Genomic DNA, 120,236 nt, shown 5'->3' with positions numbered 1-120,236 from the left:
AGATATGAGATGAAATTAAAAATCTTGAGTTTTTAGCAGGGCTGTCAAACTTGAGGCCCAGGGGCCAAATCTGGCCTGTGGTACAGTTATACCTGGCCTACAAGATCATATCATATTTTATTATAACTGATCTGCTGTCATAATATCTGCAGATTTTATCCAGTAAAAAATGTAAATTTAACCCTGATAAATAAAAATATCCTTTTCAGTATAGAAAATTAAAAAGTAGAGTCAAATGATTACATAAAACGTCAGAAATGAGAAAAAGTACATTAATTAGTGTTTTCTTTCATATTTTCAATTTTGCATCATACAGTTGTGACTTAAACATATGACTTTGATGCGTATTTTGACCCTTTAGACTCACAGTTTGAAATTTAAAGTCATATTTTGACCTTCAAACCAGGAGTGTCAAACTCATTTCGTGTCGGGATCAGATTTGCTCCAATGATAAGTCCTGAGGGTCGGACTGTTTTGTTGCAGCGTCACCAAACAGACTGCTGGATTATTTATGTTAAATCATTCACTGTTAAAAAAAGACAATAGAAATACCCCAGTCTTTTCTCGAAAAAATTGGAGCAGCCTTTCCAATGGCCAGTGTGTTTGCTGAATTGAAGTAATGAAACAGCCGCATGGCATAACTGCAGAGCATCTTTTTTAGATGTTTCTCTTTGCTGGAAGCGTTCAGTGTGCAGCATTTAACTGATGTTAGCACAATATTAAGCTCTTGCCTTGCTATATTTATACGTGTACAAGAGATACGTGAAAATTTATGTTAGAATTGTTTTTTTAGTAAATATACCCATCCATCCATTTTCTATATCACTTATCCCGTTGGGTATCGCCGGTATCAGTAAATATTGTTAATCAATATTTATCATATTTTCCCTCTTAGCCTGCCCAAAACGTCTCGAAGGCCTGATAAAAAATGCTGGCGGGCCGGATTTGACCTGCAGGGCCAGTTTGACACATGTGATTGAGTATTTTATTATCTCACGATAAAATAGCAACCGGAAATGACATGAAACCAATTTCAACCCTTTCCGATATTTTTAAAATTGTTTAATTGTTTAATTTTGGAAAATTATCTGCATAATTATCTATACAGTGCATTCAGAAAGTATTCAGACTCCCTTTAACTTTTGTGTTTTTCTTAAGTTTCTGTGATCTCAGTAACCCATCATGACAAAGTTGAAACAGAATTTTAGACCTTTTTGCAAATACGTTAACAATATAATTTATTTATACTTGAAAACATTTATAAAATAAATAGATATTCTATTAGTCTTCTGACTACATGTGCTAAGGAATTTTCATTTATAAGGCTTTCTAATCTGCTTCCATCATACTTGTGTGAATTTATTTAGGCATTGGAGGAAGATGAATCTGGTTGTGGATGTTTTGACTGATGACTCTGCTTTGTGACTCAGTAGTTGGTTGATCGGGTTGATCTGATCTGTAAAGTGGTTCATATTAAATGTTTTTTTTTTGTCTACAGCTCTATAAAAAGGGTTGCTGCCTGTCTTAGAAGGATACTTGTAAATTAGATTCTTTATCTCAATGAGGTTTTCCTGGTTAAATAGATTTGAATAATAATGATTTATTTATTTAACCTTTATCTAACCAGGATTTATTCCCATTGAGATACAAAAATCTTTTTTACAAGGGTGTCCTGGCCAAGACAGCAGCACCATGAGTTTCACATATATGACATTAAACAGGACATCGAACAAAAGTTACATCAATCAACAAATCAGCAGCTTTCAGCAGAAAAAACATGTGCACACACTGGTCAAATGTTCCCTAATTCTAGTTTTGAAATCTCCTAAACTAACGCAATGCTCAAGTTTAAGATGGAGCGAAAACATTAAAAGCTCTTTGACCAAAGACAGAGTGAGTGCGAGGAATATCATACATGATGAATCCATGAGAACGAAGATTACAGCTATTGACAGCTTTTGAGGTCAGTAAAGAACAGAGATAAGAAGGTAATTCAAGTAAAATAGCCTTATAAATTAAAGATATACCAATGTTCCTTCCTCCTATTCTATAAGGATGACAATGAGATGACAATAAGATTGAAAGTTTTTTTTCTCACAAAATCCTGTATATGGCTGCTTATGAGAAATGATATGAAAAAGATATGGGGATATAGGGGATCTATCAATAAATGCAAAAATTAAAACCCATTTAGCTTTAATTTTTGCAAATTTCTGAATCCAGTCATTTATGTCGTATTGTGGAATAAATTAAAACATTCCAAATATTTTTTGTATACATTTTTCAGTCCTAAATATGCATGTTCCTGCTTTAAATCTTCAAGGTACAAAAGCCCAAAGCATCTTCAGTATATATTTTATTTTACTTTTTAGAAAGATAACAAGGACCATTTGATTATTTCCTTAAGATCTTGAGTTATGCATTCTGTTTTTCTGGTATGTTTTTTTTTCTTTTCTCATGAATACATGTAAAATTTGGTTGTTTTTGCGATCTCAAGAATTAATACTAATTCATGTGAAATTTATCTTTGTTAGCCCAAAATAAGGTAAATAAGCTGAGAACACCGGCCAAAATTTCTTTCTTACAAGAAACTGAGTAAATTGAAGCATATGGACGTAGTCCGCTTATGGCTTCCATACAACTATAACTTTTCACCAACTCTTCCCCTCTCTTTCTCTGTCATACTGAAGTTTCAGTTCAGACTTGTTGTGCCCGTTCTGTGTGTCAGTACTTGGCACAGTGCTGTGACGCACAAGCTATGCACATAAGCACATGCAGCAAATTTGAAAAGAATGAATAGAAAACATTTGAGGAGATTCAGTGTGATAAAGACCTGAATACAGGAAATAAAAGTTTTAGCTGTCAGCTGATTAAATTGATTGACATCTCCCGTCTTTATTCTCAGGACCGCCAGTCAAAGACAAAGCTTCAGTCTTCGATGTTCATCTGACTACCAACAAATTTAATCCTAACATAGATGGAGACAGTCGCCTGAAGGCATCTGCTGGTGTACCAGGATTCTAAGGTATGTCACAACTGTCCTCATGAGTGGCCTGGCTCTTACAAAGGTAAGTCCTGCTTATTTATTTGCTAAATGAAACCTGTTTGAACGGTCATAGTAACAAAGAAGTTGACAAAAGGGTTTTGTGACAATACACATTTTTCAAAAAAGAGAAAAAAATATGGAAAAGTGTTCAATACAACAATGTTGAAAACAACAACAATGACAACGAATAACAGCACGACTAACAAAGATTGATTTATTACAAAATAGGGAAAAATGTGTGCAGTGCAATAAATAAAAGTGTGTTGAAACAAAAAGCTCACAAAGTGAAATTATTACACAAACGGCAAAGTTCTGAAAGTGTTCTCGATAAGGAAAATCAAAAAATTGTTGATTGTTTATATCAAAAACAGCAAACATTCCCAAGTTGTGTTTAACACAATGATGTCACAAGGTACAGTCAAAAATTTGCAATCTCCTCAACCACATTTTAATAAAGTACAAAAAGTTTTGTTTACAACGCAAATCCCGAACTACCGCCACTGTGTAAAACCTGGAAGTTGACATTGTTGCATCTCTGGGGAGGCAGCAGTAATACCTGCCTGCATCTGGACCTGACCATCACCCCTAAAAACTGAGATGTCTATTGACCAAGTAACTGGAGGTTGGTGATTTTTATTCCTTGTGTTGAATTTATCCCTGTTTTTTGCTCTACAAATGCTAATCAAAACACAAGAATTCAGCTTTCCTAATATTTCGCTCTGCTAATGTTAACTACAGACAGACACGTTCCTGCTTGCCATGTTCCCAATAATTTCACACTAATAATGTTGAAGAAAAAAAATAAACATTCACGCTGGCAATTTTCCTATTAATTACATCTGATAATGTAAACACATACACAATCTTTCATGATAGCAATGTGCTCTATTTAGACTCTGCTAATGTTAATACATATACAAACATTCATGATGACACTGTTCCCTTTATTTTAGACTCAGCTAATGTTAAAACATTTACAAGCATTCATGCTGACAATGTTCCTTTTTTAGACTCTGCAAAAATTAATGCATACACAGGCATTCAGATTGACAGTGTTCCTTTTATATAAGACTCTGCTAATGTTAATACATACACACACATTCATGCTGACAATGTTCCTTTTTAAGACTCTGCTAATGTTAATACATACACAAACATTCATGCTGATAATGCTCCATTTTTCAAATCTGCTAATGGTAATACATACACAAGCATTCATGCTGACAATGTTCCCTTTTTTTAGACTCTGCTAATGTTAATACATACACAAGCATTCATGCTGACAATGTTCCTTTTCTTTTTCTTTGCTAATGTTAGAAAATTCACAAACATTCATGCTGACAATGTTCCTTTATTTAGACTCTGCTAATGTTAATACATACACAAACACTCATGATGATGATGCTCCATTTTTCAAATCTGCTAATGTTAATACATACACAAGCATTCATGCTGACAGTGTTCCCTTTTTTAGACTCTGCTAATGTTAGTACATTCACAAGCATTCATGCTGACAATGTTCCTTTTTTAGACTCTGCAAAAATTAATGCATACACAGGCATTCAGGTTGACAGTGTTCCTTTTATATAAGACTCTGCTAATGTTAATACATACACACACATTCATGCTGACAATGTTCCTTTTTAAGACTCTGCTAATGTTAATACATACACAAACATTCATAATGATAATGCTCCATTTTTCAAATCTGCTAATGGTAATACATACACAAGCATTCATGCTGACAATGTTCCCTTTTTTTAGACTCTGCTAATGTTAATACATACACAAACACTCATGATGATAGTGCTCCATTTTTCAAATCTGCTAATGTTAATACATACACAAACATTCATGCTGACAATGACTCTTTTTAAGACTCTGCTAATGTTAATACATACACAAACACTCATGATGATAATGCTCCATTTTTCAAATCTGCTAATGGTAATACATACACAAGCATTCATGCTGACAATGTTCATTTTGTTTTTCTCTCTGCTAAAATTAATACGTACAGAAGTGTTAATGCCGGCAATGTTCCTGTCATTTTTTTCTCTGCTAATGTTAATACATGCACATAAATTCATGCAGGCAATGTGCTCTTTTTAGACTCTGCTAATGTTAATACATACACAATGATTTTAAAGCTGGCAATGTTCCTTTAATTTTTTTCTCTGCTAATGTATGAATAATGTATGCTTATGACTGTGTATGGATTACATACACAGTCATTCATTCATTCATGCTGACAAATGAAACAACACCTCAAAGACAATACAAAAACGAAACAACACCTCAAAGACAATACAAAAATGAAACAAAATCTCAAAGACAATACAAAAATGAAACAAAATCTCAAAGACTGATAAAAAACAAAACAAAATTTCAAAGAATGTTTCACACAAAAAAAAACAATATTTCAAAGAATGTTTCTCACAACAACTCAAGTCTCAAGGAATGTTTCTCACAACAACAGTCTTAAAGACTAATACAAAAAATCAAAATCTCAACGACCAATACAAAAACGAAACAAAGTCTCAAAGACCAATACAAAAACAAAAAATGTAAAAAAAAAAAAAAAACAAAGTCTCAAAGGCTAATCCAAATGCAAAAGTAAATCTGAAATACTAATACAAAAACAAAATAAAATCTCAAATAGTAATGCAAAAACTCAATAAAATCCCCAGGTATACTCAAAAATGTGCATTTTAACCAACCATGCAACCAAAAAATTCCAAAAGATTTTTTGGACGGTGCAAATGTGGGACTTCTGCCACTGTCTACAACTTGGAATTTCACAACGTTTGCATCTGTTTGAAAGCCGCTGCGATCCCTGCCCACAACTGGACCTGACCATCAACACTGAACACTGAGATGTCCATTGACAAGGTAACTAAAGGTTGGTGATTTTAGTCCTTGTGTTGAATTTGCCTCTGTTTTTTTTTACTCTGCTAATGCTAATGCTAATAAAAACGCGAGCAACCATGCTGTCATTGTTCTTTTTATTTTACTGTGCTAATGATAATACATGCACAAGCATTCATGATTTCATTGTTTCTTTACTTTTCTTATGCTAATGTTAATACAAATACAAGAATTCATGTTGGCGTGTACCCTTTTTAGACCTTATCAACTTTAATACATCCACAAGCTTTAATGCTGAAAATATTCCTGTTAATTTCCTCTGCTAATGTTTCCTCAGCCAGTGTTAATACATACACAAACATTCATGATGACAATGTTCCTTTTATTTTTTCTCTGCTAATGTTTATACATACACAAGCATTCATGCTGACAATGTTCCTTTTTTAGACTCTGCTAATGTTAATACATATACAAGCATTCATGAAGACAGTGTTCCTTTTTCTAGACCCTGCTAATGTTAATACATAAACAATCATTCATGCTGACAATGCTCTTTATTTAGACTCTGCTAATGTTAATACATACACAAGCTTCATGCTGACACTGTTCATTTTGTTTTTCTCTCTGCTAAAACTAATATGTACACAAGCATTAATGCTGGCAATGTTCCTTTCATTTTTTTCTCTGCTAATGTTAATACATGCACAAAAATTCATGCTGGCAATGTGCTCATTTTAGACTCTGCTAATGTTAATACATACACAATTGTTTTTAAGCTGGCAATGTTCCTTTATTTTTTTCTCTGCTAGTGTTAAAATCTCAAAGAATGTTTCTCACAAAAACAAAACAAAAACTTTGAACAATGTTTCTCACAAAAACAAAACAAAATCTCAAAAAATGTTTCTCACAAAAACAAAACAGTCTTAAAGACTAATATAAAAAACAAAATCTCAAAGACAATACAAAAACAAAACAAGTCTCAAAGACCAATACAAAAACAAAACAAAATCTCAAAGACCAATACAAAATCTCAAAGAATGTTTCTCACAAAAACAAAACAAAATTGAAAAAAAAATGTTTCTCACAAAAACAAAACAAAATTAAAAAAATGTTTCTCACGAAAACAAAACAGTCTCAAAGACTAATACAACAAAAAAGAAAATCTCAAAGACTAATACAAAATAGGACAAAATCTCAAAGACCAATATAAAAACAGACAAAATGTCAAAGACCAATACAAAAACAACAACAAAACCCCACTGTATAATACAATTTCAAAACAAATGAAACAATGAAGGAAATCTGGACCAACCATGGAACAACAGCAAAGTAAGCATATTCTCAGCAAGCTTTCAAGGAAATCTGGAAACAACACTGGAAAAACTGAAAATAAGGATATTCTTAAAAAGCTTTCTAAAAAATCTGGAACAACAATGGAAAAACGGAAAAATAGGAATATTATCAAAGAGTTTTCACGGAAATCTGGACCAACAATGGAACAACAGCAAAGTCAGGATATTCTCGGAAAGCTTTCAATGAAATCTGGACCAACAATGGAAAAACAAATTTCAAACAGTCCAAGGGAAACGAAACAGCAGCATCAACGGTATCCATGTTGTACTTTGTAGGAAACAATGGAACAGCTATGGAACAACAGTTAAACAAAAAGACTCTCAAAGGAAGCTCGATTCAACAACCATCTTTCCAAGAAACTCCAGCACAGCAACATTAGGATACCTGGATGAAGAGGACGATAATGACCTAGATGATGAAGACTATAATAAGGCCCAGAAGCCATAGAGAGTATTAATAACTTGTCTTATTTGTGAGTGTTTTGCACTGGCCATGTCTGCAGCCCTTTGGGTTTTTGTAAGTTTGTTATGCTTTTCTTAAGAAACTGCCAGAATGTCCACTGCTGCAGCTTTGGGCATTCTGGCAAAACCTTTTAGGGAGTACTGCTGCTGTTGTGAATCCTGGACCTCTACCAGGAGTTGATCTTCAGTTCCTCCATCCATGTGAGACGTCGAGTCAGGCATCCTTGTGCAGGGGACTACAGCTGAAGGTAAGAGGACGCTGGCACTTTACAGCACAAAGCATTAATTACAGCATTAATAAAAACTGAGTGGTTGAAATTCTTTGAAAATTTGGTTTTCTAATGTATTGTATCTAATATAACTCAACTCACAGGTGGAAACAAAGGAAAAGGAGAGATGGCTGGTGTAATTAAAATCACTCTTTGAATAAGATTGCACCCACACTCAGAAGAAATGTCAGCCTTTTGTGACTCTGTTCTTGCCTCTGACCACAGGCTGCAAGCATGGTATGAAGTGAAAAGTTGCCTATAACAGAACTTATTTCTTCCTCTCTAATCCAGTGTTCGTCTGACAAGAAGACCCTGATGCTCTCCATCACCTGAAAGAGGCTGAGGCAGGATGCAGACTGGGTCATCAACAAGCCATCAGATATGTACCTGAAACCAACGGAGTCAAACATGTTCCTGACAGCAATGAGTGCGTGCAGGTGAGCTTGAAGTTATAAAAACCTGGGTCACTCTCATCAAGGTCAACAGCCTTTGAATGCAATATAACTCTACTGACAGGTTTAAAAAAAGAACATTTGCAGCTACTTAATACCACAGTACTTATGTAAACATACACATATATAAATAGATATATTTGGATAGATTGCTTTTTCTAAAAATGTTTTTATATCGGCTTAATTTAAAAAGATATATTGTACTGTAGGCCGTACCTTACACCAGATCAATTTAATTGACTAAATTTGCAGTCTGTACCGGCATCAGCACTCGTGAACTTGGCTTAACACTTGCTGACTAACATGCAGACATGTACAAACACTCGTGTCAATTTAACACATTAACAAAAATAATTTTACAAATTAACTGACAGGAGAGCACAATAAATTATTATTTTCTAAATCTATTATTTTTATATATGTATATGCACTGCTTACTGTTAGTGTCAATGTTTTTATTCTACAAATCTAATTCTTTTTTTTTTTAAATATTGTTATTACTCACTTGTATGTGGACTATGAAGAACTAAAATGATTAATCATAATCTGTTTTATGTAAACGCAAGTGCTTTTAGTCCAGTAAACTTGTAGTTCCCTTGTATACCTCTACATGCTTAAGGCCATCTTGCCTCAGGCAATATGGCGGACATGTTGATGTATGGGTTGTCACGCAAACACAATAAATGGGGCGTCTATATATATTATACCTATGGCAGGGGTGTCCATACTTTTCCCACCAGGGGCCTGTCGGCTGTCACCACAACTATCTTTACATTTTTGCACACCAACTGCATGTTGTAAGATTTTTGGCATTGATTATTTAAAATCTTACGGAAGAGACGGAAAATGTCCTCAAATTCAGGAATATTCCTTATAATGTGAAAATATCTCTTCTGCAATAAGCGAATTATGTTTGAACCGAACCGTATTTTCTTTCTCTAAAGTGGCAGTAACGCTGTCGTCTCTTTGAGAGGCGTCTGATAATACAAGAGAAATTCTATAAGCTACTTCCGCCTTCGCTCTCCTTGGGGGAATTCTCTTGATAAGAGTTCGTGCCTCTGTAGGCAGTGGGCGGATCTTGAATATTGAACTTGTTACCGTTGTCTGCAGTGATATCATAACACTGCAATATGAAGACGCGCTCATATGACCGCCACCCGTCTCCATCTCTGGGATAGACTCAGGTCAGTAAAGGCAGTCCGTTGGATCCGGTGTTTTTAGAATCTCTGTTTAGCTGCTGGTCTAATTTTTTTCTGCTCCTGCTGCCGTCTCGATCATTCTGTAATGTCGCCCATAATGCCTACTTCCTTCACAGTAATTGTTGCACCCCCAGCATTTACTGGAAGCTAATTTTGATCATATTTTACATAAATGACTAAGTGAATCGGTGAGATTGTCGAGTAATGCATGACGGAGCTCAGCTAATCCTGTTGCTGTGTTTAATTCAGAGATGAGAGGCTAATCACCACCTATTGAGAAGATAAATAAGGCTTTTACAGGATGCAGCTAGGCTGCCATGAAATAAACATAATATTAGCTCACAACTAATTATAGTTTCACAATGCTATTGTCAGGGCGTACAGTGTCTGATTCATATTAGAGTCATAATATTGACATGTAACAATATACTACTTACAAGTGTGTAATGTGAAACCTTCAACTATGCAGGAGTGCAAATTGAAACCCAGTTTTCCCAGCAGTCAAGCTTTTGACACATTGATTAGAAAGTGTTGAATTCATTGCACTGCTGATTTAAATATCCTGCACTGGCTTTACTGTTTTACTGCAACCCAACCTCCTGAGACCTGAGCTGTTGTTTGACATGCATTTTTAGTTTCTTCCACTTATTCTGGATCAGTAGGACCTGCTAAGTTTAAACTCACCCTTGACTTTGAACAGGAAGTATTTTTTAAACTAAAAACAATGTTGTCAAATCCCCTGAATGTCCTGTTTCTGCTGAAAATACAGCACTGGATCGGTTTTTGACCATATATTTTTTTGCTGTATTGGCCTTTTGTTGGGAGTCTTCAGTCAGTTAGAAATGGTGTCAGTCATTGAGAGAAGGAAGCTGGAGTCATTTCTCTTTTTTTTTTTTTTTTTTTTTTGATGGATCACAAGGACTTAATAAGGCCCATGGAAAAAAATCCACACAAATGCCCTTAAATTTCAATGGAATAACCCAATTATTAAAGTATCCTATAAAATGTACCCCCAAATTTCTTCAAATATTCACCAAATGTTTCAGTAAAAATTTATTGTAAAGCCTTAACAATCCAATAATAATTTCTCCCAAAATTCTATATAAATTTCTGAACATTTTCAAAGAAATTACCCAAAATTTCCAATAACATTTCCCCTGAGTTTTTGAATTTTCCAAAAATTCACTAATACATTACCCCAAACTCCATGAAAATGAGTGTGAAAACATCCAAATTCCCCGAAATGTTCTATTTTTTATTTTAAATATGAAGAGATACCAGCCAGAGTACATATGAAAATAATTTAGAAAAAATAAGAGCACCCCCCCAAAAAAATCTAATGAAATTCTCCCAAATTACAAAAACATTTCTCAAATTGAAAACAACTGAAAATTTCCAGAGAAATTCCCCTGAACATCCGAAACATTTAACCAAGTTCTCATGAAATTGCAAAATAAATAAATAAAAATCCTGAAAGCAAATTCCCTGAAAACCTCCTGTGAAATTTCCAAAATACACAAAATATTCAGAAAATTAAAGAAAAGCCCCCAAACCCTGAATAAATAAAAAAATGTACTAATAGATTTTGCCAAATTTCTTTTTTTTTTCTTTTTATTTATTTTTGGGCCTTTTCATGCCTTTATTAGATAGAGGAAGGACAGTGGATAGACTCGGAAACAGGGAAGAGAGTGGGGAGAGACATGCGGCAAAGGGCTACAGGCCGGATTTCTCAAATTGAAAATGCCTGAAAATTTACGTAGAAATTACTCCAAACATCCAAACAATTTTTAAAAAATTCCCATAAAATGCAAAAAAAAAAAAAAAATAGAAGCAAATTACTCCAGTGAAAAACTTCCAGTGAAACGCCCCAAAATATACAAACATACCCCCCAAATTTTCATTAAAATACTTGAAAATTTCCAAGCAAATTCCACAAAATTTGCAAACAAATTCCCCTAAAATTGCCATTAAAATTCCACAAAGTTTAAAGGATATTCATTCAATATTTCAAGCAAATTACTTCCAACTTCAAAGGACATTCTGGACAGTTATCACAAAAATTCTACAATCAGAAATTATCACTATGCTGCAGAAAAGCCACATGTGCTGTCCTCATAGGTGCCTGCAGGGTCTTAGGAGGTTAAATACTGAAAGAAAGCTCCCTGTCTCACCTCATATGAACAATTGCACTTGTTCATGTAAATTATCTTAATTATCTACCTCATGAAAATCTGCCCGTATCCTTGCATATTTTATACTTTTCTTCGTATCTAGTCAACATTCTTGTACCCTTCGCACATCTTGCAGCCATACCATCAATGCACACAGACTTGTATATACTACAAAATGCCTTGTACATCTTTAAAAAAAAATTTCTGTTCTTTTTTTTCTGTCTACTTTTACATTTAATGTTTAATTCCTGTACATTTAGAGCAAAGCTAACCAGAGTCAAAATTCCTGTTGCATGATCATACTTGGCTAATAATGCTGGATCTGATTTTGATTCTAAAGCTTCCTTTTAGGATCACGTGGTTGCAGGTAAAACTTTAATTGCATCTGTGTAAAACCAGCCCTTTTTTACTACTTCTTGTCTTTAATAGGTTCTGTGACCAGGGCAAAAGGCTGACATGGGGCATAAACGTAGGAGGAAGGACGCCAGCTGAACCCATGATCCCTCTGCCAGCGTCAGACCTAAGAAGGAAGTAAAAAAATAAAATGGCTCAGTCTGTGAGGAGGCCTGAGACTCTGGGACACATGGATCATGATCCCCAAAGGGACAAGACCAGGACCAGCTACTTTGGCAATGTCAAGACCAGGTCAGCCTTCTAAACACCAGGATTAGAGGAAGTAAAACAAAGCTCTAGCCGGACATGTGACGAGTCTGGCTGGCTTTAGACCTTCAGATTAAAGCACAATCACAATTCAGTCTTTCATTATCAAAAGCAGCGTGTCCGGATTAACAGTTTGCATGTGTTCTGACAGATTACAGTACAAATGTTAATTTTTTTTAGCACACATATGCATGCTTTTATCATCTGGTTTTATCCATTGTCAGTACAAGACTCCACGCTGCATCACAGAGCATCATGTGGGGGAGAGTTACTGCATGTTTACAGGAACTCACACTGCAAAGACAACTCCCACTCCTCCATAAATAACTCTGATCAGACTAACGCTGCTCCTCACAGTTATTCATAATTCAGATAAATTCTCCACCCTTAAAGGGAAAATCCACACTAAAATCAAACTCAAGGTCAAGCCTGAGTCTATTTATACAGCTTATTTTATCACAATATGCTTCGCTATCAATCATCCTCCCTTTAGATAACATTCCAGTTCATTTTTAATGTCTCCTTAAATAAGAAGGTCCAGATTGAGGAAGTAAAAAGCTTAGATGTAAAGATTTAAGGGAAGAAGCTGAACAGTAAGGATGGAAAGTTAGGGTTCATCCAGTAGAAGTGGGATGTGGGTGGTTTATAACGAAATCAGAAAGAATTTTGTGAGATAATTGTCTGGAATATCAGTTGAAGTTTAAGTCATTTACTTGAAATGCTGGGAGAATTTGATATGAATATTTCTTTAGTTTGTAGGGAATTTGTTTGAATATTTTGGAGATTTGCCTGGAAATTTTCAAATCTGTGCATGGAAATTTTGGGGATATGTTTGTGTATTTCAGAGTTGCATTGGAGGTTTTGGGGGAAATTTGTTTTGAAAATTTCAGGTATTTTCATTTAGATTTGGGAAAAGTGTTTGTAAATTTTGGGGTTTTTGTCAAAACATTTTTGTGGGTGAACTTGGTAAGTTTCACGGATTTTTATGGAAATTCCAGGCAATTTGTCAGGATGTTTTCATTATTTTTGGTGGAGATGTGTTTGTGATTTTGGGGAAATTTGTAGAAATATTCTAAGGTAAATTTGCTTTGAAATTTTGTGGGGTTTGTGTGTAAATTTTCAAATCTGTCATGGAAACTTTTGGTTTCATTGTAAGTTTGGAGGAAATTTGCTTCCAATTTTTTGCATCTTCAAGGGGAATTTAGGGAAATTTGTTTGGAAATTGTCAGGCATTTTTGTATAAATTTGGGAAATGTACTTGTAATTTTTGGGATTTTTTTTGGGGGGGGGTTGGCTTTTGTAATTTTCAAGAATTTTCATGTAAATTTCAGGCAATTGGTTTTGATGCTTGGAGGAATATTCTGCAATTTTTATGGGGGAGTGTGCTTTTAAATTTTGGGGGAATTTGTTTTGAAATTTCGGAAAAAATCTCTTTGTAAATTTTCACAAAATGACATGGAATGTTTGGGTTATTTTAATTGGAATATTTAGACTTTCTGACTCTAAGTTCCACTGAAACTTTTTCGGAATATTTAAAGAGATTTTGAGTTACTTTTCGTGGGCTATTTTTCATCTACATTTAAGAATTTTGAAACGAATTTTTGGTAAATTCTTTGACAATTTAGGGAATTTATGTGGATTTTTGAAGGAAAATATGCGACAAATACAGTACTTTTTTTTGTGGAAATTCTGTTGATGCTTGGTCTTAAAAGTCCTTTTGGTCGTTTATATTAAAGTAACCAGAAAAATTCCTCCCCCATGGCTCTCTCGGTGACTGACAGCCTTCCTTACTGACTGAGGAAACCCAACAACTGAACAACAGAACAACAGAACAACAAACAGCATCAAAAAGCTCAGTTCTCAGGAGGATATACAATAGGTTAATATTTTCTGATTTTGAACTTAAAAATACTGAAGTAGTAAGATGCAGCCTTAATTAAAATTTTATCAAATGGCTAACTTTATACCTCGAAACAGAAGCATGCATCAAGCTTATGGTTTCAGTTAGGGATGCATGATATGCCAGATATCGGTATCTGCAGATATCAACATTTTTGCCAATATTTACATCCAATATTTTGGCTGTGCATATCTGCGTATATCAACTGTAAAATTTGGCCATATATACTATTAGATTAGTGGAGTTTTAGGCTGAACCAACAGACCTATGTAAGTTGAGATCTTTTTCTTTATTCATTCTCATTCTTTAAACTTTCAAGTGTGTTTTAAGAAAAAAAAAGTTTTTTTTTTTTTCATCCTCAAACCTTAAATTGTGTTCAAAGGACAGAATTTTTAGTTAGGTAAAACATATCTAAATTTCGGTATCCGTATCGCTAAAAGGAATTTATAAATATCGGCATATCGGATATTGGCAAATCCCTAGTTTCAGTGTTTTTTAAAAATGAAGTCAGAGTGTTTTTGTTAGGGTTGCACAGTGTTGGATTTTTGCTGATATTTCCAGAATATATCGAACATATATATATGCACACCTTTTTACTGTACCAACACCAAGTGTCTATTGTGCAACGAGGCTGAGTCAAGCAAACCTGAGAGAGGAACAGGGAACTAGACAGTCTGATAGTTGTTTTATGTTTGTGACTTCTTTCAGAAAGTTCAGGACTCACGGTGGTCCTCCCTAGGTGTGCCAGGCCTTAGTCAACCCCCTATACCTAATGGTACAATTGTACGTTTTTCTGGTATTTAAGGTCAACGTATGATTTCTATGTATGTCTGATATAACCACTGTAGATTACGGCAGGAATTTCCATATCTGCCGATACTGATTTGTAGATGATATACTAGAGCATCCCTACTTTTTGTATGCATAGTGTATAACTATATAAATCAGCATTTATCTGTTGTGTCTGCTCATTCTCTGTCTCTTAGGCTGGGTTCTAAGCTCCCTCCTGGCGTCACTCAGCCTCCACAGTTCACTAAACGACCCTGGGAGACTCAACCTCAGGCCCGAGCCATGCAGGAGCCCACAGCCTGCCGTAGCCAGCTTCAGCAGCAGAGTCAACCCCTCATCGGCCGTCCCCTCGACCACATCCCTCACATCAGAAACCCCAAACTGCGACAGTACTATCTGCAAGGTGCTCCTGCAGTGCTGGCATTTCCATATCTTTGCATGAAGTTATTTCCATACGGACAGACGTGGCTGCAATGTATTAATCCTACCAGGAAGTGGTGATGCTTCCTTATTCTTGTTTTTTTCTCTTAAAGCATGACTGAGATGGATTTCTCTCCCCTAACAGGGACTTCACTGGATCTAAACAATACTGCAGTGAAGCAGGAGCACATGGCAGGGCCGTCAGATGACAGAGCAGGCAGCAGGGTGAGTCATATGTTTGTGACTTTTTAGACTTTATGGTGTGCTTGTTGTTTGCATCATGGGACCCAACCGTGGGAACAACAGGTAGAGACAAACTGGGAAGTTTGACACAGGTAAAGGATTTATGCTGCATCTATATATACATCAGTTAGATCAGTTATGTAATGGGAAGAATTACCCATGCTAGTGATTGGTTTCATAATTTATGATCTCAAGAGAGTTGATAAAGAGTGTCCAAGGTGCAGGGATGAGCTGTCAGAGCAGTTCTGCTACGCCATGGGGAAGCAGAATCTGTTTAAGAGCCTATTTAACAAATACAACCGGAGGAATGTATACTCTACTATGGAGGTATTTATCAGTTTGGATTCTATTCTGTGCTAGCTTCAGCAGCACATACGATAAATTGGATTTGATTTTTATTCTGCTGCTGAGCTGTATGGCTCTATTATTACCAGTCTGAAATAGACGTTAATGGCTGTTACTTAGAGCTCTTCTTTGCTGTTGTTTTGTCACTTATCCTAGAAATAAAATCCATCATGTCATCAACTTTTTAAAGTTTCTATCGTCAATAAATAGCTGAAGAGGAAGGACTTTTACAGAGGTGCCATTTAAGTAGGTAAACCTTGCTAACAGCCCACAAACACAACAAACTTGCATTTATTCTTAACTCAATGGCACTGTAAAGTTCAGTTTTTATTTAGTGTTACACTGAGAAGTGCTTCTGTTATTTTGAGGGGAGATAAAATAGAACAAGCATCTCTAGAAACTCACTGAGGATGAGAAGTATGAATGTTTGCTACACATGCTAGTTTTTGCAGCTTGTAGTTTCAGAAGTGTTATTTTAAGGAGATAGTCACCAGTTTAAAGAGCTACAGAAAGCATGCATTCATACTGACGCTTTCACAAAAACAGTTTTATTCTGTGGTGACAGAGTCAGTCAGGCGTCAGGTATCAAATTTAGTTGAACCAATCCGACTGTCAGCAGATGACAGCTTTGTCGATGAAGAATTCTTCACTGTGAGATCAGACTTCATAACTGTTGTGTATTTTATTCACATGTAATCTGATTGAGAGGGAAAACACAGTGGAAGTCTGTCATTTTTCACCAAAGCTGAGTTGACGCTGTCAGTAGAAAAGTTTGTTTTGTTCTTATTTAACCTTGTTTTAGGTCAGACCTGGCCACCAAAACCAGCAGCACTTAGATTCAACAAGACAAAATGTTAAAAACTAAACCAAGTGAAGTGGAGATTTAAAATAATCAGGGCACAAAATTTTGAAGGTAAAAGTTCCTGTAATGGTTAGTTTTGGTTAGTGTTGATTATGGCGCCCCCTTACTTTCTTGAATGATCAAATACATCACTCGGTGTGAGTAATTGCTGAAGAAATATTGATTAAAGCTCAGTTTTTGAAAGTAAACAATAACAAAAAAAAACCTCCTCTGTGAAATTTAAAGGGACGTTTCAGTATTTTTTAAACGTGGGTTACGTAAGGTACGCTATCATAGCAGTAGCATTAGCCTCCAGAGATTTCATTGTGTTTTGTCCCTTTGTACATGGCACAGTTGGAGAAGGTACAGCGTTGAAGGGTACAGCAGCTCTGCATAATGAAGCAAGTATTTTAGGTTAATAGGGGGCCCCAAAACAGTGTTGGCTCAATTGTAGCTACATTGAAAATGTTTGAAGAGTTTTATTGTTCACTAGAAAGCATCTGTGTTTGGCACTATTTTGCAATGTGAGCTTCGTCTACCGGCTATGTGTTGCTCTGCCTCAGTGTATCTGTAACAAGTAACTAAGCTAATTCAAAACTAAAATGAGCGATTTCATTTACAGTGGATACTTTTATGAGCTAGAGAACACAGAGGAACTTCTGCAGATGGAGACTCAGCAGGAAGAAAGATGGGAAAGAAACTTTCGTGGAGACTAGAGCACAGGAGAGATCCTGAGTTACCTGGTGGTACAGGTGTAGGGAGCTACTGCTGTCATGAGTGAGGGACTTCATGACACTTCCAGGACATTTTTGATCAAGGATAGCAGCTCACAGAAACCTGCAGCCTGCATCACTCTCCATCCAGAGTTCCCTGCCTTACTGAGCGCCGGTGTTTAAAGGGACTCCAACCTTTTGAATATAACTGGAGAAACCAACCCTGACAAGAAGAACTGTTCTTCTAATGACTGATATTTAGACAAGCTACATTTGCCACGACATGTTTAACTCATGAAAACATTGTGTTAGCTGTTGAAGTGGACAAGAAAGCTGAAACAACTGGTTTCAGTTTTGTCTGTTGTCTCTGACAAAGCCGCAGACCCAAACAGCTGGGTTTACCTAAAACTCACTAAATGACCTGGAACAGCTGTACCTGTCTGTTGTGCTGTTTAGCCTAGCTTCTCCAAGCACGTCCTGTTTGAAGGGACAGCATTAATCACTGGAGGCTAATACCACTACTATCACCAAGTGATTTATACAACCCAACTTCAGAAATACTTAAATATCTCTTAAAGATATGTCTGTTATTTGTTCAATGCACTAGCTGCAGAAACCTTAGTTTTCCTCCTGATTTAGTTTATAAATTTTGAAACAACAAAATGCACTGCATCAAGTTTGTTTTTGCATTCAAGTAAGATGAAGATGTTGCATTTAAAGTGCTTTGCACCACTCATGTGAGCAGCTTTTGTTTTGTGTTGATTTTGGCACCCTCTGTAGATAAGCAGTATAACATTCAGCAGTTTCCAGACATAAAATACTATAAAGACAGAGGCAGTAGTATTAATTTCAGTTTGTTTCACAGCCATGTAAGAGATCTTAAAGTACCTTTAAAATAAAATCCCTTCCTCTTTTTTTCTGGTTGAGTTTAAGAAAGGACTGATGTTTAATTATGTCTAAACGCCGAACTGTTCTCTTGGGGAAAAAACACGGGACAAAACCAAACAGTAAGGTTTCCCGTTCATCAGGATTCAAACCTCTGCTAAGAATCATCCTGTATGTTTTTTTCTAGGGTCCCCCTGGGGACACCGTATTCAGCGTCTCATCTCAGTTCAGCAGTAACGGGACATCTTCAGCTGAAGAGGACAAGATGGGTCACAATTCCTCCTTAAATGTTGTGTCCTTTTCTTCTACTCTCATCCCCAGAGAGGTAAGGGTTAATTCTGAGGGCACAGTGTGGAGTCCGAGAAAGACCCACTGACTTTAATCAGAATAATATTAGTGTCTTCTACATATATCTAAAATAAACACACTAGATTTCTATATTTTAAGAATGCAATTTAAATAGGTTCACATGTAGGCTGTTATTGTTGTGAAATGCATTCTGGGTAGTGATGACAGATAGCTGCATTGTTCTTCTTCCCACATTTTTTCCAACAGAGTGTTAACCTTAAAGCCATTCTCATTTTAACCTGAGTGCAGTTGTAGGTGTTTTTGTACATCAGTCATGAAAAAAAGACAAAGTTCTTCTGATTCGGACGGTGTGTCTTCATAGGCAGGGTTTCCTTTAAAGGCTGTTTTGTTGCCTGCTCTTGCACAACAGGATCTGACCTGCAAATCAACACCTGCCTCTTGCTGCACACGTCCAGATAGCCTCAGTCACTTTTTAGACAGTCTACCTCTACCTAAAATCTACCACTGTAAGCAAACTGGACTGATTGCCTACATAACTAGTTGATGCATTTTTGAAAAATGTGACACCAGCTCGTCACCCCCAGCCCTCATGTGTCACATGGAGCAGAGATGTGACCACAAACACAGAGAAGAGGGGAAATGCAGGCCTGGAGAAAGAGGAAGTAGTCACTCTGGTGTCAGTTTCAATGTCAGAGCTAATCTTATCATGGCTTCTCCTCTGAAGCAGCTGGTCGTCCCGAAGGGAAAAAACACTTCAACCGATGGAGGATCGTCTAAACCGGAGCTGCACTCTCACTCTGAACCCCACCTGAAGACAGACAAGGAGGCGGACCCCGAGTCTGTGGAGACCCTCTCTGCTCAGCCTCAGTCCCCTTCACCGGAGGCGGAGTATGACAAACTACTGGTAAGAAGAAAATAACCTTTTTTTCTCTGTTATAGAGAGCATGAATGTTTAATAGACTGACTGGGTTTAAACCACATCTCAACCTGTCAAAACAAGCAAATACCATAAACAAATATAAAATATAAGCTATTATTTTAGTCACTTGTCTTTGCACTGTGAGAAATTTTGCATGGATCTAGTTGTTTATAGAAGTTTTACTAGAACAGGACCTGGAAAGCAGCATTTTGATTTATAAGTTAAAGTAAGGTGTTGGTAATTTTCTGTACATATTTCCTTATTCTTTTGGTTTTGGGTTAGATAACTATCATGTGGAGCCTTCAAACAAACAGGTCAGAGTTTCAGTTCAACAAACAGACATTCTAAGATATCGTACAACCTTATAAAACTGTTAGTTACGACAAAAAGCAATCTGATTGGACAAAACGAATTCCATGACTGTGAATACAGAGTACGGCATATCTAGAATTCACCCTGCTGTACTGGATACAGTGATTTATTCAGCCTCATGCCTATAAAGGAAACACAGCAGTGTTAATAGTCATTCCCTATACTGAGATGTTTCTTTATTAGTGAACATCTGAGCATGAGTGGATATTTTATAAAAGCTTGTCTGAATGTGTTTTTCCCTACTAAGGGTGCTATTATGAATATGTTGTTTGCTGCTAGAAAAAAAACCATAGAGTTGTTATTTTTTTATATTGCGCATTCAGAGTTTGGTAAAAATGGTTTTATATTTTCATCATAGGAAGATCACAGTGCATTTACTAAAGCTCTTGGACCAGGGGGGTCAAACTCAAGGCCTGGGGCCAAATCCGGCCCATGGTAGAATTATAACCAGCCCACAAGATCATATCATGTTTTTATTATAACTGGTCCACCGTTATAAGGTCTGCAGATTTCTTCCAGTAAAAAAATGTAAATTTTACCCTGATGATTTAAAATATCCTTGTTAAGTCATAACAATCTGAAAAAAGTAAAGAGTTAAAATAATTAGATAAAAAGTCAGGAATGTCAGTAAAGAAATTTATTTGTGTTTTCATTTCATATTTTCAAATTAGCATCTCACAATTATGACTTAAACTTATTATTTAAACTGTTTTTGTCTCATTTTTTGGTCTGTATAAGTCATGATTTTGAATTTATTTCATTTTTTTTTACATTTTAAACTCACGATTTTGAATTTTTTTCTCATATTGTGACCTTTAAAACTCATGTTTTCTACTTTCTATCTCATATTTAGTCTTTTAAAGTAATTATTTGACTCCTAATTTTGATTTTTAATTTTAATTTTTGATTGTTTAAAGGTACATTGTGTAGAATTTGGCTGCATTTCACCGAACAGAAACGGTGTAAATGGGATATAATGTTTATATATTTATGTGAAGTATGTTAAACTAAGTGCACAGTCATCCCCTTTAAACTTTCGTTTTCTTTTTACAAATTTAGAAAAAAGCTTTTTAAATTTACATTACTGTGGGTCGCCCTCACGGGGGCTGACATAACGAACTGCCATGTTGTCTACGGCAACGTTTTAGGGACAGAAAGAGCGAAATGCAATTTTTAAATACGAACCTGCCCGCCGGTCCTGAAAGCTACCTGGAAGGCTGGTGGAGAAGAATACTGACCTATGATCTATAAAAATAATGGTTACAAAACTGAATGAATAAATCCTCACCTCTTCACTGCTGTAAATGATGTCCGGCTCACGATCCTTTTTGGTCTTCACAGGCTCTCGTCGTTTAGTGATGTGATGTTTTGGTAACAGATCGGATCATTCTAAAATCTGAACGCTAGATGTCACTAAAATTCCAAATTCTACACAATGCACCTTTAAATGAATACTGTCTGATTTGAGCCATGAGACTTTTCCTTTTTCCTTTTTTTTAAAATCTCAAAATCATTGTTTTACCAGTGATTTATTATTGGTGAAAATGCTGTTGACCCTGTCAGGCTCTCAGGTTAGACATAAATTCAGAATCCGGCCCCTGCTGTGATTGAGTTCGACACCCCTGCCGTAGACTGTGGTTTATTTGTGTCATAAAAAATGACCTGAGGTTTTATAAGAGATTTAATTAACAGAACACTTTTCCTCTGAAAAGAGCACCAAACAAGACAGTTCTTAAATCTCTACAGAGCTGAGTGCACACTTACTGTTTTAGAAACATAAAAAACCCCACAGCTGTAGAGACAGCATGCTGGCATGAAACTATGGCACCTAGAGATTTTATTCTCGGTTTCACTGACATATACAGAGGTTTATTTTTGCACCATGCACACTGAATTATAGGTTTTTATAAATGGAGATGAACTTGATTACAGGACCTGAAAATGAAGATTTCTAAAGATATTTTCTGGAAAAGAAAACCTTGAGTCCGTGATACCACTTTAACAAGGACTATGATATATTTTTCCTTCACTAGCTGTACCAACAATCCATCCATTAATCTGTTGTTTTCCACTCATCTGGGGTTTGGCCATGGTGGCAGCAGGATAGTCAAATTCACACAGACTTCCTTCTCCCTAAAAACATTTTCCAAATCCTTCTGGGGGATCTTGAGGCATTCCCAGGCCAGAGGGGATATACATTTCAAGAAATTGTAATATCATGTTTGTTTGTTTTTTCTGTGATTTACTTCAGAAAGTTAAGCTTCTATTTATACTAGATTCATCTCATAAAAATCAAACTGTTCAACATTTTTTATTTTTTTAATCCTGATGATTACGGCTTACAGCTCACAAAAATCTAAAATCAACATCTCAAACTGTTAGAATATTGTGTAAAAGTCTGATTTGCAAAGGTTTCCTGAGCCTTCATTCTATCACTCTGGTTCAGTTCACACAACCACAATCATGGACTGTGGACATGGCTATTGTCTAGAGCCTAGGTTCCCGATCTGGGGTACAGGACCCCTTGGAGGGGCGTGAGGGTCTTTTTGCTCTTAGGTTGCTAAAATTTGGTTCATTTTAACTATCCCAAATCATGATAAACACATATGTATGGTTCATATGAAGGTCTTTCCGTAAAAACACTGGTGTTTAAGGCTGTTTTGTTTGACTTTAAACAATGAAAACAGTTCAAATTGTTGTTAACTGCTGAAGATACTTAAAAAAATATAAAATATTTGCATTTTTGAGACTGAAAATTGTTCATTTTTAAAATGTTATCCTAAGAAATGAGTGCATCTTTTATCAGAGGCTGCAATCATTTAAACTTTTGTTATTCTGACAGGACGTGGAGGCTGTGCCGATGCCTGACGGTCAGCTCTGCTTATTGGCTCTCCCACCAGAATGCTGTCAGGGAGAGGGTCCAGAGGCCATGCAGTACCTCAAACTGTTCTGTCGCTACATTACAGACCGTAAGGTGGGTATGAGCACTGCTTTAAGTCTGATCTCAGTTTTTATTCCCACCACTCAGTCTAAGATTTCCCCTCTCTCAGGGTGTGGTTTCAGGTATCCTGCTGGTGACTCCGAATAAAATCTTCTTTGACCCGTGTAAGACTCATCCTCTGGTGAAGGAGCACGGCTGTGAGGAGTACCTCCTCTCCTGCTCTGTTGATAGCCTGGCTTCTGTCTCCTTCTTCTCTGACATCTCACATGTCTACTTCAGCAAGTCCCAGCAGAGGTCAGCAAAGCTCCACAGACCAATCACAGACTCACATGAAACATGTGGCATAAAAATGTCTTTGTTTCATTGTTTTCAGGAGAAAAGGAAAGAAAATTTTCCAGAAGTTGAAATCTGCAAGAAGGCGAGCAGGAGGCCCCTCAAACCAAAAGGGGGACTCGACCCAGGCTCTGGTCTCTGTGGCTCCGTCTGATTTGTCCGGTTTGGCTCTGAGCCTGACCAAGGAGGTTTCTGTGGAGGAAGAAGAGGAGGAGGAGGCAGAGAGCAGAGACATGGCTGAGGCTGAGGGGGAGCTGGATAAAAGCCCACCAGAGGGGCTGCTAGAGGAGCCAACAGGAGTTCTTGGAGTGGCTGTCCTGAGCAGTGCTGCCACCTTCTGCTGTGGAGGTCAAGAAGCTGAGAGGAGGGGGAAGATGGAGCAGCGGAGCAGAGATGACAGAGAGAAATCATCAGTGAAGAGCCAAACTGCAGGTGCTCATGCTGAGTCAGGTCTTCATGATGATTTTTAGTTTTATTTGGACCATTTTAACCAGGATTTTCCTTTTCTTTAGTGCCTTGCAGGTTGACAGCAGGAAGTTCAGGGAGTGTGATGTTTGTGCGGCTGCGGGTTCAGCCGACTGCAGGGAAGAAAAAGGCTGGCGGGGGTCTTCAGCTTGGAGCAGCCAAAACTTCACCTAGAAGGGAGGCCTGGCTTGCTCTTTCACAAGAAAGGTAAAGTAGCTTCTGTCAGAGAAATGCACCTGCAATGTAGAGTGAGAGGAATATAATATTGGAGCTCACAAGCAGGGCCGCCCATGAGGAAGGGGAATAATCTCTAGGGCCCTGCAGCTATAGAGGTCAGCTAAAATGTTAATTATAGATTTAAACAATCCAAAAATCGTACATTTGAACTGAAATGTTCTGTGCATTTAAGAAAAAATTGCAGTAATTTTGGTTTCCACTGCACTGTGGAGCTGCAGCACACAGGAAGTAACACAGAGGAATGCACAGAGCATTGATCAATTTCAAAATAAATCCTATCAGTTAATGAACATTACATAGAAATGACGCAAATGAGTGGCAAATCAAATTGCACAGGCAAAACTCGCTATTTTATGTTATGCATGTATGATTTTTTATTTTCATCTGCATGTGAATTCGTGATCTCATGCTGCGATGTGCTCCACTCCCCTTTCAGAAATGGACCCAGCAAACAAGGATGCATGCCCACAGTCAGTTGAAATATTCTAATACTACATATTCTAGTCATTTTGTCTAATATTTTTTGCATATCTCCAGAGATAATTGTGTTAATCATTTTAAATCATATGAAGACTTTCAGATTTTAAAACCAATTTCACAAACCTAATATAACAGCCAAACATTAAATATGTGATGAGTGGCTTTACCACAGTAAAAACTTTACTTGAAGGTGATAAATCATTGAAACAAACCTCAAGTTTACAGGAAAAGCGAGTCAAAAGTGATTGTTTTATTCAACAAAAAGAAAGTTGGCTGATGGCTGGTGGTTTTGTAAATCCCTGCTGATTAGACTTTAGAGGTCAAGATATTTTAGAGTCATTTGTCCATCTCACATAGTTCTAGTTCTTATACATAAACTTCCTCTGAGAATTTTGCTCACGTTTCAAAGTGTTAATTGCTTTCTTTTAAAAATAGTAAAAGTCTTTTTTTAATGTATTTTTTAAATTAAACATCAAAATATCAGGGCTGTGTTGTAGGCTGGCCATCCATGACCTTATCAGTCAGACTATATCAGAAAAACACTGTAAAAGCACTGAAAATCTAAGTATGTAACCATGGTAACCATGCATGCATTAGTTAAAGCAGTTGTTCCCAAACTGGGGGTCACAAGACAATGAAGGGGGGTTGCAGGATACTTTGCAAAAAAAACAAACAAAAAAAGAATAAGTGGTAAATTTTATCCATTCGTGTGAAAAGTCATTAAAATTAGTTACATTTAAAATAAAAACATAGTTATTAAGTGAGATTTGTGCTTAAATATAAGTAAAATGTAAATTTGTACATGATGCTTTGTGCAACATCATAACCTTCAACCATGTTAAGTGAAGGTGGGGTGCTCATGTCTCTAAAGCTATTATTTTGGGGGTCATGGGCTGAAAAGTTTGAGAACCCCTGAGTTAAAGTAGGAGAGTGCATGCTGAGAGATCGGCATGTAAACTGATATGAATAAATCAGGTTTAGGGAGGGTCCTTTTGCTGGATTATTCAGTGGGTCAGTCATTTCTCTGGGTGAGGCTGGCCAAAAGCAACAGATTCAACAGATTTTCTTTATTTAATCTGGATCCCTGTTAGCTGTTCCCTACCTTAGAGCACAGCTAGTCTTAAGCAAGGATGTATATCAAAGCCTACATTTCCCTTAAAGAGACTCTACAGCAAATTAGCATTCACCAACAGCCAAATGCAGGTATTTTTCTGCAGTGTTAGGTGAATTTAATCAACTTAACTGGCCATTTTGGGCGTAGCTTAACCAAGACGAGGGATTTTGTTAGAGTTAATGGCATAAATTAAACCCCTTTTTTCTGCTTGTTCCTACTGACTTTATGAGCAGAGCTGAGCAGACTTTCATGCTCACTGACCAAAGAATCTTGCCTACTCCTCCCTGTGTCGGAGCTGCTGTTAAATGTTTACAGGCAGCTGTGTGTGCTGGGATGGTTTGACTCATGTAGGGGAGTAGTTGCTTCCTGCTAAAAATGCATTTGGGTCAGTGCCATGCTTGTTGCCAAAAAAGTTGAACAAAGCCTGATTTTTTTGCTAAGGACTTCAGAAAATGCACTACAAATATTAAATTATTGTAAGTCTAGAACTTATAATGCATGAAAATGCTTATGAATTTACAGTGCCCCTGTAGGAAGCAAAGCAAAGATTAGCACGGTCAAGTACAGGACAAATAGGTAATAAAAAAAGGAAAAAAAAAAGCACGATTTAAAATGAGCAACACAACAGCTTACAATAATACCCCCTTATTAAAAAGCCTATAACTCAAACATGATACGCCTTGATTTTTTATTTTATACCTCATTAAATAATACTGCTTGTTAAAACTGTCTGGTAAAAAAATGCTCTTTCCTGTTACTTATTCCATCATTCTATGATTTCTCTTAAATGTTTCTGGTTTAATATTTACTCCTTTTCTTCTAAACTCTCATCATTCAGTAAACATTATCAAAACAAAACCAAATGCAGTAGAAGGTCAAAGGTCGCTCCTCTGGGGATTATAAACCAACAGTCAGTTAGGTATGATAGCTGTGTATCTTGAAAAAACTACTTTCATATTTAATAGACAAAGTTAGCTGAGTTTAGAGGTACTTTTTTGTCCACAGGGGGTGCCAGAAGTGACAAACTGAAAATTCCTCATGGGAGCTTTTAGCAGCTGGTCTAAATAGACATTCCTGTTTCTACCTCTGCTATGTAACTAATACTAATTTGGTCCCTTTCAACTGAATCACCTTTCTTTAGATCATTTGTGTTCAAACATCATGAATTAAAAAAAGAGTATCTACACTACAATGTCTCTCTAAGGAGGAGGGAAACTTCTCTTTCTTGTGACTCCTAGTTTTCCTCTATAATAAAGCTCTATTAGGAGCTCTTCCACAGCTGATGTTCAGTTACTGGTTTCATTTCATATCAGCGTATTTGTCTGGGATCGTCTCTATTGTCTTTCCTCTTCGTGTTGACCCAGCTGTTGAGTTTGTTTGTCCTTTCTTTTCCCTGCAGCGCTGACGAGCTGTACGCCTACCTGTCTCACTGTCGGCCAGACCTGTGCATACTAGAGGGGGGAGAGGAGGGTGGGGAGGCGGACCGGGATGAAGAGGGGTTCGTGCTCATAGAGGACAGAGAGGAAGAAGAGGAGGAGGATAATGAGAAGGAGGAAGAGGTTTTTCAGAGGCACCGCAGCACCGGGGACGACTGGGAGGTGAGTCTCACAGACAGAAAGAGATCTCAGACCTCACTTTATTCTAGAACAGTCTTTTTTGTTTTGGTTTAATGCTTAAACTTTTAAAAATTATTTTGCAGATGGTGTTGATGGAGGACAGCGGGGAAAGGCCGACCCTCATCGTAGACAGGGATCCAGAGGGACTACTGAATATTGTAGAGAGCAGCAATGTTTTAGAGGCTTCACATGTCCAAGAGGTGAGAGATATATGCTTTATGAATGAATACACAAACTGTCCACACACACACCGCTCTGCACCGGCTGTTTCTCCTCACACATCACATAGTGGATGTTTAATCCTGCCTGTGTTTATAGACACTGCTAGCTGCTTTCTAATGAGGTTGAACAATTTAAACTCTTTGAATATAATAATAAAACATTAAGGTATTCCTTCTAAGAACCTTTCTCATTGATAATACTGAACTTTGAGACTCAGTGGTGTTAAAAGGTTGCTAGGTAACAGCCAATCAAAGAAGACAACATTATAAAGAGAGGGTAACCTTAACATACCCTGTGTTTAGATACTAAAGCAGTTTAACCTGGTAATGCCTGCTGTGTAATTTTGTGATTTTCCTTTTTAGCACTTTAAGTATCAGCTAGAATACCAGAAGAGCAAAGGGGATGAAATTTGTCAAGTTAGTAATAACTAATAACTGCAGTTATATATTTGTATTAGGGTGTAAAGGTATGCATATTTGTACAGTACCGGCCTCTTGGTACGCTACAGACGTGCACTGAATGAATGGATCTGCCATTTTTGATGGCACTGTGTCACTTTTTCTTCTCTCTTGGGTCCTGGGAGGGCTTCACTTTTCATAGGATGCAGGATTTAAACACCTGTTAGCACTGACTGAGCCAAAATAAAGAAATTCATCTCCATCTTTCAACAAAATATATGCACCAGCCCTTTAGGAACTTCCCATGACTTGGGATCTCTTCCTCATAACACTGGTGCTCTGGTTTTGTGGATTAAATTCATCCTAAAACAATGTGGTTCCTGCAAATGTCAGACTTGGGAGAGGCAACTTAGTCATGTATACAGTCTTCTCAGACTCCAGGCAGACTCCTCATCGGCTCAGATGGGCTATAAAAAAAGCTCCCAAACTTTGTAGTGGATCAGTTAAAAAGTAACCCAGTGCTAAATCAGTGTAGAAATAGACAGATTAGACGTTAATAGCACCCTTAACAAGCTAATGGTTATATTAGAATGAGTTCAAGGTCGGGAAATTTATATATTAACATATCAATAAAAATAAATAAACTAGTATCTGCATTATTTATTAATTATCTTTATACACTGAAGACATTCTTAGTAGGAGGTTATGGCATTATTCTTAAGATTAAGAAGAAGGTTACTGATTACATGGGCCAACAGCAGGGAGGAGCCCTTGAGAAGCCTGCAATGAAAAGTGGGTTTTTATTTATTTTTTCTTAGTAGTTAGTGTTATTATTTAATCAAAAGTGACTAAATGAGTCAGTCAACAGACTGAAATTTGTATCAAATAGAATAAAATAAAATACAATACTGGGGGGCCCCTGTTTCTCCCTTAAAAATTTCCTAATGGTGTATTCCAGCCCTGAGAAATAATGCAAGTACATTTCGTTTAACCTCTCCTCACAGGAGCTTTAAGCCTCACATGATTTTAAAAAAGTCTAGTTATAAGGAGTTTCTCAAATGTCCTTTGCATATCTATGTATGATAAAATCTGTTAATGAAGTAAAACAGCTAAAAACACTCAAACTTCTTTTCCTTTAAGCATAATTCAGATACTATGAATAATTATGAAGTTGCCTCATTTTTTCCTCATTATGAGTTTAATAGTAAGAACAGGAAATATTAAAATAAAGAGAATGCAACACAGATTGTTTGTCCTTTGTGAATTTTTATGATTTTTGTTTTCTCAGCTTTAATGGACATTGCCCGTTCAGTTCAGTTTAAAGATTATCAGGCTTTTTTGTTGGCTGATTCATTCATCTATTTAACTGTTGGCTGCACCTGCTGTTCAGCAGATGTAAATATTTAACTTACTTGAATATGAGAAGTAGCCTCAGTCAGGTTTTTCATGCTAACAATTTTGCTCCTGCTGCTCTCAGTTCTATCCAGAGCAGCTGATGAAATGGTGAAATTAAACCATGAAATCTATTTTAATTTCATGTTTAGAGATCCGCCTCTTGTTCCCTTCATATTTGCTCTCTGATTATTATAACTTGAACGTTTCTCACCTTTTATGATCCTCAGCTGTGTAAGGAGCTTCCTGCTCGAACAGTCGGCCACACCTGGCAGCTGGCTTACAGTACATCCCGCCATGGCGCCAGCCTCAAATCCCTCTACAGAAAACTCAGCTCCACAGACTCCCCCGTGCTTGTAGTCATTAAAGATGCTCTGGATGAGGTAAAACACACCATATATCATCTACCTTAACAGTTATACATGTAATAGTGTATATTAACGTTTACTTTTGTGGCTTTCTTTCTTCAGATATTTGGGGCCTTCCTCTCTCACCCTCTGAGGCCCAGTGAGACGTTCTACGGTACGGGTGAAACCTTCCTCTTCATGCTGCATCCTCGATTCAAGGTGAGCCAGCCAACAACCGTCCCCAGAGTGCTGGTGCTGTTCTGCTTCTTCAGCTTATTTTTATAAAAAAAGCAAATTTGCATTCTCTATCGGGTCAAATGCCAGGAGGCCCTAAAATATCTACCCTTCAGTTGCTTTAATGACATCACCAGGGTATTAGAGGCTAATTGGTTTAAATTATTCACAGTCCACTTCTAATTTACTCAAGTCTTCTGTGGAGGCTCTGTGAGGACATGCATGCACACATTTATTTTACTCTGTTTTCCCATTATAAAATGTTAATTACTGTCATTTTCTTACATTAAAAGAGGTAACATGGGGTAGAGAGAGTACAGGTGTTTGTCTGTTTAGGCCAGGTATACGCTGTGATTTCAAGCCAGTTCTGTCGTGTTTGAGTGGTATGACTGGATTTGGAGTCAACCAGATAGACTGTTGTATACATCTACTGCATGGACATGTTTCACATTCATCTGGGAAACCTCCAATACAAAGTATTTGGGAAGGGCAGGACTTTTAAGAAAAATTCTCAGAAGGTGATTGGGCGAATGTTCTGTCACATTCATGACGAGCCAATCAGAGTTACAAGACAAAATGAGGTAGTGAGCATGTACAGCTCTGGTAGTAACCTTAGCTTGACAGGCCAGCGCTGCCATAGCTTAGGAACAGCAGAGCATGTTGTTGGACAAAACTCATGCTGAGGCTGGTGGGGAGACGTGCAAAAAGTTTTTCTCTGCCAAGAAAGCTTTCAGTGCGGATCTTTGCTCTTGCTTTAAAAACCGTGGTCCAGTTCTGATAAAACTATTGCTATACTAAAGCTACATCTGAGGTAATCGCTAATGCTGCAGCAGTCATTATTTACCAGCTTGCAGTACTACTAAACCCTACCTGTAATTAGAATTGTTCCCATTCCGATACCAGTATCTGAAATATGTCCAATGCTGCTTAAAATGCAGGTACTGGTATCGGGAAGTACATGTGTTTATGCGCCAATCGGATACCATTTTCTTTAACCTTATATTTTGCTTGGTTTAGCCATGCCACATGTAAATGTTAGCTTTCTAAACTGGTATTTCATTTATTACCGCTAGCTTGAATGCTGTCATATTGTTTTCCCTTTAAGAGGGTCTGTCCGCCAATAGCAGGCTGTCCCTTCATCACGTCATGCTTCCTGAATAAAGCATAATAGAGAGAAAGAAAGAAAGAGCCCGTGTTTGTTAAGCCACGTTCTTAGTCTAATGTAGGGCTAAAATGATTTGCTCACAGTACAGCCAGTCCAGAAAGTTTATTCCAAGTATCGGATTGGCACTCAGTATCAGCTGATACCCAACGCTCTGGTATTGGTATCGGGAAGGGAAAATGGTATCAGAAGATCTCTAGCTGTAACAATCACAAACTAATGCCAAAGCAGGTTGGGAGAACAGTGAAAACTTCTTCTTCGCCATGAAAACCTCTCAGTGCTGTCCTTGAATTTTATTTAATAAAGAAATGTAGTCCAGTTCTGATTAAACTTCCACTATATTATAGCTACATCTGAGCAAATTGCTACCAGCTTCCAGTACAGCTAAACCCTGTTGTAGCTCATAGCTAGCTAATCATTTCAGATAGTTGCTTGGCAAGATGGATTTGCCTGATCACAGACATAAAGTCTGGTCAATCCATCTGCCTTGTAAGGTTACAAATGACAGCCAATCATAGCTGATTCAACCAGTCAGATGAATTTCTGGCATGTTTGATATTTTGATCATATGTCTGCATACGCTCTCATTGTATCCTCCAGTTTTCACATACAACAGCTGTGTTGCAATATACCAGCACCACTCCATTCTGTTGTAAATAAGCAGCAGGTCTAACTTTGGTGCAGAGCTATGAGCGTACTCCTCCACTTCAGGGCTTTTTTTCTTGATTTTTATAGCACAAACTGCCAGACAGAGCCTGAAATCATCATGGGAAAAGCATGTCTGTTTGATGTGTCTTCCTCCTCCTATCATGAAAGATGCGAATGAGCAGGAAGTATCTGCAGATCTCCAGCTGACAGGGAGAGTTTGTTATCAAGCTGCTAATTGTGTTCAGTGGTGATTGGGTGTGGAATAGCAGGAGCATTTTTGTCTGTGTTTCTATTTCAGCTGTGCACAAAGATGAGACTTAAACCTCTGTCTGTTGGAGTTTGCAAAGGGAACTTTGTTGACATGTGTTAGTCTGTCTCTAACTTGTTCAGTGGGAGCTCTCAGGTCATGTTCAACCATCTGACCCTAAAATGTGAGCATGTAAATCATGAGCGTTGGTCATGCATCGTCATGCAACTCGTGCAGTGCAGCCCCGGCCTCTGGGCTTCCTTAGTGTTCGGTTTCTGAAGTTTTGCCTAAACTGTTGTATGCTGACTGAATGTACCTTTCTTTCAGTGCTTCAGATGGACGGGAGAAAACTCCTTTTTCATCAAAGGAGACCTGGACTCGTTTGCCATTGGTGGAGGAAGGTAATGGTTTATAAATGCTCTCTCCGTCATTCATCTTTGTGAACTCAAATCTATCCACCACATGTATTAACCAGATCGTTTTCATTTTTTCTTCACTGCTCTGCGCCTGTTTCCTGCAGTGGTCACTTTGGTCTGTGGGTAGATGAGAATCTGTACCTGGGTCGCAGCAGCCCCTGCTACACCTTCAATAACTGCTGCCTCGCTGAAACCGACGACTTTCGAGTCATGGAGCTGGAAGTGTGGACATTCAGCTGAGGAGACTGAGCGGACTCTCTTTGACTCGTCTTTATCAAGACAGCATTTATTACCCCGAACACAGCCGCTCACTCATTTCACGGCAACATCCATGTAAAGACAAAAACTGCAGGACTCATCCGCCTGACTGAGTGCTTTGGACTTAAGTGAACTGAACGATGCTCAGAGTCCCTGAATGGTGAGGTTTAATGGCTGGCTGTGTCATTATTGACTCATTCCTGTGGGTTTGGCAGACAGACAGAGTTCTGCAGAGCCCAGAGGACCTGAACTGTTATGAAACTGGATTCCTTGAATTCTAACTGTTGAATGGAGTTGGTTACAAGCCTCAGAGACTGCACTTTTAATGTGAATCAGTAAATCCATGATATCATCATTTATAATGCAAACACGACACACTAACCTCTAAGGTAATGCATGTCCCCTTTTCACACAGCTGTGCTTGTTTTATCCTGAAAGTTTCAAAGACACTTTAGTCTCCTTAACAGCAGATTTTTGCAGGTCACAGATCCATAAATATTCCATAGAGGGCAATCATGTTTAGATTATCATAAAGTGTCAGAAATACACGATAGTGCTGAAATAAGACCACGTGGAGCGTCTCATCTTAAGAACATCTGTTCTCACAAAGGATCTTTGACCATCACTCATGGCTATTTCAGACTCTGAGAGCTTACTCATACTTCACCATGGTTTCTGAACACAAATATCTGTATCAAATTAAACCCAACAGTATTGTCCTCTCACTCCAGAAGTCTGTTCTACTTTGCTCATGTGGAGCAGCGTTCGTCTGTCTGTTCAGTTAAAAACAAGAATAAAACGGCACAAAGTGCAAACAGAAACTTTAAACGGCCTGTCTTTGATTGATTGATTTTAAACTGTATTGTGTGTTTGGTGTTGCTGAAAAGAGCAGAGCTCATTTAAAAAACACATTTTTATTTCATGTTTTTGGAAAAAATGGCACTCAGGTTACAGAATAACAGTGTGGTCTGATCTGAAACAATCTGATTGTTAACATGCCTGAAATCACATTCATTATTGTCATTTAATCTATGGAAGCCCAGAGAGGCAAGAGAAACCTGCAATAACAGTTTCCAACTTGAATAACATTAACAGGTAGAAAATGTAGGTTGTTGGGTATTTTTAAAGGTGAAATGTGTAAAAAAAAAATTCAAGGATATTCTAATAGTCTTTTAGCGTAGAACCTGTGAAGAAAAAACTTTTGCAGTTTAGACTCTTAAGACCCTGCATGCACATATGAGGACATTTGAGCTTTCCTACAAAAAGAAATCATTATTGCAATTTAAATTTTTGACACAATTGTCCAGAATGTCCACCAACGTTTAAATTATTTGCTTGCAAAGTTGGGAAAATTTGCTATCTGGAAATTTTGTGGAATTTGCTTAGAAATTTTCCAAGTATTTTCACAGAAATGTAGGCGACACGTTTAAATATTTCTTTTTTTGTTGATTTTTTTTTTTTTTACCTATTTAGACAAGAGTTTTTTTTTTCTTTTGGCCTCTCTGGGCTTCTATAATTTCCAATCTCTACATTTTAAAAGCAGTGTATTTGATGATCGTGTGCTTCCAAATAACACTAAAGAACAGAAACAACCCGCAGATCTTAAATGTCTTTTTGTGGAACAGAAAACTTTAGAGAAAAAGTAGCTACAGCTGAGCTGAGTTCATTATTTTTCTAAAAACATTCAGTCAGAGAATACAGAGTTTATACTGAGACTAAAAGAGAGCAACAGTACACAGTGCCTGGAAAACATTCCTGGAACATCCAACCTTTTGGTTCTTTGAGAGCGATAAATAAAACCAGGTGGTGAGAAGCCGACTGGCTGTTTCAGCGACACACCAGCGAGTATTACAAAGTTCTTTGGTGAGGAGTGGTCGTCTATTTCTGCCAGTAAAAATTCAAAATATGAAAACTGAACACTGATGATAAAAACAGTCCTGGTAAGTCATAGAGATTAAAAAAATTCTGTTCTGAGATGGTAAATTTTAAGATGAGGAGTGGAAATCACAAGTTAAAGGGAAAAAAAATCTAAAATAGGAGAGCCATAATTATTAAATAAATTATCTATAATATTAGGTCACATTTTATTAAAGTTTCAATCAAACATTTTATAGGTCATTAAGAATTTTCTTGCTTGTACAGCTGACTTATTTCTCATGAGGGAGACTTGTTACTGTTTTTCAATCTGATTTGCAGTCTGTTTGTTTAGCCTCAATTTCAGAACAAAGATTGACTTTTTTCCTCATTCTTTTGACTTTTTATATCATGATTTAGACTTACTGTCATATTTTTAACTGATAATACTGACTTTTTATATCAAATTTTTTTTTACAATTTTCTTCATAATTTCATCTTTTCATCTGGTAATGTTGTCTTTTAGTGATACTTTTACCTTTTATTACATTACTTTTGCCTTTTTATGTCATAATTTTGACTTTATCTCGTAATTTTAGTCAGTCTGATAATAATGACTTTTTTTTATCACTTAATTTTTTTAGTTTATATTCATCCCTCCCTCTATCTATCTTCTGCTTTTCATGGGCTGGGTTGCAGTGGCAGCAGGCTGATCCAGTCAACCCAGACATCCCTTTCCCCAGCAACATTTTTCGACTCCTCCTGAGGCATCCTGATGCGTCCCCAGACCAGACAGGATACATAATCCTTCCAGCGCATTCTGGGTCTACCCCAAGGTTTCCTCAAGACCTCCAAAGAGGGCGTCCAGGAGGCATCCTGATGAGATGCCCAAACCACCTCGAGTGAAGCAGCAGCTCTACTCCTGTCTCTTTCTGGATGTCTGAACTCCTCACCCTGTCTCTAAGGCTGAGCCCAGACACCCTCCTAAAAAAAATAATTTCTTCCGCTTGTATCAGCGATCTCATTCTTTCAGTCATTACCAAGAGTTCACGACTATAGGTGAGGGTTAGAGCATAGACTGGAAAATCAATAGCTTTGCCTTCGGGCTCAGCTCCCTCTTCACCACGACACCTGCAGAACTGCTGATGCTGCACCAATCTGAACTCCTTCATCCGAGGCAGAGACTCACTCTCCACTCAGAGGGAGCAATCCATCGTTTTCAGGCAGAGAACCACAGCCTTTGCAAAAAGCAGATAGTTGGTATCTCAAAACTTAAACTTTTTATCCAATTATTTTGACCCTTCACTCCTAATTTTAATTTATTATAAGCATATTTAAATCATCATGCTTGGTTTGAATATTTTTCTGATTTTACTGGCAGGAATGTGCGTCCATAGTGGTAAGATAACAAACAATCTGCAAAATATTCAACATTTGGTTTCAAACTCACAGAAAAAGAAAAACCAGCTGAATTATTTCTTAAATGTGCCAAAGTCTGCTCTGGTTTTTAGTTCTGCTTTTGCCCCCTGAGTCAGACGAGGGGTGTTTCCTCCAGCAGCGTCTGCAATAACATCAGACATCGCCCGGCCCAGTGAGAGCTTTCAGGCACAGTCTTCACAAACTGCTGAAACAACAACTGGAGGCAACAACAGTCCTTCTCTGTGTCTGGGTACAATCAGCAGCACGAAAACTCACTCTGGTGATAAATATTGCACATGCAACAAGACGAGAGAATATAAAACAGAAATGTGGATGGTGTCAGTGACGCACGTTTGTCTAAAACGCTGCAGCGCCTACATTTTAAACACTATTCAAGCAGAGACGGATCTACACTGACAGTAACAGTGGGTTTAAATATTCACTGGACAGTTTTTATAGTACAAATACTGTAGAAAAAGTTCTGACAAAGAGAGACGCCCCAATAAATAGTAACAAACAAGATAGAAGGCAAAATAGTTTTTTCAGCTGCCAACACTAATGAGAAAGTTTCCCACATAATTGTTGTGGGAGTTTCCTTATCTCAGATCATAACCAGAGGAATGATCAACATTTCCTGCACTCATACTACTCTGCCAGGTACTCCTTGGCTCTCTCCAGCCCCTCTTTGAGGAAGCTGATGTAAGTGGACGTGGAGGGATCTTCGAAGCCGCCAGAGAAGCTGAAAGTTGCTCCGTCCTCCTCTGGTTTCATGGCCGTCTGATCTAAGAAGAAGTTGGCATTGATGTGGTGGACCTAAAGAGGTAGAAAGAGCGCCTTCAGAAAAAAGTCTGCTTAGAGCCAAACAAACATTCAACTGCTCTGATAAGAGCGAATACTTACGATGGTTCCATTTGGCAGTGCCACCATCATCTCCACAGGGAAGCTGTACTTCTCCAGGTGTAGTTTGGCCTTTTCACTCAACGCTCGGTTCTCCTCATCGGCCTGTTTCAGAGAGTTCAGCACACTTAGGACTGGAAAATGACACATAGCAGAGAAAGCTTGTTTTCTGCTGTTAACAGACATATCTGACCTGCATGTTCTCCAGCTCTTTGACTAGAGACCAGCTGCTGATGAAGCTCTGGTTGAGCAAGGCCAGGACGGGCGAACTTTCCAGGACTGTCTCCCGGAGAGTTCGCCCCGAACCTACGGATGTGTTAGAGGGGAGGCAGAGATTTTTACAACTGTTTAAAGAGTTACAGTAGAAAAACAAAATGTTTGCATGCATGTTTTTGGTGTCACCTCAGCAGGATTGGTCGTCTAACGCCCCCCAAAGCAGAATAGAATGCACCAGTTTCTTCTCTGCTTCAGCTTGCTCAAAGGCCTCTGAGAACGGCAGGTAGGACACCTGAGAAGGACCACAGTGAGAACTATGAAGCACCTGTCTTGATCTGAACCAGCGAGCTGAGTTCAGTCTTTGATAATTACCTTCTTGAAGGGGTAAAGGGTGACGTCCAGGCGCCGAGCGGCTTCATGCCGACTGATCTCTTTGCTCCAGTGGATGTCCTCAAAGACGAACTGGATCGGCTCGCTGCTGCCGTCTCTGCTGTCAATGATGTTGCCCTGCTCGTCCATGATGACTGAGGGAGTGGACGGGCCTGTGGACTGCAGCTCTAACTGAACACACAGTAAGAGCCAATTACAGTCGTCACAGAAGTCTCTTAGTTTATGCCTTTCTGGGTGGTTTTCATTAAAAAATGTAGCATGGCAGGATTTGAACACAACAGAATTAAAAGTACCTGAGGCAAGTATCCAATATCCACCTCCATGTTGCTGCTCTCACTGGCCCCGTACAGCCACTCCATGTCCACATTCAGAGACCTGGAACAGGAGAGGACACGTCCCACTGAGCATCTTTATTTGAAAAAACCCAGCTGAGTGAGGACCGTGCTTTTATAAGAGTTACCTGTCATTGGGGACGTAGAGGTGAAAGCTGCGCACATGAGACGCATCCTTAGACAGAACGATGTTTCCGGTGAACTGGCCTGGGGTGAACCAGAAGGGAAAGTCTGGGACATCGTTGAGCTGAAACTCTGCATGAATCCTGCAGAAATAAAGAAAGATAGATGTTTACTTATGTCAGTGGCACAAGAGTCTGTGCGTAGCCTTTAAAACGGAGAAAAAAATCTCAAGGCACACTATGTTCACATCAATACAAAATCAACTCTTTAAATAATGCCACAGTCAAGGCCGCTCATAAGGGGGATAAAGGGAAGAGCTGTCTGAGTCCAAGCAAACTGGGGGATCATGGAGGTCTGCAAAACCATGGTCCATTGTTAAGTTAAGCTGTGATAACCAATATATTAAACCTGAAAAATGAATACTCTTAACAAAGCAACAAAAAAGGAGTTTTATTTATTTGTGCTTTGGTACGATATAGCTTTCTTAGCAAATGTAATCCTCTTTAAACAGAATTACCTTTTTATTGGTAATGTTAAATATGCGGATGGGCACAGTGAACATAATGATTAGGAAAGTAATGTTGACTTCATAGCTAGGCCATAATGTGCACAAATATCAGGATGCCAGAAAATAAAGCAGAATAAATTGAGACAACCTCAATTAAGAAGAACTGAACAATTGTGAAAAGAGACAATAAATAGGAGAAAATTGGCAAAAATGGGTTGATGTGGAAAAATTGGTCAAAAAGTGGCCCAACAATGGCAAAAAGGGGCAAAAGGGGCAAAAACTGATTAAAAGTATTTTTTTAAAAAGTGGCAAAACTGGGTTAAAACTGATTTTTTTTTTAAATGACCAAACAATGGCGAAAACGGGTTGAAGGCAATTTTTTCAAAAGTGGCAAAATTGGGTTAAAAGTGATTTTTGTTTTTTAAAGAAGCCAAACAACAGCAAAAACGGCTTGAAGGAGATTTTTTTCTAAAGTGGCAAAATTAGGATAAAAGGTTTTTTTTTAAAGTGGCTGAACAATAACATGTACGGGCAAAAAAGGGGCAAAAGGTTAAAAGTGATCTTTGTAAAAAAGTGGCAAAATTGGGGAAAAATAGGCAAAAAAAAGTAGCGACATGATCTGAAAGTGATTTTTTAAAAAGTGGCAAAATGATTTAAAAGTGTTTTTTTATTATTATTTAGAAAGTGGCCAAAAAATGGCAAAATAGGATAAACATGACTTTTCAAAAAGGGGAAAATTTTGGCAAAAAATGGCTAGACAATGACATAAATGGGCCAAAAAGTGGCATAAAGCATTTTAATGCTTTCTTGAAAACAAGTGGCAAAAAGGGTTTTTTAAAGTGCCAAAATGAGGTTTCAAAGTGATTTTTATATTAAAAAAGAGAAATAATAATAAAATTTAAAAATTTGAAATAATAAAATATTGGGCTAAAAGTGCCAAAAAATGGGCAAAAATGTGCTGAAATGGGGTTAAACGTGATTTTTTTTTCAAAAAGTGGCAAAATTGGGCAAAAAGTGGCAAGATTGGTTTCAAAAACATTTTTGTAAAAAAGTGGTAAAATTGGGCAAAAATTGCCAACAAAGGCAGAAATGGGCAAAAATGTGTTCAACGTGATTTTTGAAAAAGTGATAAAATTGGGCAGAAAGTGGCCAAACAATGGCAAAAATCTGCAAAGAAGTGGCAAAATGGGATAAAAGTGTCAGATTAGGATAAAAACAAGAAAAAAAGATTAAAGGCGTTGAAAGGAAGATGTGAAAGTGGGCCACAGTTGGCAAAAAAGTGCGAAAATGGGACAAAAATATGTTAAATGTGAGTAAAAGAAGTGGCAGAAATGGCAAAAAGCAGCAAAAAGGGGTCAAAAGAATTGGCAAATATTGATAGTAAAAAAGGCTGAATTGGTCAAATATAGCACAAATAATTTCAGCAATTTCAATGTCTGTTAAAAGTTATATTTCCTTGTTATTATGCTATTATTACCTCCGTTTTTATTTGAATATTGCCCACTTTATCCATCTGTATGGTGGGTTTATAAATTCATTAGTATCAGCAGTTCCCATCAACCAGACGTCGCTGTGACACTCTAGGATTGTGGGTAGTGTAGCTATTTCCCCCAAGATCACAAATAATCCATGTTTGTCTTAATGCTATTTTGTGTGCTTCTGACATCAGCACTGACCTTTGAAGACTCATCTTTGCACTAGCATCCTCAACAAATACTTTCTTTGCCCTATCTGGGCCACAATCCTGCTTCAGCTCCTTCTAGTTCTCATTAGAGCCTTACAGCACTTTTAACAGCATTAGAAGAGGCTGATGGTGTAACTGAGACAGAAAAGTGCAGTGGACTCATGGGATTTATCTCTGCATGCTGATTTTAACCTGGCTTTCTGCCAGAGAGGACGTCAACATTAAAATTCATAGTGCGTGCTGTAAACTTGTCAGCACTAATGTAAAGTATGCATAATTTAGTACTTAATGGTCTAAAAGGAGAAAAGGGCACCACTCTGCTCTTTAAAGCCTTCTCACCTGAAGACGATGTCATAATAAAAGTCGTTGCTGGCACGAATACAGGCGACGGCGCCCTGAGGAGCGAAACGTGACTTGATGAAGGGCCGAGGGTGGAACATACTCAACAAGGAGTGGATGAGAACCTGCAGGATAAGAACATGCATCAGCATCCAGGATCACAGATCTGACTCCTAACTGGGATGAGCCTTCTGGGTACCTCTTTGCCTTTAGGTGGAGGAGGGTGGTAGCGGTTGTTGGGCAGGTAGCCGGTGAAGATGTTCAGCTCGCTGGGAATGACCCACCACGTGTCTCCGACTTCCACCTTGTTCTTTGGGGGCAGGAAAGCTCTGAACTGGCTGGCAGAGAAGGAGGACGAAGGCACTGCTGGGCTCTTCCACGAGCGGAGACCGCTGAGAGAGCTGTGAGACACCTACAGGGGAGGATTGAACCAGCAGTTTTACTGAAAATTTAAGGTGATTTTCTTTTATTTTTGGTGCTTTTTTCTTAGATCATAAATGGCTATTAACATTAATTCAGCGTGAAAGGACATTTAGATTTCCTTAGAGGATGATTAACCTGCTGTTTGGGTTACGTTTTGTCTTACCCCCAGAAAACCATCCTTGCTTTTCGTCATGGAGTCGAGCTGCAGGGGCTGCATTCTTGCCTCCAGGGTTAAAGTCTCCCCATTGGGGTCATGGATCACTTCCTCCTCATAATCTGCAGGGGGTGTAATCCCTGCAAGAGAGCCCCAACGATCAGGAAAATGGGGCTTGAGTGGCAGAGGATATTGAGTGTGGATTAAAGAGTGGGATGTACTGTACCTGTGAGCCTCTCTGCGATGGGTTTGAACTCCTCCGGACTGAGATAGAGGTCGTGATCGGTGTCTAAGGAGGAGAAGAGGAAAAGCCCCTCGGCGCCAAGGGTTCGGACGCTCTCTTCCTGTTTTGAAGGGCAAATGCATTAGGCTGATCCTTTTCATCATTTCACATGCTTCACAGACTTTGAACACAGCCGTAAAACTGGGATGATGAGCTGTCCCATCACATTAAACACTACTATTTTCTAATCTTATGATTCTATACCTGCCATCCATCTGTATTGCATGGGTTCTCATAAATAGAATAAATAGGAAAAACCAACTGATGAATCATGCTCTCAAGTAAAGTGAACACATGGATGTTGCAGAGTCCTCTTTCTGGTGTCAGAGCCTTTATTTAACCTTAGCAGTGTTGTTTGGATAGAGATCAGCCCACAGGCCACAGATTCCTGACATTTATTCAATCAGACCTCCCTCTCTCAGACAGATGCGTGCCTGCCAGGGCCTGTACAATGGAGGGAGACAGGGAGGGAGGTTTAAAACAACTTAGGAGACCTTCTGCAGCCAAACAAGAGTGGAGTTTAACAAGATGTTGAGTTTTAGCAGCTGTGGCAAAGACCCAGCCCCCTAATAAAACACCAAGGGGTGGAAAACTGCAGATGAGGTGTTATGTGGCGACAGATGTCTGACAAACAGCTGCCCTGGATCAGTGACTGAAGTGTTTGCTCTAATATAATCTTTAAGGGGGGATATTGCTGCCATAGAAAAGTCAGTACATTAAATAAACCTGTAGGTCAGTTCAAAGTTTCCTTCTAAACAGACTGATATTTCCTGAGTCCTTGTTCACAGTCATAGTCGTCCTAAAATAAAGATTAAGTTTGGGTCTGCTGGATGGATTATGTGCAGATGTTGGTCTTACATGCCGTCTGAGGAGCTGGCTGTCTTGGTAATACTTGATGCCAAAGGCGAAAACAGGGACAGCTCCAACTACAAGCAGAGTCCACACCGCCTTGGCGATCCAGGATCCAGAAGCCGGACTCTGCTGCCCATTCTCCGCCGAGTCTTTGCTCTTGTCCTCAGACGGCGTTTTATCCACGTCTGCCGCCATCCTAGACCTCCACCTCAGCTATTTAGACGAAGACATTATGGTCGGGAGACATCCAGAAAACCTCCCGGTGGTTGTCGCTGAAAGTGACTCTTACTGAAGTCCTCAAATCTACCGACTGTTCCGTAAGCCTGTAGCCGGGGACGGCGCGTCTTTGTCGGCCGTTACAGCAGCTGTAAGCTAGCGGCACAGATTTCTTATTTCCCACATCTAAACTGGACATACGGATGTTTTTCAGTTACGTCAAGTTAATAAATTGAATACGGGGGGAACCGGAAGTATTACATTTTGGGTTTCAAAATAAAATATCGCACTCAATTATGATTAACTGTTGGAAAACAAAAGCAAAATAAAATGATGGATAGCCTTTTCAGATAATGTTGACGGTTTTTCGTCAGTGGCCATGCATTGTATAATGCCCCCATATATTAAATTACACCAACTGGTCTGAGAAAGTTTAATGGATAGTTGGATCGTAGGACTGGCGCAAACACCCTGACTTCTGAACTTCATTTTGGAGCTGAGAAGAGTGTCAAACTATTATAGAGGTATGATGTAGGAAAACACATTTATTTGTACTTCTTTTTAACCTCTTTTAACTACTTGTCCACCCATGTTACAGCTATTATTTGTCATTTTTCATACATTTTGTGCAATTTTCGCCCATTTTCTACCACTAAAAGTCCATTTCTGCCACGTTGAAACCCATTCTCGTCACTTTTTACCAACAATTTTGCTACAAAACACACTGCCACTTTGCAACCTTTTTTTGCCTATTTTAACCAACTGAAACTTTTTTTAAATCAAATTTTGCCTCATTTTTGCAACTCTCCCTTATTTTGTCTTGTTTTTAACACTATTAACCTCTTTTTTCACTTTTAAGCCCATTTTTTTCCTTATTTTAACTGCATTTCACTTTTTGATACACCCATTTTGCCACTCTGAACCCCTGTTCACCACTTTTTTTTACGGTTTTTGCAACTTTCCAGGTATTTTTGCCTCTACACCAATTGTTTTCCACTTGTAACCCCTGCTACTTTATGATGTGTACACACACTGACCTCAAAGAAAGTAAGTCATCATGAAAAGATAGAAGTCAAAATTATGAAATAGTAAATCATGATGATGAAAAAATAAAGCACTATTATGGGAGCATCTCATAATTACATAAATAATTAAAACTCACAATTTCACCTTTTTTCTCTCATAATTTCAATTTAAAATCATGGCTGTACCCCCCCCCCCCAAAACAAAGGAGTCTTAATTACTATTGTTTCAAAAATAGAAAAAACGCCAATGATACCTCGTTCAAGTTTTACCAATGGAAGTACTTAAGATTAGCGAATAGAAACCTTAGTTAACTGTTGAGGTCTTATTTTGAAAGTCGTGACAGGAAGTCTTCACATATTACTCTCGCTTGACAGAATCGAGTTGCTGGCACAGAGGACAAATTTAAAGGGGCAGGGTCCTCTTTTTCACCAAGGAATGTCTGCTAACGCTTCAATTACGGGTTTCTCTGCCAAGGAGAACTGTCATTAGATTCTTTATAACCCCGGTTTTTCTTGTGGAAGACACAGTTTTCTGTCTGCTGTAATTAAGTTAAGATTAACTGAACTTAAATTTCGACAATGATTTTCTGTTATGATCTTAACTTATAACATTTCCCGCAGAAAGTCAATCGATTTTAATACATATAAACACTAAAATGAAAACGGCAGATTGGCCTTGCCCTTAGATTTGGTTCAAGTTTACAGAAAGTTACAAGAAAAAAAGAGAGAAACCAAGTATTTGCTGGTGATTATATATACATATATAGTTTAGACAGGTCTCTGGTCCCATATGAAAATGATCTGTCAAATCCACTCTCTCTTTTGGTTTATTAGTATTTGACAAAGTTCTACACATGCTAATTATTTACATAGGAACATGCTTGGTTACAGCAGTCTGTATGAGGTAAGACTCCCCTGATCCCAGTGACACACAGACGCCTGATAGACAGGCTCAAAGGGGGTCAGAGAATGCAACAATGCATTAGACATTTGAGAAGGCACACAGACAACAGAAGATTCATCTGTTTTAAATGTTTCTGTTACTGAGTTCATCAGTCCATCTGGTTTAAATGTGCAGCTCTCAGTCCATGTCCTCCTCAATGGGCTGTGTCTTCACTTCAACTGCTTTAGGAGGGATGTAGGAGCCCATCCCTGCTGCTCTCTCTGCCTCTGCCTGGGTGTACGGCTCCTCTCTGAGCTGCTTCAGCCTGGATGGTAGAAGAGGAAGGAGTAAACTTAAAGACATATGAGACAGTTTTCATATGGGACATATATTTTCTTCTTATTTTAGAAAGAAAATATAAGTGACATTAGTAGAGCGTGCAGGGAGGTACTTTACCGTTTTTTGTGCACTTTACTTTTAAAATGCTCTTTCAAGGCTTTCATGTCCACAAAATATCTCCTGCAAGAAATGATGAGGCACAAAATTAAAAAATGAACACAAAAAGTTCATATAAAATAGAAGAGATAATTAATTTTACAAACAGTTTTCATTATTTATGCTCGAAGTTTTTGGTACACATCACAACAGCTATAAATAAGTAAAAGAGCTCAGAAAATGATATGTTTTGAGTGTACTTGACCATAAGAATTATATTTTTCTGTATCATATATTAAAAAAATATAATATTAAAAAAAAACTTTAGCTAGTGTCAATGATATTGAAGAAGTCTCAATTGAACAATGAGGTCTTGATGAATGTCAAGGACAGAAGCACAAAAATAAGATAAAAAAAAACTTCATAATAAACAGTTCAAAAGCAATCATCCATATCTCTCTAAAGCCTTATTTGAACAGAATTATCATTACTTCGGGACCTCTGGTAATTTGTAATAATCGCACAGGATGTCTGTATTTTTAATAGGGCTGTCAAAAGATTACATTTTTTAATAGCGATTAATATCAGAATTTCTGCAGTTAATTGCGATTAATCACACCCTCTTTTTTCACACTTTAAAATTCCACTTTTTTATTTTTCTTCTTTCTAAAACTGAGGGCAACTGACTTCCTGTTAAGATACAAACCTACTTTTGTTGATAGATTCAGGATTTTAACATGCACCTATCTGTGGAAAAACTAACTTGTGTTGGATTGAAAATGAACTAAGAGAACATTAAAAAGGTTCAGATGACTCTGACTTGTCCACTTATCTGTCTGTTAATTTTTCAAAGTAAAATGTTACTTATTTTACACAACTATGGCTGTAGGGAGACTCTGAAGTGGCCAAACCAAATTGTATTGAAAGAAAAAATAAAGCATGTGATTAATAGCAATTTAAAAAAAAAAAAATGAGTGCCCTAACTGTAGACCTGATTAATCAAGATTAACTCAATGAATGTCTGCAATTTGTGGAGTAAAAATTCCAGGGCGAATAACCGACCATATTTCTGCACATACACAGGTTCACAAGTAAAACTAATCCTGTGCAAATAATCTCTGTAATTTATGGTGGTACTTATATATTTTTTTTTTTACTATCCATGTGGCTTTTTCTGCTCAAGAATAATAATAAAAAAAAATAAAAAAATAAAACAGGCTGTGTAGGAGATTCTTAGCAAAGTTGTGAAACATTTATGTCATTAAAGTGCCTTACTTTCATTTCATTTAATCTTATGCTGAAAAATGACTTTATTTTGCTTAAAATATCAATTCAAATTATACCATCCAAGTATCTGTAAGAGCACCGCAACTCTTAACACCAACAGTTCCACTCTGCCTTAAAGAGCCTCTCTCTACAAGTGCCTGATCTCATATCAGTATTATTTAGTCATACGATTTACATTTTGAAATGAAATCAATACTCAATACTTAGGGTACAACAGCTGACCTGTTTTTTTAGTCATCACCCTTTGCTGAATGAGAGGTTTACATCATTTCACTTGTCAATATAACATTAAAATCTCTTACATTTGTGGCTCATGCTAACTGTAAATGCATGTTGGTTTTAAATATTGGTTCATGGTTTTAAAATTACTTGTACTGTTATCAGTATCAGCCCTGAAAATTAAATACATCTGTCAGTCTCTAATCTGGAACTAGTGATTTACACTATGTTCAGCTTTCATCACTCTCCTGTTTTCAGGTTAGCTAGAGAGGACAGAACATGAAGACTGGCTCTTTCCTCTTTCACTGGCAATAGTTTGAATATAGATATAAATGAGAGTTTAACTTCAGCTAAGAGACCATACACCATGCAGCCAGTTGAACTCACGCGCAGTGTAAACAGTAGTGTTGAGCACATCCTGTCACATCGTAGTCCACCTCCTGATGCAGGAGTTTAGCAGCTGTTTCAGGCTTCATGTCTGAGTGGATCTGGTCCAGGTCTTTGGTCCTGCGCTTAGTCTTCCATGTTTTTGCGATGTTCTTCTTCTTGTCACTTTTGTGGTTTCCTGTTTGTTTGGACTTTCCCATGGTGGCAATGGATAAATCTGGACCTGTCAGAGAGTCGGATCAGATTGCTCTGCTACCTCACTGTGGCGTCAACAGAACACAGAAATCCAGATTCAGGTCAATATTTCTGATTTAGATCGTAACCTGAGCTTGTATGTCACAGAAAAACACCTCATGGTGTTAGATAGGCTCAGTAAAACAAGTGATAAACCAGATTAACTCCTAAAACACTAACGCTTGTGAAATTACTTTGCTTACCTTCCGCACGTGCGCTTATGTGGATGAAGTTTACTTCCGGGTCAGAAAAATGCACCTACTCACCTCTAGATGGCGTCAAATACCACTTTATAACCGGAAAATGCACCGAAAATGATGTTCTAATCGTTCCTGGTAATCAAAATATTTACATATAAATCTAGTTAAAAAGACATAAACGCAAAGTTATCTGCATATGTCTTTGCGTTACCCAAACAAATATAAAATATTAAATACTCAGCACAATGTCACAATTAAATGGTGGTGTGGAAAATTAATCATAAATTGTCTTTTCGAAATGTTGAATTTTATTCTCCCGGGTGAGAGGGAGACACGGTTTCCTTTAACATCTTCTACTCAGTTTGTCACGATTGTCACAATGGAAATGAAATAATTCAAACATGCTCATGCTTTTCGTTTATGTATAAAATTATTTCAAATAGGTACATGCTGTATAATAATAATAATGCTAATAACTGTACTACTACTACTACTACTACTACTAATAAATGTTATTTGATGTGCTTTCAATCAAAGGACCATTCATAGAAATTAAATGAATAAAAAATAAAAAAATTAGACCATAAAGACACTAAAAAAATTAACAAAGATTTTAAAACATGCTAGAATGATAACAAAGGACATCAGAGAAACAGACAAACATTTTCAGACTCTTAACCTCCTGAGACCCTGCGCACACTTATGAGGACATTGTCATATTTTGGCTTTTTTACAACACGATAATAAATTCTGCCATTCTAATTTGAGCTAAAATTTCACTTAAAGCTCTGGGGATCCTATAAATGTCCTGTTAAAAAAAGTTGGTAGATTACAGAAAACATTTAAAGATCCCTCTTAATGTCCCTAAATTTATTAGACATTGCCAAAAGAAAAATCTCTTTAAAATCACCGAAAATGTCCTCAAATATACATTTAAAGGCCTAAAGATTTACATACAATTTTCACCAAAATATCCATGAATTTTCCTGAAATTTCAAGCAAATTCCACAAAATTTATTATCAATTCACAAAAATTTACAACTAAATTCCCTGTAAATTCTGGAAAATTTCAAAGGAAATTCTCTACCTAAATTTCAAATCAAATTCCTTTTTCCCCAAATCTTGCAAATAAATGCCTCAAATTCCCATGAAAGTATCAAAAAATAAAAATAAAGCACACTTACTCTAGGTGCTCCGGTAACCATCATTTTCTCTTAGCAGAGTTCAAAAGCAGCGAGAAAGGCCTACATTGCTATCAGATCTGCTTTGAAGGACTACTGGCATGTATAACTGTAAATCATCTGCACAACAGTGAAAAGAGATCCAAAGGAACACAGAACTTGACCCAAAGGTATCAGATAGTGAGAAAACAACAGCTGACCCAGTACAGACCCCTGTGGTACCCCATACCAAACAACTCAGGACTCAGAGAACAAGTTATATAAGATGTGTTGAGATCTCTCCAACAGCTAGGACCTCAACCACTGGAGCACCTGGCCTAAAACGCCAAAATAATTCTCAAGTCTTATTAAAATACAGCAGCCCACTGTATGGAAAACAGAGCGGAGATCTAGTAACAACAGTACAGATGATTCCTCTGAGTCAGCTGCCAATAACACATCTTTCACCCCCTTTGTCAGAACTGTTTCTTTGGAGCGATGCGCCCTGAAAACTGACTGAAGTGGCTCAAAAAGATTACTAGATGACAAATAATTAAAAAGCTGATTCAGGACCACTTTCTCAGAAACTTTTGACAAACAGGAAAAATTTGAGACAGGCCTAGCATTAGTGAGAGAGTCAGCATCCAAGCCAGGTTTCTTTAACAATCGCTGTTCTAAAGCTCGCTGGGAAACTCCAGTAGAGCTGAACTTCAAATAAAACATAAGGCTGAATGTGGGCTAAACCTCTTCAATAAACCATGACAGCGGAGGATCTAGAGCAGTGATTCCAAACCTGTAGGTATTGCAAGTGGGCTGCCAAATCATTTCCAAAATAGTATGATTTTTGTGGGGGAGGAGAAATTTTATTATATAAAAAATAAAAATATACAGATAGTGTTTTAAATGTTAAAACTCCGTTACATTTAAAATGATATTAAAAATGTTCAAATATTCTTTTCATTATTTTGTTTTTTTTTCCTTCAAGATATGACAAGCAAATGAGAGATAGGAACTTTTGTTGTTATCTAGAGGTTACTGTGTGGACAGCTCCTTGAAAACTGTAATACTGCAGGTGTTGCAACATGTTACAGATGCTGTGTTAGCGTCTGTGGAGCAACATGTTTCTCCTGTATTCAGTTCAGTCCTTTATGTTCCATCTTCAATTAAAAAAAGGGGCTCTGAGAACACATTATATGGCCTCCATATTTATGGGGTCAGAGGTGGGCCATGAAAATTTTTGAGACTTAAAAGTGGGCCCTGAGTTGGAAAAGGTTGGGAACCACTGATCTAGAGAGTAAGTTGTAAACCGGAACTCAATGACAGCCTCACTTAGCCTGACCATAGGAATAAGCTCAAATAAAAAAAAAAAACAGTGACCCCTGCAGATGGAAGAAGTAACTAAAACCTTCTTCTTTGTCAGTTAAAGACTGTGGTATTTTAGTTCTGATGTCCTCTACCTTGTCTTTACAAGATAAAAATCCTGTGCAGACAGATCAGTGCTGCTGACAATTACGACCCAGGTTCCAAAAAAATTTGGTACTGCTATGCAAAATGTAAATAACAGGAGTCAATGATTTTCAAATCTCATACACCCATGTTTTATCCACAATAGAACATAAACAACACATCAGATGTTGTAACTGAGACATTTCAACATTTCATGAAAATATTAGCTCATTTTACATTTTATGGCAGCAACACATCTCAAAAAAGATGGGACAGGGCAGCAAAAGGCTGGAAAAGTAATTGCTGGAAAAGCATTTCGCAGCAAATTAGGTTAACAGGTCAGTAACATGACTTCAAAGGGAGCATGTAGAGAAATAGAGTCTCTCAGAAGTAAAGATAGGCAGAAGTTCACCGATCTGTGAAAAACTGTCCAAAAATTGTGAAACAATTTCAGAGAAATGTTCCCCAAAACTTTGAATATCCCATCATCTACAGTCCATAATATCATCAAAAGATTCAGAGAATCTGGAGGAATCTCTGTGAGCAAGGGACAAGGCTGAATGGGCCCTCAGGGGCCACTGCATTAAAAACAGGCATGATTCTGTATTGGAAATCACTGCATGGACTCAGGAACACTTCCAAAAATCATGGTCTGTCAACATGGTTCCCAGCTTTTTTGAAAATTGGGGTTGAAATACGTCAGCAGGACCGATCTGTCTGCACTGGATTTTTAAAAATTGTATTTTAATGAGGACATCAGAATTAAAATTTCTTAACCCTTAACATACAAAGAAAAGTTAAAGCTGGATCATGGAAAGAAAAAGCCATATGTGAACAGGATCCAGAAACACGGCCATCTTCTCTGGACCAAAGCTTATTTACATCCTGCACATCTGTACAGTTTCTCCTTCCTGCACCTTTGTCACACTTGTTTTTATTTCTGTAACAATCTATGTAAGTCTAACCCCCTAATATTGTGTTCTATGTTTTAAAACCTCTTAATATTTGTATTCTTCCTCTGTGTTATTTGTTTTGCACCGAACACCAAGTCAGACTCCTCATTTGTAAAAATATACTTGGCAATACAGCCAGATTCTGATTATCCTAAAATGGACAGAGGAAAAATGGAAAACTGTTCTGTGGTCAGATTTATCAATATTTGATTAAAAAATTAATCAGACATGAGTAAAGAAATGAGGAACCATCCAGTCTGTTATCCTGGCACAGTTCTAAAGCCTGCATCTCTGATGGTATGGGGTTGCATTAGGGCCTACGGCGTGGGCAGCTTACACATCTGGAAAGTAATTATCAATGCTGACAAGTAGATAGAGGTTTAAGAGCAACATGCTCCCATCCAGACAATGTATCTCCTACAGCAGAGAAGAATGGGACAACATAACTCTCCTGAAACTCGAGTACCTGGTCTCCTCACTTCCCAGACGTTTACAGACTGTTGTTAAAAGAAAAGGGAATGCTACACAATTATGCCCCTGTCCCTACTTTTACGAGACGTGTTTCTGCCATCAAAGTCAAAATGTGCTAATATTTTTCGAGAAATGTCTCAGTTTCAACATCTGATTTGTTGTTTATGTTTTATTGTGAATAAAATATGGGTTTATGAGATTGGACACTGTTTTTGTTTACATTTTACACAGCGCCCCAACTTTTTTGAAATAGGGGCTATAATATTTTTTGAATTAAATTTCATTCAGTCTTTGTTTTACAATGAGTTAAAAAATCCATAAAAGAATTAAACAATAACCTGCTTACATTACTGACATCACAGTTTTATATTTATCCCCTCTGCTCTGGGATTTAATGAAGCCAAACTGACATACTTAAATGTTCCGAGGGCTCTTGAAGGCAGCGTCATACTGCACTGCATACGCGCCGTGGCGGAGAGGGAAGATGGCGGAGAATAATGTCGAACCAGAGCACGAATGGAACGACCGGGCCCTGGATACGGCCGAGGACACCCTGGTTGCGATGGAAACCTTACTGGCCACACTGAGAGCCTTTGAAGATGTCCTCAGGCAACAAGACATATCCATAACATCATCCACGGAGTACTGTGACAACTTCTGTCAGGTAATGTGTACATGCAACATCGGAGCTAATATTAGCTTACAGCTAGCATTAGCTCACCGAGGGTTGTTTTTCTCGCAGCTCCGCAAGCTAGCCGATCTTTGACGGCTACTGGCCCGTTAGCTACCCGACCAAGTTTACGGTTCGAGTGGAACCAGGGAGCAATTGCACCCTGTGTTTTTTAGCCCATAATTAAGAATGCCCGTAATTTAATTTGAAAACAATTAGCGAATGTCAATGCAAGGTTTCAATGGTTGACAAGTAATATGTTGGGTTCAATCTCGCCCTCCTGTCACTGATAAAAAAACGATCAGCACCGTCTTTTTCCGAAGCATAGCTCCTGTAGTGATACCCTCACAGATGCACAAATTGCATTATTGCATATTGAGAATAATTGCATGTGTGTTGGGCGGGGCTGCATCGATGTTTATCCAAATTATCTATCCAGTTCGGGCGTAAATCGACTGCAAAATGGCAGTTTGTTCATTTTCAGACTGCCCTGCACCCGTTTCATATTTTCTTTTATCCACCATCCAAGACAGTGTTCAGATTTTCCTGACAATGCTGTGTGGGTGCTATGCTGTCATTTTTGGCTCATCAACAGCGCAGATGAACGCTCTCATGAATGAACTCCATCACCATTATCATGCATATGATTTAGTGTCATTTATAGTGTGTGCATTTGCACAAAGTGTGCATAGTAACATGGGTTTCCTCCATCTACAGTGACCCTAAACCAAAAATCACTGTTGTTCTGACAGCTTCAGTCGCAAGTGCATGGATTGTAACAGGAGTGGAGCTGAAAGGGAAACTGTTTTACAAGCCAAGCTATAGGGAGTAATTCATTAGCTTTATCTGAGTGGGTTGTGCTACTTTAGGATTCAGGGTGTCCACTGGGTCTTAAAAAGTTGATAAACCAGTTCAGCTACAATTAAGGCCTTAAAAAAGCATTTAAAGGTCTTAAATGCAAGTTTAAGGTTTTAAATTTAGTGGTTTTCTATAGCCTATTCTTCTAAAGAGGCTGTAGGCTACTTTTTCTGCTTTTTTATATTTAGACTTAATCCCACATGTGATCTTCATCAATGCTTTAAAGGGATCCTTCAGTGTTTTTGATGTTGTACCTGGTGGTAGTAGTGGATTTCAGTGAGCATCGCTCCTTTAAGAAAGACTCGCTGGTTGTACCGGCCAGGAAGCTAGGCTATACAGCGTAACAGATGGGTACAGTTTTTCTGTGGAATTTGACACATTTTTTGGTTAAAAATGGGTCATAATACAATGATTGCTAAAATGTACAGACTATCAAACATTTTGGAAGCATTTTATTTTATACCCAAAAAGCCTGTGTGTTTGTGGCTCTATGTTGAAATGCAAGAGCACATAACTGGAAGTCAAAGCTTGCATAGTGACAAAAACAGAGGCTTTTGGGGTAAAAAGTAAAATGCTTCAAAAGTTTACAATAGTATGTTTGTTTGAGCCAACACTGTTTTGTGGCCCATTTTTACCAAAAGTGCTCTAAATTCCACAGAGAAACTGTACCCATCTGTTGCACTGTATAGCCTAGCTTTCTGGCTGGTACAACCACTGAGTCCTTCTTAAAGGAGCAATGCTCACTGAAATCACTGGAGGCTAATAATCTTTAAAAACGAGACTGGATGATAAATAAGTTAAGATTATTTAAGTCCCAGTTTCCAGGAACTACAGATTACTTTTTCAAAACAGCTTAAATTGCTATGTACCTGATATGAATCAACTTAAAAAATAATGAAATATCCCTTTAAAATCTACATGAATGATTATAGGTATCCTGAAATTTGCATTTATACCTTGCTTTTTTCATCATACCTAATTGCAGAGTTTTATTTTTTTGTACAGGCTGTTTATAAAAGTATACCTACAATTTTTGGATAGCTTCTTCTTTGGCCTCTTCATAAAAAATAAGACCTTCCATTCATCTACCTTACAGTATCTGGTTGTTTTGAATCTCATAGTCAAATCTCAAAATGCTCCAAGAGAGTTTAAATTCCATACTATAAGAAAAAATACTACTGGTATTTTCTTTTCTTTCTGTCACATTCTTGTCTTACTATTAGCACAAAACATATACACAAGTGTGTTGTTCAACTTAAGATGCAATAGATCTTAAAATGTATGAAAAGGGCCTTCAAAAAGGTCTTAAAAAGTCTTAAATCCAAAGTCAGATTTTTTTATATACCCTGAGTTTGCCATGAAGCAGTACACATAGCCATATATTAATAGCAGGATTTGAATTAGACTTTTTTTGTCTCTGCCACTGTGGCTGGTGGATTCAAAAATCTAACAACCATGAACATTTTTACAAGCAACTCTATTTTAACAAGCGGCATCATTTAATAAGGTATTATACACTAATCAAGGCTTGTATGTAATACCGGTGAGTTGGTGCATTAATCACCTAAAATTTGGCTGTTTTTAACACTTGTTTTTCAACCAGTTTGTCCTGTATTCAGCCATGCCAAAATGTGCTGGGGACACTATAAAACTATAGGCATTTTCCTGCATTATGAGTGTCAGAGTCACTAAATTTTAATATTTTGAGTGCAAGTCCTGCCATCTCACACAACAATTCAGGCTTTGTTTAACTACCTTGGATTTGCAACAAGCAAGACATTGGTTCAAACACACCTTTAGCAGATACACCAGTTGCATCCCAGCACACAGCTGCCTGTAAACATTTAACAGCAGCTCTGGTACAGGGAGAAGGAGGTGAGGTTCTTTGGTCAGTGAGCGTGTTGGTCTGCTTGACTTTGCTCATACAGTCAGTAGGAACGAGCAGAAAAAAGGGTTTAGTTTATGCCGTTTACTGTTACAAAATCACTCTGCTTATTTACCTGCCCCAGTGGTTGGTAAGTTGAGCAAATTCACCCAACACTGCTGAAAAGTACCTGCATTTGGCTGGTGGCGGGGGCTAATTTCTCACCCTGATTAATAGTCTGGAAAAATGTGAGCGCCTTAAATTTCTTATCTTGAGCACATTTAGATTTTGGTTGATTTTGCTTTACCATACAGGCTGTGTATTGTGTATATTTTCATGTTTAAGTCGGAAGCACTCTGGATGTAATTAGCACATCGAAATGGGTCTCAGGAGGTTGAGAACGTGTTCTGGCTCCCTTTGAGAGGATGTCGTATATTTAGACTGAGGGGAATTAATTTGGAGCCTCTGTAGACACAACCATCGAGGTTTCTGCTCTCTGGCAAATGGGACTCCTGGGAGAAGAGTAATGATGATGATTTAATATGTGTACCTATGCACAGGTGACACACTAAAGTTGACCTCCTCCGCCCAGGACAGTTAAGAGAATATTCATCAAAAGGAAAGGCAAGTTTATTTATACAGCAGCATTCATACACAGAGCAATTCACAGTGATTAACAGAGACACATTTATAACACTTAGAGTATTTAAAGACTGCAAAAAGACACTAAACCTGAGATCTATTAAAATGAAAGAAATTAATAAAATTAACATAGTGCTGTCTTTTATAAAGATTTATTTTGGGGGACACATTTGGAGAGGGCAGGACATTTGATAGTGTAGGAAATCAGGAAGAGAGAGTGGGGAATGACATGCAGGAAAGAAGCCACTGGCCTGCACTGCATGCTTGGAGGACCAGCTATAGTACATGAGGCACTACCCAACCGCCACCTATACCTTGATGATTTGCTTTCTTTTACAGATAAAGAATAAATTACAGATCATAAATGTTTTCTGTATCTCTATATTTTTTGTATCTATTCTTGTTATAATCATGAAAATACAACGGGATTTTTATTTTGGTGAATCGGGGAAGGGAATTAAATTCTTGATATATTACATTAAACAATTTTAGTGTAAGCATCTTTGCTGTGAAATGTTAATGGTCAGAGTTTGAAAAAAAGAAAAGATAGCACAAATCCTACCACCTGCTTTAGTCTTTGTTTCTGGTGCTCTTGAGGCCTCAGAGTTGTCATATGTTGTACAGTGATGTCCCCTCAGACCCAATCAGGAAAATCACACACAAGACAACATGTCATCTGGGATCAATCAGGTCTAGACAAGGATCTCCCCCAGGTGGAACCCCCTGTTCATCCAGACTTTGTCTGTCTCAAGTGCTCTCTTCTTCCAAATACTCTTTTTGAACACTTATTGCCTGTAACTTTCGCTTTTGTGATTGTTAATAATTCTGTGTGTTTATGTTCACAGGCACTGATGCACTATGCTGGGAGCAGGAACTCCATGGAGCATGGTCTGCCTTTACTGGAGGTCTACTGTCTGTCCATTAACTGTTTTGCAGCGGCCCGATCTCATCTCACAGCAGAGTCTGACCGAGTGGCTCTTGTTTTGAAAAGACTAGCTTTGTAAGTACTGAAGTCAAAATCCATTTATTCGTTTACAATACATGCTCACCATCCTTCAACACAAAGAGGAAGGTCTGCCACAGAGGGCAAGAGCAATTTTTATCCTCCTTTAGTCAGTATGTTGGTTTGATGAATGTCTTTTGTCTGCAGCCTTAGTGGTTTGTGCTGTTCAGTATTTTTATTTGGCTCTGCTTGGATTTACGGTGAAAAGGTTGACCTCTTCTTAGACAGATGGCAACAAAAGCACACAATTGCTTTTTGCCTAATGTATTCTTAACTGTGTCTTTATGGATCCTCCAGTTACCAAAGTGGATGAATGCATCACAAGTAGTATCAAAACTAGTCTTTTTACCCAATTTCTAAAACAGGCTGATATTGATACATGCCAGGTTTCTCCTGAACCATGCCCCCTGTAATATTCTCCACATTTGTTGGTTATTTAGTCTTATATATTTCTGGTACGGCCAGAGGTGTAGTGCAGGGTATATGGAGTATACCCACTTCTAAATCTCCTCTCTTGGGCTGGCAAGGTAACAAAAAGTAATTTTTGTGCACTAGTGCAATGATTTGTTACACATTACCCCAACAGTCCTGAGGAATATGGAGTTTTACCTCAAAATGTAGTCACGCACTAGTGGTGGACGGTAAACCACTATCAGTTCTGTTACCGGTAAGTTTGCTGCCACAGAGTGCAACACCATTTTCATCGGTGCGCTATGTATTGCACACATGAGGCTTAACTGATGCTACCGCTAGAGTAGCTAAGTGACAGAAAGCAGCTCAGCCTGAGCCCAGTCATTAGCATGTTTTGCTCCAGCATTACACTCAGCTGGAAAACTAACTGAACGTCACCCACTTGTGCCGCTCGCTATACACAATGTGCAATACATTACACAGGTGTGCTTTTTACTCTTTAAGTTGATGTCTGTAATAGCGGCAACATAGCAACTGTTTGCATGGCAGAGCATAACTTGGGCTTTGAGATGAGCTCGGTCGTCTCATTTTGGTTTTTTAGCCCAGCGCTGCAGTGATTTTGCTTTAAAAAACTCTTTAAAGGTGCGTTTAAACTCCTGACTCTCTTGATGTAAGCCCATGTCGAGTCCAAGAAGTGAGCGAAGTCAAGATGCAGCTGTAAACACTGCAGCTGCTAAAAGTCGCTAGTACCACTGTCGGAGCAAAGTTAAACACACTACTTCTGTCAGTTCCTTCAAAGTAAAAGTCAGTAGTTAATATTCCTCGAGTGCCCCCAATAAGAAGTGTTGTACAGTCAAAAGCACCCTGACACACCTCAGCATTACAGAAGTGAAACTTAAAAGCACTTAGGCAGTTAAAAGAAATGAACAGAGTTGTATTAAATAATTTTTCTGTGATTAAGCTCAGACATGAGTTGAGTGTACCATCACAGGTCTATTTTAGGAGATGGGGGGGGGGGGTCTGTAGCACCTGAATATGCATTTAAATTTGTTATCCATCTTAATTTTGTAGTACTGCGATATAATACCACAAAGGTTAAGGAAAATACTGTAATATGACATTTAGACCATACCGCCCAGGCCTATCATGTAGCTGTATAGGCCTATAGTCTTTGCATCTGCTATGATATTCAAATCTCTTCTTTTACTGTTGATTTCATTACATATTCATCTTGCAGCAGATGTGTTGAGAGATAGTGTGCAAATAGTAATTTTGAGTATACTGAATATACAACATGGTTTTGCATGTTTTTGTTTGTAACACAGGGTAACATAAAACATATGGGGAATGTTTTAAGAGTATACCCACTTCTGTAGCCAGAGCCACACCACTGGTTATGGCTTTTTGCAAGGTTTGAGAGACTGATATCTCTGATGGTACTTTGTTTGACAAGTAGCTGGTAGTGCTTCTCTCAGCGGATGTTTTGTGGGCTTGAGGTTGATCAGATTCCTGATTAAGAGAATGCAGAATAGTGTGGTGGGGAAATTTTCTCCATGGCGCAGTCTTTAATTTCACAATCGACCTGTACTTCTGAGTATAGGTAGCTTTTTTTTTTGCTCTGACAGGTATCTGTTTTGACTCAGAGTAACACATAATGATAATCAAACCTCCAATAAATTTTAAGAAAACTTCACAGTTGCAGTAGCAGTTGTTAAATGTATATTATAAATAGGACGAAACAATATGGCTTCATTTTAAGGGCCCAAAATGTGATTTCTCAAATTGACCTGCAATAACATCAGTCAGATCTGGGATTTTCTGTCCCTTCTGATTTTTAGCAAAACACTTTTTATATTTTACATAAATGGTGTAGTGTGGAATATTCACAGATATAAAGAGTATACCTTCTAATTTTGTTTATCTGCACAGAGTATAAACCCATCTGAATCTCCTCTGATACATATCATTGAGCTGCATTTTTCCCCTGAGTAAGAACTCGTCTTGCTCCACGTCTAATTGACAAGTACTTGTTACTGCCTATCAGGTTGTTTCCCTTATCATAAATTAATGATAATTCTAACTACCTGAAGTCAAGCAGAAGTTCAGTGTCAGTGCACAAATACAAAGGACTATTTTTAGGTATACTAAATATGCAAGAGCAGTCTCTAAGCTGTTTATCCTTTGCTTAAAAATATGTGGGGCATAAATGAAGAGCATACCCACTTCTGCAGGCACCACTGATTACATCGATGTGTTAGGGTGGTCTCACATTAGGGGTCTGGGCTCAGATCTGAGTACACTTGACCCCAAAGTCTGGTTCATTTGATCAGTTTGAACATAAGTGCACCCCAAGTCCACATGAAGAGGTAGTCTTAAGCACGGTCGGCGGGATATGGGAATAAAACCGTGTTGGGATATGAGGTACTCGTCTGGAAGTGGAGGTGTAAAGGCAATTCTAAACATCACCTATCTCTTCAAAGACTGTACTGAGATATTTCATCCTCTAAGCTGTTTGATAGATGTGGAAGATGAAAGAGGGACAGTGTTGGTGTTGGAAAAGTAAGAAAAACATCCATAGTAGCAGCATGGAGTCCTTTGTCCGCACATAAAACAAACTACTACTAATACACTGTATTTGACTGTGCACACATGCAAATATGCTCTGTAAGGGCAGTTAATTGAAATTTAGATCAAATCGCAGTATATTCTACTGCAGTTTTCAGATCATAGAAGGTGCAATATTTCTTTAACCTGAAATGTATAAAAATACCAGTTTAATAAATTTTCTGCAGCAGAGATGTTTTACATTATGCCAACATTCAAGTGTCAGTTTTATAAAATAGTTTGCAAAAAATTCTAATTTTCTTATTTTTGTGTATCTTTCTTATTAAGAATGAGAATGACAAAGATGATCATTCCCCTTAATTTAACAGTTCAGATTGCATTTGCAGTATGAGTCAAAATAATTGCAATTTAAACTTTTTTCAAAATCGCTCAGCACAAGTGCTGCAGCACCACAGAACCATGTTACTGGTGGGGAAGCAGACCACTGAGGAGAGGTTATGTGAGGTAATCTTGCTCAGACATCATACAAAAAAATTATGCCTTATGTTAAAATTTCCTCAGTCTTTGTCAGACAATTTACCTCCTTTTTTAGAGCTCTATTCTTAATCATAATATCAGTATTAACGTCTCATTCTCGTCCATTACTCGTCATATTATAAACCCACATGAAGGATGAAGGACACACTGACTGACAGAGATGGGTTGTTACTCTGGATTAGACCTGACTCATGGTGTGCTGTAAGATGTATTAAAGAGTTCAGGCTGCAAATGACTGCCTGTCTGAAGGAGTTTACTGAACATTTACTGATGTGGCATAAAATAGGTCGGTTAGAAAGCCCACTTGAAGAGTGTTTTTTTTTTTTTTAGTCTTTCAGCTTACATGGAGGAGCTTTTAATAGATACATTTGATTAGTCACATTTAACTAGTGGTATGTTTGAAAACATATCTGGAAGTAAAACACTTCACTATTCTTAAACAAGCCTATTTGCCTTGTATGAAGATGCAAAGCCTCTTCGACAACAGAAATGTTCAGCTCTACATTTAGACAATAGCAGACCTAGAAACTGGTTAAATTAGAAATTGATTTGCTCTTAAGTTCATGCTGACAGAGACTATATTTTCTTGTTAATTATTTTTTGTTGGTTAATAACAGAGCTTTGATAATCATTACCTTGTGCTCTTGTTTCACTTCCTTTCAGGAGCTGTTTTGAACTGTTGCTGTCAGTGCCTGAGAATGAAATCCCCTATGAAGCCTGGGTTCAGTTCCACCAATCTGTTCAGGTAGAGCTTCATTCAGTACATTGTTTGCTGATGGTCTGCAGATTTCCAGATCCTTAAGGGTTTTATTACAAACCCTCTGACATGAGGCGGTTGTGGCTCCTATTAGACTCATGGTATAGGGTTACATTGCTTTGACAGCATTCAGAATCATGCTTATATTTTAGCATGTAGATACACCAAAAAAATGTCATTTTCCTCACAATCACACGTTGTGATCATTTTTTTACCATCAAAAAGCAGGGTGCAGAGGCTCGACTGAGCAAGGTCACTTCAGCACTGAGGCATGAGAAAAATGCTTCATTTATTTGTGGCAATGGCATGTCAAGGCTCACCCACTGGTGTTTACAGTCTGTGCTGCAGCCTGTCTTTGGTTGCACAAATGCATAAAAAATGCATGACTTTATGATAAAACATTTTTTACTATTAGCAGAGTAGTTTTGAAATGGTATTTTGCAGGTTGAAGCTACAGATGAGGAATAAATGATCAGCCACCTTATAAAAATTTTCCCAAGTATTTCCCAAGTGCTGTTATACACAGTAAGGCATTTTGAACACAACTTCTCCAAACATCCTAGTTTTATTTTGGATTCTAACATTATTTTATTTTTCACACAGAAACAAAATTATTTCTCAAAAACCAAAAACTACCAGACTCTAATGATGATAACAGTCTCCTTTTTGCTGGAAAACAGCCTGCAGTTTCTTCAGCAACAGCTCAAACCCTTAACTGAAGTTTTTAGACTGAAGATAACCCTCAGCTTCACTGGATCTTCATCTTTGAGCTTTACAAAGTTAAAGCACCTGTACTATGGCTCAACAAAAAGGTCAGTTTTAAAGGGGATCATTATTTAGACCCTGGTAGTTTTTGGTTTTTGAGAAATAATTCTGTTTCTGTGGGCAAAGTAAAATAATGTTAGCATCCAAAATAAAACTAGTATGTTTGGAGAAGCTGTGTTAAAAAGTTGTTTGCTCTGTTTAACAGCACTTTGGAAATACTTGATAGAGCTGACATTTTCATGGGGGGCTTATAATTTAGTCCTCATCTGTATTTAGTCTCTTTGGCTGGAAAATACCACATTAGACTTAACAAGTAGCTTAATATTAACTACAAGGCTTGCTGTACAGCTTGATGCATTAGTTCAGAGTCCATGTGAATACATGATACTTGATGAGTCATAGGAGATTTGTTATTACATTGATGTAAAGTCTAAAACTGTTTCAATAAATACAGTTGTTCACTTTGCTTTTAGATAGTGTCCAGCTTAGAAAGAGCATCTTGCAATGGTGTTATATTTGTCTGGAATTACAAAAATAATCCTGTTTGATATTGTTATTAAGAGAATGTTCATTTTTTGTCAGCACTGTTGACAACAAAGGCAGAGTAATTTATAAAGTGGGACGGTTTAGCTGAGCAGTGATGAAGTTTCATTTTCAGACATGCACAGTTCAAAAGACTGAATCCTTTCTTTGTTCAGACTAGATCCAGAGTTAAATTTGGCTTCACTTAAAAGGAAATATAAAACATGAAAGTATTGGAGTTTCATTGCTGTTTGTAATTCCTCTTTAATGTGTTGTGTTTATTGCAGATTGCCCATGATACCTTGTTACAGTACGGCAGCACAGACCTCCAAGCTTTACTGCAGATCACAGGAGAAGGAGGAGCATGGAGCAACCCTGTCCTCACCGCCCTTCTCACCGGCCAGCCCACCAACACAGAAGAAGGTCTGCGTCAAGTTAACTAGTGTGTTATTTTATTTAGGCATGGCCTAAATCCAGCCATTGCCCTCACAGTAGCTTTTAAACATGTTTTTTAATACTTCTGTCCATAGTTGATGCATACATCAGCTTGGAGGGCGAGGGCTTCATGGAGATGCGGGTGAAGCATCTGGAGAAAATGGGCGAAGTCGCCAAAGCAGTGGTGTTGGCTAAAGCTTGCACTGAATGCAGCTTCATTTCCAACCAAGCAACCTTTCGTCAAACTTACGTCTCCCTGCTGTGCCACCTGCTGCCTAATGAAGAAGCCATCATGGAGGTAAGGCAACACTCTGAATGTGCTGATACAAATGATTGCACCACACCTTGAGTTGCTGACATGATGCGCTTTCATAGTTATGAACTTTTGCGTCTTTTTTTTCTGTGACCAACTGTTTAACAGGAATAGTCTATTTGAGAGAATTTGATTTTTTGCTGTTAATAACTAAGTATAACAAAACTGTGGTAGAGCTGATAATAGATGTTTCCAAAGCAGTCTGGTTTAAACTGCGCTCTCAGTCACTGAAGTTAGCACTTAATCTTGGTACTTCAAAACAAAAAATGGGCAATTTATTCACTTAAAATGTTCTTCCAGCTGGAGGGTGCTTCCTCATTTGCCATTAGATACTTAAAAGATTCAAAACAGACTCACCTGGGGTAAAAACTGTTATTAAAAATGAAATTGCACATGTAAAAAGCTACCACAAGTTTTAATCAAGATTTTATCTCATTAGTGAACATGCAGAGAAGTTGAAGTTAACCAAAATTAATGAATAAAACAGATGAAGCTGTGAGCAAACACAATAGAACTAGAGAAATGTTGAAATTGGAGCCAGTACCAGTAAACAATGGTAATAATGGTGAAAATAATGGTTTTGCTGATCGCCAGTACCAGTGTTGTCTTTTTATTTCTTTCAGTGTAAGACTCCTGCTATGCCAACATTTTCAAATATTTAGTTTGGTGTGCTGTGAACAGTTTTATTTCATTATTGTTTAAATCCTTTTCTTTGCCAGGGTGACGATATAACATGACCGAGGAACAAAAGAGTTTCTGATTTCTTTCCCCTCCCGGTTTTAATCATTAATAAGAAGAGTTTGTTATCTTTGACTCCGACAGTGTGTGCAGTTTTTATTTTATAACCCTGCAGATATTTATAAAGCTGTCTGCCCTCAAACACCTTTTTATTGCTGTCATAAATCCAGCAGTAGGTTTACAATACTTCCTAATAAAATGCCCTGTCTGGATGAATTGAACAGACGGTTTAAATACTGAATTGTCAGGAGAGAATTATTACTGGTGGTGTTACACATTTGATTGAGAATTGAGAACTGAATAACCCCTGAGAATGTGTTGTCTGCCGGGCTGTCTTTGAGCACTCAGTATCATATCCACTCCCTGAACAGATATCCAGACTCGACTGTAAGGATGTTCTGGAGATCACATGTAATCTTGAGAATGAGGGGGAGGAGAACACGGCCTTCATCTTGTGCACAACTTTCCTGACACAGCAGCTTCAGCAGCAGAGCCTTTACTGCTCGTGGTGAGTCGTCTCTCTGTGCTGTTCATTATGTATGGATTAATCTCAGATGGCTTTTGTTTGTCATTGCTGTAGTTATCAGAGTGTTTATTCTCTTGCTCTTACTTTTCATTTAAGGGAGCTGACTCTGTTGTGGAGTAAACTTCAGAGGAGGATCGACCAATCGTTGATGTCTCTTCTGGAACGATGCCTTCAGCTCGGTGCCATTGCCAAAACAGTTTCACATTTGCTTTTCCTGGTCCGAGTCATTCAGGCAGAGGTGAGTGCCGCGGTCATGTGGTCCTGTTTAAAAATGATTTGGTGCTTTATTTCTATAGGGCTTCTTTTCAATCAGATTATTCCTCATGTAATTTTCTGTGAAAGAAGACTCGAGGAGTTCTACCCTCACAGCATTCTTAACAATATTGAAAATAAGAGAAATGTGGCATTTTATCTCTATTTTATTTGCTACTGATAGAAAGTAGGATGAAAAATGGATAAAAGGGAGCAGCAGATGGCTGGAAATGCAGACAATATGGCCCATCTGCTCTGCAGTGAAATTCAGCTTTTCTGTTAACAGCTCTCTCAAGTTCACAGTTTCAGCCACTCAATATGGAAAACTACTTCAGTGATATCTAAGCAAGGCTAATGTAGTTCATAACTGATCAGCTATGTGGGGAAATGTGTCCATTAAGCTTCCAAACCGTACAACAGCTGACCAGTGACAATGAATTTTGCTGAATATATTTAAAAATCTGCAGACATTTGAATCCCTGACCAGCTGTAAAATAATTGACAGAAAATGTGAAAAAGACTACACTGGAAAGTGAGTCTGTAGTCAGGAACAGTGCTACCTGTTTTAGTAATATTTGTTCTAATGGTATTTGTATTTGTCTCAAAATGTCACGGTTCTGTGCATGCAGTCAGATGATGAATACATTTGAATGGAGAAACAGGTTGATACACACAGCCTCCACACAATATCCACACCCCAATCCAGGTGGTTGTAGTGCTCTTAACTGTGTGCATATTGCTACTAAACAAAAAACCAAGAAAAGCAGACACAACATGAGACATGAAGAAGAAAAGTAATATGCAGTAGAAACTAGCAACAGAGCATGCGGTGCTACAAACCCCATGGCTTCCTATCCCTCTCCTCAGTTTTGCCATGCTGTTTTAAAAAAAGCCCTTTGGATGTGAAAGAAGAGGGGGTCAAAACAACATTATAAAAGGCTACATGCAAAATGAAAGTAGTAAAAGAGCCCAGATTCAGTTGAATATTCAAAGTGCTCATGCCTCATCACAAAATTCCTTTGCATGTTCACATAAACCAGTCTCTGGTCTCACAGAAGTGGTAGTTTAACATGATAAATTCCTACACCTGCTTTTCTTTAACTATGTGACTGCACACTTTACAAATCATGAATATAATATATTACACATGATGCACATATTTTCATATAAATATTTCATATTATTGCTCTTGTTTTATTTTGCTGTTTTTTTAAATTTGTTAAATGTTCACTGGGCTACAGCCTGCTCCAACTATCACAGGTAGTTACAAATAAAACATGAGGGAACAAACTGTAAGTGTCACTACTCCCAGTTCAAAATAACAAACAAGAGAAGCTCAAAAATGTGCGTGCAGGACATCGTATTTTTTTTTCCAGTTGAACCAGACCTATAGTGAACTGTGAGTTATAAAGCTCCTATTGACTTACTATTATTTACAACCCTCCTAAGTATTCTTGAAAGTCACTGAGTCATTGAAGAACAGTTGGAAATGTGACCATTCCTCTTCACACCCATTTTTTTTTGCTGTTCAGAGTTCTGGGATGGGAAACTTTAAAGAGGGGGTATTATACTTTTCCGATTTTTAAAACATAAATATAAAGTCACAATGTTGGGTGTCCATACTTCACGTATGCAAATTTTCAAATCACAAGATAAACGTATGTGGCAGTGATCTTGGAATTAGAGTGTAAACTGATGAAAACGGTTGGCTGGGAATCTCTCCGAGATCTTCCTGAGACGAGATTTTGATGGAGCGAACTGATGAGGTCATCACAATAGGATCTCCTGACTGGTTTGTCCATGCTGCCGGCAAAGCGGAACAGACCGCCCCCAAAAGATGAACAGAGATGAATAAATACACTGCTAAATGCGGCGAGGGATAAGTCCACCATTATCAAAGCCATTTAGTAACACAGTAATTAAACACTTAACAAACAGATACGTCCTGCTCTATCCTTCGCTGCTGCTGGTTTTCTTCCCCCTCTCTCTCCAAACTAACAGGGTCAGACTCAGGGTCTAACACATACGGACGTACAGTGCTTAACAAATTTATTAGACCACCTGTCATATTTGTCTCAAAGACCATCCAGCATCATGAAGTGCTTTAACCCGGACTCTTTCATTTTCAGTGAGCTCTCCACATTTTACCATTTTGAACAGGAATGAGGAATTTCAAACTGAATACACCCACATTTGAGCTGGCTCACTGGGCTTCTCTGAGAAGTCAGAAATTAATCAAGCATAACATTCAACCACTAAAACTCATTTTTCTGTTCAGGAATGCATGTAAATAATTATAATTTGACATATTAATCAAGAAATGTTAGTGTGCCTTACTATTTTTTAGTTTTTTGTAAAACAGTAAATCTAGAAATTCATGGATAACAATAATAATTATATTTTAGCATTAAAAATTTCATTTGGGTTAAAGAGCTTCTACAAATTGGTGTATTAACCATTGCAGAAACATAAAAAATGATTTTGGTAATTACCAATGCTGTTAATTTAGGGCAGCTGTGGCATAAACCTTACTTTGGTTAGGGTTAGGGTGGTCTAATAAATTTGTTAAGCACTGTATATCAAAATTGGCCATATTTTACTCAGTCGGACCGGTTCATTCAAAGTTTACAAGTATGTAAACATAGCCACATTGGTCCACACAGGTCCAAAGCGTTTTAGACGGAGGTTAAAATAAGGGTTTTTTCAGGACGCCAGTGTGAGAAACATGAGGAGTTTTTTGAGCTGTAAACCATGTGAAACTACTACGTGGGTATCAAAGAGATGGTGTAAAGCCTTGAAAAAAAGGCATTATACTCCCTCTTTAAATTGTCTTGTTTATAAGAATACTTTAATTGCCTCTGAAATGGAATTACATGCTACCTAAACAGTAGTGTTGGCGTATTTGGAACTCTTTTGCAACATACTCTAAAAATTTCCTGACTTGCTTGTTCACACTCACAGCAATACATTTTCATGCAGTTTGCCTGTAAGGTGAGGAAGGGGTAGGGTAAAGCCAGATATACACTGTGTGATTTCAACCAAATCTCTAACAGTCATGGTGGAAAGTCAGCTCATACTGTGCGAGTGAATTGCTTAAGACCCACAAGCATCATGCAAGATATATGTGCTCACACTATATGGTCCTTGAATGGGATGAATGCTCACACTGTCCAAGTGAAGTTAGGACAGACTGTGACAAAAATCTTTTGTCACGGTCATATCTAGTCATGTCCTTGCTCTTTCTCACACGTCACCATCCATGTTAGCTGAAGGTCCGAGGTAGGCGTATTTCCTGCATGTCTATTTCCTTTATGGGGGGTGGGGTAGAAAGTTAGACAGTAGAAAGGTTTTCCTGCTGTTTTCATGGTGATTTAAGACATTGACAATTTACAAAGGAAAAAATGCCTCAAAGTTGAGGAACGTCAGAAATCCACACAATCAGTAAGGAGCAGCTGGTCAGGCCGTAGTCAGGTGTGGTCTGTTGTTGTATCCCACTGTGCACTGCACGACATATGACATATGATCTGACTGAAAGTCTGTGCAACTTCCATGCGAGTTGTGTAACTCAAAATTTGTGTCTGAATCGGATGAAATTCACACAGTGTATGCCCGGCTTTAGGGAAGCAGTGGGCAGATTTATTCAGCATATTCTCTAACAGCTGCTTAAACTGTTGGAAAGTGTGCAAATACAAAGGGGCTTGCAAGGAGGATAATGTCTCTGAAAAATGCACCTGGGCAAATTCAGGAAATTGTCAGGAGTTTTGTGCAAGTGTGAATAATGCTTTGGTTTAACAGTGACTTTGTTTAATGTTTATGTTTGCTCTTTCTCCTTCCAGGCAGAGGAAATTGGGGTACCTGCCTCAGTAGAACTGTGCGTCAAAGCCCTTCAACTTCCAAAACAGGAGGACTCTGAAAACAGGATCTCCGTCTGTAAGATGGTATCCAGCCTTCTTTCGGATGACCTTGAAGTGTTGCGTGCCTGCCAGCTTACAGAGTTCCTGCTAGGCCCCAGCCAGGAGGCCTTCGGGTGCCTTGAGGAGCTTTATTTACGCCCAGACCAAAAGTATGATGAGGAAAGTGAAATTATTCCGAACTCGCTACGCTGTGAGTTGCTGCTAGCACTTAAAGCATACTGGCCTTTTGACCCCGAATTCTGGGACTGGAAAACGCTGAAGTATCATTGCATCTCTCTTTTGGGGCTGACGCCAGAGTCTGAAGGGGAGGAGGAGGAGGCGATTGTGGACAAACCGGAACAAAGTAAACAACAGGAGCTTCAAGGAGTCGTCATGAAAGTAGAATCATGTCATCAGAAGATTAATGGAAGTCTTGATGGTCATGAGACACAGGATAAAAAGCCATCTTCTGTTTTACCAGAAAGAAAAGTAGAAACAGAGGTAAAGAGTGTCAAGCTCCGCTGTCAGATCTGTAAGAGGTCAGTCACTGAAACTCAAATCGTTCACCACTCCAAAAGACACGCTACAGACAGCCAACACCCCTGCCCGGTGTGTTTGGAAGAGTTTAAGAGCAGGAAGGATCTGGTTCCTCACATGAAACAGCACGTTCAGAGAGGAGCACCTCCAAAGAAGGATATAAAGAAAGAGGAGTTGAAGAGAGAGATGGAAGAGGAGGATGATATCGAACCAGGGGAGATCACCATTGACCCTTCTTTAATGCTGTATTACAAATCCACTCATGATCCAGACGTGCTGCACCACATCGTGGAGCAGGCTAAAACAGTCAAAGAGAAGAAAGTAGACGATGATGAGTATGTTACGTTTGATTACATTGAGCAACACTTCAACCTGCAGAACCGGGATGAGTATCTGTGTCCAGGAACCGGGTGTACCCGGGTTTTTAAACATTCAAAGTACTTGTATGTCCATTTGAAGTCTGACCACAAAGGCGACGACAATGTGAAATACTTCCATCAGATGAGAGACAAGAGGGAGAAGTGTGTTTTCTGTAGGCGCCATTTTGTCTCAGCCTACCATCACCGCAAACATCGAAGGGTTCACTTTGGCGATCAGCCTTACACGTGTGTGGTTATCGGCTGTGGCGCCAAGTTTAGCACTTCTAATGAACTGGTCATGCACAAACACACTCACGGCTTTCTCCTCAGCTACCAGTGTGAGCTCAAAGGCTGCTTCATCACTTACTCAGACCTGGGGCAGATCTACCACCATGAAGCACAGCACTTCAGAGATGCTGCGTTCACTTGCGTTAGCCCTGAATGTAAAAAATACTATCTGTCCAAAAAGGAGTTCATTAAGCATTTATCCACACACAACATCACCTTCTCTGAGGAAGACTTCGAGGCTCAGAGGAAGGCCAGGCGAAAACTTCTGAAGCAGAAGAGGGTTATTGAGGTGACGGCACCTGTTAATAAGTCAAATGAGACTGTAGAGGTTGTAAATGGAGACGTCCCAAACGCATCATCTGCAAGTTCTGCCCCCTCGTCACAACCGTCTGATACCAAGGAGCCCAAGGCAACAATGACCTTGGTAGCTGTGTGCTTTGATGGAAGTAAGTTCACATGTGGGTTTGAGAAGTGTGGTATGACTTTCTCCAGAGCTAGAGATGTGCAGAGGCATCTGAAGTGTGCCCATCCAGAACACCTCAAACTGGAGAACAAAGAACACAAACATGACAAAGAGCAGGGCTCAAAGTCCAAAGGGACAAAGACTGAAACTGAACCAGACTGTGGGGAAGGGGACAAAACTGAGATCTCTGGCCCATCTAAAAAAGGAGAGGAAGTCAAAGAAAGAAAAGCATCAATTCTTCAAATAAACAATGCAACCAAGTCTTCAAATTTGCACAAAAAAGGTGATGCTCTCATAGAACTAGTTATCAGGCTTGGTAAACTTGATCTGAACGCTTCATCCTCACACAGTGAAAGTGATCCCCCTCAGCCCACCCCTGACCCCGAAGCAGCACAAATCGCTCTTCATCAGGCGATCATGGCTAAGCCTGCTGTGGTATTTGTTCAGAAGGTAGCATCAAATCCTGAGAAGTTTCAAGGCAAAACTGAACAACGATCTGCTATGGAAGAATGCCTTGCTGAGTCATTGGCCACAGCTAAGCCTTATCTCTGTCAGGTTAAAAGCTGTGGCTTCAGAACTGCTCAGAGCTACAGCTTACTGCGACACTATAACACCAGGCATGGACGCACAGTCAAAGAGGCGAAAAAGTTAACCTCTCTAAAAACAACATCTTTTAAACCTTACGTTTGCCATTTTTGCTCCAAGAGTCACAGAGAAAAACATGTTTTGAAGGCCCACTATGTCACTGTACATAACCTGAGTGAGTCCTTCTTGAACAAAATAAGCTGTGCACCTGTACGTAATGAAGGAAACAAGAGCCCCACAAAGAAAACTTCTCAGCACTTAACCAACCCTGTTGCAAAAGAGAGAAAGAAAGTGATCCCAAAGTTGGAACCCAGACAGGAGGCAAAAAACTCAGCCATAGTGAGTGAAAACGGACAGAATATTGACAATCACTCTCCGTCTGAGGAGGATGGAGGGGACGAAATAGAGTGTAGAGGGGAGGGGGATCAGCAGAAGGGTGAGTCTGAGGATGGGGGCCAACAACAGGTCAGAAGTACAAGGCGACTGGTAGCCAAAAGTAACCTCTGCTACATACTGGATAAATTCAGTAAACCCTTTCATTGTGTTGCAAAAAACTGTGACGCTGCATTTTCCACCCAGGGAGGCCTGGTGCGCCATCTTCAGTTGGTGCATCACTACAATCGTTCTCAGCTTTTGCTGGAGAAAGATTTCGACTCCCAGCAATGCCCAGAAGTCAAAAAAGAGCCTGCCAAAAGAAGGGCTCCTCCAAACTTGGATGCACCTCAACCCCAGTTCAAATGTCACTTTGCCAATTGTGCTGCCATCTACCACCTTAAAAGCAGTCTTGTCCGACACACCAGAGACTGCCACTCACAACCATCTGAGCTTATAAGGTGCAAGTTTGAGGGCTGCACGAAAGTGTTCACTCATGACAACGCACTTAAAAAACACACACTTTATAGTCACTATGAGTACTATGATTCACTGGTGGTACGTCTACAGAGCACTCACAAAAAGTCAATCACCGGATGCCAAAAGAAGCTTATCGTTGCCCCACAGAGTCCTACAAAAGATGAGCCTGGGTCAACCACCACAGAGGCAGAGACATCGAGTCCCAAGCCTAAAGTGCCTGCTCGCCCCAAGGTCCTGACCAAGGAGGAGGCCGAGGCCAGAGAGCTGGCAAAGGAAAAGAAACAGAAAAATTACGGTTACAACCATTTCATCTACAGATCTCATGAAGAAGCACTTCAGATGTGCCAGGACAAATGTCTGCGTGTGGCCTACCCCTGCATGGTTCAGGACTGTGACTCTGTGGTCACTTACATGGGAAGCTTACATCGTCATTACCTGAGGGTTCACCGCATGCGTCAAGGTGATATTCTAAAGAACGAGGATAAGCTTATCTTTACTGCTGAGCAGCTTGAAGAGCTGATTCAGAGGAAGTCAGCCAGGCCAACTGTGACAGCAGCATGTGCTCCTAATGGGGTTCACAAAATGGAGTATCAAGCAGAGCCTGAAGCCCCTGAGGTGCAGCCGACACCCGTGAGCTTACACTCCGTAAAGACAGACCCTCAGGAGGAGAATAATGATCCGCCGGTACCCCCACAGGAAGAGGAGAAGGAGCCACCACCTGTTGAGAGAAATGGTGTCCTTGTGGGTGCAGATGAGGTGCTTTACGGTGAACCAAGCACTGACGAGCACGAAACCGAAGACGCAGCTGTAGCATCACCAAACAGCCAGAAACAGGAGGAGAGACTGAGCCTTGATCAAATCAAGCCTCTCCTTCGTCCCTTAACTGTGGACCTCTCTCCACCTTGCTCACTGCGCGTCACTGCTGAGGAGAACTTCCAAGACCCGTCCAGCACCAAGGATGGTGGTAAAATGTTGAATGGGTCCGCTCCATCACCCACTCCTCCCGTCCGCCAACCACTGAAAAGAAAAAATGAACTTCCTGAACAGCCTTCAAACTTGAAAGAGCCTCTGCCACGTAGTCCCTCTCCACGCCCTTTTGACATAACCGCTTATAAACCCATGGGGTTCGAGTCCTCTTTCCTGAGGTTCATACAAGAGACAGCCCCAAAAGAAAACAAGGTGGTAGTGAAAAAACAGGAGACTTGTAAACGCAGTTGTTCTGTGAAGGAGAACAAACAGCTGGGAATTTCTCAGAACCGCAGCAAACGCACTCATTCCCCACTGCTGAAGCCCCACACGTTGACTGGAGACTTCACGTCGATCCAAAACTTGAAGTCCATCTTGGACAAAGCTCTGGCTGGGTGTGGGGACCTGGCCATTAAGCAGCTTCAGTACCTCAGACCTGTGGTGGTCCTGGAAAGGCCTGTGTGCACCACCACCTTGCCGGACCTCTTCCCAACAGAGACTAACAACAACAAACTGCTTCTTGGAAGTCAGTTTATCTGAGCACCTTTTTAACATAGCTACAGCAAATTACTTTGTATTTTCTTAAACTGTGTATCAGTATTTTCCTTTTCTTCCAAAATGATAGTACTGTTTTTTGCTGTTCGTTTTTTAAGTTGCCAAACTGAAGAATTAGCATAAAGACAAAAATCAAGCTTCGACAGTGCACATGAAATTCAGAGTAATGTTTTTTAGACACTTTTGTGAAAGCATTCGGATAACATCTGTAATGTTAACTCTTGATCATGAGTGTAAATAATATAGGTCTCCCAAGATAAATGTACAGATTTTCAGATTGTTAGAAATGGTCAGTAGCGTATTGCAAGGCCTTTTCAGTTGTGTGAAAATGTGACTGAAAATCTATTCCTTAATACAGAATTTTTGAGGAATACATTTTGTTATTTTTCACTTCAGTTTATAATCAGTGTTGGGATGCAGTGGACAGATGTTGGCAGACATGTATGTAACACTTTCTAATAAAATAAATGTGGAAACGATATATAAAGCCCTTAATTTCCAAACTGTGTCTGAGATCTTATTTACACCGTCTTGATTTGAAGAAGCACCAAAGATGCTGAAATAATGGTAGAAACTGAGGTGAATTTCTCCACATTACAACTACAAATGCCTTTATCAGTGAAAGTTTTTGCATTAACCTCCTGAGACCTGTGTACACTTTTGAGGACATTCTGGCTTTCCTACAACACAATAATATTGTCTGCTATTAAAATTTGAGTTTAATTTCCACTAGAAGTTCTGGAAATCCTGAAAAAAACACTTTTAAACAATAAGGGATTTCCAAAACATAAAAAATAATCATTAATTCCCCTAAACTTCAAAGAAATTACCAAACATTTCCATGAAAATTCAAAAATCACTCAAAAATACCCAAAAAATATCCTCAAATCATTTCAGTGAACTTCTCTAAGTAAGCCTAAAGGTCTCCATAAAATTTTCACTCAAATTTCCATGAAAATCCCTGAAAGTTTTCATGTTCCTCCAAGTTTCTGATCAAATTCATACAAGTTTACAAATAAATTCCTAGAAAAATCAGGAAATTCCCTACATCAGTGTTGAATCAAATTCCTAATTCCCTAAAATGTACAGATAAATACCTAAAATTTCAGCGGAAGAACCAAAATGTGTTTAAAGCACACTACCCCCTCTCCAACAAAAACAAACTTAAAATCAAACTTCTCCCAAATATACAATATTCCTAAAAAATTTAAAGGAAAATCCTGAAACTTCAAAGCCAGTTCTCCAGACATCCCAAGCATTTTAAAACTTATGGAAATTTGGACAATCATCGCTAAAATTCTAAGAACAGAATTTATTATTGTGCTGTAGAAAAGCCAAAATGTCCTCCTAAGTTCACACAGTGTCTCAGGAGGTCAATGCAAGAACTTTAACTTATGAAGAAATTAATAAGAATAAAAGATTCTGAAAATTCAGGTTAAGCTGTTAATTACCTACAAATGTCCAAAACTCACACTCACATTCAATCAACAGTGTGAAAAAGGGGCATACTGACATACTGCCTCCCTTTCTGTTTGGAGGAGGAGGGTGATACACTTAAGGGCCTTTTTTAAATATGAAACACTTCAGCAGTTTTAAATGTGGGCCTAAGTCTCATGTAATCTTTATTTTGGCCTTTTTCCCCTATATCTACAAAACAAGGCTGGTATCATCTGAAAGAAGTCTTTCAAGGTGAATAAATAAGGGGACTTTAATATTGCAAGTGGTCATTTTTTAAGTTTAAAATAATAATAATAATAATTGAATTTAAAAAATCAGAAAGTCCATCATGCAATTGAACACTTTAAGTAGTACAGACAGCTCCATACCCAGGTTAGACACAAACACTAATAAACAGCACTGTCCATGGTTCTGAAATTATACCTGCAGTTGTTAGCACTGCCAACAAGATGTGGCTGTAAGGTGTCTCCATAAATGTCATCGAAGCAATTCTGGTGCTACTTTCCAGAATGTTCTGGATTGTTCCCTTCTAATTGTCTGTTATATTCAAAGAAATTTGGGGGGCATTTGCATTAGGAGTTTACAACATGTAAACAGAATTTATTCTCGAATGTTCTGCTGGGAGAAAATAAATTTCTCAAAAACTTTCAAGGACTTACAATTAGACATTTTTGGAAACTTTATTATTTTAAGTCTGCAATTTTGGGAAATTTCTTGGAAATTTAGGTGAATTCTTCAACATTTTTGTAGTTAATTTGGAGCAATTTAACCAGAAGTTTTAGGGATTTCCTGTTTTTTTTTCTGGATATTATTTCTTTAAGTATTCATTAATTCAATTTCAAAGATAAGTTCTAAAAAGTTAGGAACTCAAAGATATTTTCCTAGAAATGTATAACTTCATCAAATTCATCCACACTTAACATATAGTGGAATTTTTCTCACCCATCTCTCTTACTTGTTTTACACTAAAAATCGTTGTGGATCATCTTATCTCGCATTGAAAATATTTTTTTAAGCACTGCTGTAAATAACAAAACAAACTAACCAGGACAATGATCAAATGAGTTTTAGACGGTCTAGCTAACGGTTTCCCCTATTTAAACTCCAGATATGTTGCTCTGAATATTTATAGCTCGACAGAAATCTCGAGGGCTTCGTACAGAAAACATTGTACTGAAAAATAATGGATTCTTTTTCTTTATTTTAAGAATTCCACACAACTTAAGTACAAGAGCTGCGGAACCAAAGATGTATTTGTAGTGTATTTGTAGGGGCAAAATTAGCTGTTACACCTCAGCGCCAGGCTCACATCTCGCATGAATGGAAAGATATTACCGGTTAAAGCCTTGACTCAGGAATGGATGTTGGCTGTCATGAATTCAGAGTGAATTTTTTCAGTCTGTGTCTGTCGGTTTAACTCGGGGTTATTTCCCCTTTAATTCAACTAAAGCGCTGTCTGTTCGTTTGTGTGGAAAGCGGAAGCTAACTAGCTGCTAGCCTAAACTACAGGCTACACAACGGTGATTCTACGGTTAGCCTGCTAGCTAGTCCTTCCTTAAACATAGACCAAAAACACAGCAGAGATGGTTGAAACTATTTTTGACCTCCCGGTGGAAAAACAGATATTTTACGCTGTCTTGGGATTTTCGTGGACAGTTTATCTATGGGAGGCTTACCTTTCTTACAGACAGGTGAGTCAGACATTCCACAGTGCTAAAGTTTCTGTTTAGTAGTTAAATGTTGGTTTAATTGAAATAATTCTAAAGTCATCAGAAAATTCAGAGAAGATAATGTCAGGGATAAGCTCTCCTGTCCCAGATGGACAGGTCCTCCTAACTTCACAGTTACTTTTCTTGTTTAACAGAGCACTGAAGCTGCTTTTTACACATCTGGCATTATTTCAATATCAGTTACTGATAAACCAGAGAAACTCTGGATTTACAGTTTCAGGTCCAAGTTACCAGTGGTGTATTTTTTTCACTCCCTTAAACTACAAAAAGCCCTATTTTATCAAATTCCAAAGGTATAATTGTTAGTATGCCTCTCATTTTATCATAATTACGTTTTTAGATGCAGTAATGTCTGTTTTATTTGATAAATGAAAAATCAAACACATACTTTTGGTATCCTTACAGTTATGTATACCATTTGTTTTCTGTAGAGATCACACAGAATAGTAGATATTGCTATAAGCACATTTTATGTTATATCTTCTTTGAAAGTATAATTTTGTTTTAGGAGAATGGTGTCTCTAGAGTGTTGATTATAATATCAGATTATATGTGGTCGGATGAATTATACTTTCTTGTCCTCAGATAAAAAAATGTCCCCAGCTAAAGTACAGAGAAAACACACAGCTCAGAGCAACTCACATTATTTAAAAATAAACATAACAAAAGGCAGGTAACCAACAAATACAAGGGCTGGGCAATTAATAGAAAAGCAAGATTAAATCACAATATGGCCTGCTGCAATTTTTAAATCGCAGACAGTGCAATTTTCCTTCAACCTGAAATGTGTCAAAATACCAGTTTAATCTGATTTTTTGCAGCAGAGATGCTGTGAACTCCACCCTTGGTTTCCAACCTGGGGTCTTGGACCTCCTTAGGGGTGCACCAGAGATTTCAGGGGGGAACAAGGTTCTGTCAGCTGTGAGGTCACATTTGTGTTTAGGGCTATTTTGTTTGAATTTAAACAGAAAGGAATTCAAAGTGTTATATATTTTCACCACAATTTATCACTTTTTTTATGTTGGCGCCTTGACTTTAACTTTTTTTTTTTTTTTTTGCATTGCCCACCCAGCTGTGGAAATGAACTGAGATAAATGTTTCTTTCCTTTCTCAGAGGAGGATCTACAGAATGACAACAAGCGTGCCTCAGGAGCTGGGGAAGATCATGGATTCTGAAACATTTGAGAAGTCGCGTCTTTATCAGCTGGACAAAAGCAACTTCAGCTTTTGGTCCGGACTCTACTCTGAGACTGAAGGGACGGTAAGATGACCAGTATACTCAGGGTTGTTCTTAATGCATACCAATACCACACATTTATATTGACATTAAAATGATCAACCTTTCAGTTGATCCTGATCCTTGGTGGAATCCCGTTCTTGTGGGGCATCGCTGGTACTCTGACAGCTCGCTTTGGATTTGGTTCCGAGTATGAGATCACCCAGTCTCTGGTGTTCCTGACACTCGCCACCTTGTTCAGTGCCTTGACTGGACTCCCCTGGAGTATGTACAACACATTTGTCATTGAGGAGAGGCACGGCTTTAATCAGCAGGTACTGAACCGCACCCCCCACACTGTGGTCCTAGTATGTAGCTGTTTAGTAACCATAGTTTTCTTCCTATAATAACAAGAAAAGCGGCTGTAGGAGCAGTGAGTTCAGCTGAGTTTAAGGCTTACCATGTCTGTTTAAAACACAATAAGGATTTATATGGATGGATAATCCAACAGTTTGGTTGGTATATATTTTTTATTTTCATTGAATGAATGTTTTAACTTTTGAATTAGTTTGAACAGTCTGTCTGGCAGCTTTCACAGCAAAGACATAACAAAGCTTGTCCTTGTTTCATACTTTGAAGATCACAAGTTTAAATCTAGATAACTCTTTATACCATGAAAAGCTGTCTGTCTTATCTGATCCCTCAATTTTTTCATGTTGTCTTTTGTTATTTCAATGTCTCCTCTTCCTCTCAGACATTAGGTTTCTTTATTAAGGATGCTGTGAAGAAGTTTGTTGTAAGCCAATGCATCCTGCTGCCTGTGACCTCACTGCTCCTGTACATCATCAAGATTGGTGGGGACTACTTTTTCATCTACGCCTGGCTCTTTACCCTGGCTGTGTCTCTGGTTGGTGCTGATATAACTCAACATCTTTAATAAAAACTACCAGAGAAGTTTTAAAAATGTCTCAGAGTCTCATCTTTCTATGCTTCTGTCTGCAGGTGCTTGTGACAATCTATGCCGACTACCTCGCTCCTCTCTTTGATAAATTCACTCCTCTGCCAGAAGGAGAGCTGAAGACCGATATTGAGTCCATGGCCAAGAGTATAAGCTTCCCCCTCACTAAGATTTATGTAGTTGAAGGTAAAGTACATCTCCTAAATCACTGTGCATTACTGCAACAGTGCCTTAACAAAGCTCCATGGTTGTTACCCCGTATGTCTGTTTATGTTGTTTTACAGCATTGCAGGAGTGTAAGAGAGCCCATTATGCCTCTACAATGTTTATAGTGAATGCAGATGTTAAATATGTAAATATCATGCCTTGAAATTGGACTGTGAATAAGCCTGTTGTGTGACCATGACATTATGATGAAACTGTCATTTCCATGCGTTGTTTGTGGCGTTTTTAAATTTTCTTTAATGTTTTTTGTCTTCCAAGGTTCTAAACGTTCATCACACAGCAATGCATACTTCTACGGGTTCTTTAAAAACAAGCGTATTGTGCTGTTTGACACTCTGCTAGAAGACTACTCGCCACTCAACAAGACCGGCGAGCCTCAGAACGAGCAGCCAGAGAATGATGATGGATCCAGCGAAACCAAAGCCAAGCCCAAGGTTACATAGCTAAAAACCCGTATGCTGGGGGGTTGGAGCAGGATTGTTATAAAGCAAAATAGGAGCTTTTGACTTTTGGGATTGAAGGCTTTTTAGATAATTCTTCAATGTTAATAGAACACAGAATAGAAATAGAAAGCTCTAAGACAACAGCTTTTCAGTATTTCTCTCGTGCTTTAACAGAACAAGAAACAAGGATGCAACAACCCAGAGATCCTTGCAGTCCTGGGACATGAGCTCGGCCACTGGAAGCTCGGCCACACGGTCAAGAACATCGTTATCAGTCAGGTGAGGACGTTTTCTCACTGGTTTCAGTGTCTGTACACTTGATCTGCCATAGTGGTGTACAAACATTCGAGTTAAGTTTATACTCCTGTAACATTTGCTGTCTCTATTCTTTCTGCAGATGAATTCCTTCTTGTGCTTCTCCCTGTTTGCTGTCCTGATTGGACGTAAGGAACTGTTTGTCGCTTTTGGCTTCAATGACAGCCAGCCAACATTAATAGGCTTGATGATTATCTTCCAGTTCATCTTCTCTCCCTACAATGAGGTGAGAATTTCCCCCCCAGTCCTTTGTTGAATTTGCTAAATTATTGTTTGAGTACCTCACAAAGGTTTTATTTTTCCCACACAGCTCCTTTCTTTCTGTCTGACCGTCCTGAGTCGCAGGTTTGAGTTCCAGGCAGACGCCTTTGCTCGCGGCATGGGCAAAGCCTCTGAACTGTACTCGGCCCTCATCAAGCTCAACAAAGACAACCTGGGCTTCCCCGTGGCTGACTGGTTGTTCTCCATGTGGCACTACTCTCACCCTCCCCTCCTGGAGCGCCTCAGAGCGCTGGGCAACATCAAGCAGGACTGACGGGGCTGGAAGGGGGAGGAGCGGGCGCTGCCTCCTCCAAAGGGCCTCCGTAGACCACTGCTGGCCCTGTGATAAACCTTAGTTTTTTTTCTACCAACCACCCCCTTTATCTTATTTTATCTTCTTTTTTTAATTACTCTGCTTGCCATACTTTCCTCTCTGTTCCCTTATGAAACTTTGTTTGAAACAACCAAAACATATCAGCAAAAGCCAGCCTAAAAAAAAATAAACATGAATTAAAGTCTCAGCTTTCTCTCCAGTTGCCTGTAATGCACTCAGTGAAAGTTGAGCAAGAGCTGTAGTCAGAGCGCACGCCACGTTTATGCAGACTGATGACTTTGATTTTTATTTCTTAGTAATTCAGCATCAGATTTGATCTCAGAGGAAAGTAATGTCTCATTTCAAATCTGAAATTTTACTTGCAGAACTTACTTTCTGTTGTGATGTTTACATGACATCCAAATTTTAAAGGGATAAGAGTATTTTTTAAGTTTATAAATAGTTAATACCATAGTTTAATGAGTTTTAACTTACTATAAATGGAAAAAACAACAAAAAATACGGAATAGACAAGAGATGAACAACTCAACATGCTCGTGACCAGACTTTTTGCAGGCCAGATTTTGATTTGCCTCTCAGGTGCAAATGTAGAAATTTCTCCAGGCAAGCTCAAGAGTAAAAACAACTTTTACATCGACTGAAATTCTCAGTTTTCTAAAAAAAAAACAAAAAAATCTTTGTCACTGGGGAAAAAATTCAGGGCCTTTTAATTGTTTCTGTTTTTGTCCAGATAATGGACGCACAATGAACAGAGCAGTGCAAAATTTTATTTGAATTTAGGTTAGACTTGTGATATTTTTTTTATATTCAATGGGGGCAGGAGTCTTCTTTTACTTTTCTTATGCACTTGCTTGTCAACAAGGTTCCAACCATACCTGTACATATGTAACAGTAATGAAAAGAAAAAAGATGTGAATTATAAAAACTGTTGAATGTGGTTTGAGATTTTAAGTTGAACAGTGTTTCTTAGTTTCTTCTCTTGGTTTTGGGCAAAGTGAGCTCAGAGTTGCCTGACAAGCAAACTATTTGTAGGGAACATATGGGGACTGGTGTCTGCGAGGCTCCTTTCTCCACAGAAGTCAGTGCTTTGTTCAATGAGGGAAATGTGTACCTTCTTTGCAGCAATGAATAAAAGCCTTTAAAGCATTCCTTATGTTTAATGGATGTTTTAATTAACCTTTAGGGGAGTGTCAAGAAGAAAATAACCGAGGAGGCATAGTCTAGGGGGACGAAAGGTATGGCTCATATTGTTCCATAAGAAACAATCTGGGATCCCATAACAAAAAAAAAAAAACAAAAAAAACTAAATTTGGTTTGAACATGCATACTTAGCAATATTTAACTAGTATCTCATGAACTGCAAATATATTCCAGATAACTTTAAGCTACATTTTTAAAATGAAATATCCATTAAAGGGTAGTTTGTATTGTGAGGTGGGCATCCTGAAGCAAAACCTGTAGATTTCAGGTTATGAGACTAACACTGACAACTTTTGCAAAAATTTCTTGCAATGTTTTGCATTTTTTAAAAGCTCTGACATATTTCATTAGTTAGAAAAACAGCTTTATTTCATATATTTTGTTTCTTTAACTGTAACATTGTCACCACTGAAAGAGTGCTGTCACTACCATAAGGTGGCATTGTTTCACAAAAATGATTAAATATTGAACAATTATATTTTTGGAATATTTTTTTAACATGGATTAAAACGGGAGAATCCATGTCTTTGAAACTATTTAAAGTAAATTTAGACTTTTAAAAAATATATGATTAGAAATATAAAAACGCCCCCCCCCCAAAAAAAATTAAAATGTTCAATGAAAATAAGGCATTAACTGATTTATTTGATTTTTATGTTTTTAGATTAACTAAAAAAAACTAACAACCATTTTAGATCATTTTTTTCTCATAAAAACTTGTTTCAGTGGTGAAAAATTTGGAAGAAAAAATATTAGGAAATTGAAAATACAAAGCAAAATTTTAAAGGGAAAATTCTAGTAATTTGTAACTTAAGTGTTAGTGATATGCAGGCATGAAACATTTTAGGTAATTTTTTTTCTTTTAGGATATTTGCAGCTCTGTTTTTGCACTAATTTGGTAGAATTACCCATATCGTACTAATAAGTGGTGTCTTTACTGTGTTATACCGTGAAATAGACTCATTTTTTAAGCTACCTTTTTGAGATGCAATGTTAAGTTATACTTAACAGGCCTGACCAATACAAATAAGCAGGGGATGTAAAAAATATATAAGAAATTAAATCTCGGGTCTCAGGAGGTGAAATTAACCTTGAAATGAAAATTTAACGACAGAGACGGATTGAAAAATAATATTAATCACATTTTATTGAAATCCATGTAAACAAAAATGGATTGGCTGCACGGAGATTGCTAAACTCATGGAACAAAAATACATACTAGTGTTTTTAAAACAGCGTTCAGTGGTCTAAATATTGATTAGAACTTTAAGAAGACGCTAACTTTCGATCTAAATGATGATCAACGAAGAAATCTACCAAATAATCACACGCCCCTTTTCATTGTGTGGTCAGTTGATACGTATAGAACGTGCGGCGTCACTCTGTCCGTTCTTGGAACATACCATTATGATAAAGGGGCATACTTTGTAGTCTTTCAGTATATGTTATTCATTGTTAGGGTGGAAGAAACATACTCCGTTACTTAATGTGTTAATATTTCGATGTACAGCGTTTGAATGTCCTCCCCCCGCTCTCAGTCTCTCATTAGACCCCCGTGATGCTCGTGGTGTCGTCACCCACCTCTGGTTAGTAATGGCGCCGTCCTGTGGTGTATTTTTGAGGACAAGGGCACGTTCCGCTGTCACTGTCAGTAGCGTTGTTTTCACATGTAAGAGGCAAACATGGCGAGGTTTCTGAGGCCTAGCATCAGGACTTTTGTCACTTCACAGCTGAGAATGTCATCCGACCAGGTAAAATAGGTGCTGGAAACACATCAGCTGATTTAAACACTGATATCTGTAACCGTTACGCTGTCATGTTTGGATAATGCCAGATTAGCTGAATATTTTTGATCTGCTGCCTGGACAACTGGTGGAAAATCGACTGTTCACATGGTTGTAGGTCAGGAAGATTTGGTCCTTCGTGTTTTAGAGCAGTGGTTAGTGCGACAGATGAGCTACAGCATGCCCAAGATGACGATGGTTTGAAAAATGCAAGAATAATTGCATACTTGTTGTCTGTAAGGCCTCTGTATTCATAAATTAAATCAGCTGTATAAAGTGATTTGACCTCTGGGTCTCAAAGGTTTCACGTTTTTAGTGTCATTGTTCTTACACAGACAGGTTCTAGACTGTTCCAAAACCCCTTTCAGCACCTTCTAACAAAAAAGCACCTTTGTGGTTCTTTATGAAATAAACTTAATTTTGACCTTTGGTATAGTTTAATCAGGATTAATTTAGTTCTTTCTAAAGACAGGCAGGCCTTGATAACAAAACTATATATGGGGCATTAACTTAACTGCAAAAAAAAAAAAAAAAAACCCAGACAATGCTCTTGTTTGTCTCTGAATGTGTACTAAACATCCATTGTCACTGCTTTTCCCTTTTTTACAGCTGGGTGAGCTGGGTAAAGGTGCAGGCAAAGGTGGTGGTGGTGGAGGGTCCATCAGAGAGGCAGGCGGAGCCATGGGGAAGAAGCAGGCTGCTGAGGAGGAGATGTACTTCAAGTATGTCCTTTTCTGTCACAGTAAACAGATAGTAATCATGGACCCCGCATTTCTGATCCCACCTTATTTCCAGGGGTGTAAAGTAACTGATTACATTTATGTGAATTGCTGTAATTGGGTAGCTGTTGTGTATGACCTATGGCTATTATATAATGAGACTGTTCTTCTAAGGATAAACCACGTGGTTAACAGTCGCAGTTATATATTAAAGGTTGGGTATTCTCGCACAACTGCTGTAAGTTTCCACTAAGTGACATCTTTAGTTCTTTAATAAAGTTGAACATCGCATTAACTTGAAATTTTTGTTGAAATTGAACCAAACAGCAGCTGAATCTTTGGTCCATTAACTGAGGTGTATGGGAAACACTGCATTTCACGGTCACATGTTTGAATGGAACTGAAGATTTAGTGAGGGCAGAGACGATGTCCAAGACCATGAATGTCCTTGGTGCCCATGACCATCAAAAACTTTCAACAAATATAACAAATGGTTGGAAATGATGGACAACTCAGGATAAGAATGAGAGCAGGAATGGCCTCCGTTGATAAAGGGACAGTTCGGCTAATTTAACATGAAAATTTGAACATGACAAAAGTGAGTGCCAAAGTTGTCCCAAAACGTATGACTCCTGATCAAAAGGAAAACACGAGCACACTAGTGGAGAGATTTTGGAACAAACTGAAGGAATCCTAGATTTTTTAGGAGTGATTACAAGTGATGAGACTCATATCTTTCAAAACAATCCTGAGACGAAACAGCAGTCAGTGCATTAGAGAACAGCATCATCACCAAGGATGAAGAAAGCACCACAATGACAGTCCAAATCCAAGGCCATGTTGGTTGTTTTCTTTGACATTAAAGGGGTCATTTTGGAGGAGTTGGTTCCAGAACGGTGAATCTACCCTATTACTAACAGGGTCTAGAAAAACCGAGAGAAAAAGTCTGTAGACGGAGACCACAGTTGTGGAAAAATGGTTTCATTCTTCATCAATACAACGCCCCAGCTCACACTGAGCTCTCAGTAAAGACATTTCTGGACCAAAAACAAATCACAATGATGATCATCCTCCTTACTTACCTGATCTAGCACTGTGGGATTTTCCCCTAAGATCAGATCTGTGCTCAAAGGAACACGTTTAGAGTCTGTGTCAGAAGTTAAGAAAAGACCCACAGAGGTTCTGAGACAAAAGAAGACCTACTGCACTGATCTGATCAGTGAAGACCTGAATGCAGCAGTGTGTTGATGCAGGAGGGGAGGAGACTGAAGGAGAAAGACACTGAAAAATGTTACAGTTCAATTACAGCATTAGTTTCCTTTTTAGCCAATAGCCATACCGCATTTGTGTTCTTTTGAGTACATTGTAAAAAGCATGAAGTACTGATTAAAATTAAGCACTTCAAGCCAAACCAAGGAGGTCCAAGCTGTCTGCCAACATCATAAAACTAGCCAGTTGTTCAGCCTTGACTACATGACAGTTGATAGCAAACAGCAAATGATTCCATAATTTATCACAAAAAAGGTGTTGAAATTTACTTTAGTTCAAGTCACATCTTGAAATAAACATCCAGGTTGGAGATTCGTATTTTCTTTGTTGTATCATATTAAAGAAAGACCACATTTCCCTTTTTAGTTCCTTGTTTATTTGTGGTAAAGAAAGAAGATTAAAATAAGACAAAGGAATACATGAACATATGAAATGCACTGGTGGGACCAAAGAAACCCCCAAGGACTTTTAAGAGGACTTTTTTCTGCACAAGCCCCTTGGGTATCAAAAGTAGCTACTCAGTACTTTGAACTTTAAATGACTTATTCTTTATTTCTACATCAGTAAATTTTAACCTAAGTACCTTTGCTTTTACTATAGTTTATACTTTCACCTCTGATTATTTCCCTTTTCTGTATGATCTTACATCGACTGCTCTGAATTTGCCTTATTTCTTTTGCTTTGTCCATGCTTACCTGTCCATGTACACCTCAGGCGTAAGGAGCAGGAACAGCTGGCTGCGCTGAAGCAGCATCACCAGGAGGAGATCGACCACCACAAAAAGGAGATTGAACGTCTGCAGCGCGAGATTGACCGTCATAAGGGAAAGATCAGGAAGCTGAAACACGACGACTGAGTGGAACCATCCCAATAAAATGATTTTGGTGTTTTCACTGTTCCAGCCAGACACACCTAGTGATTTTTTTCTGATTGCTGCATGCACTGTGCCACTTAGACAGTCATGAATGTGTGGGTGATTGTTCTGTAAATGCTTGAAGGTTATTAAAAATCATTCATAAAATATTTATTGTTTCCATGGCGTGCTGTGGCACACTTACAATCTTTGCAACCTTTCTCCACTTAGATGGTGGGTAAATGAGCTGTATATTGCAGGAAGATAAACATGTATAGCTTTGATGCTGGAAATGGCAAAATCAAATTTTCCTCCTTTGTTATGTATAAATAAATGTTATGTGAATAGAAATGGTAGCTTTTAGGGCTCTCTTTTCAATACATTTATGTAAAAATCTTACTTTATTTAAATGCTTGTAAGCATGAGAACTTAAACTACATAATCATTACAAATAGGCCTGATTTTTAGATTAACAATGCTGAAATATTACTTCATAAAGCACTTACTAAGAAGGGTAACATAAATGTAATAGGGGCTACTCTGCAGTGCAGGAGTCTGTTGCTTCACAGGTAAAAGGTTCCTGGTTCAAAACCTGTTGAATGAAGCCTTCCTGTGGACAGTTTGCATGTTTTCCCTGTGCAACCATGGGTTCTGCCCAGGTACTCTGGTGTCACTCAGAGACCAAAAACATGCTTGTTAAGTTAAACAGAGACTCAAAATTGCCTGTAGGTGTGAGTGTGAGCTTGTCTGGTGGTCAGCCCTGTGACCCCTAATGGGATAAGTGGTGCAGCAAATGGATGAATTTAATGAGTCAAACTGGGAATAATTGTAGATATGCAAATCATAACTTCTCACATAGACAAACTCTCAAACACCTTAAGAAACAGGCTGGACACATTTAACCCTTATTTAGTTGATATTTTTGCTTTAGTCTTAGGTAACCTTGCATTAATGTAATATCAATGAAGTCTGCACAAACAAAACAACAAAGAATTGTTATGTGGTCTCCTCAAAGCATTTAAGAGTCTGGCATCCTTGGGGTAGGGGCTCATTTATAGCTTAGGAATAGATTAATTGGTTTTCTAATTCGATGCAACTAAAACTCCTATGCTCAATATCTCAAAATAAATGGGCGATGCAATGCTGTCTGTATTAGTAACCTTTATGAACCAAAAAAATCAATCAACCCTTACAGCAACAGCTGCAAGCAAGCATTTGTAATAACTGTCAGTGAACTGTTCACATCACTGTGGAGGAATTTTAGCTGACCTTAAGTGAGTCAAGTGAGGCCTCAGGTCTTTAAACGTTGTTCTTGGTTCTTCTGTGACCTCCTGGATAAATCATCAATGTGCTCTTGGAGTCATTTTGTTAGACTGGCCGCTCCTGGGAAGGTTCACCACTGTTCACAGTTTTCTCCTTTTTTTGGATAATGGCTCTCATCAAGTCCCAGAGCCAAAGAAATGCCTTTTTAACCCTTTCCAGACTGATAGATGTCAGTGACTTTGTTTCTCATCTGTTCCTGAATTCTTTAGATGGCACCATGATGTGTTGCTTTAAGTCTTGTAGACTACTTCACTTTGTCAGACAGGCTCTATTTAAGGGATTTCTGGATTCCACAGCTCTGGCAGTAATCAGGCCTGGGTGTGGCTAATCAGTGGCAGATTTACCTATTTTTGGGCCCTGGGCAAAAAGAGACATGAGGTCCTCCACATCTATTGTTCTTTGAAATTCTTATTCACTTAAGAAAATCCTACTTTAACTTAATGTAATTTACAAATAAATGTCTTGGAGACTCTAGAATCTTGTATCCAAACTCCATCAGAGAATTGTAATACTAAACTTACATGCATATTTCAATGACAAATGACAATTTACTCAGAAATAATTTGCTACTAGTTTCATTTTGGATTTTTGCATCGTTATTTGGCAATGTTTTACCGACCAAAACATCTTGAAAAGTGGCCAAATATATCTTCGTTGTTAATATGTTTGATTTTGGTGTTTGCCAAATGAAAAACTTGGAAAAAAAATAATTCACACAAATATTTACATTTTATTATTCAAAACTTTAATGCCACTATACCATGACTAAATTTACTTTACATTACTGGCTTTTAATTAGTGTAACCCCTTCAAATATTAAATGGCCAGTGAACAGGCCAGTGCAGGAACAAGGGTTAAGTTAGTCATGTGTTCAGGGGGCCCCTAGTAGTCCTGGGCTCCAGGTAATTGCCTGCCTTTGCCTGATGGTAACATCTGCCTCAGTGGATAGTGAAACTGAACTCAGCTTTCCAAAAAGGTGGTTAATCATAGTTTATTTATGATTGGACAAGGGGGGAAATGACTTTTCCACAGAGGGCTAGGTAGGTTTAAATTACTTTTTTCCTTTTAATAAATGAAATCATAATTTAAAAGCTGCAGTTTGTATTTACTGGGGTTATTTTTGTCTAATATTGAATTTTTTTTGATGATTGGAGACATTTACAAATACGTTAAGTGACAAATATGAAAAAAAGGGAAATCAGGACGGGGGAAGCACTTTTTTTCCCACATAACTTCTCCTTCCACAAGCCGAGGGCATTGAAGGCTGAAACGTTTGTTTAAAATTCCACGAGGAAGAAATGATGTAGACGTCACTTCCGCTTACCCCTGCCTTTTACCACGAGCAGCCCCGTGCGTCTTTCTTTTCGCACATCATGGCGGACCGGTTCAATAAGGTATGTAACTGCAGCGGACTCATAACCTCAATTTCCCCCTTTCAGTGAGGGCTAAATTAGGTATTAAACGTGTAGTCTGTTGACATTAAGTGTGGTGCTACTTCGTGTGATCGTTATTTCTCTGTATGTGCCCCTTAAAGCTTATATTTGTGACATATTTGACAGAGCTAGCCGAAGCTGAGCGGACATGCCTTCATCATGGCAGCTTCCCTTACCCGTCAACGCTGTTAGCATGCTAGCACGAGTGTCAGTCATATTTATGTATACATTTTGTTTAATGTCATAGACTTGGATAACTTTGTATTTGATATCAGAGTCTTTTGCTATTCAACCTTTCTACGTCACTGAAGCCGAATATATAGTTTACGTGTCTAACGTTATTACGTGGAGCCAAGCTAGCGTTAGCAAGTGCGGCGTCCATGTGCCATATATTACAAGGCTTATCAGATGAAGTGCTTAAAATGTACACTTTCTGTTTATACAGTATGTTTGGGATACTTTTGTAGTTACTCTGTGGGTGTTTGTTAAAGGTAGCTGATAACAGTAAGGCTATCAGCTTGCATGCTAATGCTTCTTTGCATTTAATACCGAATCAACGTTGTATGTTAGACATATTAAATGGTGGCATCCCCCTTTTCTCATTTAAACCTGCAGGTTCTGCTACTTGATGGCAGGGGCCATCTACTCGGCCGGCTTGCTGCCATTGTGGCAAAGCAGGTTTTGCTGGGTAAGTCCTACTTTTGATTTTTAATGGAAATGTGTGACTTTTGGTTAATAACCATCACACAAAGTGATAAGCTTTAGTCTGTCAGTGATGAAAATTATTACCTCCCTTGCTTGAGTTTAACGACCATGAGAAAACTCACATGCACTACCATCTGAGACAGTATGTAGAACACTGTCAACTTGCCTGCTTTTTTGGTACAAAATTTTAATCACATTTTGTCCCGTCTTAGGACACAAAGTGGTTGTGGTGAGATGTGAAGGAATCAACATCTCTGGAAACTTCTACCGCAACAAGCGTAAGTAGGTTATTACAGAATTCAGATGTGATCACTTTAACATGCTTGTTGTCTGTGATGTTTATCTTAGTTTTGAGTTTCAATGACCATGAGAATACCTTACATGCACTACCATCTGAGACATTTGCATTTCATTCTAATGTAGTAGATATTACTGCACCGTAGTATTGAGTACCAATAATTTGTTCTTTTACAGTGAAGTACCTGGCTTTCCTGCGTAAGAGGATGAACACCAATCCCTCTCGTGGACCGTACCACTTCAGAGCTCCCAGCAGAATCTTCTGGAGAACTGTTAGAGGTGAGAATGTGGCACTACTCCTGATATGGCTACTTCATAAGCAAACCTGAAATTATTACACTACTGAAGCATTCGGTACACTCAAATTTCAATGTTTTTAAAGGTTGAATATGACTTGAGTTTCTAAGTGTTTGAAATTCTAACTGTAAGCCTTTGATGATGAAATATCTCTATCGTTTGCTTATTAGAGAAATAATAGGCTGAAGGCTCTTCTACGTGATAGAGTAGGCAAATTGCTAAAATGTTACGTCAACAATTTTCTTCAGAAGAATATCAGGCTGTAGCCAAACATACTCAAGATATCCAATTTGTTCGTCGCCCATCAAGTTTATATTTTCAGTGTTGGTCGAATGTGTTTCTTTCTTTTTCTTATCCACACAGACTGATTTTACTAAACAAGTTCGGTTCTTTCAAGCATCATATTGATTCTTTATGTTTAAATTTTAGGCATATGCCTTTTTAAAAATACAAACTTTACCACAAATTTTAAGGTGCTGGAATAGATTGAGAAAGCACCTTGAAAATGCTTAAATTTGAGCTTTAAGATCTATGAACCCTGACTAATTGGGAAGGTGACTGTCTAATACTCAAGAGTTCATTCAAATATTTGTTTCTTTGCAAGTGGAGGAAAATCTAAGGCTACTATTTGGGCTACATGCTAAATGTGCGTTGTATTTCTTTGGAATCTTGGGATAAATCTAGAGATTCATTGTTTACTTTAATGAGTGATGCACTGGTGGCTGGTTAGTAAAAATCAATAAACTTGTCTAGATTATCAAACTGACAAGGGATGCAGATACCTATACCATTATTGGGTATAGGTGCTGATACTAAGCCTGAGTACTGGAACCTGTACTCATAAAACACTGCAGATACTGTACTCGGTAACATCTATCATCATTAAGTACTCATACAAGGTCTATAAAAGTGTATCGGTGCATCCCTAAAATGGATCTACCTCCTGTAACTTTAAGAAAAAAGCCCATTTGTATGTTTTACCCAGCACAAGTTGTTTCTACTTGACAGTGATGATCTTTTTATCCCGAGACTGATCATTTCTTGATGAGACAAGTTTAACGGATCTGATTGCTGAGTTGAGTAAAGAGAAAGACTGTGCTGGGTTAAATAGGAGTTTTCTTTAGCTTCAGTGGTTCATGTACATATTTAACAAACAAGACTTCTGTTCACCAGGTATGCTGCCCCACAAAACAAAGAGAGGCCAGGCTGCTCTGGAGAGGCTGAAGGTGTTCGACGGTATTCCTCCACCCTATGATAAGGTGATGAATCTCTTGTATAACAAAGGGCCACATATCTGTGATTGGCCTGTAAGCTTAGCTTTAACTTGGCTGTCTGTGATGCTATTCTAAATCCTTACCTACCTTGTTTGAGTAGTTATTATGAAAAGAATTAATGTCTGAGACATGCTGATCCTGTAACTGTAGAGACAAAGTGTTTTCTTCTTTTTCTGACTTTGTCTTTTGTTCCACAGAGAAAGCGTATGGTTGTTCCAGCTGCTCTCAAGATCGTGCGTCTGAAGCCCACTCGCAAGGTGAGCCCCAAGCTTTTTAAAGCTTTCAAGGGTCAATTAAAACCTGCTGAAACTGAATCCCAAATGATTCAGTTGATACAACAATTGACTTGACAGTGATGAGCATTTTATCCCGAAGCTGATCATCTGTTGATGAGACAAACTTTTCGGATCTGATTTCTGAGTTGAGTCGATGCCATTTGGCCCCACATCTAAGCTTTATATTAAAGCTATTCAAGCATGTATTTTGAGTGGAATAACTGCTTTTTCCAAGTGTTTTAATATGAAATCACTTGCAACTACTTAGACATCTCTCCAGCAGTATTTTTGGACCACATTTTTATCTGCTGTTTGAATATTCAGTGTCTGAAGGCTGTTTTCCTTTGTTTCACCTGTGACGCATATGAAATATACTGACTTTAAATTCTTTCCCACATCAGTTCGCTCTCCTCGGCCGTCTGGCTCACGAGGTTGGCTGGAAGTACCAGGCTATCACAGCCACCCTGGAGGAGAAGAGGAAGGAGAAGGCCAAGCTCCGCTATGCTAAGAAAAAGACAGTGAACAAGCTGACCAAGCAGGCAGAGAAGAACGTTGAGGCCAAGATTGCAAAATACACAGATGTTCTGAAACAACATGGAGTCCTTGTCTGAGCTGGTTTCTGCTGGCCAATAAAGAGAAATACATGTTTATAGAAAGTGTATCCGCTTTTTAATTCCTCTCAAATACACCGAATAGCACTTGAGTTTGAATAAAGGGAATTTGCAGAAATAAATGCTCGTTACATTTGGTATACTATTACTCTTCCAGTGTCACCATGCACATTATACTGTGAGCCTTAGTTGGATTGCAAATCTGCTCTGGTAATGCGTATGAATGCTGTTATAAATATGTGCAACTATAACCTAGAAGTGCTGAAGGTCTTACTAAAATTTTTAATATTGAATCAAGGCATTCATACATTGGGCTTGCTGAAGTTCATGTCATCTAACAGAATTACATTTAAACCCAGCTGGTAAAGGATGGCATAATTTGTGATGTGGCTTTCCAGGTAAATATAGAGCAAACAAAATCTGCAGACATCAAAACTATTAAAGGATGAGAACATGAGTCATACATCGCCCTTGGCTTCACCTGCACAATGATGTACACCATCCTTTTACCAGTGTGGCTTTATTTTTTCTTGTGCAAATTTTCTCTTGGCCTGTTCATTTAAAGTGCTGGTGCAATTGCACACAGCCCTATTGCACATTATCTGCATGTACAGATGTATTTATGCATGTATTATTGCACAGGGACATTGGGAAGTATTTATGGGGTCATAAAAAGTCAGATTTTTCCTATCTTTGTAAAAATCTGTATGATCATCAAAATAAGTCTGAGTCTCCATTTCATAAATATCTATGATTTTCGTCCAGAGTCTCAGAAGTAGGATCCTCTTTGCACCGCTTCCTCTTGGCTGCTGACAGTAAAATTTAAATGGCTGTTATCACACTGAACATAAGCACCACAGCCCTGTCTGCTCTAAGTTAATAATGGAAACGGTGTTCTAGGGCCACCTTGAAAGATGAAAAATAAAGTGGATATGCTAATTCTTGAGAAAAAAAGAGTCAAATTTTTGAGATATTAAACGAGTTTTTGAGGTTATAGAGTTGTATACTTACAAGAAAACAAAGTTACAGAAGTTTAAATTTTGACATTATAAAACCCCAGATTTAAAGGTTTTAAAGTAATAATCTTTTTAATATTTTACAGTCAAAAAATTAATGCTAAATCAAACTGAAAACAGCGGTGGGACAACTTCAGTTTACAGAAATTTCTCCTCTAAGTCTATATAATAATGGTAGTGTGATTATTCTGGACTAAATCCCTCTCTCTCAGTTCTGGTAAGAAGTATTATTTCATTAGGCTCAGGAAAACTCTTTTGTATGGTATAATTTTCTTTCATGCATTCAGCTATTTTGACTTGACAATCTCAAAAATTCCAAGTTTTGGTTTACATAATAAACTGCTTTCAAGGTAGAAACTTTCATTTCGTTTTCTTCTTAATTTGCCACTTTTAAACTTAAAATTTTGAGTATTGTCTTGATAAATTAACAGATCCTCTTTTTTGGGGGTAGCTCTTATGCCGTCATAGCATTGGATGGTTTATAAGTAGATTTTTTTTGGGCGAGAAACTATCAAATATGTAGGCCTATTATGTCGGGATTTTTTCAATGAAAAAAATTAAAGGGTTCCAGGGGAGGCTTAACTTTTCTTAGATGCAAGTAGAGGGGAAGCTGAAAGGATGAAAACTCCTTGTGACATTTACTCATCTCAGTGAGGTTTGATAAAAAAAAAAGGTGTAGCAATAAACTAATATAAGTATTTATTGTCCATGCTGCAGTTAAACGTTTCCACCAGCAGAGTGCAGTGTTGCCTTTTTTTTCATTTGAGATCAACTGTAGAAACGTTCTTATTTGAAAGATAATATACATGGTAAATCAACATTCAAGCAATATCAAAATAAAGTATATTTTTCCTGATTTATCTAGTTCTTTTATAGATAATCATAGTATATAAAAAGAATCCCAATCAATTAGTTGCTGCTTTTCTCTTTACTGCTACTTTTAATGGCTTAAATCATGGTTCCTGATACATAGCATCCTATTACAACATTTGCCATGCTTTGAAAGCAATGTAACATGATCTGCATTGTTTTTAATTAGCCTTGCATCACCCCCCTGGGGCATACACCTAAGTGTGTATCTATATTTTAAAAGCCAGAGGAGGATCTATGCACGATTCTTAATAAGCATCTCGAGCTTTAAATTGTTTTTTTCTTTCTTGAATATCTTCATATTGTCCTTTAACATTGTTGGTAAGGCCGTGTGTCTAAAGCTGACGTGGTCAGGAGAGCGGGGATGGGAATGGCAGCTGTGCTTCTACCGGCACATGGCATGTTTTCCTGGGCCTGATCCAGCTCATGCTGGGTGCCAAGGACCAGTGGGCTGGTCCAGACGCTGAGAGAAACCGCATGCATCCTGGAGGGTGCAGCTGGGAGGACCTGGGGAGATGGGGCATAGGCCTGGAGGATGGCCATCAGGAAGCCAGGGCAGTACAGGACTAAAGCAGATGCAACAAAGTGCTGAACCAGAATATGCTCCATCACCTGACCTGACCTGATGTCTTCACATGAATTATTTTTGGATCCATAGAGGTGGGTTGATGAAGGTATCATAAGAGATTTATGATGAAACTGAGGAGTCAATGTTATCAGTAGTGCTGGCTTTGCAGAAACTCGGTCCTCTGGTCCTCCACTTTGCTTCACACTGAAGTGTTTCTACATCTTTGGGACTGACATTCCTGCTCCCTCTGGACCTGCTTTCATGTTGCCTTCGTTTACTCAGCAGCTATGTCATCAGGCCAGAAATTAAAATGTTCCTCATGACATTCCCATCAGCCTCTGCTGCCCTTGGTGGTTTGTAGTAGTTAGCAACAGTTAGCGTGTTTACTTAGGAGGGGAACATGGCAAACCTCCCACCACGATTAATAAGCATGTCAACACCAGTGGATCTAATTACACCCACTTAATGAGTTTAGAACAGCTTGGTCTCTTTGTGCATCGTAATTATTGAGCAGCATAGATCAACTGAACATTGACTGTTAATTACTGACTTTTTCAGCATTATTGCAATCCCAAATAAGCCTGGCTTCTGAGCTTCAGAGCTTTTCTTTCTGGAGATTTTCCCTTCATCTCATTTTAGCAGAACTGAAAATATGTATGGGGATTTTTATAAATATAGTAAAGGATGAAAGCTTCAGACCTACCATGTAGCTGCTCTATCTTATGAGTTTGGACTCGGTTACTGAGACTAATTCTTAAAGACATCCTTTAACAAAACCTCTCCATGCATCTGTCTTGGTGCTTCCTCCAAGCAACCTGGGATATCTTTAGGTGATTTGTTCTGCATGTTTGTGCATTATGCATGTGTCATTTCTCTTTTTGAGAGACTTAAAAAAGATGCTCTTTTCCAGTTTAAAGCACAGGATGATTTTTCTTGCACTTAAAGCTCTATCTCTCTCTTCTATAGATATTCCATAAACACGCATGCCTTCCTTGAAACCCGCCTTCCAAGGATGAGGCAGGAGGCCAATCTGACGCCTGTCTACCTGTGTTAGGGAACAACATTGAATCAGTAGCGAACAGATGGAGAAATCACTGTGACTGCTCTAAAAATGAGATTTTGGGATGCGGCTGCTTGCTGTAGATCGCTCCCTAATCACACCATCTGAGACCGATTGAAAAGACCGTGATTGTCTGTAACTGCTCCCGCAGCCCTGCTGCCTATTGTGGGCTCCAACAATTATAGTCATCGTCCTCCTCCTCTTCCTCCTCCCTGTCCTTTGGCTGGCTGGTGTTTGAATTTCACTTTCAGAATGGGAATGCTCATCTGTGTGGGAGCCACAACACAGAGTCTTGTAAAATGGATGAGATTTAAAGCCAAACTGAAATCAATTCTCTTTGCTTTTTGTGAGTGTGGTGAAGTGTGGCAAAGGCAATAAGGGCAGAAAGGTTTGAAAAATCACCACTGCCACCTGAAGAACTGATTCCAAGCAAATACTTTCACAGGACCCATGATAAGGTGAGCACAAGAAATACTTTTTTACATTAAAAAGATGGAAGATTCGTGAAAATTTTTAAATAACGAAACAGGCAGGGGACCGAAACTTCTGGGGGAAATTGATTTTAATAGCCAAATGAGATTTGCTAAAACTAATAAGGAGAGTGGAAGTAGTTTACTGAAAAAAATTAAAGTAAAAACAATTTCAAACATATTAAAAATATTAATTTTTCTACTGTCAGTTAAGCAAAACTCAACAACTTTATAAGGTATGGTACAGTAAGATATGATACGATAGAATACGATACCATACAGTAACAGTACGTAAGATATGATACGATACTTTGCAGGAAGTGAGGAGAAATAGTGAAGGCCTTCCCTGAAAGAGACATCTGGATGGTAACATATGTTGCAACATATCAGATGTTGAAACTGAAACATTTGATCATTTCAGGAAAAATATAAGCTCATTTTGAATTTGATGGCGGCAACACATCTCAAAAAAGTTGTGACAGGGCCATGTTTACCACTGTGTACCATCCCCTCTTCTTTTAACAACAGTCTGTAAATGTCTGGGAAGTGAGGAGACCAGTTTTTGGAGTTTTGGGAGAGGAATGTTGTCTCATTCTTGTCTGTTGTAGGAATTTTAGCAGCTCAACAGAAGGACAATACGAGCCCTGCTCTCCTCCAAAAACAGAATCTTGAATCCACGAGGCTTTTAACTTGCTGGAACTGTGGAAGGAACATTCATGGACTGTCAGCTTCTCACTCCTGGATATGTTGGACATCAGACTCGAATCACACTGTGATTTGCATGCAGACATTGGCAGAGTCATTCTGGAACTAAATCCAGTAATATTGCTGCACTTTATAAGATGAAATGGACCTTTGGCTTCTGACAACATCTAAACAGAAGCTAGAGAGGAGGCTATGAGATGTTTTACTTGTCAAAAATGCACATTTGTGTGTTTTATGACAGTGCGAGTAAACCTAGAGTCAGGCTTTTGGTTGAGTCTTTACCTCTTACCCAGAGCCTGCAACAGTCCTCAGACATAAGAATAGTTTTTATGGAAACCAAAGTAGACAAAACCAAACAGCAACAGCCTTACTATGCATTCAAAAGTTACACCGTGTCAGTAATGAAACAATAAAAAGGTTTCCTATAAACAGCAGGAACTGAGATTTGGAAAATTGTATTTGATCTCTCTGTAGTCTCGTTTATACTGAAACAGTCTCAGGCATATATTTTCAGTCCTTATTGAACCAAAGATAGATTTTTAATCAGATTGGAAGAGAAGATCATGTCAGAGCACACTGTTTAAATATCATCTAACTTGAATGTGGGGTTTTTATAGAGACATGGCAGAAGAGCTGACTCCATCTTTGACTCGTCAGACTGAAGTTTCTCCAGCCTCTACTGATGTCACCCTTGAATAGGAACAAATTTATCAGATGCCTCAGAGGCTGGTTTTGAGCAAGAAAAAAAAAAAAAAGGTTTGAGAAAAAAAGAAGATAGAGTTGGGATTCGGTCAGACGTATAATTCCTTAGAGGGGAATCAGAAGAAGATCAACATGACTGGGGGGGGGGGGTTGCATCCATCCATGAATCTGGAGATTTTATACACAAAACTGACACAAAAATACATCTTAGTCCATTTCTGTTTAAAATACTGGATAATTTTCTTTTTTTCTTTTTGGAAACATGTTAAAAACAATAACTTGCTGCTCATATATGATATTAGAGCATATGTGGATTAGATTTTTGCTTCCCTACATAGAAATAGAGGAATCACTGTTCCTATCAGTCACCTCAGTCTGGTCTGGTCTATAGTCCATGGACATTCAGATCCTAACTGTGAACCAAGGCATGCACATATCTATGGTGTATTTTATGTGCTTGTAATGTTAAATCCTACTCAGGTAACAAAGCATGCTAAATAATTATCATGCATTTCAGTCTACATGATGAATGATATTTGTCCAATGGTTGAGTTAATAATGATTTATCTTCAGGGTCTCTCTACTCCTGGTTTCTATGTTGATAATATGTTTCTGTTTGACCCATCCATCCATCCATCCATCCATCCATCCATCCATCCATCCATCCATCCATCCATCCATCCATTCAGCCATTCATCCATCCATCCATCCATCCATCCATCCATCCATCCATCTGTCCATTCATCCATCCATCCATCCATCCATCTGTCCATTCATCCATCCATCCATCCATCCATCCATCCATCTGTCCATCCATCCATCCATCCATCCATCCATCCATCCATCCATCCATCCATCCATCCATCTGTCCATCCATCCATCCATCCATCCATCCATCCATCCATCCATCCATCTGTCCATCCATCCATCCATCCATCCATCCATCCATCCATCCATCCATCCATCTGTCCATCCATCCATCCATCCATCCATCCATCCATCCATCCATCCATCCATCCATCCATCCGTCTATTTGTCCATCCATCCATCCATCCATCCATCCATCCGTCCATCTATCCATCCATCCATCCATCCATCTGTCCATCCATCCATCCATCCATCCATCTGTCCATCCATCCATCCATCCATCCATCTATCCATCCATTCATCCATCCATCCATCCATTCATTCATGCACCAATCCATCCATCCATCCATCCATCCATCCATCATTATCTGTCCGTCCTTTCGTCCATCCAATTAACAATTCATCCAATTATTCATCCAATCTGTCCCCTGTCCATCCATCTGTCCCTCCCTTTGTCTGTCCAGCCATCCATCCATTTATTAAACTATTCATCCATTCATCCAATTATCCATCCATTCATCCGTCTGTCCGTCTGTCTGTCTACGCATCTGTCCAGGCTGATACGAGTCAGCTGACTGAAGGTATAGATGCATATAGAGAAAAAACCTAAACTTTCTCATCACTATAGTTGCTGCACATACACAGATATTTCAGCCTGCATGTAAGCTGCTGATGATGTGCAATGAGTACCTTTCAAAAAAACTTTTTGCATGATGCATGAGAAGCTGCTGTGAAGCATTTAAAAACGGAAGATGAAGGACCGTATGCCATTGCATGTTCACTGACCTCTGAGAGTAATTGAAATGATCTAGAAAGGCAGCGGTACAAGTCCATTTATTCAGGCATACTGAAGTCATTATATCTATTTACAGACCAGAGCAGCTGTAAATTTTAGACTAGAGAGGCTGTGGCAGCGAGAGAATGCTGTTAGGTGAGGAAGGTCACAAATTGGATTCAGAAATTGAGATCCGGGAGGAGGGAATGACCAATCATGGAAACCTTTATCGACTTCATTATAATGGAGCACCTTGTTCTCAGGAATGCACATGAAACAGTCAATGTTCCTGCGACACAGCGTGTCCTTGAACAAGAGGAGACCCTTCATCAGCAGCAGATAGTAAGTTCTACTACAACTAAAATGCAAAAACATGGCTCATGATTTTTTAAAAACTCCTCTGATAATCAGTCAGGAAATACGGTATTTAGAAGTCTTTGAATAATGACATTTATTAAGGATTTTTTGTCAATGTGTTCTTTGCACTGTAAGTAAACCTGGTGGGCATGAAATCACTCTAAAATGTCTGAGACTGTCTATGGTAGCATGCTTGCTCTTGGAGCATAAGAACAGCATTATAAAAGCAGAACTATGTTCATAATAATGTTCATTTAAAACTGTAAGAGGAGAATTCACAAAGAATGGACTGCAGCTGTTAAAAGCTCAATTAATTGGGAATCAATTGTGCTAATTATGCTCCATCTAAAGGTTCAGTTCAAAAAGGTTCATTTGCTAATGACATCCGAGCAGGCGCAGTTACTACCAACTGTGTTTCTATGAGCTTCATTTGAGGCCAGTTTTGCCCCAAATGTGTGCAAAAACATTCATTTAAATACTCACAAACTGGGCACAGAGAGACTGTTTGCTCTGCAGCACACTAAGGGGTGCTTGAACCCTCTACATGAACTTTGTGAATACATTTTTTGTCTCATTTATATCAAATGTTTCATTTTTTTGTGTCTACAGCAAGTCTTCTGTTACTGTACTGACCTATTTCACCAATGTAAAATGAAAAATAAGGTGGGTTGATATTCTTTTTCTAGCATTGATTTGACCTTTGAGGAGTGTGATTAATAATGCACACATTATCTCCAATAGATCTATTGCTTGACCTTTTATTCATAGTCAATAGGGGTTACACCACAGGAAAGGGTGTGCATCAAAATAGGTCGTCTGGGTAACTTTAACCCTCTCTATGAATGAAAGAGGTGCCATAGAAATAAAAGTAAAGAGATATTAATAATATGAATGTAGGTGGCTTAAAGAGATCTAAGGTAAACAGAAGATACTTGTGCCCTACTCAAAGGATAAGTGCTCAATGAAGAGGTCCCTAAACCCAGATTTGCCATTGACATTGGTCCTCACAAGTCAACTGTGCAACCAACAAAGAAAAGAGAAAAGGCAGTACTTTGGCAGGGTTGTTGCTGTAGCATCATTCAGTTTGTCCCACAACATCTTCAGAAGGCTGGATTGATCTCCAGCATCCTAGAACTACCCCCTTCAGTGCTGCTGCTCACTGCCCTCTATGCCAACACAGAGACCTTACCTACCCATGGCCATCACAGCCCAACAAGCTCTGCCATCTTCAGCGGACCCAGCCCGGTATACAAACTCCTACTTTAGCACATCCAGTAGTTAGATCGCAAAAAGACAACTACACCTGGCTAGACAACACACGAGACTGCAACGAGAGTACAGGAACAAAGAAAGACAGAGGAAAGTGTGAAGAGAGAGCTTGGCATTTGTTTTTTGTCCTACCCAATGAGGCGGGAAGGCGAGCCCAGAATGGTTCGCCAGCCCAGATGTGACCTTCTCTAGTAGAGGGGTTTGACTGGGGTGCTTCTCATGTTAAACAGTAACGCAGGCATCCTAAGGCAAGCTCAGGGAGAAACCTCCCATGGAGCAGAAGGCGGAAGCTTGCTTGATCTTGATTTTCAGTATGAATACAGACCGTGAAAGCAGGGCCTCATCATGAGTCTGACTTTTTAGGTTCGAAGCAGGAAGCGTCAGAAAAGTTACCTCAGGGATTACTGGCTTCATAGCAACATAGTTTTTTGATCCTTCGATGGCTGCTCTTCCTATCATTGTGAAGCAGAATTAACCAAACATTGGATTATTCACCCAGTACTTTATATTCAACCCATCAAAGCCTGAAAATACAAATTATTGCCGGAAAATTCTCATTTTTTGAAACTGAAATTTTGTTTCACTTTCTACTGAAATCCCAAAAATCCAAATTTCCATAAAATTTAACATATATATTTTAACACTGCATCAGAGCAATTAAAAATCAAAAATTCATCCCCACATAAAGCTTAGATACATTATTTTATGGTCTTAATATAAGACTAAGACCCCAGCTTTGCAGCTCAATCTTTGGGTTATCTAACATCATCTTTGGATGGAGGAAGGGAGGCTGTAGCCATTAAGTGATCAGGGCAAAATAAATGATTAAATGGGAGAGTATACAGGAGAAAAAAATTAGAGTAGCAAAAATAAATACCTCAGTCAGTCCAGAAATATTGTAAGACAAAAAAGAGTAAGACTCTTAAATTGTTTCTGCACTTTTCCCTCAACTTTTGACACCATTGATTTCTTTTTCGCTCTTGCTGTGCAGCTCCATCGATTATGTAACCTGACTTTGCACAGGAGGGTAAAAAGCAGCAACTGTGCATGATTATCAAAGCTGATGGGCTGAAGCGATTTTCAGTGTCGGGCTCTGAGGAACAATAAACAATTGCTGCATATTGATTTTTGGATAGGCATTTACAATGTACTTTGTTTGACTCCAAACACAGAGGAAATATACACTTTGTGATATTACATTTAAAAGGATATGGTCTCCTTATGTAATATCTTCCTATATGCCATAAAACAGTGCCTTAAATGGCTGATCGTCCAATGAGAAAGCTTTCACCCCTGAGCTATGTGAAACAAATGCACTTCATGTGGAGTTAATGCTTTTTCCAAAGGCCTCTGGAAGGCTTTCCTGCTGCTTTTTTCAGTGTCCATCAGCATGAGCAGAGCTTTAAAAACTGGCTTTTGAACAAGTGCTTAGGTATGTGTCTGTCCGAGAGCACAGCAGACCTCTCAGCACGTAGGCCATTAAAGCCTCAGATACAGCCGTGCACATACACAGGAACCATGGAGACTGATGGAGTTCATCCAGAACAAATTCACTCTCTAATGAATCAATCTGAAGCCTGTAATGTGAACTGTAAAATTATAAATGATTTTCTGTTGTTGCAGCTCTGAGGAGGCTGTTGTTCTTGTGTTAAATGACCTTTAATGAGACAGAGAGTGAGGAAGGCTGTCAATTTCAAGGATAAATTTCAAATAAATATCACATTACATGGAGAAAAACCTCTGCTGTTTACCTGAACTTTAGCTCAGATAATTTAAGAAAAGTTGGAAACAAACTGACACAAACCGTATATGGGTCATGCATTAACATTCTTGGGAGATTTCTTGGATAAGTAAAAATATGCGTTCGTATCCTCCTCGCCTGATACCCAACATGCATGCGCACACAGGGGAATAAAAGCTATGAGTAAGACACACAACTGCTCTAAAGAAATCTGTCAATGCAGGAGTCCCCAATGTGCCGGGTATCCACCGCTGCAAGAGCAGACAATCCCTGCGCCAGCTCTTTTTATACACTCCCTGTTCTCGAGGTCATGAAAAGCCACAGAAAATATAATGATCACTCCTTCCAGCCATCTGTTTTCTGCTCAGGCTGCTTGTGTCTGTGTCCGCTGAATGTGGGCTTCAGATGTTTCTGTGCTGACGTCAATACTGTCCTTTTGCTGAGTGTGGAGAGTCGGACTTGTTCTCTGAACACTGGAGTTTAAAGACTCCAATTTCCTAAAAAGCTCAATGCAATCTGAATGGTAATTTGCATAATATTCCAGGTGCATCATGCACTCTGGCAGCAGGTTGTTGCTTATTTATTTGCATCACTGTGTGATGCACAGTGTATGATGTTGAATACAGTGTACTGGCTTATATATTATGCATTCTGACTACTCAGTGTACTCAACCCAAGAAGAACAGATGGCAAAAATACACCTGAACTTATTTGATTTGTCTCTGCATTCATGTTAGTATGAACATGATATTCCATACAACATTTCTGTCTTCAGCAAGGAATTGTGAGTAACAGTTAAACAGCAGAGAGCTATATGTGAGATGATTATTAATTTTACAAGTTTAGATAAAAGAGAAATGTGCTGTTTCTCCTTGATGGAGTCTAGACACTGGTGGTGGTGATAGAGTGATCCAGGATTAGATGAGAGGTAAACTGCTGAGGAGGTGGACTGACACTATTGAGGTGGCTTGCATGTGACTGGAGTCAGGTTGGGTATGTGGACATACTGTATGCCAGTTTGGCACTTCACTGCCTCAGCCTTGGTCCTATACTGCTCTGCCTAAACCAGTACTTTTACACTTTTACTTGAGTAAAAAGCTTGAGTTGATACTTCAACTTCTACAGAAGTCTTTTTAAACCCTAGTATCTATACTTCTACCTGAGTAATGACTGTGAATACTTTTGACACCTCTGACTATAGCACCCAAAAGTTGGTGGTGAAGCCCTTTTCTGTGGGGTGCAGATTTGTGCCTGGGAAAAATAACTGTGCCATATTGTCTATGAGATTCTTTATTAACATCCTTATTTTGTCCTGTTTCTTTGTTTAGTCACATCTTTTGTACTGTCTCAGGTTGTAGCTCTGCAATTTTACTGACACTAGACTCTGGAGCAGTGCTCTATGGAGTGACCAATCATGCTTAACTGACAGTCAGGAGAACACTACCTGCTTGACTGCATTGGGCAAATTGTTAAGTTTAGTGGAGGAAGGATAATGGAGCTATGTATGATTTTGCTGACCAGCTGTTTGGTTCTGCAGACACACATGTTGACTGTAGCTTGTCTAATTTTCAGCCATTAGAGGACTAACGTGACAGCCACAAACTAGTCAGAGTCAGTTTCTCCAATTTATCTTCAGGAAGTTGAGAAAGGTTGGTAAAACTCCATTGTTTAGAAAGACAGTGAACTCTGGATGGGGAGTGATGCAGGCTGCAGGCATCAAGGTGGAAGAGTATGTAGCCAGTAGCTGAAGCTTGCATTGCAAAATAGTACCAGATTAGATTTGTGACCGATAGCTAAAACAGGTTAAATTACATGGAGCAACTGTACCCACCTGTAGTGCTGTATAACCTAGCTTCTTCAAGCGAGTCATGATTAAAGGAGTAGTACTAAAATCTCTGGAGGACAATGCCACCACTGTTGCCAAGTACCTTACCCTCAGAAGGGGTTCTGTGTCTAATAATAGCTGCTGTGGTGGTCTTTTCCTCCAAGTTTGGGATGTAAAACCCAGGTAAAACTTCTGTTTTCAGCAGAACCATGAAAGAAATGCTAATGATGCTGGCTAAACAGAGGCAGCTCAGACTAGACGCCATGACTTTGCTCTCTATTCCACTTCAATCAGTAATACATCCTATTACTGACACTTACGATCCTCAAACTGCTGTTTACTGTGACTTTAAAGTATTGTAAAAATCAGATAGTCAGATGTATCTGTATTCAAAACCTGCATTGGCTTTTAAGTAGCTGAGATGTGAGGCTCCACAGGAGGAGAGGCTCGTTTCATTAACAAACCAAATAAAGCGAGGAGAGCTTTTGAACTGCTTTTGTAGTTAATGAGAAGAGTTTAACTGACTTCTAGCTGCAGAGAAACTGGGTTTCATTTCTATTCAGTGGATAAAGCTTGTCAGCAGGCAGAGAGAGACGTTTGCATACAGAAACCCACACAGTGATGAACATCTCTAATGAGGCTTTCAGAGCGCCGCGTTCGAGAGCAGTGGTGTCTCCTTGTACTCCGAACAAAATGCTGTGCACCTGCAAAGAGGAGAAAATGCCTGAAAGTATGTTTTCCGGTATAATTTTCCTGGTTTATTACAAGTAGGAACATGATATCCGTAAAAGCAGATAAAGAAGAGCGAAGCAGCACTGCCAGAATCGTAAATTGATCATGATAAGCTGTAATGAAACTCACTGAGTTGAGCATTCAGTATTGATTTTCTCTCCTTTAACACGGTGTGCAAAGTCGTCCTCAGACATATTGAAGCCTCCCCTTGACGATCACTGATGCCAGGATGAGAGAAGAAGTGTCTCTACCTCAGTGTCTAGTAAGCTGGAGTCACAAGGGACCCTGCTTCTTCCATGTTCTTGCTGTAGCTCCATTAATCAATTCTCCAATAAGCACACGACTCGTCTCACTACAGCCTTGTAGCCTACTTCTTCTGTACCTTTTCTAGTCATCATTTTTCTTTTCTGTCGTGCTCTTTTCCACACTTTGACTTCTTTTAATGGTTCAACTTTAAGAAAAAAAGTATAGATCTATCTACAGTTTGGCTCAGTGGTGAGATTTCTACACGTACTGTAACATCTGCTCTTTTCATCATGTACTGTTAAAGTAAGGACAGCCTGTGCCACTTTAACTGAAGATCCTCTACAGACTGAAATGCATTTTTAGCGTTGGGTTGACAAAAGACCGGCAGATCTGCTCATTAATAAATCATTTTGCTGGCTCACACCATGAGTCTGTTAACTTGTCTGAGAGAACATTTTTTCTTGCCTGTAATTGACTGGACAGCTGAACAGAGATGAGATTGAAGTATTGTAGTATCAAGACATCTGTGTCTGGAAGATCCAGTCATTGGTTCATCAGTATTCATGGCTACCATTACACCTTGAAGACAAAAGAACACTCAGAGAAAAGGTTATTGTAAAGTTTATGTCAAATGGATGCCAAAAACATTTCCAAGGCTCTGAACATTCCCTAGTTAAATCCATCATCAAGAAATGAAGGAACATGGCACATGAGTAAATCTGCCTTGATGAGGCCTCCCTTACAAACTGAGTGAGCGTGCAAGAAGGAGACTAGAGAGAGAGGCCACCACGACACCTATGATACTCTGAAGGAGTTACAAGCTTCAGCAGCACACAACAACTGTTGGCTGGGTTCTTCACCAGTCAAAGCTTAATGGGAGAGTGGCAAAGAGAAAGCTACTGTTGAAGAAAACAGATTAAATCTGGACTAGGGATTACCAAAAAGACATGTGGGAGACTCCATTCAAGTGGAAGAAAGTTCTTTAATCTGTTAAGACCAAAATGGAGCTTTATGACCATCAGACAACACGCCAAACACTTCACATCACCACAAATGCACCACCCCCACTGTGGAGCATGGTGGTGGCAGCATCATGCTGTGGGGATGCTTCTCAGCAGCCAGCTGATCTTATGCCATCTGACGTCAGTCTGACAGAGAACTATGGCTTGGGAGAAGATTTATTTACCAGTAAGACGATGAGCCAAAGCATACAGAGAAAGCTACGCAGAAATGGTTTGAAGACAACGAGGGGGATATTCTGGAGCGGTCAAGTCAAAGCCCAGACCTCAATCCAGTAAAGACGTTGTGTCTGGACTTGAAAAGGGCTGTTCATGTCTGATCCCTGTGCAACCTCACAGAGCTTGAGCAGTTTGGCAAAGAAGAATGGAGTAAAATTGCAGAGTCCAGATGTACAAGATGTCCATAGTGTATACATCCCTGATAGTAAATTCAGGCTTTACAGTTTCTCCTGCACACAAAAACAATAAGACATGTAAGTCATTACATACGCAAATTATAACAAGAGTATGTAAATATGTACCCCGATGACAATTAAAAATACACTTCTAATTATTCAAGATATTGCAGTCAATAGTCTACAGAATTAGTGCTAAGGTATTACAATAGATAGCTGTGCATTCTTAAAGTTAGTCTATAACAACATGACAGTGTATGCAGATATACTAATGTAATACTGTATCTAAATGTTTAAATAATGGCTGTCAAAAGATTAACATTTTTAATCCCGGTGTATTCCACTCATCTTAGCCACATCTAATATGAGGTCAATTAAATGCACCTGTAGACAATGAGAGCTGACAAAAGTGCTTCGAAAGCATGAGTGTAATAAATTGTGTAAAAGAGGAGGGAAAATAAGTAAAAAAAAAACAATGAAGAATGAAAGCAGTCACCTTTAAACTTGCATTTCTTTGTTAGAAGCTCTTAGGCTTTCATGAGTGTTTAAAAAAAGGAAATATTCAATAACACAGGGTCAAACAGTTTGGTGAGAAATGAAAACACCAGAAGGATAAACTTTTGCAAAACACGGTCAAATAAAAGCAACCCAAGAATCCTTAAAAAACTGCCAAATCCTGTAGCTGACAGTGAAGTCTAGTCAGTGGGTGGTGTTAGAGCTGCGATCTGTGACCACCATCACACTTTAATTGCTCTGAAGCTACAAACGGGGCTACAAACAGCCTTAGTGAGTCTGCTCTGCTGGTAGAAACTTTCAATCAGCTTTTAGATGTCAGCCAGTGCATTCAGCAGCTCAGCAGATGCTGAATGTCTGACAGGACATTTACATTAACGTGTAGTAGATTACACCCGGGTTCCTCTTCTTTTATTCTTTAAATGGAATGATAACATATGTGCTTTATTTCTTCAACCTTATTCTTTGGTTGTAGAGCAGCCTCATTCTGCTGCAGTTGTCCTTTTTCTCCTCATGAGGAAAGACATAAAGAGAGTGAGCAAAAAGGCAAACAGGAAAATATATGAAGCTTTCCTACTTCAATAACTGGAACTTCTTGAGTGAGAGAAAGTGATTGAATTATTGAGGAAGCCAATTACCTTCCTGCCTCAAACCTCTTACCAGGATGTGTCGTTTCCTGAGTGGATATGCAGATTTTACCATCAAAAGAAGGAGAAGATTAGGATTTTCTTTAGAATAACTGTGTCCTCTGGTGTCGGCACTTTTGCTCGTACGTTGTTACCTATAGATGTTTGCATATATATCAGTACAAACTGGCAGTGGCCCAGTGACTCATGATAAGGGGCAGGGGGTAATAAATGAATATGACACCTGTGATATGCTGTAATGTAAAAATTTTCACCCTGAAGGACCCTTTATCATGTATTGTTATTATTTTTATTATTGACTCAACAAAATTGTTAATTTATGATTTTAATGTCAAAATTTAAGACTTCATAAACTTGGAAATTTCAAGTTTTGTTTTGTGTCTTTAAGGAAGGCCCTAATACGCCTTTGTATTATATTTCTAATCATGATCTATATTCATTAGAAAATATTTATGCACATCTTATTTTGAGAGAGTCAGAGCAGATAGGGTCCCACCCCCCTGAGATCTTTGGCACCCTCCCAAAGCCCTAGAGGGCACTTTAATTCACCTACTGGAAGAATACTTTGTTATGTTTCATCCACATGAAGGGAAGTAGTGGAAACTTAATCACGTTTCATAAACTAGAAGGGCACTTTATCATTTTTCATCCACTGGAAAGGCACCTAAGGGGGCAATTTATGCTGCTTCATCCACTGAAAGAACACTTCATCATTTTTAATCCACTGGAAGTGTGCTTTATTATGTTTCAACCACTGGAGGAGTACCTGAGAGAGCACTTTTTAACATTTCATCCACTGAAAAGGTACTCTATCATGTTTCATTAACTAGTAAGGCACTTTATCACATCTTATCTACTGGAAGGGCACCAGAGAGGGTCATTTTTCATGTTTCATCCACTGTAAGAACATTATATTATATTTCAGCCTCTGGAAGGGCAATCTAGAGGTTGCTTTAACACGTTTCACCCACTAGAAAGGCACTTTATTATGTCTGATTCACTAGAAAGGGCATTTAAGAGGGCATTTTTATCATGTTCTGTCCATTGGAAGGGCACCTGAGAGGTCTCTTTACCACATTTTGTCCAGTACAAGAGCACCCTAGAGGGCACCTTATCATGCCCTGTCTACTAAGTGGGCCCTCTAAAGAGCACTTCATCAGGTTTTGCGTTCCATAGGGGCATCCAAGAGGGCCCTCTTGTGGGATTTTTTTTAAACACTTGGGCATTTGGGAAGCAATTCCCCACCTCTTCATCCACCACTGCTTACTAGTATTTCCACCGTCAACATACCCACCTGTATTTTCCCATCCATTTTTGACTTTGAAGGTCACATATTATGCAAAATACACTTTTCCAGGCTTTTCTCACAAAAATATGTGCCCCTGGCCTGTCCACAATCCCCCAAACACCCCCCCCCCCCAATATTTCCTGATAGGGGAGGAGTCAGGGGCGGAGTCAGACAGCTCATTGACATTTAAAGCCACAGACACAGAAACAGCTCGTTCTGAGCAGGGCTGAAACAGAGGGATTTTTTTAGACATGCAAAAATCTAATACTGGAGGGTTTTTTAAGCAACAAACTTCACAGGAATGTTTTTTGGGACCTCTGAGACCAAAATAAACTTGTCTTACAGGGGTAGAATATTTGACCTTTAATAAGATCAAACCAATGACTTATTAACTCAAAGTGTTTACGTGTGACTTAAGGGCACAAATAAATGATGAATGCCTAAAATCAACGTTACTGTACCATCAGCAACATTATGGCATGTGCTGAATAATCAGCAATGCAAATTTAATAGAAAATTGCTTCTGTTTCAGCTTTATTTATATTGTTTTCAGTTTGGTTTATTGTGTCGTGTTTTGTTCAAGTTTTATATTTGTAAGTGTTTTAAACTGCCAGTGATACCATAGAATAAACTTGAGGCAGGTCAAAGAAAGTTCCGGGTAACTCTGTATCTGCTGAAAGCTGAAAGTTTGACAGAAAGTACAGATCATGTCATGTAAATCACACTGAGTCAGAAAAGTTTTGGATGCCTTTACTTCTAAGAATCTGCTTTTTGACTCAACCAAAATATTCCAGTTTGAAGTTTGAAAAGCTTTGATAATGGGTTCCACAATCAAAAGTTTTAAAACACCATTCAAACGTGAGCCATGACATTTGTAAACTCCTTCCACTGCAAACAGAGCTTTTCATGGTAGACATTTAGAAAAACATGAATTGGTGAATAGAAAGTAAAATTCAATTTGAGTCAAGGTTGGCTTCTGTTGAGTTGTTCAATCTGCTTAAAAGTTGTTAAAATATTTTCTACAAAGTTTGAGGACAGCAATGATTGTCAATTTATTAAAAATGAAAATGCTTTTAGTTTGACACTGCTCCTAAATAGTTTAAATGACTTTTATGAAGATGAACAGCAATTCAAGGGAAAAATATTTACAAGTATAAAACAAGAATACCCCTTTCATGCAAGAATATAATAAGTATATAGAAACCATTTGGAGCTCCTTAAAAGGAAATATCCAGAGGGAAGACCCAGGACTGTTAAGCAGCGTCTTACATTGGACAAGAATGGGACAACATTCCTCCACCACCAACTGGTCTCCTCCCTTCCCAGATGATTACAGACTGCTATTAAAAGAGGAGGGGATGCTACACAATGGTGAACTTTTTTGAGCTGCCATCAAATTCAAAATGAGCTAGTATTTTTGGTGAAATTGTAAAATGTCTCAGTTTCAACATCTGATATGTTGTTTATGGATTGTTCTGAATCAAATATGGATTTATGAGATTTGACAGTCATTGACTTTGGCTTTTGTTTACATTTACAGAGCGCACCAGCTTTTTTGGAATTTGGGTTGTACATAGCGCAACAATACTGCTTAATCCCTGGCGTCTGCTTCATTAAAAGTATTGATCAGTTGGAACTGAATAAATTATCTAAATTAACTCCTTCAGGAATAAAACATGCTCATGGATGCAACCCTCCTCTCTCTCCTCAGGGACAGGAGGAAACAGACGGCTGTGTACGAATACTTGCCTAATGCTGGATTTATTCATGATGTTCCACTGGAAATACCTGGGAATAAATCACTTCTTTTCCAGACACCTCTGCCCCCTGTCCTCTGTACCCCATTCATGTCTCCGGAGGTTTGCTCCTGGAGTGAGAGGATCTCACAGAGAAAGAAGGAGAGAGGGAGAGATAGGGGACGAGAGCAGGGGGAGAAACAACTCGTTGCACTTGGAGTTGGTATTAGTTCTCAAACTGTCAAGTACAGTATGTCTGTGCAGTAGTGCATTAGCAGGATTATGAATTACAACTCAGGGTTATGGAAGTAGATTAACAGAGGTGAAGTTAGGTCCATTGAAAGATATAGAGAACAAACAGTGGCATAGGTTATCGGACATGGGGGTTGCTTTACTGTGAGACACCACCTCAGTAAGAATGGAAATATGGAGTGAAACTTTCAAAATAAAAAAATTAGATCAAACTTCTAACTTTGTTGGCTGCATTGATAGCATAACCAATGCTTAAGCTAAAAAGCTATGTTAGCTGCATAGATAATGTAGCTAAGGCTAGAGCTAAAGAGCTATGTTAGCTGCATAGATAATGTAGCTAAGGCTAGAGCTAAAAGGCTATGTTAGCTGCATAGATAACATAGCTAAGGGTAAAGCTATGAAGCAATGTTATCTGCATAGATAGCGTAACCAATGCTTAAGCTAAAAAGCTATGTTAGCTGCATAGATAATGTAGCTAAGGCTAAAGCTAAAAAAGGATGTTAGCCTCATAGATAATGTAGCTAAGGCTAAAGCTAAAAAGCTATGTTAGCTGCATAGATAACATAGCTACGGGTAAAGCTAAAAAGCAATGTTATCCGCGTAGATAATGTAGCTAAGGCTAAAGCTAAAAACAGATGCCAGCCTCATAGATAATGTAACTAAGGCTAAAGCTAAAAACAGATGCCAGCCTCGTAGATAATGTAGCTAAGGCTAAAGCTAAAAAGCTATGTTAGCTGAATAGATAACGTAACTATGGCTTAAGCTAAAAAAGCTGTGTAATCTGCATAGATAATTTAACTAAAGCTAAAAATCTATGTAAGTTGAATCAAAAACCTAACTTTGGCTTAAAGACCCCGTAAAGTGAGATGAATCTGTAGGCTATTTAGGTTTGCTGTATGGTGGGTCATTGTTATGAGCCCCTGAATCAAATTGCAGTCAAATAAAACATCTCTAAGTTTATAAAATTAAGCTTCAAAGTCATGAAAAATGAGGCAGTAAACTCTACTCCAGGATGGTGTGGGCGTGTCTGTTGAATGAGCTGAAGCCACGCCCACTCAGGAGAAATACGATCCTCTCAGCATTAAAAAATACTACAATGTGAATGTTGACCTTATGATCAGAGCACAACTGCCTGGCTCTGTGCCAGGAATCGCCTTGCCTGTGACACACCTGGATTTTCAGTTTGATTGCATGTTAAAAGTCAGGGCTTTCAGACTGCCTGCATGAGCACTGCGTGTCATGTGCTCTAGTGCAGATAATTTTGTGATTCGTGGTCTGGCCTATTTTTTTCCATGTGCCGCGTGTGGTTATGGACCATAATAGACAGGAAAATCATAAATGGAGAACCATATTTACCTTGTCGTAACACATATGCATATCCACGTGGGTAGAATATGTTTAGGAAGTGTTTAGAAAGTGTTTCTTGATAACCCTGAGGAAGGCCACAAGCTTAAATGCACCTGTTAGATAAATTTTTCCAACTCTTCGTTTGAAAAAGTTGTTCTCTAAAGATCTACTAATAGTCTTCTGGGCATGTCCAACCCGGGGGAGACCCCAGGGTAGACCCAGGACTCACTGGAGGCATTTTATATCTGGTCTGGGAATGCCTTGGAATCCCCCAGAAAGAGCTGGAAAATATCACTGTGAAGAGGGATGTCTGAGCTGTCACATACGCCATATAGTTAGCCCTTAGTTGTTTGGAGATATTGTATTAAATCCTGAAAATTTGTAGGCTGGTTGGAAAGTATATTGACAAGACTGGCAGGTGAACTAAAGTTTACTGCACACTATATTAATTCTAGTAAAGACATAAGTAGCAGTAAATAAAGTATGGCAGAGTCAACTTGAATTTTTTTAGAAGTAGAATATAAAAACTCTGGTTAGATAATGCATCAATATTCAGAATATATGTTGCTACATTTCAAGCGTTTGTCTTGATTGTGTCTCACTGCTGTTAAGTCTTCCTCATTAATTTGTGTAAATCCAATGAAAAGTCCTGAAAACCTTCTCCTGACTCTGTCTGGGAAGTGCAGGGTTCAGAAGGAGTCTCACTGACTTGGGCTAAGCCCGCTCTCCTGGACTCATTCATACCCCACAGTACGTACCTCCTACAGCCAATTATGAGGCTCTGAAATGCGTCTGAATTGCATTAAGTCGGTGAAAAGCCATCTTTGTGACCCTCTCATCTGTCCCGGCCTGTGTTGGATCCAATTACCTCAATGGGGTGAGAAACAGGTGAACATAGATTGCAGGTGACACAGTGACAGCAGTGGAGGCATTGCAGGTTTTTTAGCAGCACATAATCAGATGCATGTCAATGCGTGACTCGTAACCTGTCTGATTCTTAGAATTCACTGTCTTTTCTATCAACATGTCTCAAATCCAATCTGTTTTTAGTGGCTTCTATTCCACCAAGCTGTGAGGCCTGAGGACAGAGGATTTTATTTGATGAAAATGTGTTTTTTTTTAAAATTCCGACTAGAAGGGGAAAATGCTCGTTAAAATGAGAAAGACTAAATATGCATTTTTAGAAAATGACTACCTTTTCTCAACACAATTTAATGGGAAGATGTGAATTGAACAAACAGAATGACCACTAATAAATTAAGGCCCGTAACATGGCTGGGTATAAAACAAGCATTTTAGAGAGGCAAAGTCTCTCAGAAGTAAAGCTGGGCAGAGGTTCATTAATCTGTGAAAAACTGAGTCTAAAAATTGTGAAAAAATTTCAGGAAAATGTTCCTCAATGTAAAATTGCAAAGACTTTGAACATCCCACCATCTACAATCCATAATATCATCAAAAAAAAGTCAGTGGACCTGGACATATCTCTGTGAGCAAGGGACAAGGCTGAAGGGACCCCCAGGGGCCACTGCATTAAAAGAGGCATGATTCTGTACTAGATATCACTGCATGGGCTCAGGAACACTTTCAGAAATTATTGTCTGTCAACACAGTTTGCCGTGCCATCTACAAATAACAGTTAAAGCTGGATCATAAAAAAAAGCCATTTGTGAACAGGATCCAGAAACACCGCCGTCTTCTCTAGGCCAAAGCTCATTTAAAATGTACTGAGGCAACCTGGAAAACTGTTCTGTGGTCACATGAAGCTAAATTTGATATTCTTTTTGGAAACTACAGAAGCTGCGTCCTGTGGACTAAAGAGGAGGGGGACCATTTAGCTTCTTATTCTGGCACAGTTCTAAAGCCTGCATCTCTGATGGTATGGGGTTGCGTTAGTGCCTATGGCGTGGGCAGCCTACACATCTGGAAAGGCACTATCACTGCTGAAAAGTAGATAGAGGTTTTACAGCAACATATGATCCCATCCAGACAACAGCTCTTTCAGGGAAGGCCTTGACTATTTCAGCAAGACAATAGTAAACCACATACCACATCCATCACAACAGCATGGCTTCACGGGAGAAGAGTCTGGGTCCTAAACTGGTCTGTCTGCAGTCAAGACCTTTCACCAATAGAAAACATTTGGCTCATCGGAAAAGGAAAAATCTCTCCTGGACTCTCCTGGAAGACCCAGAACTGCTGAACAGCTAGAATCCTGCATCAAACAAGAATGCGACAACATTCCTCTCCCAAAACTCCAACAACTGGTCTCCTCACTTCGCAGACGTGTAAAGAGTTGTCAAAAGAAGAGTTGATCACAGTGTGTGATTTCGGTCTGATGTCCAACAGATCCAGCAGTGAGCAACAGTCAGTCCATGAATGTTTCTACCACAGTTCCAGCAAGTTAAAAGTCTTTTGGTGTGAAGATTCAGCTGTAGGAGGAGAGCAGGGCTCTTATTGTCCTTCTGTTGATCTGAATGAGACAACATTTCTCCCCCAAAACTCTAGCAACTGGTCTCCTCACTTCCCAGATGTTTACAGACTGTTGTAAAAGAAGAGGGAATACACAGTGGTAAACATGGCCCTGTCCCAACTTTTTTGAAATGTATGCTGCCATCAAATTCAAAATGAGCTTAATTTTTCCTGAAACACTCAGTTTCCACATCTGATATGTTGTTTATGTTCTATTGTGAATAATTTGCAGTTGTAAAATATTTTCATAGAATCTTCCATTTCCTAAACTAGACATGTTAAAATCATAGAAGTTGGGGTTTTGTTATGGCCTAAGTTTCCCCATCTTTTTCCACACCTTTTCTCAAAAGCAAACGCCCACCACCTCCAAACACTATCTGAAACACAGCATACCTTGTGTAATCCCAGTGTAAAAATGTAGCCTCTAAATTTGAATATCGGATGCACAAATAAACTCTTACTAAAACCACTAAAGTCCTCAAACTTTCTGTGTTGTTAGCTGTGAGGTAAAGTAAATGGATGCTAACATGATACAAATGTTGGAGTGTGGTTTTGTTTCCCCTGTGTGGCTGTAGTATTCACACTCTGTAAACAGAGCTGGAGGTTACAGTAATGACTCTACTCATGAATATTAAAAAAACACAAGCAGACAATTAAAGGCCAAGAAAGAACAGAGGATTCATCTGTGTTCCCACAGCAATGCAAACTTAGGGCATTTGTGTGCTCACAGCCTCCTTTACAAAGTCAATTTAACTGAGAAAAAGCACACTGAAATCAATTTTTTTTTTTCCAGTGGTCTCAGTCCTGACTCTAAGCCTTTTCCAGCCCCCTTCACTCTGCACCATGTCACTATATCAGCATTTTCATTCCTATACTGTGTTGCCAGTCTTTTCTACACTATATAGATTTCCTCTGAGACTCGGATACTGGAGCAGGCACAGAGACCGAAGCAGCACGCTGCAGCTGTGCCAGCCTGAAGCTCCCTGTAGGCTGCTGTCGCCTGAGGTCAGAACAGAGAAAACATCATTACGTAGCCTTGAAAAAGAGGAGCAGGAGCAAAACACAAGACCAGCCATACAAACTTGAACAGATTTGTTGGATTTTAAAAGTTGTATTCAGTTGCAGCTGACCAAATCCTTCCCTCTGAATCACAACTGTACAGTCAGGAGTATAAACCAGGTTTAAGACTATATTTACTTCTGTAAAAGGTTATTTTTCACTCTTTATGTTTTTCTCTGGTCAACTCAACTTGCAGAATGGTACTTAATGCTAACTTCTTTAGTTTCTGGATTTTGAAAGAGTAATACTTGATATGGTGTGCTGTGCCATTACATTACATTTTGGCTTTCCTATAACATTACCTTAACTTTTGCTATTAGATTTTTTTTAGATAACAGTCAAGAATGCCCACTGAAGTTTAAGTAATTTGCTTGAAATGTTGGGCAAATTCAGTATACAATTTAGAGGATTTTCATGTAAATTTAAGAGAATTTGGATATTTTGGGGAATTTTCATGTAAGTAAGTTCTTTCACAGAAATTTTTGTTTCAATGTATTGGAGCGTTTCATTGGAAGTTTTGGGGGAACTTTGCTTTGAGGAAATTTTGGAAATGCACTTGCCATTTATGGGAATTTTTCTTCCAAAACTCCAACAACTGGTCTCATCATAACCCAGATGTTTACAGACTGTTATTAAAAGAGGATTTTTTGATGTGACAGATCTGAACAGATCCATCAGTGAGCAGCGGTTAGCCTGTTAATGTATCTTCCACGGTTCCAGGAAGTTAAAAGTGTTGTACCTTTAAGATTCAGCTTTAGGAGCAGAGCAGGGTTCGTATTGTCCTTCTGAGGCAGGAGAGGAGTAGTGTGTCTTTCTTTGGATACCAGTGGGCTTTCTGGAGCTCTCCTGTCTGGATGACGGAAAGAGGAAAGAAGGGAACACTTGTACTTGACTGGCTTGAGTTTAAGGCCCCGTCCACACGGAAACAAATTCAGGTGTAAATGCAAAAGTTTTTTGTCATGTCGGTATTTCATCCACACAGAAATGGTGTTTCGGGTGACTGTAAACAATACTTTTTGTAAATGGGTCCCAGAGTGCATAAATCCGCAAACAACTACCACTTTGTCTCTGTGTGGACGGCTATCCGCATCTTTCTTGAAACGATTATGTCACACATAGCGTAGTTCTCCTAAGGCGCCTGCGCGGGTCCAGCCAAAACAATCTTCTTCTCTCTTTTTGTGCATTTCCAAGGCAGCGTCCTACAGTGGCACTTACAGGCTTGGCATATGCACTACATCGTTTTTAGTTGTTTTCAGCGGTTCTGTGTTTATGCGGATATTTCCTGAAATGAGTCCGCCTGTACGGAAAACTTTTTCAAAACGACATGGCAATATATTGTTTTCATCTCCGTCTGGACGGGGCCTGAGCTAGGAATGCAAGCCAACAATGGAAAACAACAGGTCTGCTGCTGTGACAGTTTTAGAATGGTGGGGAAATGGTACTGAGAAGGGGGTCACACTGGCTTTTATAACCTGTAGAACCCCTGCAAAGTATCCTCAGGTCCCCAAAACTACCAAACACAGGCCTCAGGATTGCCATGTAGGCATGTTTCATGTTTCATGAAATCCACCACTTGGCTGGTCCCCAACAGCCCTGTCCCAACTTTTTTGAAATGCAATGCTGCAATCAAATTCAAAATGAGGTAATATTTTTGATTAAATGGTAAAACGTCTCATTTGCAACATCCAATATGTTGTTTATGTTGTATTGTAAAAAAAAAAAATGGATTTATTCGATTTGAAATGAATTACTGCTGTTTTTATTTTAATTTTACACAGTGTCCCTACTTTTTTGGAATTATAGTACAACGTTATGGGGTGGACATTAGAACTGTAAGAAGGTGCGCTTGATGGTATATTCAGCTGAGTTTCTTAAGTTGATAGTTTTCACCAGGATACCCCAGGGTTACTCATCATGGCTAACACACAGTACATGATATTTAACAGATCAACCAGAGAACCAGCTGTTAACTGCTTTAATGATGATTAGCTTCAGTTTTAGAGTCTCAAATGTAGTTTAAATAAAAAATGTCACAGCCATGAAATGATAGCCTGCTGTCTGATAACCAGACCACTTTGTATGAAGAAGTTTATTCACTCCTTACCTGCTAAATCATTAAACTTGACTTGATGAACTTAATTCTCCTGGTTGGGAGTACAGGGAGAGAATATAGCCAGAAATCTCACCGATGCATGGCAGAGCATCCTCTCTTTGAGCTTTATGGTTTATATCTTTTTCTATTTGCTATCTCCTCTCAGTCGTTACTCAGCAGAGAAAACTGCTGACTCGCTCTCACGACATGCAAACTGAGAACTCGACACAACCTCACAGGGTTTAGCGATGACTTACTTGCAAGTCAAGATCTCATCTTGAAAAAAAAAAAATTCCACATATAACCATGGAGAGCAGCAGCAGAGGCAGTAGAGGCAGACTTTACATGAATAAATCTCATCCTAAAACTTCTCTCTCTGAAAGTCGGGGTGAATTTTGGAGTCACTTCCTGTAACTTCAAACTGTACTCCCCTCTTTCTTGCTGCATCCACGGGTCTGTAGCTAAGGCCCTGAAGACATGAAATGCTCAGGCGAAAGAAGAAGAAGAACAGAAAGATAAGGTAAAGCTGTGGTGATATAGTGAGTGTATGTGAAAGGTAAGAGCAGGGGGGCCCAGGGCAGCAGAGCAGACTTTAATCATCAGCTACGAGGTGAGGAATTTCAGGGAGGGCCTGAATAGATTCATTGTTTGTCCCTGTGGGTCTGGGCATAAACAAACAGGATGATGATGGCAGGTGGAGGTAATCATGTTCCTTTCACTCCCTCTATCCCTTCTTACATCTATACCCCCTTAAAGTTCCTCACTGTACACACAGGAGCGCTCAGGTCTGACTGATGCTCTGTTTACTGAAATATTACATTTAATTCAGCAGCCATTCTTTAACTCAGATAAACAACCCTTTAGGTTGTCATTATTTGCTGTTGGACAAATTCTTTCTGTAGTTTTTGAGCTTTAGTCTGCCTCAGCTCTGTAGTTTTAGGAAACGAGCTCTGTTTAAAGCTCTAATCTATCAACTGGGTCAAAGGGGATAAATCCCACATGCTCAAAAGAAAATAACATCGGTCTTTTGTTCCGTCTGACAAAGAGAGCAGAGAAGGAAAAAGGCTGTGTTGTTATGTTCCAGGTTTGGTTTTTATCTCAGGTCTAAAGAGACAGAAATAAATTTATGTTCTGTGTCATCGTATTGATTTCAGGCTGCAAGCAAAGGTGAAAAATGAACATTTCAAAGAGTTGTAGTACAGGATGGTTTAATGCCATTATAGCAAAACTGGAGAGTTCATATTTCAGGCTTCAGAGCTCATTTAACTGCAGAAGACTTATTCTGAGATAACTGGTGTTCAGTGTTTGAGTTATTCAATTCATCAGTGTTAGTCTAAGGCTGGCCTTACACCAGAGAACTTTACTAAAACTATTAAAAGACTGACATCTGAGACCCTCTCACATCTAAAGACAATTTGACAAATTGTCCCAGTTTCTTCAGCTTCATGCATCTTTACATTTGTGCACATTATGGCCTAGCCATAAAGTCTGACATGACTTTCCTAATTATTTGATAAGAGTGGTTATTATTTAGGTAAAAAATTGAATATCGTTATCACTGCTAAACTCTATGGTGAACTATGATTTTCCTGACATCCGTGGGGCCCCCAGTTTGGCTGGGCTCCGGTAAGCCTTCTCTTTTATCCCCCTTAGGGCTTTGATTATTAGATTGAGGTCTGGTATAATGAGGTATAATTTTCTCAGTTCAGGGGGGCTTTTATGGGGAATAAAGACAGCTTCATAAACATTAAAGGGGACATATTATGCATGTGTGTGCCCCTGACCTGTCCACAATCACCCCAGGAATCAGAACCCCACCACCTTTCAGAAAAGGTGTGCTGAAACAAGCCATTGTCAGATTTTCCCCTCATGATGTCATGAGCCCCGCCCCCAGGTCCAGTTGGCCCCTACCCGCTTGGAAGAAAGTTCCACCCTCCACCAGGAGAGCCACATCTATTGCGCTCATTTCCTGAAAGGGGCGGAGTCAGGGGAGGAGTCAGACAGCTCAGCAACAGACACAGAAACAGCTCGTACAAAACAACATACAAAAATCCTATACAGGAGTGTTTTTATCAGCAACAAACTTCACAGGCATGTTTTGGGGACCTCTGAGACCAATATAAACTTGTCTTAAAAAGGTAAAATATGTCCCCTTTAAAAGAACTTCAGACTGTTGCCTTTGTAAATAATGCTTTACTTATAAAACCAGAGCTTCTACTCACACAAACAGACCCAGAGACTGACATCCAAGCTGCCTTCACTGCTCTTCTCTTCATTCAGACCAAAGTGGAGCAGATTTCTTGTCTCGACAATTTAAACTTGTCTAAAAGGGGTAAAATATGAGACCTTTAAAATACAGTTTTAGTAAAACTATAGAGCAAATGCACATTCCTCATTTGTACTCTACATGCAAACATCAAACCTACATGAGCAAATGTAATCTGTGTCTCTTCTTTGGCACAGAAAAGTTGGCAACCTTAAGTCTGATTGGCCATAAGTAAACCCCACAATTCAAGGTCTATATATAACTTGGTGGACTAAACGCTCAATGATTGCATTTTAGAGATAATCTTTGCTCCAAACCAAAGCCAAATTAAAAGCTGCCATCCCAAAGTCTCTAAAGAATGTTTGTTTCTCTCTAACTGTGTGGATCACAGCTGAAATAAGGCCCCATACTCTAGTGGAGTACAGCTTATGCAAGCAAATACAAAGTACAGTAGGAGTCTGATCCACCTGTCTTCTAATTTCCACATTAATAAGTGAAG

General features: G+C 38.7%; 7 protein-coding genes and 5 non-coding genes across 14 annotated transcripts; 10 read left to right on the top strand and 2 right to left on the bottom strand.

The window, feature by feature from the left end:
• The first annotated feature begins 9,526 nt into the window (after positions 1-9,526).
• si:ch211-15d5.11 (nuclear receptor coactivator 7) lies at positions 9,527-33,544 on the top strand. 2 transcript variants are annotated; one of them, XM_041812447.1, is made up of 16 exons: positions 9,527-9,633; positions 12,249-12,464; positions 15,366-15,571; positions 15,734-15,813; positions 18,803-18,940; positions 19,652-19,828; positions 23,058-23,189; positions 23,266-23,450; positions 23,530-23,921; positions 24,002-24,161; positions 27,185-27,383; positions 27,485-27,601; positions 29,644-29,796; positions 29,884-29,979; positions 32,379-32,452; positions 32,572-33,544. In XM_041812447.1, exons 2-16 carry the CDS (start codon positions 12,364-12,366, stop codon positions 32,705-32,707), a joined length of 2,346 nt encoding a protein of 781 aa, XP_041668381.1. In that variant the 5' UTR covers positions 9,527-9,633; positions 12,249-12,363; the 3' UTR covers positions 32,708-33,544. The 2 variants fall into 2 exon arrangements, with proteins under 2 accessions (XP_041668381.1, XP_041668380.1); XM_041812446.1 differs by having other exon boundaries at positions 19,649-19,828; positions 32,572-33,543.
• A 79-nt stretch (positions 33,545-33,623) lies between these two features.
• Positions 33,624-42,621, bottom strand: selenon (selenoprotein N). Its single transcript, XM_041812448.1, has 12 exons — positions 42,206-42,621; positions 41,291-41,408; positions 41,074-41,204; positions 40,687-40,899; positions 40,488-40,612; positions 37,962-38,099; positions 37,795-37,876; positions 37,484-37,672; positions 37,298-37,403; positions 37,089-37,201; positions 36,899-37,000; positions 33,624-36,811 (listed from the first exon to the last, which is right to left on the bottom strand). Exons 1-12 carry the CDS (start codon positions 42,392-42,394, stop codon positions 36,644-36,646), a joined length of 1,674 nt encoding a protein of 557 aa, XP_041668382.1. The 5' UTR covers positions 42,395-42,621; the 3' UTR covers positions 33,624-36,643.
• Positions 42,622-44,249: 1,628 nt separating this feature from the next.
• Positions 44,250-47,139, bottom strand: znf593 (zinc finger protein 593). 2 transcript variants are annotated; one of them, XM_041813048.1, is made up of 4 exons: positions 47,089-47,139; positions 46,652-46,911; positions 44,780-44,842; positions 44,250-44,648 (listed from the first exon to the last, which is right to left on the bottom strand). In XM_041813048.1, exons 2-4 carry the CDS (start codon positions 46,849-46,851, stop codon positions 44,522-44,524), a joined length of 390 nt encoding a protein of 129 aa, XP_041668982.1. In that variant the 5' UTR covers positions 46,852-46,911; positions 47,089-47,139; the 3' UTR covers positions 44,250-44,521. The 2 variants fall into 2 exon arrangements, with proteins under 2 accessions (XP_041668982.1, XP_041668983.1); XM_041813049.1 differs by having other exon boundaries at positions 46,652-46,874; positions 47,089-47,117.
• A 4,394-nt stretch (positions 47,140-51,533) lies between these two features.
• Positions 51,534-72,956, top strand: rlf (RLF zinc finger). Its single transcript, XM_041813202.1, has 8 exons — positions 51,534-51,779; positions 55,995-56,149; positions 60,329-60,410; positions 61,997-62,132; positions 62,240-62,442; positions 63,567-63,703; positions 63,818-63,959; positions 67,810-72,956. The coding sequence occupies exons 1-8, from the start codon at positions 51,534-51,536 to the stop codon at positions 72,454-72,456; spliced, it is 5,748 nt and encodes a 1,915-aa protein (XP_041669136.1). The 3' UTR covers positions 72,457-72,956.
• A 2,252-nt stretch (positions 72,957-75,208) lies between these two features.
• Positions 75,209-80,557, top strand: zmpste24 (zinc metallopeptidase, STE24 homolog). The gene is made up of 9 exons (XM_041813456.1): positions 75,209-75,620; positions 76,774-76,920; positions 77,007-77,210; positions 77,630-77,782; positions 77,878-78,019; positions 78,317-78,492; positions 78,676-78,780; positions 78,899-79,042; positions 79,127-80,557. The coding sequence occupies exons 1-9, from the start codon at positions 75,513-75,515 to the stop codon at positions 79,349-79,351; spliced, it is 1,404 nt and encodes a 467-aa protein (XP_041669390.1). The 5' UTR covers positions 75,209-75,512; the 3' UTR covers positions 79,352-80,557.
• Positions 80,558-82,199: 1,642 nt separating this feature from the next.
• atp5if1b (ATP synthase inhibitory factor subunit 1b) lies at positions 82,200-85,406 on the top strand. The gene is made up of 3 exons (XM_041812143.1): positions 82,200-82,362; positions 83,005-83,117; positions 85,098-85,406. The coding sequence occupies exons 1-3, from the start codon at positions 82,294-82,296 to the stop codon at positions 85,237-85,239; spliced, it is 324 nt and encodes a 107-aa protein (XP_041668077.1). The 5' UTR covers positions 82,200-82,293; the 3' UTR covers positions 85,240-85,406.
• Positions 85,407-87,849: 2,443 nt separating this feature from the next.
• Positions 87,850-91,492, top strand: rpl13a (ribosomal protein L13a). The gene is made up of 7 exons (XM_041811839.1): positions 87,850-87,953; positions 88,608-88,680; positions 88,910-88,975; positions 89,172-89,273; positions 90,465-90,550; positions 90,763-90,822; positions 91,242-91,492. The coding sequence occupies exons 1-7, from the start codon at positions 87,933-87,935 to the stop codon at positions 91,449-91,451; spliced, it is 618 nt and encodes a 205-aa protein (XP_041667773.1). The 5' UTR covers positions 87,850-87,932; the 3' UTR covers positions 91,452-91,492.
• LOC121526840 lies at positions 88,758-88,841 on the top strand. The gene has a single exon (XR_005993356.1). It is a non-coding gene; the product is annotated as a small nucleolar RNA Z195/SNORD33/SNORD32 family (small nucleolar RNA).
• On the top strand, positions 89,023-89,100 carry LOC121526842. The gene has a single exon (XR_005993357.1). It is a non-coding gene; the product is annotated as a small nucleolar RNA Z195/SNORD33/SNORD32 family (small nucleolar RNA).
• Positions 90,294-90,369, top strand: LOC121526847. The gene has a single exon (XR_005993362.1). It is a non-coding gene; the product is annotated as a small nucleolar RNA SNORD50 (small nucleolar RNA).
• LOC121526845 lies at positions 90,618-90,698 on the top strand. Its single transcript, XR_005993360.1, has one exon. It is a non-coding gene; the product is annotated as a small nucleolar RNA SNORD34 (small nucleolar RNA).
• Positions 90,913-90,988, top strand: LOC121526846. Its single transcript, XR_005993361.1, has one exon. It is a non-coding gene; the product is annotated as a small nucleolar RNA SNORD50 (small nucleolar RNA).
• Positions 91,493-120,236: the final 28,744 nt, after the last annotated feature.

The sequence above is a fragment of the Cheilinus undulatus genome, linkage group 18 (assembly GCF_018320785.1).
Source record: "Cheilinus undulatus linkage group 18, ASM1832078v1, whole genome shotgun sequence".
Taxonomy (NCBI): Eukaryota; Metazoa; Chordata; class Actinopteri; order Labriformes; family Labridae; genus Cheilinus; species Cheilinus undulatus.
The sequence above is the reverse complement of the archived record's forward strand: the minus strand, read 5'-3'. Positions and strand labels throughout refer to the sequence as shown.

Bases quoted from the DNA above. Each gene is read 5' to 3' on its own strand.
- rpl13a (XM_041811839.1), top strand. From the start codon at position 87,933: ATGGCGGACCGGTTCAATAAG. The intron at 88,681-88,909 runs GTAAGTCCTACT...GTCCCGTCTTAG, and splicing joins GGCAAAGCAGGTTTTGCTGG to GACACAAAGTGGTTGTGGTG. The intron at 90,551-90,762 runs GTGATGAATCTC...TTTGTTCCACAG, and splicing joins TTCCTCCACCCTATGATAAG to AGAAAGCGTATGGTTGTTCC.
- si:ch211-15d5.11 (XM_041812446.1), top strand. From the start codon at position 12,364: ATGGCTCAGTCTGTGAGGAGGCCTGAGACTCTGGGACACATGGATCAT. The intron at 23,190-23,265 runs GTGGGTATGAGC...CCCCTCTCTCAG, and splicing joins GCTACATTACAGACCGTAAG to GGTGTGGTTTCAGGTATCCT. The intron at 29,980-32,378 runs GTGAGCCAGCCA...CCTTTCTTTCAG, and splicing joins TGCTGCATCCTCGATTCAAG to TGCTTCAGATGGACGGGAGA.
- atp5if1b (XM_041812143.1), top strand. From the start codon at position 82,294: ATGGCGAGGTTTCTGAGGCCTAGCATCAGGACTTTTGTCACTTCACAG. The intron at 82,363-83,004 runs GTAAAATAGGTG...CCTTTTTTACAG, and splicing joins TGAGAATGTCATCCGACCAG to CTGGGTGAGCTGGGTAAAGG. The intron at 83,118-85,097 runs GTATGTCCTTTT...TGTACACCTCAG, and splicing joins GAGGAGGAGATGTACTTCAA to GCGTAAGGAGCAGGAACAGC.
- rlf (XM_041813202.1), top strand. From the start codon at position 51,534: ATGTTCCGAGGGCTCTTGAAGGCAGCGTCATACTGCACTGCATACGCG. The intron at 51,780-55,994 runs GTAATGTGTACA...TTATGTTCACAG, and splicing joins ACTGTGACAACTTCTGTCAG to GCACTGATGCACTATGCTGG. The intron at 60,411-61,996 runs GTAGAGCTTCAT...TGTTTATTGCAG, and splicing joins AGTTCCACCAATCTGTTCAG to ATTGCCCATGATACCTTGTT.
- zmpste24 (XM_041813456.1), top strand. From the start codon at position 75,513: ATGGTTGAAACTATTTTTGACCTCCCGGTGGAAAAACAGATATTTTAC. The intron at 77,211-77,629 runs GTACTGAACCGC...TCTTCCTCTCAG, and splicing joins GGCACGGCTTTAATCAGCAG to ACATTAGGTTTCTTTATTAA. The intron at 79,043-79,126 runs GTGAGAATTTCC...TTTCCCACACAG, and splicing joins TCTTCTCTCCCTACAATGAG to CTCCTTTCTTTCTGTCTGAC.
- znf593 (XM_041813048.1), bottom strand. From the start codon at position 46,851: ATGGGAAAGTCCAAACAAACAGGAAACCACAAAAGTGACAAGAAGAAG. The intron at 44,843-46,651 runs GTGAGTTCAACT...CATTTCTTGCAG, and splicing joins CACTACTGTTTACACTGCGC to GAGATATTTTGTGGACATGA. The intron at 44,649-44,779 runs GTAAAGTACCTC...TCTACCATCCAG, and splicing joins AGTAAAGTGCACAAAAAACG to GCTGAAGCAGCTCAGAGAGG.